Genomic DNA, 131,352 nt, shown 5'->3' with positions numbered 1-131,352 from the left:
GGAAATTAGTGATAATAAAAATAATGCATGGCCGTCTGTATTTTCCCAGCGCGCCAGATTTCCAGTCCTCCCTTGGCTCTGACCTTCATGGAAGATTCTGGAACAACGGGGGTTGGCCATCGTCCTTGAAGCGTGGTTGATGATGTCACTGAGAATATCCGTCATTCCTGACTTTTCTATTCAGGACGGATGTTTGATGGCGGGCTGGGATGAGGAGTTCTTCCTGTTCAGAGCTGCAGTGAAGCTCCTGTGGTCGTCTCTGAGCGTGTCACGCTTCTTCATCGTTTTCAGCTTTAAAATGGCAGATGTGGACTCACACATCAGTGACAGAGGAACCAAAACTACAGAGTGGAAGCCCTTCTGTGTTTGTGAGTGTATGTGAGGACAGAGATAAGGCTGTCTGCGGTGGTCGGAGCTGGAGACGGTTCTGTAAGAGGCTCGGCGCTGTCAGCTGCAGTCTGACGGCGCCTCAGATTTAAATGCAGAGCGGCAGCCGTCGTCCTCACACCGCCGAGTGCCATCACGGATTATTCCTGCTACTTTAAGAAGTGACAGAGCGCTGTGTGTGTGTTTCTCAGGTTAGCTGACAAACACCTGCAGCAAGGTGACACTCCTGGAAACGATCAGCAGAGAAAAAGAAGAATATGTGGTGAATGTTTGTGTTTTTATGGTTTAAATACAGCCATCCATCTCACCGTCTCTATTTATGCTCGCTGTCTCTCTGACACCTTCAGACAAAAGAAAGCAGCCAGAGTCCTCGTAGGAGGAACAAAATGGTGTTGACAAGTAAAAGTGATCACAATAAACAGCCCCCCCCCCCACCCCCCCGCGTTGTTATCTGTGTAGTCTAACAGCCATCAGATGGAGAGGATGTTTCCGGAAAGTAAACAGCTCAGTCCTGATTGTTAACGCAGAGCATGGGCAGCCGGCCCGCACAGTCAGCAAACTGCAACCCTCCGCTCCAACAGGAAGGACGCCATCAGATACAGTGTGGGGGGGGTGGGGGTGGGGGGGGTGGGGGGGGGGGGGGGCAAATGCTTTCCCATCAAAACAATGCCGCTAAACTGCGCCCATGCAAAAGCATTTATTCCTCATCTCTGATTGGTCGAAGCTTCAAACTAAAGCAGGAAACAGACAAAACCTCTGCACTTTAAATTACACAGATAAAAGCAGGTTAAACCATGGACCAGGAGGTAGGTGGTCCCTATAAACCAGGCTGAACCTTGTGTCAGACCTCTAAGACTCAGAAGAACTGAGCATAAATGGGACGCTGCAGCAGGAAGTCATCGATGTCTAAAACAGACCCTGAAGATGCCAGAGCGTACCTCTGAGTAGATCTGACTCCACTTACACTGTTACATCAAAAACTATCAGAGTGGACTATTCTGGACTAGTCCATAAATGTTGGTACACATACATCCTCAGCTCTCACTTCACCTTAGTGTCAGGATACAGGTCCTGGTTTATCTGATGGTCTCTGCTCAGAGTGTCAGGGTAGAGGTCCTGGTTTATCTGATGGTCTCTGCTCAGAGTGTCAGGGTAGAGGTCCTGGTTTATCTGATGGTCTCTGCTCAGAGTGTCAGGGTAGAGGTCCTGGTTTATCTAATGGTCTCTGCTCAGAGTGTCAGGGTAGAGGTCCTGGTTTATCTGATGGTCTCTGCTCAGAGTGTCAGGGTAGAGGTCCTGGTTTATCTGATGGTCTCTGCTCAGAGTGTCAGGGTAGAGGTCCTGGTTTATCTAATGGTCTCTGCTCAGAGTGTCAGGGTAGAGGTCCTGGTTTATCTGATGGTCTGATGAAGATCTGAGGTCCTCAAAACACTTTTTCATGCTTGGAGATCCTTCAACAGCGCCCTAACCATGCAAATCCAATGAATAGGCCAGACTCCACGTCTGTCATCAGGCAGATCCAGGTCCCAAAGAAGCCCCGCCTCACATTGGACCTGACCAATCAGCATCATTCAAGGAGAGCTACAGGTGGGATTTACCTTGACTGGAAGAACAAAACTAAACTGGTTCATCCTTACTTCAGATCTCCCCTGGCTGTCATACTGCTGTCCTAATGTTTGCTATTTCTTTGAGTGAAATCACTTCCTGTTCTTCATGTTGATCCTTTACACTCACATCACCACAGAGGAGGTAAACACACACAGGTGTGTGTTCTCTCTGGCTAAAATGTTGGGATATATCTGGGGGAAACTGTGCTGTGGTCTGCTCCTCCACACAGACAGAAAGCATCACTAACATGAAGTGATGAGCTCCTTCACCTACGCCCAACCTAAACATTCAAAGCCTTATTTCAGCTGCTAACCATCAGGATCCAGAGACAAACATGTGGAAGAAATAAGGTCTGCAGGCTGGAGGGGCGAGGCCCCACAGCTGGGACGTTTCCTCCTCTTCCACTCGCTGATTTAAGACTTTCAACTGTTCATGAGGCCGCTTAGCAGCCAGCAGCTGGAGGAGATCCACACCGAGGGTCACGGCAGGTCAGACATCACCACACACACACAAACACACAGTTTCAACAGCTGTACAGTCTGATAAACAAAACTGGAGGCTGAGTCTGAACATTCTCTCAAGGTCTGATGATTGATAGATTTTGTTCTTAGAGATATTTCACTGCAACACACCCCTTCAGTTTAATCATACGAGTGCATCTGCCCTGATTGTCTGATCAGAGCTGCTGCAAACGCTGGAGTTGGACTGGAAGATAAAGCTGAGAGTCGTCAGAGAAAAGGTGATAGGAGAGTTTGTTTGTGGATAATCTGAGCTAAAGCTAGCATGTTTATGATAGACAAGACGCCAGACACACCATCCCCTCTGTGGAGCACGCTGGTGGCAGCATCATGCTGTGGGGATGCTTCTCAGCAGCATCATACTGTGGGGATGCTTCTCAGCAGCATCATACTGTGGGGATGCTTCTCAGCAGTCGGCCCTGGAAGGCTTGTAAAGGTAGAGGGAAAAATGAATCCTGGATTACTATCTTCATCAGTCAGAAATGGTTTAAAGACAACAAGGAGAATGTTCTGGAGTGGCCGAGTCAAAGCCCAGACCTCAGTCCAATAGAGGATTAGTATCTGGACTTTAAAGGTCTGTTCAGTCCTGATCCCTGATCATCCTGACAGAGCTTGAGCAGTTTATCAAAGAAGAATGGAGTAAACTGTCCAGAGTCCAGATGTTTGATCCTGACTGAGACCTATCCACACAGACTCAGAGCTGAGACTGCAGACAGAGGAGACTCTACTAAAGACTGACTAGAGGGAGGAACATTGATGCACTCACTGATTTAATGTGAAATATTTTTGTTTGACATTACTTTGTAGACTCTGTTTTGACTTTGACATTAAAGAGTTTTCTTGTGATTTCTTTCTCAAAAAAACAAACTACACTGACCATGAATAAAACCGATAAAGGTAGAACATCCTCAGGGTTGGAAACTTTATAGGTAGTAGAGATGAATGCATTAATCCTGAAGGACATCATTGGTGTGACTAGCTTGTTCAGGGATAAATATTTCTACTAACACTGATGATATCAGGGCTAATGATGGTATCAGGGCTAATGATGGTATCAGGGCTAATGATGGTATCAGGGCTAATGATGGTATCAGGGCTAATGATGGTATCAGGGCTAATGATGATATCAGGGCTAATGATGGTATCAGGGCTAATGATGGTATCAGGGCTAATGATGGTATCAGGGCTAATGATGGTATCAGGGCTAATGATGATGATATCAGGGCTAATGATGGTATCAGGGCTAATGATGGTATCAGGGCTAATGATGATATCAGGGCTAATGATGGTATCAGGGCTAATGATGGTATCAGGGCTAATGATGGTATCAGGGCTAATGATGGTATCAGGGCTAATGATGGTATCAGGGCTAATGATGGTATCAGGGCTAATGATGGTATCAGGGCTAATGATGGTATCAGGGCTAATGATGGTATCAGGGCTAATGATGGTATCAGGGCTAATGATGATGATATCAGGGCTAATGATGGTATCAGGGCTAATGATGGTATCAGGGCTAATGATGATATCAGGGCTAATGATGGTATCAGGGCTAATGATGGTATCAGGGCTAATGATGATATCAGGGCTAATGATGGTATCAGGGCTAATGATGATATCAGGGCTAATGATGGTATCAGGGCTAATGATGATATCAGGGCTAATGATGGTATCAGGGCTAATGATGGTATCAGGGCTAATGATGGTATCAGGGCTAATACTGATGATATCAGGGCTAATGATGGTATCAGGGCTAATGATGGTATCAGGGCTAATGATGATATCAGGGCTAATGATGGTATCAGGGCTAATGATGGTATCAGGGCTAATGATGGTATCAGGGCTAATGATGATATCAGGGCTAATGATGGTATCAGGGCTAATGATGGTATCAGGGCTAATGATGGTATCAGGCCTAATACTGATGATATCAGGGCTAATGATGGTATCAGGGCTAATGATGGTATCAGGGCTAATGATGATATCAGGGCTAATGATGGTATCAGGGCTAATGATGGTATCAGGGCTAATGATGGTATCAGGGCTAATGATGATATCAGGGCTAATGATGGTATCAGGGCTAATACTGATGATATCAGGGCTAATGACGATATCAGGGCTAATGATGGTATCAGGGCTAATACTGATGATATCAGGGCTAATGATGATATCAGGGCTAATACTGATGATATCAGGGCTAATGATGGTATCAGGGCTAATACTGATGATATCAGGGCTAATGATGATATCAGGGCTAATGATGGTATCAGGGCTAATGATGGTATCAGGGCTAATGATGATATCAGGGCTAATGATGATATCAGGGCTAATACTGATGATATCAGGGCTAATGATGGTATCAGGGCTAATACTGATGATATCAGGGCTAATGATGATATCAGGGCTAATGATGGTATCAGGGCTAATGATGGTATCAGGGCTAATGATGGTATCAGGGCTAATACTGATGATATCAGGGCTAATGATGGTATCAGGGCTAATGATGATATCAGGGCTAATGATGGTATCAGGGCTAATGATGGTATCAGGGCTAATGATGATATCAGGGCTAATGATGGTATCAGGGCTAATGATGGTATCAGGGCTAATACTGATGATATCAGGGCTAATGATGGTATCAGGGCTAATGATGATATCAGGGCTAATGATGGTATCAGGGCTAATGATGATATCAGGGCTAATGATGGTATCAGGGCTAATGATGGTATCAGGGCTAATACTGATGATATCAGGGCTAATGATGATATCAGGGCTAATGATGGTATCAGGGCTAATGATGGTATCAGGGCTAATGATGATATCAGGGCTAATGATGATATCAGGGCTAATACTGATGATATCAGGGCTAATGATGGTATCAGGGCTAATACTGATGATATCAGGGCTAATGATGATATCAGGGCTAATGATGGTATCAGGGCTAATGATGGTATCAGGGCTAATACTGATGATATCAGGGCTAATGATGGTATCAGGGCTAATGATGATATCAGGGCTAATGATGGTATCAGGGCTAATGATGGTATCAGGGCTAATGATGATATCAGGGCTAATGATGGTATCAGGGCTAATGATGGTATCAGGGCTAATACTGATGATATCAGGGCTAATGATGGTATCAGGGCTAATGATGATATCAGGGCTAATGATGGTATCAGGGCTAATGATGGTATCAGGGCTAATGATGGTATCAGGGCTAATACTGATGATATCAGGGCTAATGATGGTATCAGGGCTAATGATGATATCAGGGCTAATGATGGTATCAGGGCTAATGATGGTATCAGGGCTAATGATGATATCAGGGCTAATGATGATATCAGGGCTAATACTGATGATATCAGGGCTAATGATGGTATCAGGGCTAATACTGATGATATCAGGGCTAATGATGATATCAGGGCTAATGATGGTATCAGGGCTAATGATGGTATCAGGGCTAATACTGATGATATCAGGGCTAATGATGATATCAGGGCTAATACTGATGATATCAGGGCTAATGATGATATCAGGGCTAATACTGATGATATCAGGGCTAATGATGGTATCAGGGCTAATGATGGTATCAGGGCTAATACTGATGATATCAGGGCTAATGATGGTATCAGGGCTAATACTGATGATATCAGGGCTAATGATGGTATCAGGGCTAATACTGATGATATCAGGGCTAATGATGGTATCAGGGCTAATGATGGTATCAGGGCTAATGATGGTATCAGGGCTAATACTGATGATATCAGGGCTAATGATGGTATCAGGGCTAATGATGGTATCAGGGCTAATACTGATGATATCAGGGCTAATGATGGTATCAGGGCTAATGATGGTATCAGGGCTAATACTGATGATATCAGGGCTAATGATGGTATCAGGGCTAATGATGGTATCAGGGCTAATACTGATGATATCAGGGCTAATACTGATGATATCAGGGCTAATGATGGTATCAGGACTAATGATGGTATCAGGGCTAATACTGATGATATCAGGGCTAATGATGGTATCAGGGCTAATGATGGTATCAGGGCTAATGATGGTATCAGGGCTAATGATGGTATCAGGGCTAATGATGGTATCAGGGCTAATGATGATATCAGGGCTAATGATGGTATCAGGGCTAATGATGGTATCAGGGCTAATGATGATATCAGGGCTAATGATGGTATCAGGGCTAATGATGGTATCAGGGCTAATGATGGTATCAGGGCTAATGATGATATCAGGGCTAATGATGGTATCAGGGCTAATGATGGTATCAGGGCTAATGATGGTATCAGGGCTAATGATGATATCAGGGCTAATGATGGTATCAGGGCTAATACTGATGATATCAGGGCTAATGACGATATCAGGGCTAATGATGGTATCAGGGCTAATACTGATGATATCAGGGCTAATGATGATATCAGGGCTAATACTGATGATATCAGGGCTAATACTGATGATATCAGGGCTAATGATGATATCAGGGCTAATACTGATGATATCAGGGCTAATGATGATATCAGGGCTAATACTGATGATATCAGGGCTAATGATGGTATCAGGGCTAATGATGGTATCAGGGCTAATACTGATGATATCAGGGCTAATGATGGTATCAGGGCTAATACTGATGATATCAGGGCTAATGATGGTATCAGGGCTAATGATGGTATCAGGGCTAATACTGATGATATCAGGGCTAATGATGGTATCAGGGCTAATGATGATATCAGGGCTAATGATGATATCAGGGCTAATACTGATGATATCAGGGCTAATGATGGTATCAGGACTAATGATGGTATCAGGGCTAATGATGGTATCAGGGCTAATACTGATGATATCAGGGCTAATGATGATATCAGGGCTAATGATGGTATCAGGGCTAATACTGATGATATCAGGGCTAATGATGGTATCAGGGCTAATGATGGTATCAGGGCTAATGATGGTATCAGGGCTAATGATGATATCAGGGCTAATGATGGTATCAGGGCTAATGATGGTATCAGGGCTAATGATGGTATCAGGGCTAATGATGGTATCAGGGCTAATGATGGTATCAGGGCTAATGATGGTATCAGGGCTAATGATGATATCAGGGCTAATGATGGTATCAGGGCTAATACTGATGATATCAGGGCTAATGATGGTATCAGGGCTAATGATGGTATCAGGGCTAATGATGATATCAGGGCTAATGATGGTATCAGGGCTAATGATGGTATCAGGGCTAATGATGGTATCAGGGCTAATGATGATATCAGGGCTAATGATGGTATCAGGGCTAATACTGATGATATCAGGGCTAATGATGGTATCAGGGCTAATACTGATGATATCAGGGCTAATGATGATATCAGGGCTAATACTGATGATATCAGGGCTAATGATGGTATCAGGGCTAATGATGGTATCAGGGCTAATGATGGTATCAGGGCTAATGATGGTATCAGGGCTAATACTGATGATATCAGGGCTAATGATGGTATCAGGGCTAATGATGGTATCAGGGCTAATACTGATGATATCAGGGCTAATGATGGTATCAGGGCTAATGATGGTATCAGGGCTAATGATGGTATCAGGGCTAATGATGGTATCAGGGCTAATGATGGTATCAGGGCTAATGATGGTATCAGGGCTAATACTGATGATATCAGGGCTAATGATGGTATCAGGGCTAATACTGATGATATCAGGGCTAATGATGGTATCAGGGCTAATGATGGTATCAGGGCTAATGATGGTATCAGGGCTAATACTGATGGTATCAGGGCTAATGATGATATCAGGGCTAATACTGATGATATCAGGGCTAATGATGATATCAGGGCTAATACTGATGATATCAGGGCTAATGATGATATCAGGGCTAATACTGATGATATCAGGGCTAATACTGATGATATCAGGGCTAATGATGATATCAGGGCTAATACTGATGATATCAGGGCTAATGATGATATCAGGGCTAATACTGATGATATCAGGGCTAATGATGGTATCAGGGCTAATGATGATATCAGGGCTAATGATGGTATCAGGGCTAACACTTATTCATACATCAGCAGAATGGCGTATTTTACTACCACAGGGGCTGTTACTCCATCATGGCGTCGTTGGGCTTCTTCATGTCTCTGAGAACCAGTGGGTGACTCTACTGAGAGCGTCTCACAGCCTGGGATCCAGAGCATGTGAGCGGAGTGGAGCGATGACATTTCCCGCTCCTCGCTCACAGAGCTGTTCCTCGCGCCCGCTCGTCCGCTCAGAAGGGATTCACGCCGCTCCACTCCAATCGCTCACCGCTCACTCAACGAAAACACGGAAGCACATTACCATTACCATCTTCTCGGTTTCAGACACTGGGAAATACTGATGTTTTAAAAAATGACGATGGTGTTAATATTAGTCTATCAACACTGTGCAGGCATCTCAAGTCTCTGGGATTATTCCGGCGGAAAGCCCAGTCTGACGTGCTGGATGTCGCTGTCTCTCTGCAGGAGCAGTGAAACCAACACGGGATGCTACACGGATACAAATTCTTGCAGATGCATTCTGGGTGAGACATGCTTCAGACGCATGGTGTGAGCGGTACCGGAGCGAAATTGGAGCGGGATGGAGCGCAAGATAAGGTGCCGGTTAACCTTTTTTTGAAAAACCCACTCCGCGCTCTGGCAAAAATCCTTCCGCTCGCGCTCCCCGCTCGCTCCCGCTCTGCTCACATGCTCTGCTGGGATCAGAAACAGGACGTCACAAATGTTAGCTGGAGCGAGGCCATGCTAGGACAATGGAGGGAAGCTAGAGCATGAGGAACACTGCGAGGCTTCAACAGCCGAGGTCTGACTGTGCCCTCTAAAGCTACTCTAAAGCTTTGACTCTGACTACACTAAAACGTCTCTAAATGCAGCCGAAGGTTCTGTCAGACCAGCAGCAGAGGGTTTCTGGCTTCAGTATCACAGGAGCTTCTATGTCTTTATTACAGCAGAGCTTTACTGTAGACCATCAGACCCTGAGCAGGGAAAAAGACTCCAGATTCCCCTAAACCAGTCCAGATTTATGTGTCCGCGCTGAGAGAGACGGGCGGATACTACGGCTCATATTCAGACAGTAGACTCCTCCCACAGCGGCTCGCTCTTCTGCGCTTTTGTCTTCCAGTCAGAAGAAATCTCAGAGGACAGAAAAACTGAGCATCACAAAGACTGAGGCCTGGAGTCAGAGCAGGAAATCCTGGGCTGATCTTCACAGCCAGGGGTGAAAGGTTTCAGAAGACTTACAGAGAGCCTGGAGCAGACATTTGGTTGGTAAACCAAACCCAGCAGGACCCTCATCCCCAGAGAACACTGGCATGGTCCCCTTAAAACCATGCTTTGGTGGTTTTATGGAGAGAAAGGGCAAAAACATGGAGGCTACCTCTACAGCTGAAACATGAGTAGAGGGTTAAAGCTTGGCACTGATGGGGCGTCCGAGAGAGGACAGGTACCATTAACCAACCACATACAGGGGTTCAGGTCCTCTATAGGGGTCCAGGTCCTCTACAGGGGTTAAGGTCCTCTACAGGGGTTCAGGTCCTCTACAGGGATTCAGGTCCTCTACAGGTGTTCAGGTCCTCTACAGGGATTCAGGTCCTCTACAGGTGTTCAGGTCCTCTACAGGGATTCAGGTCCTCTACAGGGGTTCAGGTCCTCTACAGGGATTCAGGTCCTCTACAGGGGTCCAGGTCCTCTACAGGGATTCAGGTCCTCTACAGGGGTTCAGGTCCTCTACAGGGATTCAGGTCCTCTACAGGTGTTCAGGTCCTCTATAGGGGTCCAGGTCCTCTACAGGGAATCAGGTCCTCTACAGGGGTTCAGGTCCTCTATAGGGGTCCAGGTCCTCTACAGGGATTCAGGTCCTTTACAGGGATTCAGGTCCTCTACAGGTGTTCAGGTCCTCTACAGGTGTTCAGGTCCTCTACAGGGATTCAGGTCCTCTACAGGTGTTCAGGTCCTCTACAGGGATTCAGGTCCTCTACAGGTGTTCAGGTCCTCTACAGGGATTCAGGTCCTCTACAGGGGTTCAGGTCCTCTACAGGGATTCAGGTCCTCTACAGGGGTCCAGGTCCTCTACAGGGATTCAGGTCCTCTACAGGGGTTCAGGTCCTCTACAGGGATTCAGGTCCTCTACAGGTGTTCAGGTCCTCTATAGGGGTCCAGGTCCTCTACAGGGAATCAGGTCCTCTACAGGGGTTCAGGTCCTCTATAGGGGTCCAGGTCCTCTACAGGGATTCAGGTCCTTTACAGGGATTCAGGTCCTCTACAGGTGTTCAGGTCCTCTACAGGGGTCCAGGTCCTCTACAGGGATTCAGGTCCTCTACAGGGATTCAGGTCCTCTACAGGGATTCAGGTCCTCTACCGGGGTTCAGGTCCTCTACCGGGATTCAGGTCCTCTACAGGGGTTAAGGTCCTCTACAGGGGTTCAGGTCCTCTACAGGGATTCAGGTCCTCTACAGGTGTTCAGGTCCTCTACAGGGATTCAGGTCCTCTACAGGTGTTCAGGTCCTCTACAGGGATTCAGGTCCTCTACAGGGGTTCAGGTCCTCTACAGGGATTCAGGTCCTCTACAGGGGTCCAGGTCCTCTACAGGGATTCAGGTCCTCTACAGGGGTTCAGGTCCTCTACAGGGATTCAGGTCCTCTACAGGTGTTCAGGTCCTCTATAGGGGTCCAGGTCCTCTACAGGGAATCAGGTCCTCTACAGGGGTTCAGGTCCTCTATAGGGGTCCAGGTCCTCTACAGGGATTCAGGTCCTTTACAGGGATTCAGGTCCTCTACAGGTGTTCAGGTCCTCTACAGGGGTCCAGGTCCTCTACAGGGATTCAGGTCCTCTACAGGGATTCAGGTCCTCTACAGGGATTCAGGTCCTCTACCGGGGTTCAGGTCCTCTACCGGGATTCAGGTCCTCTACAGGGGTTCAGGCCCATCAGGAGGAAATTATTGATGCTCAGACTGGAATAGTGCGCATTAAAGACCGGACCTGAGCAGACCTGCTGTTCTAGGAACCAGAAGAAGGTCTTCATTCGTGTCTCAGAGTCACAGGAATGTGGATCCATTCTCAGATCTATCAGTCTGAGCTCAGTCATAGGAGCCCATCTTCCAGCTTCTTCACACGTGGTCCCACTCAGCCTTTTTACATCTTTACAACGTCAACGGGCGCCATGTTAGCGCAGGTATGCTGAGGCTGTAGTCCTCAGACCGGGAGCAGGATCCATTCCCATCTCTGCGTGGGTTTGGGGCATGTCATTTCTCTCTCTCTCTTTCCCCATACTTCCTGTCTTTGGCTGTCCTTTCAAAATAAAGGCAAACAGCCCAAAATAAAACCACCTCTCAAACGGGAGCCAGCTGCCGTCTTTAACCAAAGGGGACAGTCCTGACAACCGGAAAACATCCTGACATCCAACAACCAGGCCTTCCCCACGCCCCATCTGTCCAGGTATCCCCACAGCTGACCCCTCCAAAACGCATGCAGCCTCCCCTGAGGTCTGGTCCAACCAACTGGGTCCCAGGCACCCAGTGCAGGTGGGATCAGGCTTTGGGAAGCAGGCTGGGTGCTTGGATCTAGCAGCTGACCCGGCCCATCCTGCCTTCTCGAGCATGCATCAGACACACGGTCTTTCCAAACACACCCAAAAATGTGCCAAACAGAAGTGGTCACAGAGGAGTCCAGCCGGACTCTAGCCATCAGTCAGCATCCAGGCCTCCCAGAGTCTGATCTATTCCATCTCTTCCACCTTTATTTCACCAGGTTAATCCCACTAAGGTCAAACATGTTTGACCTCAGTCCACCATAAAGAACCAGCACCGAGAAAAAACTGATCAGCTAAAACTGTGGATCCAGAACATTTGGTTTCCAGAGTTTTAGAGATATTCAGATTAACAGCGAGTTTAAAACCGGTCTGCTGATGGTTCCAGAAAAGCTGAAACCCTTCCTTCATAACTCAGTTCAGACTTTGGGAACGTCAAACCAACGCAGGCTGTGGAATCCATCCTCCAAGACCAGGAGAGTCAAGACTGGGAGGACCAAGGACTAAAGACTCCTGCATGCTCGGGTACTGTTGGTGGCACACGGCTTTGCCCAGTGAACCCACTGCTCCGTGTTCAAGGCCAAGTCTGCAGTCCCAGACTGGCGGATCGATGCTAGGTCCAGACCATCCAGACTCCCACCATCCACAGATACAGATTCATGGCAGCATCCAAGGTCCCCCTGCACCCCCACAGTCCCAACAGCCTCCTTACAGGTCTACGAGGATCTCGGGGGTCAGGATACCATGCCACTGTGGGACAGCTGCAGAAACCAGGAGTGGGCCGGTGTTAGGAAGGAGGCGGGAGAATCACACTGAATAACAACGCTTCAGTTCAAACTGACATGGAAGAAACTAGAACATAAAAACTCTCCAAACAAAGATTACCAGGATTGAAAAACACACACACACACACACACCCAGTGGTATTGGTCCACAGTGGAGCGTATTTACACCCCCCTCTGTTGACCTCTTTAGATACTAGTTTCAGTTTCTATCCTCCCAAATCCTCAGGCTCCTCTAAATCCCCGCTCCCCTCCCCCTCACTGAGTCTGTCTGAATATTCCTCCTATTCTAAATCTCCAGAAAAATCCCGCCTCTGTTGTTCTGCTGGAACAATATTTTCACTTTCAGAGCAAATATTACAACGTGGATGAAAACTGTGCAGCATCATTCTGTCCTGAGAGCAAACATTTCCTCCTTATTCTATAACAACGTCACGTTTTCATGTCTGTATTTCCTGCACACGCTGATTTTAGAGAGCCCGGGGATTCCCTCCACCTGAGGCTGGTCTGAGAACGCTATCAGCAGCAGCTCCAATAAAAAGTCCTGATTCTAAATGTTCCTTGTTCAGTAAATATGCACGACTTCCTCCCTGGGTAAGTCTGTGTGAACACTTCCTCTAATATTCACTGACACAACAAAAATGAGATGAGAGAAGGCCCTGCTCCAATGTCAGACACAGATTCATCACACTGAGCTCCAATATTCATGAATCTCAAACATCCAAACATTTCTGCATTTCATTTTTCAGCACATTTAATAAACGAGTACATGAGAGAAAAACTGGGACTCCCCGCCATGAAGATGGCGAGATAATGGCGGTTAGGGGAAGTGAGGGAGATGTGATGAGGAAACATAAAATTTATTTTCATCAACTTTTTCTAAACTTTCCCCGGCCTGTGAGAGCAGAAACCATGTTTTCACAGGTTTTAATGATAATGACGACATTTCTATACTGTAACACCGGCTTCAAGCATTTCATGGTTGTTTTAATGGATGAAGAAAAAGTACCAACGTTGGAGAGAAAACCACAGATGAAGTCATAGTTCTGACACAGAGAATAAAATGTCTACAGTTAGATTCCCGCTTTAAAACACTGTAAAGTCGGTCAGATCAGACGGTGTAGAGAGAAGGAGGAGGGCTCAGAACGCCGTATCATCAGCTCTAGACCCTCTAACGGGTAGCACGGTCCTGGTGGAAAAGCAAAAACCCTGCTGCGCTGGGCCGCCATGCCGAGTCAAACCAAGTCAAACCGAGCTGAGCCGAGCCAAGCCGAGCCACATGATGAGAACACGTGAAAACGGATGAGTGCATTTCCAGCGGTCAGTCCCCTCATACTGACGTGTGTCTGTATCCACTAGAGGGCGCTGTTTCTCACTGAACTACTTCGATGCTGCTCCATCCGTCCCAGCGTGAAGAACAAGCGCTCCGCTCTGCTCTTAGCTCTCTGCACCCAGGTGAGCTATCGTCATTCATGTGATGTATGTTCTCAGGAAAGCAGCACTGCAGCGTTTTCTGTAGGCTTCCAGGGAGCAGACAGAGAACGGATAAATGAACAGAGTACAGACAGGAAAGTCCGTCTGTATCCATGCAGTTCAGACGTAGAGTTTTGAGATTCTGGTACCCTAAGATGCTGACAGTCAGCGGCCTGAGTCCAGATTCTGCCTACAGCAGTTGGGTCGGTGTGTGGAGAGTGTGGGGCGGCACCTCCATCACTGGAATAACAAGGCTGCTCATCATCGGAGGAAATCTACTGCAGAGAAATATGGAGATGAGATTCTACAACCAGCATCAACCCGTATCTCCAGTCTGGGACTGAACTCTACCCTCCAGGAGGACCTAGCCGGCCCCCACAGAGCGGGTTTATCAGGGACTACCTCCAGAGTCTGGGGTGGAGAGGATGGGACGTCCTGCCAGCAGTCCTAAGTGAACTCTTGTGGGTCAGCTGAGAGGAGCTGTTGGTGCCAGAGTGACCAACACAACCACACTGGCTGACTGGAGACTGGTGGAAGAATGGGACGCCATCCCACAGCAGAGTGACCAGTATGGTGACCAGCATGAGGAGGTGGAGCCAGGTTGGTGACCAGCATGAGGAGGCGGGGCCAGGCTTTTGTGGGTGTGTCTGGTTCTTCTACTGAGGCTCCTGTTTGATAAATAAAATGCTAAATTGCTATCAAACCAGAGTCAACGGTAGAATCAGCTGTTTGGACTGGCAGCGAAGATCACATTTTTCATGAACCCACCCTCCTCCTCAGCTCTGCTGCTCATCCCACAGGTCCATGTTCCTCACTAATGCGGCTCCATTTAAAGAGAACTGAACAGACTTTCCATAAAAACTCAGGATTCAAACAGTGGCATCAAAGCCTGAAAAGTCCTCAGAGGAATGTTTCTGTCTCTCTTGCAGGGACAGAAGACCAACTGTTAGAGGAGCAGTCTGAAATAAAACACGGGTTGTTTCTCCCTCAGCTGTGTGTTAACCACATTTATCTCCAGAGTTCATCCTCCTGATTGGATCAAACACACAGAGACCTGTCGTCATCACGGCCTCTCATGAGCTCTCACACAGAAAACAGAACAATCAGAGTGATCTCTCTCTCTCTCTCCCCCTGAGTCTCTCGCCCTCTTCAGTCCCAGGCTGTGATGACTCAGAGGTCCACAGAGGACAAACGCTGACCTCCGTCCCTCCACCCATTGTTTAAACAGCCATAAACTCATGGATGAAGGTTTTTCAGTGTGAGTACTTAGAAGAGGAACATGGTGAGTGTTTGTGTTGTTGACAGGAATGAGGAGGAGTAGGAGTAAGAACAAAAAATATCCATCAACTCTCCAAACAGAAGGAACAAATATGGGCAGAGACGAGTGTTTGTTTTGATTTTAAAGGGCACACCGGGTGATGGATTGTTCCAGAAATCTCTGGAGGACGGCGGTCAGAGTGATGAAGAGGAGACAGAGGAATATGGTGGAAGTAAAAACCTTCAAAAAGCTGAAAAACTGCTTTTTACTGAGATACCAGACTGGTGCTACATGGACCTTTGCTGTCAACGCCTGATTCTGCAGAGCTCAGATATCTGCACACAGTTCCAGTTAAAGCCACTCTGCATCAACGATAACTGCTTTAGAAAGCCATTAAACCCGGTGGACGGGTCACATGACGCCACCTGTTACTGTAAACCACATCGACTTCCAATCTGGATCCAGTCAGAGCTCAGAGCTGCAGCTTCAGCTCCACGTCTGATGGATTTTATTCAATAAATCCACAGACAGAGGGGCCCAGAGTCTGAACAGAGACAATGACTGCAGTTCTTCATGTGGCCACTGGAGGCTGAGGCCAAAGTGAGTCAGTCCCCATAGAGAGCCATGTTTAGAGGCAAACATGACAGCAGAATAAAACAGCGTGATAGGGGAAATGTTTCTTTGTTCATGATAGAGCTGATCAGACAAAAACTGAGAGTGGGCTCTGCTGATGGTGTGTTCTGTTCTCCTGGTGGACCCTGAACATCCCATCTACTCAGGATCTCACAGGATGACCTCTGACCTAACCAGTGAACGGGCCCTCCCCAGTCCTCATTTATCGATGTATCAAGCTGACTCTTTCATAAGAGCGGACCCCGTTTGACAGATACTTTCAGTTTTTCCCATCCTTTGAAAAGCCAAACAGACCGACTCTAATCCCTGAGCTGAGCCAAACGGTCTCTAAAAAGGTTCGATAAATCTTTATCGTCCCCAAGGTAGGACCGGGTGATATGTCCAGTAAACTCCATGTATCATGGCGTTTGCTAAACACGATGAATAAAATGACTATATCGCCAACATCTTTATTTATTTAGTTAACCAGATAAAGACCCGTCTGATCAGCTCACACCCCGCCCTCTACACACCCACATTTTACCATGAATGGTCCATGCAAAGTACCTCAGAAATGTTTATGCATATAAATGAGCCGCTGATCGACGGCGTTTTACACTCAATCATGGCAGAGACGACAACGAAAAGGAATTTCACGGAGACCGAAATAGAGGAGCTTGTGGGTGAGGTGGTGGCCAGAAAATGATTTTATCTGGTGGTCACAGTGGTGGCATCACTAATAAAAGCAAAACAGGCGAGCGGCAGCACGAGGTCACCGCTGTAAATAGTGTGAGTGCCACAGAGCAATCTGCAGGCTGTTCCCTACGCTGCTGTGCATCAGGATGAATGAGTCGTGTTGACCCAGGCCACTGGGCCACTAAATTTGTCAAAACCATGTTTGAGGTACAAATCATTTGTACATTCATTGTATGCACATTTTTGTCGGTTCACAGACAAATTCATTTTCACTCGGAGCCCTTATAGAAACGTGAGAGCAGTCAATTGCCCCGATTACATTTGGGAACCCGGACATTGCTGCTAATTGTCTTTTAATGTTGGCCTGTCCACCCACAGTGTAAGGAAACCTGTATGGACTGGTCATGTTTATAATGCCAACGCAGCTGGCATCAGTGTGCTGAGGGATGGCTGCCATATCCCAGACCTAAGGACAGAATCTAACGGTATTATATCAGACCCAAGGGGCTTTAGACAGAAAATGTAAAATTATACATTGTTAATCATATCAAACACAGACCTGTTGGCTAATTCCCGCTGAAAGGAGCTAGTTGCCAGAAACCCCAGAGTGGTCAGCACCTGTATATGCACCGGGATGGAGCAGTTCCGGCGGGTGGTTCTGTCTAATACTGGTCCCAGTTCAGCACATAGATCCAAGAGCACTGCTCTAGGGAACCTAAATCAGCTCATTAGCCAGCGATCATCATGGACCAGGAAATCTTCGTGGTCCTTAAAGACTCTCTCCATCCTGATCCTACCATCTGCGGGATCTTCCAGCAGTGCCAGCGCATCCATTGCGCAGCATTACGCATGAGTGTCACCGCACTAATTATATGCTTACTCAGCAATTAGACTGTTACACACCTTGTCACAAGTAATACTAATTAATCAGTGCTGTCACCGCTCTGTATCATTTGAAGATGAAAGTATGATATGTGAACTTTGTGCATACAGTAGCAGGCCTGATGGCTCACTAAAGGAACACATCTATAACTCTGCAGACATGGCTGTTTATGATTATGCGGGTCTGTAAGTCTGATATGTGATGACATTAAATGTATGAGATGAATCTGGCTTCAATTCACCACCTCACCATCTGCGCCGCAAGTTTCCACCGTCTCCAAAATGTTCGTGTGCAAGGATCAAAGTTGACGTACCGGTGCGTACATTCTCCTGCCAAGTTTATTTTTATAAATCACAACCTTTGCACCACTTTCAAGCCTCATTTTGAGGGTAAGCAAGCTCTATAAATGAGGCCCCAGGTGAGGGCCTCTAAGTGGTCTAACATAGTGGTAGGACCAGCAGGTGTTCTGGAGCTGAGGTTGATCCACAGACCTCATCTGCTCCTGAACTCAGCTTCAGCTCCATCTCCGCCTCTTTGATTCAGACTCACTGGAAAAGATCATCGTCCTCTCAGCCTGTTTCTGGTCCTTTCCAGCCTGTTTTAGTCTTTTATTCAGCCACGGCCTTGAATCAGGCTTGTTCAGTATCAGCATGACTCTTACTGCAGAGATCCACACTCTTCAGTCATTGAAAGCACCACACACACACTCACACTTGTAATCACAGTCATCCTTCAGTTTCCTCCTCTCTCTCTGGGATGAATCAGACATCCGGATCATGGCTGACACTCATCTCTGACTTTAATAAAATCAATCAGGAAGCTAAAATCTGCACTGGATCAGATTTAAGGGCTGAATTAATCCATTAAACATGATGTCAACTGAGAAAACTCTGCTATCCTTCAATCCTCTGTAACTTCAGTGTCTGATAGACACACTATATTAGCAAAAGTATTCACTCACCCACCCAAATAACTGAAATCAGGTGTTCCAGTCTCTTCCATGTCCACAGGTGTATAAAATCATCACCTAGGCATGCAGACTGTTTCTACAAACATTAGTGAAAGAATGGCTCGCTCTCAGGAGCTCAGTGAATTCCAGCGTGGTACTGTGATAGGATGCCACCTCTGCAACAAGTCCAGTGGTGAAATTTCCTGGCTCCTAAATATTCCACAGTCAGCTGTCAGTGGTATTAGAACAAAGTGGAAGCCACTGGGAACCACAGCAACTCAGCCACCAAGTGGTAGGCCACGTAAAATGACGGAGCGGGGTCAGAGGATGCTGAGGTCATAGTGACCAGAGGACGCCAACTTTCTGCAGAGTCAATGGCTACAGACCTCCAAACTTCATGTGGCCTTCAGATTAGCTCAAGAACAGTGGTAGAGAGCTTCATGAATGGGTTTCCATGGTAACAGCTGCATCCAAGCCATACATCACCAAGTGCAATGCAAAGCGTGGGATGCAGTGGTGTAAAGCACGCCGCCACTGGACTCTAGAGCAGTGGAGACGCCTTCTCTGGAGTGACCGATCGCGCTTCTCCGTCTGGCAATCTGATGGTCCAGTCTGGGTTTGGTGGTTTCCAGGAGAACGGTACTTGTCTGACTGCATTGTGCCAAGTGTAAAGTTTGGTGGAGGGGGGATTATGGTGTGGGCTTGTTCTTCAGGAGCTGGGCTTGGCCCCTTAGTTCCAGTCAAAGGAACTCTGAATGCTTCAGCAGACCAAGAGATTCTGGACAATTCCATGCTCCCAACTTTGTGGGAACAGTTTGGGGATGGCCCCTTCCTGTTCCAACATGACTGTGCACCAGTGCACAAAGCAAGGTCCATAAAGACATGGAGGAGAGAGTTTGGTGTGGATCAACTGGACTGGCCTGCACAGAGTCCTGACCTCAACCCCAGAGAACACCTTTGGGATGAATTAGAGTGGAGACTGAGAGCCAGGCCTTCTGGTCCAACATCAGTGTGTGACCTCACAAATGTGCTTCTGAAAGAATGGTCAAAAATTCCCATAAACACACTCCTAAACCTGTGGAAAGCCTTCCCAGAAGAGTTGAAGCTGTTATAGCTGCAAAGGGTGGACCCACGTCATATTAAACCCTCTGGATGAAGAATGGGATGGCACTGAAGTTTAAATGAGAGTCAAGGCAGGTGAGCGAATACTTTTGGCACTATAATGTATGAGGATCATCTCTGATGAGCAGACTGTGACTGCAGCGTGTGAATGTGTGAGTTTAACAGTACTACACTCAGCAGATGTCACGTTTAACTACAGTCTGCTCGTGTAAACCAGACTTCTGTTCTGTGATTTATTTTTCACTGAAGGATCCAAAAACAGCAGAGACACATTTCTGAGGTTTGACAGAAGGATTCACAATCGATGCAACAAATTCATCCTTTCAAGGAAACTAACCCAGTCACTCCAAGTCAACCAGAAGTTTCCAGATTCAGAATAAGATCTTTCCGCATGAATCTTCTCTGAACTACATTTATATTATTACAACCAAAATACAAATGTTCTGCTGTGTTCTCTTAGATCAACAGTTCTACTCCTGTCTTCTCTTAGATCAACAGTTCTACTCCTGTCTTCTCTTAGATCAACAGTTCTACTCCTGTCTTCTCTTCGATCAACAGTTCTACTCCTGTCTTCTGTTAGATCAACAGTTCTACTCCTGTCTTCTGTTAGATCAACAGTTCTACTCCTGTCTTCTCTTAGATCAACAGTTCTACTCCTGTCTTCTCTTAGATCAACAGTTCTACTCCTGTGTTCTCTTAGATCAACAGTTCTACTCCTGTCTTCTGTTAGATCAACGGTTCTACTCCTGTCTTCTGTTAGATCAACGGTTCTACTCCTGTCTTCTCTTAGATCAACAGTTCTACTCCTGTTTTCTGTTAGATCAACAGTTCTACTCCTGTTTTCTCTTAGATCAACAGTTCTACTCCTGTCTTCTGTTAGATCAACAGTTCTACTCCTGTCTTCTGTTACATCAACAGTTCTACTCCTGTTTTCTGTTAGATCAACAGTTCTACTCCTGTCTTCTCTTAGATCAACAGTTCTACTCCTGTCTTCTCTTAGATCAACGGTTCTACTCCTGTCTTCTGTTAGATCAACGGTTCTACTCCTGTCTTCTCTTAGATCAAAAGTTCTACTCCTGTCTTCTCTTAGATCAACAGTTCTACTCCTGTCTTCTGTTAGATCAACAGTTCTACTCCTGTCTTCTGTTAGATCAACAGTTCTACTCCTGTTTTCTGTTAGATCAACAGTTCTACTCCTGTGTTCTCTTAGATCAACAGTTCTACTCCTGTCTTCTCTTAGATCAACAGTTCTACTCCTGTATTCTGTTAGATCAACAGTTCTACTGTCTTCTCTTAGATCAACAGTTCTACTCCTGTGTTCTCTTAGATCAACAGTTCTACTGTGTTCTCTTAGATCAACAGTTCTACTGTGTTCTCTTAGATCAACAGTTCTACTGTCTTCTCTTAGATCAACAGTTCTACTGTGTTCTCTTAGATCAACAGTTCTACTGTCTTCTCTTAGATCAACAGTTCTACTCCTGTCTTCTGTTACATCAACAGTTCTACTCCTGTTTTCTGTTAGATCAACAGTTCTACTCCTGTCTTCTCTTAGATCAACAGTTCTACTCCTGTCTTCTCTTAGATCAACGGTTCTACTCCTGTCTTCTGTTAGATCAACGGTTCTACTCCTGTCTTCTCTTAGATCAAAAGTTCTACTCCTGTCTTCTCTTAGATCAACAGTTCTACTCCTGTCTTCTCTTAGATCAACAGTTCTACTCCTGTCTTCTGTTAGATCAACAGTTCTACTCCTGTTTTCTGTTAGATCAACAGTTCTACTCCTGTCTTCTCTTAGATCAACAGTTCTACTCCTGTCTTCTCTTAGATCAACAGTTCTACTCCTGTATTCTGTTAGATCAACAGTTCTACTGTCTTCTCTTAGATCAACAGTTCTACTCCTGTGTTCTCTTAGATCAACAGTTCTACTGTGTTCTCTTAGATCAACAGTTCTACTGTGTTCTCTTAGATCAACAGTTCTACTGTCTTCTCTTAGATCAACAGTTCTACTGTGTTCTCTTAGATCAACAGTTCTACTGTCTTCTCTTAGATCAACAGTTCTACTCCTGTGTTCTCTTAGATCAACAGTTCTACTGTGTTCTCTTAGATCAACAGTTCTACTCCTGTCTTCTGTTAGATCAACGGTTCTACTCCTGTCTTCTGTTAGATCAACAGTTCTACTCCTGTTTTCTGTTAGATCAACAGTTCTACTCCTGTCTTCTGTTAGATCAACGGTTCTACTCCTGTCTTCTGTTAGATCAACAGTTCTACTCCTGTCTTCTGTTAGATCAACGGTTCTACTCCTGTCTTCTGTTAGATCAACAGTTCTACTCCTGTTTTCTGTTAGATCAACAGTTCTACTCCTGTCTTCTCTTAGATCAACAGTTCTACTCCTGTCTTCTCTTAGATCAACAGTTCTACTCCTGTCTTCTGTTAGATCAACGGTTCTACTCCTGTCTTCTGTTAGATCAAAAGTTCTACTCCTGTCTTCTCTTAGATCAACAGTTCTACTCCTGTCTTCTCTTAGATCAACAGTTCTACTCCTGTCTTCTCTTAGATCAACAGTTCTACTCCTGTCTTCTGTTAGATCAACAGTTCTACTCCTGTCTTCTGTTAGATCAACAGTTCTACTCCTGTTTTCTGTTAGATCAACAGTTCTACTCCTGTCTTCTCTTAGATCAACAGTTCTACTCCTGTCTTCTCTTAGATCAACAGTTCTACTCCTGTCTTCTGTTAGATCAACGGTTCTACTCCTGTCTTCTGTTAGATCAAAAGTTCTACTCCTGTCTTCTCTTAGATCAACAGTTCTACTCCTGTCTTCTCTTAGATCAACAGTTCTACTCCTGTCTTCTGTTAGATCAACAGTTCTACTCCTGTCTTCTGTTAGATCAACAGTTCTACTCCTGTTTTCTGTTAGATCAACAGTTCTACTCCTGTCTTCTCTTAGATCAACAGTTCTACTCCTGTCTTCTCTTAGATCAACAGTTCTACTCCTGTCTTCTGTTAGATCAACGGTTCTACTCCTGTCTTCTGTTAGATCAAAAGTTCTACTCCTGTCTTCTCTTAGATCAACAGTTCTACTCCTGTCTTCTCTTAGATCAACAGTTCTACTCCTGTCTTCTCTTAGATCAACAGTTCTACTCCTGTCTTCTGTTAGATCAACAGTTCTACTCCTGTTTTCTGTTAGATCAACAGTTCTACTGTCTTCTCTTAGATCAACAGTTCTACTCCTGTGTTCTCTTAGATCAACAGTTCTACTGTGTTCTCTTAGATCAACAGTTCTACTGTGTTCTCTTAGATCAACAGTTCTACTGTCTTCTCTTAGATCAACAGTTCTACTGTGTTCTCTTAGATCAACAGTTCTACTGTCTTCTCTTAGATCAACAGTTCTACTCCTGTGTTCTCTTAGATCAACAGTTCTACTGTGTTCTCTTAGATCAACAGTTCTACTCCTGTCTTCTGTTAGATCAACAGTTCTACTCCTGTTTTCTGTTAGATCAACAGTTCTACTCCTGTCTTCTGTTAGATCAACAGTTCTACTCCTGTGTTCTCTTAGATCAACAGTTCTACTCCTGTATTCTGTTAGATCAACAGTTCTACTGTCTTCTCTTAGATCAACAGTTCTACTCCTGTGTTCTCTTAGATCAACAGTTCTACTGTGTTCTCTTAGATCAACAGTTCTACTGTGTTCTCTTAGATCAACAGTTCTACTCCTGTCTTCTCTTAGATCAACAGTTCTACTCCTGTCTTCTCTTAGATCAAAAGTTCTACTCCTGTCTTCTCTTAGATCAACAGTTCTACTCCTGTCTTCTCTTAGATCAACAGTTCTACTCCTGTCTTCTCTTAGATCAACAGTTCTACTCCTGTCTTCTGTTAGATCAACAGTTCTACTCCTGTTTTCTGTTACATCAACAGTTCTACTGTCTTCTCTTAGATCAACAGTTCTACTCCTGTGTTCTCTTAGATCAACAGTTCTACTGTGTTCTCTTAGATCAACAGTTCTACTGTCTTCTCTTAGATCAACAGTTCTACTGTGTTCTCTTAGATCAACAGTTCTACTGTCTTCTCTTAGATCAACAGTTCTACTCCTGTGTTCTCTTAGATCAACAGTTCTACTGTGTTCTCTTAGATCAACAGTTCTACTCCTGTCTTCTGTTAGATCAACAGTTCTACTCCTGTTTTCTGTTAGATCAACAGTTCTACTCCTGTCTTCTCTTAGATCAACAGTTCTACTCCTGTCTTCTGTTAGATCAACAGTTCTACTCCTGTTTTCTGTTAGATCAACAGTTCTACTGTCTTCTCTTAGATCAACAGTTCTACTCCTGTGTTCTCTTAGATCAACAGTTCTACTGTGTTCTCTTAGATCAACAGTTCTACTGTGTTCTCTTAGATCAACAGTTCTACTGTCTTCTCTTAGATCAACAGTTCTACTGTGTTCTCTTAGATCAACAGTTCTACTGTCTTCTCTTAGATCAACAGTTCTACTCCTGTGTTCTCTTAGATCAACAGTTCTACTGTGTTCTCTTAGATCAACAGTTCTACTCCTGTCTTCTGTTAGATCAACAGTTCTACTCCTGTTTTCTGTTAGATCAACAATTCTACTCCTGTCTTCTGTTAGATCAACAGTTCTACTTCTGTGTTCTCTTAGATCAACAGTTCTACTCCTGTATTCTGTTAGATCAACAGTTCTACTGTCTTCTCTTAGATCAACAGTTCTACTCCTGTGTTCTCTTAGATCAACAGTTCTACTGTGTTCTCTTAGATCAACAGTTCTACTGTGTTCTCTTAGATCAACAGTTCTACTCCTGTCTTCTCTTAGATCAACAGTTCTACTCCTGTCTTCTCTTAGATCAAAAGTTCTACTCCTGTCTTCTCTTAGATCAACAGTTCTACTCCTGTCTTCTCTTAGATCAACAGTTCTACTCCTGTCTTCTCTTAGATCAACAGTTCTACTCCTGTCTTCTGTTAGATCAACAGTTCTACTCCTGTTTTCTGTTAGATCAACAGTTCTACTGTCTTCTCTTAGATCAACAGTTCTACTCCTGTGTTCTCTTAGATCAACAGTTCTACTGTGTTCTCTTAGATCAACAGTTCTACTGTCTTCTCTTAGATCAACAGTTCTACTGTGTTCTCTTAGATCAACAGTTCTACTGTCTTCTCTTAGATCAACAGTTCTACTCCTGTGTTCTCTTAGATCAACAGTTCTACTGTGTTCTCTTAGATCAACAGTTCTACTCCTGTCTTCTGTTAGATCAACAGTTCTACTCCTGTTTTCTGTTAGATCAACAGTTCTACTCCTGTCTTCTGTTAGATCAACAGTTCTACTGTGTTCTCTTAGATCAACAGTTCTACTGTCTTCTCTTAGATCAACAGTTCTACTGTCTTCTCTTAGATCAACGGTTCTACTCCTGTCTTCTGTTAGATCAACAGTTCTACTCCTGTTTTCTGTTAGATCAACAGTTCTACTGTCTTCTCTTAGATCAACAGTTCTACTGTCTTCTCTTAGATCAACAGTTCTACTGTGTTCTCTTAGATCAACAGTTCTACTGTCTTCTCTTAGATCAACGGTTCTACTCCTGTCTTCTGTTAGATCAACGGTTCTACTCCTGTCTTCTCTTAGATCAAAAGTTCTACTCCTGTCTTCTCTTAGATCAACAGTTCTACTCCTGTCTTCTCTTAGATCAAGTTCTACTCCTGTCTTCTGTTAGATCAACAGTTCTACTCCTGTTTTCTGTTAGATCAACAGTTCTACTCCTGTCTTCTCTTAGATCAACAGTTCTACTCCTGTCTTCTCTTAGATCAACAGTTCTACTCCTGTATTCTGTTAGATCAACAGTTCTACTGTCTTCTCTTAGATCAACAGTTCTACTCCTGTGTTCTCTTAGATCAACAGTTCTACTGTGTTCTCTTAGATCAACAGTTCTACTGTGTTCTCTTAGATCAACAGTTCTACTGTCTTCTCTTAGATCAACAGTTCTACTGTGTTCTCTTAGATCAACAGTTCTACTGTCTTCTCTTAGATCAACAGTTCTACTCCTGTGTTCTCTTAGATCAACAGTTCTACTGTGTTCTCTTAGATCAACAGTTCTACTCCTGTCTTCTCTTAGATCAACGGTTCTACTCCTGTCTTCTGTTAGATCAACAGTTCTACTCCTGTTTTCTGTTAGATCAACAGTTCTACTCCTGTCTTCTGTTAGATCAACGGTTCTACTCCTGTCTTCTGTTAGATCAACAGTTCTACTCCTGTCTTCTGTTAGATCAACGGTTCTACTCCTGTCTTCTGTTAGATCAACAGTTCTACTCCTGTTTTCTGTTAGATCAACAGTTCTACTCCTGTCTTCTCTTAGATCAACAGTTCTACTCCTGTCTTCTCTTAGATCAACAGTTCTACTCCTGTCTTCTGTTAGATCAACTGTTCTACTCCTGTCTTCTGTTAGATCAACAGTTCTACTCCTGTTTTCTGTTAGATCAACAGTTCTACTCCTGTCTTCTCTTAGATCAACAGTTCTACTCCTGTCTTCTCTTAGATCAACAGTTCTACTCCTGTCTTCTGTTAGATCAACAGTTCTACTCCTGTCTTCTGTTAGATCAACAGTTCTACTCCTGTTTTCTGTTAGATCAACAGTTCTACTCCTGTCTTCTCGTAGATCAAGAGTTCTACTCCTGTCTTCTCTTAGATCAACAGTTCTACTCCTGTCTTCTGTTAGATCAACGGTTCTACTCCTGTCTTCTGTTAGATCAACAGTTCTACTCCTGTCTTCTCTTAGATCAACAGTTCTACTCCTGTCTTCTCTTAGATCAACAGTTCTACTCCTGTCTTCTGTTAGATCAACAGTTCTACTCCTGTCTTCTGTTAGATCAACAGTTCTACTCCTGTTTTCTGTTAGATCAACAGTTCTACTCCTGTCTTCTCTTAGATCAACAGTTCTACTCCTGTCTTCTCTTAGATCAACAGTTCTACTCCTGTCTTCTGTTAGATCAACGGTTCTACTCCTGTCTTCTGTTAGATCATAAGTTCTACTGCTGTCTTCTCTTAGATCAACAGTTCTACTCCTGTCTTCTCTTAGATCAACAGTTCTACTCCTGTCTTCTCTTAGATCAACAGTTCTACTCCTGTCTTCTGTTAGATCAACAGTTCTACTCCTGTTTTCTGTTAGATCAACAGTTCTACTGTCTTCTCTTAGATCAACAGTTCTACTCCTGTGTTCTCTTAGATCAACAGTTCTACTGTGTTCTCTTAGATCAACAGTTCTACTGTGTTCTCTTAGATCAACAGTTCTACTGTCTTCTCTTAGATCAACAGTTCTACTGTGTTCTCTTAGATCAACAGTTCTACTGTCTTCTCTTAGATCAACAGTTCTACTCCTGTGTTCTCTTAGATCAACAGTTCTACTGTGTTCTCTTAGATCAACAGTTCTACTCCTGTCTTCTGTTAGATCAACAGTTCTACTCCTGTTTTCTGTTAGATCAACAGTTCTACTCCTGTCTTCTGTTAGATCAACAGTTCTACTCCTGTCTTCTCTTAGATCAACAGTTCTACTCCTGTATTCTGTTAGATCAACAGTTCTACTGTCTTCTCTTAGATCAACAGTTCTACTCCTGTGTTCTCTTAGATCAACAGTTCTACTGTGTTCTCTTAGATCAACAGTTCTACTGTCTTCTCTTAGATCAACAGTTCTACTGTCTTCTCTTAGATCAACAGTTCTACTGTGTTCTCTTAGATCAACAGTTCTACTGTCTTCTCTTAGATCAACAGTTCTACTCCTGTGTTCTCTTAGATCAACAGTTCTACTGTGTTCTCTTAGATCAACAGTTCTACTCCTGTATTCTGTTAGATCAACAGTTCTACTGTCTTCTCTTAGATCAACAGTTCTACTCCTGTCTTCTCTTAGATCAACGGTTCTACTCCTGTCTTCTGTTAGATCAACAGTTCTACTCCTGTTTTCTGTTAGATCAACAGTTCTACTCCTGTCTTCTGTTAGATCAACGGTTCTACTCCTGTCTTCTGTTAGATCAACAGTTCTACTCCTGTCTTCTGTTAGATCAACAGTTCTACTCCTGTCTTCTGTTAGATCAACAGTTCTACTCCTGTTTTCTGTTAGATCAACAGTTCTACTCCTGTTTTCTGTTAGATCAACAGTTCTACTCCTGTCTTCTCTTAGATCAACAGTTCTACTCCTGTCTTCTGTTAGATCAACGGTTCTACTCCTGTCTTCTGTTAGATCAACGGTTCTACTCCTGTCTTCTGTTAGATCAAAAGTTCTACTCCTGTCTTCTCTTAGATCAACAGTTCTACTCCTGTCTTCTCTTAGATCAACAGTTCTACTCCTGTTTTCTGTTAGATCAACAGTTCTACTCCTGTCTTCTCTTAGATCAACAGTTCTACTCCTGTCTTCTGTTAGATCAACAGTTCTACTCCTGTTTTCTGTTAGATCAACAGTTCTACTGTCTTCTCTTAGATCAACAGTTCTACTCCTGTGTTCTCTTAGATCAACAGTTCTACTGTGTTCTCTTAGATCAACAGTTCTACTGTCTTCTCTTAGATCAACAGTTCTACTGTCTTCTCTTAGATCAACAGTTCTACTGTGTTCTCTTAGATCAACAGTTCTACTGTCTTCTCTTAGATCAACAGTTCTACTCCTGTGTTCTCTTAGATCAACAGTTCTACTGTGTTCTCTTAGATCAACAGTTCTACTGTGTTCTCTTAGATCAACAGTTCTACTCCTGTGTTCTCTTAGATCAACAGTTCTACTGTGTTCTCTTAGATCAACAGTTCTACTGTGTTCTCTTAGATCAACAGTTCTACTCCTGTGTTCTCTTAGATCAACAGTTCTACTCCTGTCTTCTGTTAGATCAACAGTTCTACTCCTGTCTTCTGTTAGATCAACAGTTCTACTCCTGTTTTCTGTTAGATCAACAGTTCTACTCCTGTGTTCTCTTAGATCAACAGTTCTACTGTGTTCTCTTAGATCAACAGTTCTACTGTGTTCTCTTAGATCAACAGTTCTACTCCTGTGTTCTCTTAGATCAACAGTTCTACTGTGTTCTCTTAGATCAACAGTTCTACTGTGTTCTCTTAGATCAACAGTTCTACTCCTGTGTTCTCTTAGATCAACAGTTCTACTGTGTTCTCTTAGATCAACAGTTCTACTCCTGTGTTCTCTTAGATCAACAGTTCTACTCCTGTGTTCTCTTAGATCAACAGTTCTACTGTGTTCTCTTAGATCAACAGTTCTACTCCTGTGTTCTCTTAGATCAACAGTTCTACTGTGTTCTCTTAGATCAACAGTTCTACTCCTGTGTTCTCTTAGATCAACAGTTCTACTGTGTTCTCTTAGATCAACAGTTCTACTCCTGTGTTCTCTTAGATCAACAGTTCTACTCCTGTGTTCTCTTAGATCAACAGTTCTACTGTGTTCTCTTAGATCAACAGTTCTACTCCTGTGTTCTCTTAGATCAACAGTTCTACTCCTGTGTTCTCTTAGATCAACAGTTCTACTGTGTTCTCTTAGATCAACAGTTCTACTCCTGTGTTCTCTTAGATCAACAGTTCTACTGTGTTCTCTTAGATCAACAGTTCTACTCCTGTGTTCTCTTAGATCAACAGTTCTACTCCTGTGTTCTCTTAGATCAACAGTTCTACTGTGTTCTCTTAGATCAACAGTTCTACTCCTGTGTTCTCTTAGATCAACAGTTCTACTCCTGTGTTCTCTTAGATCAACAGTTCTACTGTGTTCTCTTAGATCAACAGTTCTACTCCTGTGTTCTCTTAGATCAACAGTTCTACTGTGTTCTCTTAGATCAACAGTTCTACTCCTGTGTTCTCTTAGATCAACAGTTCTACTCCTGTGTTCTCTTAGATCAACAGTTCTACTGTGTTCTCTTAGATCAACAGTTCTACTCCTGTGTTCTCTTAGATCAACAGTTCTACTCCTGTGTTCTCTTAGATCAACAGTTCTACTGTGTTCTCTTAGATCAACAGTTCTACTCCTGTGTTCTCTTAGATCAACAGTTCTACTCCTGTGTTCTCTTAGATCAACAGTTCTACTGTGTTCTCTTAGATCAACAGTTCTACTCCTGTGTTCTCTTAGATCAACAGTTCTACTCCTGTGTTCTCTTAGATCAACAGTTCTACTCCTGTGTTCTCTTAGATCAACAGTTCTACTGTGTTCTCTTAGATCAACAGTTCTACTGTGTTCTCTTAGATCAACAGTTCTACTCCTGTGTTCTCTTAGATCAACAGTTCTACTGTGTTCTCTTAGATCAACAGTTCTACTGTGTTCTCTTAGATCAACAGTTCTACTCCTGTGTTCTCTTAGATCAACAGTTCTACTGTGTTCTCTTAGATCAACAGTTCTACTCCTGTGTTCTCTTAGATCAACAGTTCTACTCCTGTGTTCTCTTAGATCAACAGTTCTACTGTGTTCTCTTAGATCAACAGTTCTACTGTGTTCTCTTAGATCAACAGTTCTACTCCTGTGTTCTCTTAGATCAACAGTTCTACTGTGTTCTCTTAGATCAACAGTTCTACTCCTGTGTTCTCTTAGATCAACAGTTCTACTCCTGTGTTCTCTTAGATCAACAGTTCTACTGTGTTCTCTTAGATCAACAGTTCTACTCCTGTGTTCTCTTAGATCAACAGTTCTACTGTGTTCTCTTAGATCAACAGTTCTACTCCTGTGTTCTCTTAGATCAACAGTTCTACTCCTGTGTTCTCTTAGATCAACAGTTCTACTGTGTTCTCTTAGATCAACAGTTCTACTGTGTTCTCTTAGATCAACAGTTCTACTGTGTTCTCTTAGATCAACAGTTCTACTCCTGTGTTCTCTTAGATCAACAGTTCTACTGTGTTCTCTTAGATCAACAGTTCTACTCCTGTGTTCTCTTAGATCAACAGTTCTACTGTGTTGTCTTAGATCAACAGTTCTACTGTGTTCTCTTAGATCAACAGTACCAGTCCCTCTTCAGAAGAGCAGAGTCAGGAAAGTGAAATGAGAGCATCTGAGTGTGGGGTCAAAGGTCAGCCTGGCATTTCTCTGCTTCTGTCACAGGTCGGAGTTCAGCAGCTGAGCGTTGGGCTCAGGAGAGTTCCTCGTGTTTCTCCTCGCTCTGAATCATTTGCACTCTGCACTCACAGTTTCAGAGCTGGAGACGAACGAAGGAGAAGGAGAACAGAGAAATCAGTGGGCTCTTATTTTTAGCTCTGCTTTCACACATGGAGGCTTTAATGTGATCAAACCTGCAGAAGTGGAGCTACTCTAATACTGTCCTGTTAACCCAGTTTGACCTACTTTTAAACTTTGATGTTGCAGAAACACGATAATTAGAGCTCTAATATTCAATAGCCAATGATTATTCAGACTAAAAATGGAAGATATCCTGAGGTAAGGGGAAGTTTCTTTAGGACAAACTAGAGCATTGACATGATCCAGTCAGTGTTACTCCAGTTATTACCTCTGTCTGATGCAATGTTTCATTATCAGCACATAAACACAGAAACCTCTGGAGGGGAGAGATTAGGCTTCATGTGTTCATTGATACATTTACGCTGAACCCCACAGGAACGCCGGCGTTGTTTACTACATCTCAGGAACCGTGAGACAAAGTTCTAGAAAGTTGTTTTACTGCTCTACAGATCTTTTATCTCTTCCATCTACATGTTTAGATCCACCTCGCTAAATCCATGATAATATGTATTTTTATTTTGGGATATAAAACTTAGCATTCTTCTGGCTGTCCTCCACTTTGACACTAGAAGTAAAAGACAACAACGTCCTGTTAGCCTGTTGGCCAATCACAATGCTCCAGTTTCTTCTTGTATGGTGGTAGTGACCAATCAGGGCTAACCAAAGATAATAAGGAGGAAGATACCAAAAGAGGGAAAATGTGCCTTAGTTTAATGGAGATAAATGACAGTCCTGTCAGAGAGTCATTACTCATTCTCCTGATAGACTGCAGGATCTCCACGCAGATGTGAGGAGGCTGGGTTATTGTTGATCTGCCTGTGGTCTGTAGAAACTTCCAATTAGTCCTGATTACATAACTGCTGATAGTCCTTGCAGTAATCATTCTGATAGTCCAGGATGTCCTGAAAACAAATGTTGTCTAAAGTTTGTGTTTAGTAGGGTTGAGATTCTGCTCTTTCGCATAAAAACACAGGCGGACCAAAGAAAGCAGAAACTGCCGTGGGGTTCTGAGGTCGACATTTCAGCGAGGCAGCCTGCATGAATTTACTGAGGGTTTTCCTTTGCACATGCTCTGTGGATCAGATTTCTTGTTCTTTGCACGGACAAAAATGGTGCAAAAGCTGCACTATTCAGACTTTTGGATCATATCACTTCATTCAGAGCTTTTTATTGAACAGATTAAGAGCATCGATCAGATTCACGTCTGACCCCGTCAGCAGATCCAGACTGAGAACAGGATGTTGTAGACCCACACGTCTCTGATATGAGAGGACGTCAACATCTCTCACTGTTTCTGCACAGCTGTGATGAAAGGAATGCTTTGAGCTGGATGAAATATTTGAGAACTGCTGGAAGAGTTTCCAGCTTCTAATCCAATCATGTCAGTTTGATATGATCTAATAAAAGAGATGGACCAATGAGGAGACGGGACCATCAGCAAAGACACGGACCCTTCATCCATCTCTCCTTTATCTCTGCAGATTCCATCCTCAGGGGGGAGTTAGAGCACGTCTACCTGGGACCAGAAAACCAGAGGACAGGACTGGTTCCACCATGAAGAACCAGTCTGTGCTGAAACCAGAGGACAGGACTGGTTCAACCATGAAGAACCAGTCTGTGCTGAAACCAGAGGACAGGACTGGATCCACTATGAAGAACCAGTCTGTGCTGAAACCAGAGGACAGGACTGGTTCCACTATGAAGAACCAGTCTGTGCTGAAACCAGAGGACAGGACTGGTTCCACTATGAAGAACCAGTCTGTGCTGAAACCAGAGGACAGGACTGGTTCCACCATGAAGAACCAGTCTGTGCTGAAACCAGAGGACAGGACTGGTTCAACCATGAAGAACCAGTCTGTGCTGAAACCAGAGGACAGGACTGGATCCACTATGAAGAACCAGTCTGTGCTGAAACCAGAGGACAGGACTGGATCCACTATGAAGAACCAGTCTGTGCTGAAACCAGAGGACAGGACTGGATCCACTATGAAGAACCAGTCTGTGCTGAAACCAGAGGACAGGACTGGATCCACTATGAAGAACCAGTCTGTGCTGAAACCAGAGGACAGGACTGGTTCCACTATGAAGAACCAGTCTGTGCTGAAACCAGAGGACAGGACTGGTTCAACCATGAAGAACCAGTCTGTGCTGAAACCAGAGGACAGGACTGGATCCACTATGAAGAACCAGTCTGTGCTGAAACCAGAGGACAGGACTGGTTCCACCATGAAGAACCAGTCTGTGCTGAAACCAGAGGACAGGACTGGATCCACTATGAAGAACCAGTCTGTGCTGAAACCAGAGGACAGGACTGGTTCCACTATGAAGAACCAGTCTGTGCTGAAACCAGAGGACAGGACTGGTTCCACTATGAAGAACCAGTCTGTGCTGAAACCAGAGGACAGGACTGGATCCACTATGAAGAACCAGTCTGTGCTGAAACCAGAGGACAGGACTGGTTCCACTATGAAGAACCAGTCTGTGCTGAAACCAGAGGACAGGACTGGATCCAGAGTAAAGGCCCCGATCTCTTCGTTCACATATAAAAGGAGGAACGCAGCACCGAGGTTTCACGTGTCTGCAGAGATGAAGCTGCAGAGACCTCAGCATCTATGAAGGCCTTTCATTAGGAGTCCTCTTATCTTCTGGATGTAGTGGAGAGTTAAACATCTCCCTTTAAACAGAGCCATGAACCCAGAGAGCCTCCCCTGGGTTAAATACAGGAAGTGCATTAATAAATGACCATGAGGAGAGAAATATGAGCATGAGCAGGTATGCTAGCTCTCCATGAAGCATCAGAGCTGATGGTTCTTTGTCTAAAACATGACTCAGAGCTGGTGGACCCTCTCCTCGGCTCCTCTTACCCACAGACTCCTTCATCTTTGGTGACTCTTCAGGTAACGGCTGGAGGGCTCAGCAGCCACAGAGCGCTCCACATTCCTCTACATCTGTTTGATATCGGATAACCCTGAACGCTCCCTGGCCTTTTCACAGAGTCACCCTCGCTACAGTCTGACATCCGTTCCTCCGTCTCTGCGGGCGCTGGATGAAAAAAGGCAAAGACCATCCTTTCTTGTTACTGTCTTCTGTCTGGCCGGCTAACCTTTCACCTGTAAGCATGCATCACCTCTGCCTGCCTGTCTGCAGCCGTTCCACACTGCCAATGCTTCAGTTTCATTATGCACTTGATGAAATTACTTCATGCTCAGTCCTGATTTGATTGATCATGATGCAACCAAAGGCTTCTGTTGGAACAGTCCCTGATTACATACAGCAGTCTACAGAAACAGCGAGGTCAACGAGGTAACCATGGTTACCTGGGGTGGCCATGAGACATCAGGATTTAACAGCCAAACAAATGCTGTCCTTCCTGATGTGCTTTTATAGCCGCTCTACCTCCTAATCTAACCCACAGCCAGGACTGCAGAAAGACCACCGTGGTCCAAGAAGAGAAGTCAGAGTCAGAGGGGTTAAACGCATGAGAGCGGTACATGTGGAAAACTGCAGAGTCAGCATACGGGAAGATGGAATGATAGACGATGTCAGAGCACGGAATGATGGGGAGATGTCGGAGCACGGAATGATGGGGAGATGTCGGAGCACGGAATGATGTCACACCCAGTATGAATGCGTTCCATTTGCTCTGAGCTCATTTAAATGACAGGGCTGTTGAAGCACGCCCACAAGGAAACGTATTTGGATGGGTAGATACTCTCCACCATCAATCTATTTAATGCTCTTCTGTAAAAAAAAAATGGGATGCTCTCTGAAAGCTCAACAAAAAACTTTGTAAATAAGTGCAAAGGCGCAGCTTTACTGCTCCCCTTGTGGTATAATTATCACCACAAATACACACCAGCGTTCAGACGCTGAGCTCAGACATTTGGGGGAAAACATTTCTATGCAAACTTGCATTAAACATCTAATGATGAAGAGAGCTGCAGTTTTTATGACACACAAATTTTCCAGAGATCAGGAACCAGTCCATCCTCTCTCTGACTTTGACATGAACTTTGACATGATATGGTCAGCACATGTTCAGGTTCAGATTGTTTTATTAAGGCAGGATAAACTGTAGACTGAATTACTCTTCAGGGATGAATAAAGTGGTCTGACCTGAACTGTGACTTTGACATGGCTGTTACTGAACCATAAGCAGGACTTCCATCAGTCCGAGGCTCCCAGCTGTTTTTTTATCCGTGTGCGGGTCCGTGATGACCAGGATGTGGTGGTTTTCTAAGGGTTTCCTTCATTTAGAGAGGAACCTTCATCAGGTTGGTGCTCAACATATCGATATTCCTAACATGAATTTTGTTGATTGGGTACATAATTTTGTCCCATACCTCTCACAGCATCCACAAAGCTTGGTGCTGATCTAGCTCCTCGTTCTTCTTGAACTGACAAGCTTCTAATAGTCAGTGGTTATGAACAGCAGTCTGCTGGAGAGGTTTGGTCTCAGAGATCTACTGGCATGATTCGGCTGCAGGAGAAGCTAACAGAGCTCTTGTCGGGATCATCCCCGTGTTATCAGCCGGAGTCGGAGCTTCATGCTTCTCTCCGGCTGAACGAGAGGAAGCGGCCGGCTCATCCGTCATCCTCTGCTGCTTGTCATCGCCTCTGCTTGTAAACCCTCTCAGCTCATTGAGGATGAGGCCTGAGCCGGTCGCAGCGGTCGGGTCTGTGTCAGCCCTCAGGCGACCAGAGAGTCCAGAGGAACACGCTGCTGAGAGCGAGGCGGAGATAAGGCTGTTCAAAGAGGACCAGTATTATGTAATTAATGAAGAAACCTCCACGGCTTCTAGCTGCATGGAAAGAACCGGCATCCTGATTGATCCAGCTACACAGAGAGCGAGACAGGAATGAAACCTTCCCCAGATTAGAGCATGCAGAAGACAGGAAGGTAATTAAAGCTGGAATGAAACCATGTTTGACTCCTAAACAGCCTCAAGTCACAGAGGAGACTAATTATTACCTCAAAACATGAATACAGAATTTACCAACCAAGGACTATTAATGATATGAATATTAATAGTGTCTCCTTTTATCAACTAGATGTTTGGTCTCAGGAGTAAGAAAATAGAGCCACATCCAAACAGAAGTCAAACTAGAACCACCAGCAGGTGGTTTACATCCTGAGTGATGAAGACTAGCAGACGATGGAGACATGGAGAGGAAGGCTGTTTATAATAAACTTTAGATTGTAGAGCTAGTTAGGTCTTTGGAGGTCAAATTACTGCATGAAACAATGACCTTTGACCTCCAGGATCTAGTCAGGTCATTCTAGAGTCAGAGTCAATGTATCGGCCAGATTCTGTCATTGGGTGGATCATCCTGCAAAGCTTCAAGCTTACATTTTCCCCAGTCAGAGAATGAGTGGACCAATCAGCATCATTAGAGGAGGAAGAGGGCGTGGCTACAGGCGTAGTTTAGTTGAAGCAACTGCAAGTCTGTCAACAATGGCAGCCTTTGAAGCAGCAGTTAATTTCCCTCTGGACCTGTTCTAGTGCTACAGATGTTTTTACTCTCCTAACCAGCGGGAGTCTGATTATCAGCTGATCCACCAGCCGATCCACCAGCCGATCCATCAGCCGATCTATCAGCCGATCTATCAGCCGATCCACCAGCCGATCCACCAGCCGATCCACCAGCTGATCCACCAGACGATCCACCAGCTGATCCACCAGCCGATCCACCAGCCGATCCATCAGCCGATCTATCAGCCGATCCACCAGCCGATCCACCAGCTGGTTTCACTGATAGTGAACAATCATGCACTGATGTGAAAACAGCTGCTGGTCCTCTGATTGGCCAGCATCACTGATCCAATCAGCCTCCAGATCTTTAGCAAAGGTTCTAACCTTCCCTAACTCCGTCTGTGGATGTGAGACGTTCCCATGGACTGAAATACCAGGCTGATATTTTTAGAATGAGACATAGAGATGTTTGAAAGCGAAATCTCCAACATCTCCACAGCCTCCAGGATGGACTGATGATAGGCAGGATACTGGGACAGAGGGGGTTTATGGGGCCATATCCCGTGTTGTTTGGGGTCAGCGGTGCTATGAAGTCTCTGTCTTTGTTCAAACCTCATCAAGTGTGAAAACTGGGGGCAGGCCTGAGGCCCCGAGCATCTCTGGCTCTGCAGTGGAGGATCATCTGTCAGAATGAAGCTAACATTTGAACGGCCTTACAGGAAGCATTAACCTTTGAGCCGATGGTTGGCCGCTCCCTCCCTCTCTCCCTCTCTCCCTCTCTCTCTCTCTCGCTGACACGCCAACAGACGGTGGCGTCTCGCTCTAACACGGTGCCAGACGTCATTTACACATTTACAGATCTGTGAGGCCTAGAGACGTGTGAGGGAAACGCATCATTTCCTGTTCAACACGTTAGCGACATGTTCCAGCATCCTGGGAGCAGACTGCTGTAGAAAACACAGGAACAGTGATGGAAATCTGTCCAGGATCTGATCTTTCCCTCCATAATGAACATCATATATGTCTGTCATTCATGAATCTACCACACCGAAGCCTTTCAGCGCAGCAGGGACCTGGTTCTGAGGACTTCACATCAGGTTTCACTCCTCCTGAAAATATTTTAGTGGCATAAAGGGTCAAAAATTACTCTGCGCCTTTTGATTTCTTCTTTGGGTTGCATTTTTTAAAAATTCAAGCAGAAATGAATCAGATTCTCCTCTTTTTCCCTCACAGTGAAGCTTTTTGAACCAAACCATCACCTTCATTTTCTCTTTACAAAACAGACTGGAGTAGAGCAAAACGCTCCTGTCCTCAAGGCCAGACACTAAAGCAGCAGGCTGTAGCTTCTCTTCCAACCATGGCTCCATTTTAGCATGAAAACTATAGAAATGTGAATATTCCACACGACACAGGATGAAGCTTATAGCAGGGTTTATGTAGAACTGACCCTAAAGGTAATGTTTTCATAGACTTCCTGTTGGGTCTGATTGGAAAGCTGACCCACCAATCAGAAAGCCCCATACAGGCTGCTTCCTGTTAGAGAAACTATTTCAAATTAAAAGTCTTTCACTGCTCTGTAGTGAACCTGTGGCCTGACTTTGGCGTCTCCATGCTGGGTAAAGGCCTGGTAGAGGTTTATTCTAGAGCCACAGGTCTACACCATCACCTCATAACCTTAACTGAGGGTTCATTATGAAAAGACTTCCTGGACATCAGCGACTGAACCCTCGACAACCAGGATGAATATTTACAGTCTTTAACAAATGTATTAGCCCACCTGTACTCTCTGTCTCAGAGACCATCCAGCATCATGAAGTGCTTTAATGCCGACTCTTTCATTTTCAGTCAGCTCTCCACGTTTTACCATTTTGAACAGGAATGAGGAATTTCAAACTGAATTCACCCAAATTTGAGCCGGCTCACTGGGCTTCTCTGAGAAGTCAGAAATGAATCAAGCACAACATTCAACCACTAAAACTCATTTTTCTCTTCAGGAATGACAGTAAATAACTATAATCTGACATATTAATCAGAAATATTAATGTGCTTTACTATTTTTTCAGTTTTTTTTTATAAATCAGTAAATGTGAAAATTCATGGATAACAATAATAATTCTATTTTAGCATTAAAAATATCATTTGGGTTAAAGAGCTTCTACATATTGGTGTATTAACCATTGCAGAAACATCAAAATGGTTTTGGTAATTACCAATGCTGTTAATTTAGGGCAGCTGTGGCAGAAACCTGACTGTGGTTAGGGTTAGGGTGGGCTGATACATCTGTTAGGAACTGTAGATATAAAGGTAGCAGAAGGCATTTTCAACACTGCTAGATAGGAATGACCATGAACAGCTGCTCAAACGGTTCTGACTGGATCTCTCTGAGCTCGTTTAAACTGATCATTAATATTTCTTTAATTCAGGCCCACAGTCCTGTCAAACACGCCATCTGAACTCTTCTGCAGTTGTTTTTCATCCAACATGGCTGCTTTAGCACGCTAACACCCAGAGTGTCTCACAGGAACGGGACAGCTTGGGGAAACAGCTCTGGGGTAGAGGTCAGGTTATAACTGAGGCAGCTAGCGCTGCTAACTTTAGCCACATTCTGCAGACCAACTTCACACTGTTATGGTGGGAGGCTGGTTTACAGCGTGGCCATAGACCAGTCAGACAAAGAGGAATGTCAGCTCAGACTGTGGGCCTAAATCATTTATGTTTGCTCACACCACGCTGTCCAGTGGTGGGCCATGAACCCAGGGTTCACACCGTACCAGTGAAGCTGGGACAGACTGACCAAAGTCTCACACATGGAGGCCAGGGTCAGAGCAAACAGCCACAGCGGCGATCTCAGCATCTCTCTGTTCCATAAACAGTCAGACCCCACAGGTAGGTCAGCTCGGGTATGGGAGCATATGCCGGTCCAGCACTTCTCCCCATCATCCTTGGTCCTGTACTGCCCTGGCCTCCTGATGACCATCGTCCAGGCCTGTGCCACACCCACGTCCCATCTCTCCAGGTATCCTCCCCGGTCTCTCCACGATGCACGCAGGTGCCCGGACGTCTGGTCCAGCCCACCAGGTCCTGGGCACCCATGACATGGTGAGCTGGGCCAGGAAACTGACCCAGTTGTCCGTAGATGTGCAGCTGACCCTTCCTTCAGCACGCCAACGATACCCAAAGATGTGCCGAAGAGAAGTCTTCACAAAGGAGTCCAGCCGCGCCTCTGGCCATCAGTCAGCGTCCAGGCTTCACCAGAGTTTAGTAAGACTGGACCCAAAGACTCTAAGTCCAAGTCTGTGATTCATCTCAGCCTCATAGCAAACACAACTAGCAGGAAAATAATACCAAGTATTCCTTCGCAGCTGGAGGTCCACAAGTACCTCTAATTCCTGTTTATTTCCTTTATGATAAAGAAAGGCACATCAGAAAGACAATCCTGCTGTTTTCATGCAGATTTAAGATGCTGTCCGACAGTTAGAAAGGAAAAAATGCCCCCAAGTTGAGGATTGTGCTCATGGTTCTGCTCTCCCTGTCCCAGTGTGTGCAGTTGTACAACAACAGCGTAATATTAACGCTGGTCTAGCCAGCAAGCATAGACTCTGTGACTGTCCTTATCTTTTATTACGCCAGGTTTATAAAGGAATCAGCTCTTTCTAAATAAAAGTCTGTGGGGTATTTTCATCGTGGAAATGAGAAGGAGCTGTTGTCTCACCTGGTAAGAGAAACAAAGGAGGCCAGGGCCTGACAACGACAGCTGAAAAATAAAGTTTAAGAGCCTTTAAATGAGGTTCATCAAACCCTTACAGGAATTTTCCTTTCTCAAGAATGCATCAAAACGTGGTGTCCAAAGCCCTGCAGTCAAACGGGATTATCTCCTTCAACAGAAGCCTGGAGCGTTTTCATAGATATTTGAAAGGATCAACAGTCCTATTAATAACCATTCTGTCCTCCATTGTTCCCAGTAATTAATATTAAGACACAGCGTGTCAACACCAGGCACCACAACTTTCCAAATAAGAGCCAAAATATGGAACCAAAACCACCCCACCCCCCCCAACAGGCAACACTGGCCACAGAAAAGCAGAAGCAGTGATTGTGTTTAAAGTGACCTGATTTAGCCTAATGACCAGCAGCAGATGGCCCAGGTTCACATTACACGGGGAAGATGGCGACTGAAGAGAGTCTGGCCCCAAACGAGTCAAAGCAGGATCCGCAATCTGAACCAAAACCCTCTGTGATGAGGAAATCAGCGGTCAGTCTTCAGTCAGCTGCTCTGGATGTCACAACACTCCAAACAAAGGCATCAATCAGAAAATCCATTCAAACAGAGACGGGGGGGTCAGCTGATTCTGCTGCTCATTGGTGGAGACCAACATCAGAGACACAAGAGACAGAAGGGTGGGTTTTCATCTGCTCTGGTAGAACATTAGGACTGCTGAATGAGTTTACAGACCATTACCACTCTGGCTGACCCTCTCTAGAGCCTGTCCCTCTGATAACTGCAGATCCAGAGCTCTGCTAGTCCTGAATGTCATCACATACTGGTATAAAACCCTTTAACGGCACATCTGAAGCCTGGATTTACCCCCTACAGCAGCCTCTCTGTGATCAAGGACAGGTTACAGTTTAACTCACAGTCAAATATGACCTCTCATGACCTTTAGCTTCATTTGCTCAGAAATCTGCAGATTCAAAAAGAAAACCTACTTTCAATCGCAGAACAAGCAGGAGAGGAAGAGGAGGCCGACAGAGAAGGCTGCAGACGTTCCTGTGGAGAAGTATTTGACTCTCTGACTACAGTCAGACTTTCACCACAGCCTCAGTGATTCAGAGACAGCAGAGTTCACCAGGACGGTTTCAGCTAGGATCCTCAGAGCAAAGCCACTATAACTCAGCCAGACCTGAACTCCACAGACCCGAGACCTCACAGAAACTGCTGATCCAGCCAGACCGCAGAGGAACAATCCATGTTTATGTTTGCTGCCATGTTTGTGAGCTGTACAGTAGTTCAGGACTCTGAGGAACCCCCTCAGGTATCTGACACACCTGTTCAGGACTCGGGACTCTGAGGAACCCCCTCAGGTATCTGACACACCTGTTCAGGACTCGGGACTCTGAGGAACCCCCTCAGGTATCTGACACACCTGTTCAGGACTCGGGACTCTGAGGAACCCCCTCAGGTATCTGACACACCTGTTCAGGACTCGGGACTCTGAGGAACCGTTGCTGCTGCTAACCTCTCCTGGAGTACATTCAGGGTCCGGCTGCAGGTCGTTCATCTGAGACTCCGCCTCTTTAAAATGTTCAAAATAAAGTTGGATCAAAGTTCGTTTGGGGTGAGCGAAATTAAAAACCTTTAAGGAATCAGAGTTAACAGGATGCTTCCAGGGAAAAGCTCCTCTAGCTACGTAGCTATGTTATCTATGCAGCTCCGTTAGCTGTGTAAGCTATGTAGTAAGCTATGTAGCTAACGTAGCTTTGAAGCTAAACTTGCTAATGCTGAGTCCATAAAAGCAGCTATGTAACCTGTGTAGCTATGTTCTCCACGTAGCTAGGTTAGCTCCAGCTACATTTGCTAAAGTTCACATTGCTAAAGCTAATCTAGCTACACTGACTAATAACAATCACTATGTAGCTAGCATAGCTATGCTAGCTTTGGCTAAAGCTAGAGAAGTTAACATGAGCCACCATTCTTGTAACTCCTGCTAAAATGGGTCTATGCATAATTTAATCCCAGATTTGACCTCTGACCTTTTCTGTGTGTGTAATGTTTGTGAGGCTATTTCATGGATGGAGCTGCCAGAGTTTGTTTAGGAAAAACTTAAATGTAGTTTCTAGAAGAGACGATGGATCTGTGGGCGTGGCCGTCAGAGATGAACGTCTGCACCCCGGGGCGGAGCGAGGGATTCTGGGCCCCCAGAAGGATGTGACTCACAGACACCCGCCTTACCTGGCCCGCCAAGAAACAAATTCAGTTTCTGTAATATCTGCATTTTAATGTATTTTTGAAGCACAACTTCCCCATTTAAGAGCCATGGTTTTACCAAGGTTAAACTGGAGACACTTCCATTATTTGGCCGTGCTGGACCAGACCATTCAGACCTTTATAGGGGACAGCAGGAGCAGTAAGGGCCTCCAGTATTTACTCATTCATTGCTTTTGATTCAATACTGACACTAATTACTCAGAAAAAAACAGAGCTTACCAAATGTATCAGCCCACCCTAACCCTAACCACAGTCAGGTTTCTGCCACAGCTGCCCTAAATTATCAGCATTGGTACTTACCACAATCATTATTGATGTTTCTGCAATAATACACCAACATGTAGAAGCTCTTTAACCCAGATGACAGTTTTATATAGAACAGAATTATTATTGTTATCCATTTTCAATTTTACTGATTTACAAAAAACTGAAAAAATAGTAAAGCACATGAATATTTCTGATGAATGTGTCAGATTATAGTTATTTACTGTCATTCCTGAAGAGAAAAATGAGTTTTAGTGGTTGAATGTTGTGCTTGATTCATTTCTGACTTCTCAGAGAAGCCCAGTGAGCCGGCAAAAATTTGGGTGAACTCAGTTTGAAATTCCTCATTCCTGTTCAAAATGGTAAAACGTGGAGAGCTGACTGAAAATGAAAGAGTCTGCATTAAAGCACTTCATGATGCTGGATGGTCTCAGACAGGTATGACAGGTGGGCTAATACATTTGTTAAAGGCTGTATATAAACAGACTTGTCATTACAGGCCCCTCCCACCTGTGGGCCCCTGTCTGCACCCCATTCAGGTTTGAAACAAACATGGAAGAAAAGTCAAATCTGTGCAGCAAAAAAAGAGAAATTATGTACCGAGTGCCGAGTCCTACATTCCCTTTAAAGCAGCATCACAGGCTTCCATCTGGGAGACTCGGAGTGACTTGAACCCCTGACTATGTTTGGAATCTAAAAGACTCCATCAGAGAGTTTTAGCTCCCATAGTTGGTTTAGTAAAAATCTCCAGCAGCCCCTGTAAGCCCCCCCCCCCCCCCCCCCGGCTCTGGCTCACAGTGAGGAAAGGCCACAAAGGGTGATGATGGAAGCCCCCACCCCCTCCCCCCTCCCCTCTTTCCCCTCCCACCCGCCGGCCTCGCCCCTCTCCTCTCCGCCCTCGTTTTGGGGATGCAGAGGCTCATCAGTATCTCTGGTCCAGGCCCTGTCCCTCCTACTCACACACCGCTGCATCGCCTTACATAAAAGCTCCAAATCGCTTCCAGCTGGCCGAGGGCAGACCTGGTCCCGAATGAAACTGAGGGGAAACAAAGCGCTGCTCTGCGTGCGCAATGATTTGTCCAGTGCGCACAGTGCGCTGTGTCACAGCAGCGCATGTTGTCCAAAGAGAAACCCTGTTCGTGAGCTCTAGCACCAGCAAACTCTCACTTTCTCCGCTTTCAGACCTGCTCCATGTGCGTCGCTGCCTAATGCGCTTAATCAGGAGAGGTAAAGCGGCGCAGCCGTGCGTCCTGACAGTCAGAGGACTTTACCAGCCGGCCTGGACCTCAACAGTCCGAGTGTGAGGATGCTGCTGCTGCTGCTGTGACCTGCGCATCCTCACCGAGCACCAACCAGGACAGCTAACCCTCAGAGGGTCGAAGAGGAGCGAGAGGACAGAGGAAAGTCAGGACTCACCAGTCAGTGTCCGAGGTGTCGTCGATGACGTCCTGGTAGGCGGTCAGCAGGGCCAGTCTGTTCTTGCCGAGATTCACAGCCATGTTTCTGTCCCTGCTAGCATCCAGCCCGCTGCTGATGGAGAGAGAGACACGGAATGAGCCCAGAGAGGGACAGAGAGGAGGAGGAGGCTCTGATGGTGGAGACAAAGAGAGAGAGCAGGGTGTCCGCCAGGTCCTAGCGCCGGCAGAGGAGCGCCCAGCAGGCTGATGGGTCCTAGTGCCCCCGAGTCAGCGGCGTGCACAGACTTTATCAGGGCAGGGCGAAAAGAGAAGGAGGGCAGCACTAGTGCGTCTCAGAAAACTGGAATATCATGAAAACGCTCTCTGTCCCTCTTTTCTGAAAGGTAAAGCCATATATTATCTAGACTCGTTACACACAGAGTGGAATATTTCAGCCTTTATCTCTCTGAACGTTGATGATTATGGCTACAGATAAGAAAACCCAAAATTCAGAGTCTCAGAAAATGAGAATATTCCATTAGATCAATAAAAGGATGTTTTAAACAGAAATGTCAGGCTGCTGAAAAGTCTGTTCATTTCTATGCATCAATACTTGGTCGGGCCTCCTTCTGCATGAATTACTGCATCAATGCGGCGTGGCATGGAGGCGATCAGCCTGTGGCACTGCTCAGGTGTAATGAAGCCCAGGTTGCTGTGATAGCGGCCTTCAGGTCTGGCGTCTCTCATCCTCCATAGATCCTCTATGGGGTTCAGCTCAGAGTCACAGTAACTCCATGGTCACTGAAGCAGCTTTGGTACCTTTGGCAGTGTGGGCAGGGGCCAAGTCCTGCTGGAGAATCAAATCAGCATCTCCATGGTGCTGGTCAGCAGAAGGAAGCATGAAGGTCTCTGAAATGTCCTGGTAGATGGCTGCGTTGACCTTTGACCTGATAAAACAGTGGACCTTAAGATTTAGGACTTCGGTGTTAGTTTTAAGATTCAAGATTTAGTTTTACATTTTAGTTTTAGGCTTAAAGATTTAGTTTAGCTTAGCTTAGCTTAGTTAGCTTGGTGTGGTTCTATCTATAACTCTGGGATCATTGGATAAAACAGCCTGAGGAAAATGATCAGAGTGAGGTTTCCTTCTTTCAGATGGAGCTTGAATAACGTTTTCAGTGACTAGAAGTTCCGGGAATTCCTCTTAAAGCTCTTTTTTGTGGAGCTCCTGAATGATGGACTAAAAATGAGCTTCTTTTCTTCCTCTTTCCTGGAAAGGTTGACATGTAGAGGAGGGTCTCCCCCCTCGCCTGGCAGAGCTGGCTGGTTGGTCGGTGGGTTCGCCCCCACACGGGCAGCCTCGCTGCTTTTCTCCCAGGCCGGTGGGTTCAGCTGGCAGCGAGCCCACATACCTTCCCCCTGGCTCCCAGAGCTGCTCAGTGAGAGCGGGGCGGAGGATAATGGGGGGGGGGGCTTTAATTAGCACAAACAGAGACGCAGAACAAGGTGGACCTCCTGAAACGCCGCGTTTCATCGGTGTTTCCCTGCTTCTTTCCATGCTAGCTTTAGTTTTCAACTTTACCATCCTGATGAAAGAAGGAAACGCTGCTCCAGTTCCACACGTGCTCACTGAGTCCCTCTGGTCCTCTCAGACTGAATCATAAAGAATCCTTCACACCTCTGCTGCTGAAACTCTTTGTTCTTTCTGCTTCTGTGCATGAAAGCGTCAGGAATAATTCTCTTCCATGTTTTTGTGGATATTTAACCCTTTGTGGTCTCTGCTGGTGTTTAGTGAGACAACCAGAGTCCTCTCATCTCAAACAGCTGAAAACAGCCCTCAGTCTGCCCAGCGTCGCTGATATCACATCCATCTGGTTGTTGTTGAAGCTCTGAGTCCTTAAAGAATGAAGACAAAGATGGTCGGGTTCCTGAGGACAGCTGCAGATCTACACTGTTACTGAGCATGCTCACCTAGTCCTGGTCCACGCACCCCCGTCTGCCCTCCTCCTGTCTGCAGGAGATCAGGGAGCTGATCGATATTGATCAGTCCAGAGTATGTTGGAGCTGATCGATATTGATCAGTCCAGAGTATGTTGGAGCTGATCGATATTGATCAGTCCAGAGTATGTTGGAGCTGATAGATATTGATCAGTCCAGAGTATGTTGGAGCTGATCGATATTGATCAGTCCAGAGTATGTTGGAGCTGATAGATATTGATCAGTCCAGAGTATGTTGGAGCTGATCGATATTGATCAGTCCAGAGTATGTTGGAGCTGATCGATATTGATCAGTCCAGAGTATGTTGGAGCTGATAGATATTGATCAGTCCAGAGTATGTTGGAGCTGATAGATATTGATCAGTCCAGAGTATGTTGGAGCTGATCGATATTGATCAGTCCAGAGTATGTTGGAGCTGATAGATATTGATCAGTCCAGAGTATGTTGGAGCTGATCGATATTGATCAGTCCAGAGTATGTTGGAGCTGATCGATATTGATCAGTCCAGAGTATGTTGGAGCTGATAGATATTGATCAGTCCAGAGTATGTTGGAGCTGATAGATATTGATCAGTCCAGAGTATGTTGGAGCTGATCGATATTGATCAGTCCAGAGTATGTTGGAGCTGATAGATATTGATCAGTCCAGAGTATGTTGGAGCTGATCGATATTGATCAGTCCAGAGTATGTTGGAGCTGATCGATATTGATCAGTCCAGAGTATGGTGGAGCTGATCAATATTGATCAGTCCAGAGTATGGTGGAGCTGATCAATATTGATCAGCAGTTGATTAATCTGCAGTTGAAGAGAGGAGTCATGGGAGGAGATGAACCAGGTTGGGGACATTTTTGCTCTCTTTGAGCCACTGGCACATAACCTGACATGCAGATAGAGGTTTTCAGTTTTCTTTCTCTGGGATATTTCACGTTTATCTGGACAACCTCCCATGCAAAGTGAAAAAAGCAGGGACATTTTCCATCTCTGAAGGCCGACAGTTAACCGTGCAGAGATGAGACGGCTTCCTGGGTCCAGAATCTCAGTCTACAATTTTCTTCCGTTTCCGAGGACATAAAAGAAAGTTTGAATGTCAGAGATGACTGATTAATTTCTGCAAATTCTTCCTCTGGGAATCATGAACGGCGTCCAAAATCTGTAAAGTTTGGAAGATAATTCCAACGACAGGCAGACTTTTTCCCTTGGACCCATTGGCTCGTGTGGCTATAAATGCTAAAGCCCCCTTCCCTCTGATCCATGCTGTCTCATCTGATGACTCTCCAGCTTCGCCCTAATACCCCCCAAACAGCAGGCCGCCCCTCCCCCACCCTAAGTGGGTTACTATTAATGAATTCTCTTCAGCCTGCAGGTCCTAGCTGTTTCCTGCAGAAGCTGTTTGTGTGCTAATTCAACAGATGGACAATGTCCACAGCTTCTCATAAATGATCCTTAAATGTCCACTCTCCTGTCAGCAACAGTCCAGCCTTTCCTCTGAGCAGAAATAAAGCAGTTCCCCCGAAGACCGGACCCTCAAATCTCCTGGTCTAACCCTCTCCTGGTCCTGAGCTGACACTAAACTGCTTCCCTGGCCTGGCAGAGCTCAACGCCGGAGATTACAGCAACTCTGAGTCAGGAAGGAGTAAATAACACTTAGAAAATTAAAGTGTCTAATCCACCAAATGGCCATGTAGTGGTTTTAGAGCCAGGCTGGAGGAATGTCTGATGAAACATGAGAAATCCTCAAGAACAGGTCACAATCTCTGCTCATTTTAAATCGGACTCTTCTAGAACAAACTTTTTCTACCGGTGTTTCTCTGAGGAGGTCAGCAGAGGAAGCTCATGAACCCACTATATTCACAGTTTGGTCATCAAAGTGTTAAAGACCACTAAACAGAGATGTGAACGGGAACATGACTGGACAGAAATGCACATCAGCCAATCAGATCCCTGACCGGCATGAACCATATAGGAGTCTGATCAGCTCCTGATCTGCTGAGACTTGAGGCATCTGGGCCTTACTGAGAGCTGAGGGTCTAAATGTGGGTTAGGACCATAGATGAGTCCAAAGAGGCTGGTCCCAGCTGGATCTTACTCTTCATGGGCCCATGGTGAGATGCTGTTGATGACACACGTGCAGCAGCCACATGGGGTTCTGGTCCTCCCTCAGGTCCGACCTTGATAGGTAGGGACTCCCTCCATCAGCCTGGCAGCGTGAATTGACCTTAGTGGTTTTGCTGTTCACGGGTTTGATTTTAGCCTTCGCCTGTGTTCTTGGGTTTACTGAATCAAATCGGACCCCCTGATGGAAACACGGCTTAGGTACACACATTGACGTACTAGACTGGAGCCGTCTAGAGTCTCCGCGGGTGTCTTAAAGAGTCAGCCCGTACATGTTCTGTACCGGGGTGGAGAGATGGTCTCTTCACTCAGAGAACCCCCGTTTACCTTCATCCATCAGAAGATTTAGAGAAACAGCCACAAACACAGAGCTGGTTAAATGGTTAAATGTCCACGGATAAATCCTTAAGAGGAAGAAACAAAAGGCTAGACAGGTGTTAGTTTCTCTGCTCCTCCATGGCTGAGCAGTATTGATTGATTTTATTGATCAGTTTCTATAAATGGGGAGCCTGGGGGGGGGGGGGGGGGGGTGCAGACAGGTGGACAGATGGAGAACAAACAGAAGGTGAAAGAAAAACATCTCCCATCTGCAGTCGTGATGTCTCACTCTGTGTTTTCTTTGTTGTCTGAAGAGCTCAGTCTCTTTCATTCTCGACTCTTCTCTTTTCTTCTCCATCGTCTCTAAGCACTAAAGAACAGTTTATACTGATAAAACACAGACTAGACACAGTTCCAGCTCTTTTTTGAGCCCACAGATGGACTTAGGGTCAAGTCTGGCTTTATATCAGAGGCTGAAATTTCAGTAAGAAATCTTCAGTGAATTATTCAAACCAAGGCTTTACTTTTGTGGCGCTAGAGACGACGAGAAAAACATGAAGGCAATGAACACAAATCATACTACCACATTAGAAATAAAGGTTTCTGTTCTGAGACAGACATGAAATACAACACACTATCAAATATAATCTGGATTATTGACAACAAAAAAACAACTGAAAAATACTCTTTAATATCAAAGTGGAATCAGATGTCTTCAAAGGAAGGTAAATTAAATTAAAAATGAAATGTTAAATAAGTGAGTGAATAAATAGTCCCCCCTTCCAGTCAGTCTTTAGTAGAGTCACCTTTGGCTGCAGTCTCAGCTCTGAGTATCCTCCACTGATGAAGATTGAGAAGCATCCCCACAGCACCATGCTGCTGAGAAGCATCCCCACAGAATGATGCTGCTGAGAAGCATGATGTTGCTGTTCTTCATTCTGACGCCCCAAACAGACATATTTATTATACCTAAATACATATTTATTATACCTAAATACATATTTATTATACCTAAATACATATTTATTATACCTAAATACATATTTATTATACCTAAATACATATTTATTATACCTAAATACATATTTATTATACCTAAATACATATTTATTATACCTAAATATGTATTCATTATACATAGATATATATTTTTCATACGTAAATACATATTTACAGCCTTTTTTTGCCCTATCTGTCTCCTCTGCAGTGAAACTATTAGGTTTCTGTTAGGTTATTTAGGTTTGTCTGGATGGAGAATTCCTGGCGTTGCAGTGTTTACAGTGAGCTGGTGGACTCTCAGACTAAGATGCAGAGACATCAGAAGAAGATAGTTATGAGTCTCAAAGGGTTAATAATCTGTCAGGCTGTGCAGGAGAAGATCAGCTCACATACCAGAGCAGTGAGACGTCTGTGTGCTTCTCTGGTCCAGCTCTGCTTCTGGATTTTAAAGGGGACCCATGAACGGGGTTTTAGTTTCTAGAAATGATGCCATAGAATAGTGAGGGTGTGTCAGACCTCAACAACGGGACAGCACTGATGTAAGCTCCACTTCTACATGATAATGTTGTTAAACTATTGTCCATGAATAAAAAAACTCAGAGTTTACATGAAAACATGGATTTCTGCCTCTTGCTGAGCATCATGGGTAGTCTCTGTTTCCTAAAATATGATGCGAAGAGGAAGGAGGATGTTTGTTCTGGCGAATTCTCCGTCCTAGATCTCAGCGTGTGGACGTGTGCAGTGATTCAGCAAAGAGCCGTGCTGGTCTCAGCTCCAGAGAACCTCCTCCTGTTTCTCCTTCATTCACACCTTCTGTCAGACGGGACGTTTCCTGCATGCTGAAACCAGGTCCATGTGGTCCTGAATTTACCAAGTCCACTTGGTCCTGAATTTACCATGTCCATGTGGTCCTGAATTTACCATGTCCATGTGGTCCTGAATTTACCAAGTCCACTTGGTCCTGAATTTACCATGTCCATGTGGTCCTGAATTTACCAAGTCCACTTGGTCCTGAATTTACCATGTCCACGTGGTCCTGAATTTACCAAGTCCATGTGGTCCTGAATTTACTAGGCCATGTGGTCCTGAATTTACCAAGTCCATGTGGTCCTGAATTTACCAAGTCCATGTGGTCCTGAATTTACTAGGCCATGTGGTCCTGAATTTACCAAGTCCACTTGGTCCTGAATTTACCATGTCCATGTGGTCCTGAATTTACCATGTCCATGTGGTCCTGAATTTACCAAGTCCACTTGGTCCTGAATTTACCATGTCCATGTGGTCCTGAATTTACCATGTCCATGTGGTCCTGAATTTACCAAGTCCACTTGGTCCTGAATTTACCATGTCCATGTGGTCCTGAATTTACCAAGTCCACTTGGTCCTGAATTTACCATGTCCACGTGGTCCTGAATTTACCAAGTCCATGTGGTCCTGAATTTACTAGGCCATGTGGTCCTGAATTTACCAAGTCCATGTGGTCCTGAATTTACCAAGTCCATGTGGTCCTGAATTTACTAGGCCATGTGGTCCTGAATTTACCAAGTCCACTTGGTCCTGAATTTACCATGTCCATGTGGTCCTGAATTTACCATGTCCACTTGGTCCTGAATTTACCATGTCCACTTGGTCCTGAATTTACCAAGTCCACTTGGTCCTGAATTTACCATGTCCATGTGGTCCTGAATTTACCAAGTCCACTTGGTCCTGAATTTACCATGTCCACTTGGTCCTGAATTTACCATGTCCACTTGGTCCTGAATTTACCAAGTCCACTTGGTCCTGAATTTACCATGTCCATGTGGTCCTGAATTTACCATGTCCACTTGGTCCTGAATTTACCATGTCCACTTGGTCCTGAATTTACCAAGTCCATGTGGTCCTGAACCAAGTCCACGTGGTCCTGAATTTACCAAGTCCATGTAGTCCTGAATTTACCATGTCCACTTGGTCCTGAATTTACCATGTCCACTTGGTCCTGAATTTACCAAGTCCATGTGGTCCTGAACCAAGTCCACGTGGTCCTGAAATTACCAAGTCCATGTGGTACTGAATTTACTAGGCCACGTGGTCCTGAATTTACCAAGTCCACGTGGTCCTGAAATTACCAAGTCCACGTGGTCCTGAATTTACCAAGTCCACTTGGTCCTGAATTTACTAAGTCCACGTGGTCCTGAATTTACCATGTCCACTTGGTCCTGAATTTACCAAGTCCAAGTGGTCCTGAATTTACCAAGTCCACTTGGTCCTGAATTTACCATGTCCATGTGGTCCTGAATTTACCAAGTCCACTTGGTCCTGAATTTACCATGTCCACGTGGTCCTGAATTTACCATGTCCATGTGGTCCTGAATTTACCAAGTCCACTTGGTCCTGAATTTACCATGTCCATGTGGTCCTGAATTTACCAAGTCCACTTGGTCCTGAATTTACCAAGTCCACTTGGTCCTGAATTTACCATGTCCATGTGGTCCTGAATTTACCAAGTCCACTTGGTCCTGAATTTACCATGTCCACGTGGTCCTGAATTTACCAAGTCCATGTGGTCCTGAATTTACTAGGCCATGTGGTCCTGAATTTACCAAGTCCATGTGGTCCTGAATTTACCAAGTCCATGTGGTCCTGAATTTACTAGGCCATGTGGTCCTGAATTTACCAAGTCCACTTGGTCCTGAATTTACCATGTCCATGTGGTCCTGAATTTACCATGTCCATGTGGTCCTGAATTTACCAAGTCCACTTGGTCCTGAATTTACCATGTCCATGTGGTCCTGAATTTACCAAGTCCACTTGGTCCTGAATTTACCATGTCCACGTGGTCCTGAATTTACCAAGTCCATGTGGTCCTGAATTTACTAGGCCATGTGGTCCTGAATTTACCAAGTCCATGTGGTCCTGAATTTACCAAGTCCATGTGGTCCTGAATTTACTAGGCCATGTGGTCCTGAATTTACCAAGTCCACTTGGTCCTGAATTTACCATGTCCATGTGGTCCTGAATTTACCATGTCCACTTGGTCCTGAATTTACCATGTCCACTTGGTCCTGAATTTACCAAGTCCACTTGGTCCTGAATTTACCATGTCCATGTGGTCCTGAATTTACCAAGTCCACTTGGTCCTGAATTTACCATGTCCACTTGGTCCTGAATTTACCATGTCCACTTGGTCCTGAATTTACCAAGTCCACTTGGTCCTGAATTTACCATGTCCATGTGGTCCTGAATTTACCATGTCCACTTGGTCCTGAATTTACCATGTCCACTTGGTCCTGAATTTACCAAGTCCATGTGGTCCTGAACCAAGTCCACGTGGTCCTGAATTTACCAAGTCCATGTAGTCCTGAATTTACCATGTCCATGTGGTCCTGAATTTACCATGTCCACTTGGTCCTGAATTTACCATGTCCACTTGGTCCTGAATTTACCAAGTCCACGTGGTCCTGAAATTACCAAGTCCATGTGGTACTGAATTTACTAGGCCACGTGGTCCTGAATTTACCAAGTCCACGTGGTCCTGAAATTACCAAGTCCACGTGGTCCTGAATTTACCAAGTCCACTTGGTCCTGAATTTACTAAGTCCACGTGGTCCTGAATTTACCATGTCCACTTGGTCCTGAATTTACCAAGTCCAAGTGGTCCTGAATTTACCAAGTCCACGTGGTCCTGAATTTACCATGTCCATGTGGTCCTGAATTTACCAAGTCCATGTGGTCCTGAATTTTCCAAGTCCACGTTGTCCTGAATTTACCAAGTCCAATTGGTCCTGAATTTACCATGTCCATGTGGTCCTGAATTTACCAAGTCCACGTGGTCCTGAATTTACCATGTCCATGTGGTCCTGAATTTACCAAGTCCATGTGGTCCTGAATTTTCCAAGTCCACGTTGTCCTGAATTTACCAAGTCCACGTGGTCCTGAATTTACCATGTCCATGTGGTCCTGAATTTACCAAGTCCATGTGGTCCTGAATTTTCCAAGTCCACGTGGTCCTGAATTTACCAAGTCCATGTGGTCCTGAATTTTCCAAGTCCATGTGGTCCTGAATTTACGGTTTCGGTATCTGTGATATTAATCTATCTGTTTCAGTATCTGTGAGATTAATCTATCTGTTTCAGTACCTGTTGAGATTAATCTATCTGTTTCAGTACCTGTTGAGATTAATCTATCTGTTTCAGTACCTGTTGAGATTAATCTATCTGTTTCAGTACCTGTGAGATTAATCTATCTGTTTCAGTATCTGTGAGATTAATCTATCTGTTTTGGTATGTGTGAGATTAATCCATCTGTTTCAGTACCTGTGAGATTAATCTATCTGTTTCAGTACCTGTGAGATTAATCTATCTGTTTCGGTATCTGTGAGATTAATCTATCTGTTTTGGTATGTGTGAGATTAATCTATCTGTTTCAGTACCTGTGAGATTAATCTATCTGTTTCAGTACCTGTGAGATTAATCTATCTGTTTCAGTACCTGTGAGATTAATCCATCTGTTTCAGTACCTGTGAGATTAATCTATCTGTTTCAGTATCTGTGAGATTAATCTATCTGTTTCAGTATCTGTGATATTAATCTATCTGTTTCAGTACCTGTGAGATTAATCTGTCTCAGTATCTGTGAGATTAATCTATCTGTTTCAGTACCTGTGAGATTAATCCATCTGTTTCAGTACCTGTGAGATTAATCTATCTGTTTCAGTATCTGTGAGATTAATCTATCTGTTTCAGTACCTGTGAGATTAATCTATCTGTTTCAGTACCTGTGAGATTAATCTATCTGTTTCAGTACCTGTGAGATTAATCTATCTGTTTCAGTATCTGTGAGATTAATCTATCTGTTTCAGTACCTGTGAGATTAATCTATCTGTTTCAGTATCTGTGAGATTAATCTATCTGTTTCAGTATCTGTGAGATTAATCTATCTGTTTTGGTATGTGTGAGATTAATCCATCTGTTTCAGTACCTGTGAGATTAATCTATCTGTTTCAGTACCTGTGAGATTAATCTATCTGTTTCAGTACCTGTGAGATTAATCTATCTGTTTTGGTATGTGTGAGATTAATCTATCTGTTTCAGTACCTGTGAGATTAATCTATCTGTTTCAGTACCTGTGAGATTAATCTATCTGTTTCAGTACCTGTGAGATTAATCCATCTGTTTCAGTACCTGTGAGATTAATCTATCTGTTTTGGTATGTGTGAGATTAATCTATCTGTTTCAGTATCTGTGATATTAATCTATCTGTTTCAGTACCTGTGAGATTAATCTGTCTCAGTATCTGTGAGATTAATCTATCTGTTTCAGTACCTGTGAGATTAATCCATCTGTTTCAGTACCTGTGAGATTAATCTATCTGTTTCAGTATCTGTGAGATTAATCTATCTGTTTCAGTACCTGTGAGATTAATCTATCTGTTTCAGTACCTGTGAGATTAATCTATCTGTTTCAGTACCTGTGAGATTAATCTATCTGTTTCGGTATCTGTGAGATTAATCTATCTGTTTCAGTACCTGTGAGATTAATCTATCTGTTTCAGTATCTGTGAGATTAATCTATCTGTTTCAGTATCTGTGATATTAATCTTTCTGTTTCAGTACCTGTGAGATTAATCTGTCTCAGTATCTGTGAGATTAATCTTTCTGTTTCAGTACCTGTGAGATTAATCTATCTGTTTCAGTACCTGTGAGATTAATCTTTCTGTTTCAGTACCTGTGAGATTAATCTATCTGTTTCAGTACCTGTGAGATTAATCTATCTGTTTCAGTACCTGTGAGATTAATCTATCTGTTTCAGTATCTTCTATCTAATCCTTGAACGTTTAATGACGGCAGGACTCCTTAGCTGTGACCTGATGCTGCATTGTTAGTTTTACCTGCATGAAGGTCCTGGGATAGAAAGCATTCATGGATGTTCCAGAGGAACTGACCGTCGGCCGTCTTGGTTTCAATAGAAAATAAATGCACATACAACGGTCTGCCACTAGGAGTCAGTGTTCAGGATGTTGCACTAGAGCAGGGGTCATCAAGCACATCTGCACAAGTCCAGATTTAGTCTGGACAGAGACTCTGGGGGCCGGACTTTCGACATAATTGTGTGCTTCATCCAGACAGCTGCATACATGCACGTTTTAGATGACTGTCATTTCTTCATTGAGTTCATCCTTTACCTCGTTAGCACCGTGTGGTCAGCTGTGCCGACTCCTCCCTTCCTCGGACCACCAGGGCCCCGTTCCTCGTACCTGGCTAACTCAGTTAGCTGGATAATTTCAGGATAACCTGACGTCATGTCAGGCTTGTTCGGTGCCTCGAAGCAGGTAAGGCTAAATCACTATAGCAACAGATCAATAAACTTAAACCTGCTCCAGGGCAGGTTTATTTGAAGAAGCCGGATCTTAAGACACGCCCCCCCAAAAGAAAAAAAAGAGGAAGCTCCCTTCCTGAGAGACGAAGCAATAACAATCCGTGCCACATTTCATAGGGAAAGATTGATCCGAGATCGCCAAGATCCTTCATCATTTTCTGATGATTTTTTGTATGTTTCAGTCGCCAAGGCATTATTTATTTGGAACAGCTGATAGGGCCATACATCGCCAATATTACCCGGTGCCTCCGTGCGCTAACTGTCACTCAGACTTTGTGTGGAGGATTGTGGTTTTTTGCACGTACAAGGAACATTTCTAATTCAACACCATGGAGCCAATGATATTCCCGTACCACACTGAATAATGCTCTTGTGTTTTATTTTAACTTGTTCCCAAGTTTGCTCGACATTTGGGTTTGTTCTATAGGAAGGGATAAGAGGAGAAAAAGAGCACAATATATAAATATAACAACAGATAGCTGGGCCTAGAGGCTATATCAAACATACTGTATCAAATTAGTGTGCTTTCTAGTACCTTTAGAAAATACACAAGCTTCATTAATGATAGACAGTAATTAATCTGGGTCATTAGGCTACGAGGTGTCATGTTTGTATAGTGGGCTCTTCATTAATACTCCAGGTTTACTTGAAGAGAAATACTTTAATAACGATAGCTTTACAGGTACGGTTGTCTGTTAGCTTACAGCTCATCAGGCTCGTAAACACTGAGCATGCTCCAACAACGACGGCAGCTCTTAAAGGAGGCAAAACATCCGTTGCTCATATCATTACACGAGGTTACGGCAAACACACATTTAAATTAATAGCCTGGGCTATAGCCTTATACAGCGATGCATAACTAGGCCTACATGCTCCTTAATTGCGCATTTAACTTTTCCACAATCCTTTGCCAAGCTGCATGTCTCGCCTTCGCTGCAGCCGAGGAGTTGGATTGCACAGTTACAATGTTTTTGTAATTTTCAAACTCCTCCATGATTGTCTGCTGCTCTGTTTGTGTGAAAAATGTCGCGCTTTTCTTATTATTCGCCATGAATTATGACAGACAATCATGATTTCTGTGATCTACACTGCTCCCTTTTTATGTAGAACGGGCGCGCGCAAGTATCCTGATCACTCATGTCTGCTTCCAATTAACGTCCCTGATTTAGCGGATTCAGCCGTGGAGGAACGGACTCAGCCAGCCTTCAATCATCGCGTTAATTGAACCAGGCTAAAAGGACATTAGCTCTGATTATTTGAACCACGTACGAGGAACGGGGCCCTGGTGAACCCGACAGTAACTTCAGGCCTGGAGAGTGGGGGAGGGGACAACTCATCTGGTGCTGTGTTCATTGCAATCGGACAGAGGCGCGTCTGGGGTCGACACAAGGTCTGTGACAGAAAAACTGCCATTTTTAACCTGTTTTATCTGTGGCTGTATGCTGTTTACTCTACAGTCTTTAACCCAAATGCAGAACTCAGAAAGGATTTAATAAAACAAACTAAAGTCCAATACAGTTAAAAAAACAACTTAGAAGACCACAAAACCAAACTTCCTTTAAAACAAAGTCCATCAAAAGTAAAAACTACCGGGGGCAGGAGGATCAACATGAGGAGAAACATGGATGAAGACGTGACAATCCGACGAAGGACAGGGAGAAACACAGAACCTAAATACACACGAGAGACAGGGGAGGTTAACGAGACTCAGGTGAAACCAGTGAGAGTAATCACAGTGGAGGGAAAAACACAAGGGCAGGAAGAAAACCTGGACTCACACACAAGGGAAGGAAACGACAAACTGAAACAGGAAACACGGAGCATTTCACAGGAAACACACAAGGACTGAAAGAAGACAGTAGACTAGAAACTAAACTAAGGACACACTGAAAACACAGGATACCAAGAACACAAGGAGGGAAACACACTCAGGCAGGGAAAAGGATTTACAAAACACACTAGAACTACACAAGAAATTATAAAAACACAAAAGGTCATTGACTACAACACTAGAAACATGATGAAACAGCACACAATCCACAGAAACACAAGGGCTACAGGAAACACCACAGAAACTAAACTGAATCAGGATCATCACACAGGTTTCTCCTGACTCCTTCCTCCAGACTCTGGGACCTTGAAGAGAGGAGAGGACCAGAATCCACGTTACGTGAAGTCCAGTGTGAAGTTTCCACAGTCAGTGATGATCTGGGCTGCCATGGCATCTGCTGGTGTTGGTCCACTGTTTTATCAGGTCAAAGGTCAACGCAGCCATCTACCAGGACATTTCAGAGACCTTCATGCTTCCTTCTGCTGACCAGCACCATGGAGATGCTGATTTGATTTTCCAGCAGGACTTGGCCCCTGCCCACACTGCCAAAGGTACCAAAGCTGCTTCAGTGACCATGGAGTTACTGTGACTCTGAGCTGAACCCCATAGAGGATCTATGGAGGATGAGAGACGCCAGACCTGAAGGCCGCTATCACAGCAACCTGGGCTTCATTACACCTGAGCAGTGCCACAGGCTGATCGCCTCCATGCCACGCCGCATTGATGCAGTAATTCATGCAGAAGGAGGCCCAACCAAGTATTGATGCATAGAAATGAACAGACTTTTCAGCAGCCTGACATTTCTGTTTAAAATATCCTTTTATTGATCTAATAGAATATTCTCATTTTCTGAGACTCTGAATTTTGGGTTTTCTTATCTGTGAGCCATTTCGAGAAATAAAGGCCTGAAATATTTCACTGTGTGTAATGAGTCTGTATAATATATGGGTTTACCTTTCTGAAATGAGGGACAGAAAATATTGAACTTTTTCATGATACTCTAATTTTTTGAGATGTACCTGTATCTACAGACTACAGGCTCTAACCAGCGGTAACAACACAAACGTAGAAACATCCTCACACCTGCAGAGTGATGAAACCTGAGACGTGGATTACTCCATCAGCTGTTACCAGGAACGCTACAGACTCAGGCTGATGTAGACAGAGATCGTTTAGAGCTGCTGGTGACCAGCATGAGGGGGAGGAGCCAGGCTGGTGACCAGCATGAGGGGGAGGAGCCAGGCTGGTGACAAGTATGAGGGGGAGGAGCCAGGCTGATGACCAGCATGAGGGGGAGGAGCCAGGCTGGTGACCAGCATGAGGGGGAGGAGCCAGGCTGGTGACAAGTATGAGGGGGAGGAGCCAGGCTGGTGACCAGCATGAGGGGGAGGAGCCAGGCTGGTGACCAGTATGAGGGGGAGGAGCCAGGCTGGTGACCAGCATGAGGGGGAGGAGCCAGGCTGGTGACCAGCATGAGGGGGAGGAGCCAGGCTGTTGTGGGTGTGTCCGGTTTTTCTTCTACCAACAAGAGTCAACAGCAGAAAACATTTGGAGAATAATATTCATGGGCCAACCCACATCCTCAGCTCTGCTGCTCATCCCACACATGCATGATTTTCATAGATGTGTCTGAATTTAAAGGAAAATTAACAGACTTTACAACATTATCAGATTATCATTGTTTATTATTATATTTCTTTGCTTTATGTGCTAGGTTTATATAACCATGTATCTGAGCTTCACACTCATGTAGCCCATGGTAGGTTTAGCTTCAATGTTTCTGACATTATTGGTAATAATCAAAATTTTAAAAGCAGCATAGGCTGAATGATGTGGTGGCTGATAAGGGACAGTAGGAAGGAGGGAGTGGGCGTGTCTTTATCCCCCCCCCCGTCCATTATGCTTTAAAAAGACATTTTTGAAATCCCATGCTAGATGCACCTCAGCTGAAAGTCTGAGTCTGTCTTTAAATAAAATCCCTGAAAGCGTGGACGTTATAACAGGAGGGAGAGGGGGAATGACGACCCAGGGCCCTAATGAGCCCTTCACTGGCAAAGAAAATCTAGTTCTGTTTTATTTTTATCTAATAAACGTCTTCATGATATCAGAATTTTAAATGTAGATAAAATTAAGTGCCAAGGACTTTCAGCCTTAACTGGTCTAAGAGTTGTTGTTCGTCCCTGTTAGGGATTGAGAGATTTTGATATAACACCCCCCCCCCCCCCCCACACACACACACACACACAGGCTCTGAGTCTCTCCTTTCTCTCTCCACTTTATTCTCAGTCTGTTAAAAACAAACAAACATGTGAGCGTTCACACCAGGAAATGAACACATTCCTCCGTATGCTGCAGGAACAAAGCTACCTGTGTGTGAGAGTAGAGTTGAATGTCTGTTGTTGTGGAGACACAGGTTCATTTATTCTGTCACACTGTGAGGACTGGTCAGCTTTAGGGGGACTGGTCAGCTTTAGGGGGACCGGTCGGCTTTAGGGGGACCGGTCAGCTTTAGGGGGACCGGTCGGCTTTAGGGGGACCGGTCGGCTTTAGGGGGACCGGTCGGCTTTAGGGGGACCGGTCGGTTTTAGGGGGACCGGTCGGCTTTAGGGGGACCGGTCAGCTTTAGGGGGACTGGTCGCCTTTAGGGGGACTGGTCAGCTTTAGGGGGACTGGTCAGCTTTAGGGGGACTGGTCAGCTTTAGGGGGACTGGTCAGCTTTAGGGGGATCGGTCACCTTTAGGGGGACCAGTTGGCTTTAGGGAGACCAGTCGGCTTTAGGGAGCCAGTCGGCTTTAGGGGGACCAGTTGCCTTTAGGGGGTCCGGTCTACTTTAGGGGGACCGGTCAGCCTTGGGGGACCGGTTGGCTTTAGGGGAACAAAATCAAAGTCCTAAAGTCTTAAACCATTAATTTTATGATACAGACTTAGTCCAGGCGAGTTTCCTCTGGATAAATGTTGAATTTGGGTTTTCATTGTGGCACTATTTATGAAACACTTCCATTTAAGTATGCAGCTTCTTAATTTCACCTCAGCATGATACACTCAAAGCATGTTTGTGTTGTGAAGACACTGAGGAACATTTAACACATCAGATCTCTGCCTCCATCTAGTGGTCAAGTCTAGTCCATACAGCTTTTTAATTAGAGAAGATCCATTAAAATAAACTGACTAACGTAGATGAGTTATTCCGTCATGTAGGACAGACTCATGTAGGACAGACTCATGTAGGACAGACTCATGTAGGACAGACTCATGTAGGACAGATGTAGAATGTTTTCAGAAAAAGAGAAAGAAAAGAAAAATGTTCGTTTTTATTAGCAGACTGTTTTTATTATAAACATACAGTGTTAAATGGAATGGGACCTGACACTGCCGGTGTCAGTTTGTGCTGCAGAGTCTCACACATTTATCAGGACAGAATCTCAGAGAAACACCTGGGAGGTGGTTTCAGGTGAACAGAACGGATTTTACCAGAAGGCATCTGAGTTTGATCAACTTCAGCACTCTGTAGAGAAAAGAACATTTCTATTTTGACCTGGTTTAGGGAGGGGGGGCAGAACATGGTAAAAATGACATGACAGGAGGTGAGGGACATTCATTGGTTCTTAACATCCAACAGTTTGGAGAAGGTTCCACATGAAGCCCTCCTAACATCCACAAACATCAGAGAGAGAACGGCTCCTAAAACCAACTCCAACGCCACACCTGCAAAACGCCAGCATGGAGAGGACAGGTGAAGTCCCGTCACTTCAACATCTCAGTTCTGGTTCAGGAAGAGTCAGGAGAGATGATCAGACTTTTCAGAGCAGTGATTCTCAACTGGTGGGTCAAGGCCCAGAAGTGGGTCTCTGGCTGTTTTTAGTGGGTCACAAATGTTTTTAACCTGATTCACCATCTACAGGGTGATATTTGTTCATCCTCAAACTTTAACCTGTCTTTGAGAGATTACATTTTAGTGCTTTAAACAATAAATGACTGCAGAGGCTCTGAACTGACAAACATTTATTTATACACTCCAGTTTTCTTTGTTAAGTACATTTTCCTCTAGATCTCCACGTATTCATCCACATCCTGTAATAAATAAATGTATTTTCATGGTGGGGTTATCTCTCACAGAGGAGGCAGCTTCTAAGGATAAACCAGTTAGAAATCACTGCTTTTTATGAACTATGGTTTTTAACAGAATTATTTTTCATTTCTGGACTGAAAGATAAAAAACCTCTGAAGGTGTCAGCTTTGATTAGAGTGAATATATTTATCAATGTCCCCTTATTTATATAAAATAAATGTTTTTCAGTCATCCAGGACAGATGTTTTATTGTTGGGGTTAATAGACAGAGCCATGCCTGTATTTCACCGCTCAGTTGTATTATTGTGCTGCCAGGCTGTGATTGGATAATGAGCTGAATATCAGTATTATTTCCTGTGGTTGTTAAAATGTCCCGTGTGGCGCCCAACCTCTCTCTCTTTATGAATGCCGGGAGAGGACGAGTCTTATCAGTGAGTGCTCATGTGGCCACTAGGTGTCGCTGTCCCCATGTCCTGTAGGTCGTGTAGAACTGTGGTTCTCAACCTTTTCAGCCCGCGACCCCAAAAATAAAGGTGTCAGAGACCGGGGACCGCCACTGTACCTGAGGTTGGTTGAACACAGTCATGAACATTCAAGAACAGTCGTGTGGAGACAAGGCCGTCCATGAGGGGGGACAATTGGGGAACTTTCTGGGACCCAGCCAAACTGGGGCCCATGGAGGTCAGCAAAACCATGGTCCATAGTAAAGTTAAGCTGTGATATCCATATTTCATATTTCACCTGAAAAAAAAGAAACCACTCTTATCAAAGAAACAAATATTTTTTTAATCATTCATGTAGTAAACAGCCGTCTTAGAAATGTAAATCCCCTTTGTTAAAAAAAAAAAATATTAAAATGGTTTAAAAATTGCTACAATGGGGTGGTAAAAGCAAAAAAATGTGGAAAAACTTTTCAAATTGGATTTTAAAAGTAGCAGAAATGGGTTGGAAGTGGCAAAAATTAGATAAAAATGGAAAAAATGGGCATAAATAGAGGTAAAAGGGAGTTAAAATGTGGCTGAGATGGCTGTGAATTGGTAAAAATGGGTGGAATTTGGTGAAATGGGATGAAAAATTGATAAAAACTAGTAAAAAAAGGCTTAACTGAGAAAGAAAAATAGGCAGATACTGACAGAAGTTGGTTAAACTAGCAAAAATGGGCATATCAAATGGTGAAATGTGGTTAAAATGGAAAAAACTGGGCATAAAAAGTGGGAAAAAGGGATTCATAGTAGCAATAATAGGTCAATAGAGGCAAAATTAAGCTTAAGTGACAAGAAGTGGCAGAAAACAGGCAGAAAACAGTGGTGGAAGTTTAAAACAGACAAAAAGGGGTTAAAATTTGTTGTTGTGAAGTGGCAACAGTGTAATTTAAAAAAGATTCTTAGATTTTTAGGGCATCTGGCGACCCCCTCTAAGTGTCTCGTGACCCCCAAGGGGGTCCCGACCCCAAGGTTGAGAACCACTGGTGTAGAAGAGTTAAGAGATCAGCAAACATCGGACTAAACAGGCCGTGGTTCCAGATAACGGCATGCAGGCTGATGAGCAGCTTTAGCGTCCGTCGGCTGGAACGATCATCTCCAAGTTTCGCTTGTGAGGCACTTTAAAAAAAATGCTGCTAAAGGCTGATGAGCAAACGCTGGATAGAAGAAATCTGAACACAATGTAAACATCAAAGAAGAAACCTAACGAACCAGTAAAAACTAAAACTTAAATAAACCCTGTCATACTGGTTTAGCATGCTGCTACACCAGCAGAGCTCCCATCAATACCACAGCAGGGGCCCGTTAGCTAGCATTAGCATCTGTTTGGAGCATTCAGATACCTCACTGGCTGAGCCCTCATTCTGCATTATAAGACAAAAGAAAGCTCATAGATGGTCTCTGTTCCTAACCATGCTCTTTTACATTTAGCTAGCCTTTGGCTACGTAGCTCTGCAGCCTATGTGCATCCAGGCTGATGCAGATTCATGGGGGCGAATTAGCTACGAGCTTAGAAACTAGAGATGCCTCTACACATATTTCATCCCTCGTTTGCCATAAACCTGCTGTGCCAGTCTTTGAACCAGCTAGTTCTGAATGACAGGAACTGGCTCCTGTTTGAGAGTCTGTTCCTTTCTCCTTTTATTATCATTATTTAAAAAGTCCTTAAAACATGGCCAGTGTCTCTCAAGAGGGTCGATCTAGCTTGTTTCAAATCATGTGATCCCAATGAGTCATACCAGTGGAGTGGGTGGTTTAATAGGAACAACAGGAGCTGGCTCTTATTTGAGAGAGTCTCCTTTTTCCATTATTGTGGTTATTTAGGCCCTGTCCACACGGACACCACGAAGATGTATTCAGGTTTCATTTTGAAAGTCTTCTGTAAACACGGGATTGTTTCAGGAAATGTCCACGCCAGCACAAAACCTCTGAAACAGAAAACGCTGTAGTATCTATGCCAAGCCTGTAAGTGGCGCTGTAACGCTGCCATGGAAATGCACCAGAAGAGAAGAAGATTACAGAAAACTTTCTCCTGGGCTGTTTTCTAATTGGCCTTCCGCATACTCCTGTCAAACGCAGTTTGACTGCCAGTCGGACGTTAGTGTGTAGTATGCTTGGCCCAGTTTCACTGGTTTCCAGTATACAGAGGTACGTCATACCCTGGTCAGTATTAAACGACGCTACAGTGTTTTCCATCCATTTACGTACAGAAAAATCTGGGAGGTGTTTTTATTTGATTTTTCTGGATTTTTATAGCCGTTGTTGTTAGCTTAGCATGTACAGAGCAGTGAAAGGACACACCTGACAGCAGCTTTCAAACAAGAACAGCGACCCTACTACAACTTATTTCATTATAGTACACGTTAAAAAGGTAAAGATAAAAGGTAATGGCACGTTTTGTAACCGTCAGCCGCTCCAGTGAAAGTTCCGCCGCTCTCTGCAATTTCGAACTCTGACCCGGCACATTGCATTGTGGGTAACAGTAGGCAAAGCAGACTGGTTCGATGCATACTGTGAAATTTTCCTGAATCAGCACGTCATCCGGGTATTTTTGGCATACTGCAACAAAAACAGCCGTGGTTGTTCTCCTCGGTGGATCTAAGAACGTCTGGTGTCTGCTGTTCTCGGTCATAAAGGGGCATCAGATTCTGCTGATAAAGCCAGAATAAGCTCAGTAGCTTCTGCAGCAGGAACACACCCTGTAATCCACCATTGTTGTTTTGGTTTGACCTGCCCATGCAGCTTAAGTGGGCTAAGCTATGTGTGACGTAATCATTTCATCAAAGATGTGGTTGGCCGTCCACAAAGAGACGAAACGGTAAGAGTTTACAGATTTGTTCACTCTGGGTCCCAGTTCCTAAAAGTAGCATTGATGGCCTCCCAAAACGCCGTTTCTGTGTGGATGAAACGCTGATACAACAAAAAACATTTGTGTTTACTCCTGAATCCGTCTCCGTGTGGACAGGGCCTTAATTTACAAGTAAAAATCCAAACTGGAACCAACTGAAGGGAGGCAGAGAGCCCAGACAAGAGAACGAGCCCGTTCTGGGAGCTGGCTCCTGTTTAAGAGGCAGTCTTATGAACATGTGTGTCCTTATTTTGATACAATTTTAAAGTGTATCCATGAGACTCTTCCAGCTGAGCAATTATCCCCATCACTCTTAGAACCACTAACAGAGGAACTACCATTATGTAGCTAAAGCTGCCAGTATGCATGAGCGTCTACTCAACCAATCAGGATAGAGCTCTCAGACCATCTCTGTATGGATCACACACCATCACCAGTAAACATTAAAGTACCTGACTGCCCATGGATGTTAATGTCAGCTATGAAACAATCCCAGAGGCTCGTCGTCTTCAACATAAACATGAACAAGGAAATAACAGGAGTCCGAGACACTCTGGGATAAAATGGTCCAGTAGAGCTGTGGTTTTACTGGGAGGCTCCCAGTGAAGGCTTGAAAGCTGGGAGTCTGAATGAAGTTTGATCTGAAGGCCATGCTTTGAGCATTAAGTCATATAAATAATCTTCATGGTGCTGCACTCAGACGAGCTGTTGAGACACCGACAATCTAGACTTCATGAACGATGCTTGAATAATGACTGCAGGCTCCTCCAGACCCAAACACAGCCTGGATTTACCAGAAACAACTTTCCACTTCTGAAATGTTCCCAACAACTGAAAACAGCAGCAGCCACGTCCACAGATGTAAACGGCATCAGTAACTAATGATGAATAAACTGAAGGGTTTTTAATTTCACCTCTCACCTATGGAACCGTTTCATACAGCAGTGGAACTCTAGACCAGCAGAACCAGGCTGATCGGGAGAGATGGGCCAAGAGTTAATACCCCAGATTTAAGAGCTTCATGACAGCAACGCCAGCCGTTCAGGAGATGGACAATCATGACGGCTGACCGTTCCTAAAAGCTGAAATTAATACTCACATCCATCCACTCATCTGAGACCGTGTCTTTGTAAGTCAGCCAGACGTGGTTTCCTCGGCATTCTCAGACCAGATGAGATATAAAATCCCTCCAGTGAGTTCTGGGTCTCTGAGGTCTCCTCCCTGTTGGACATGCCTGAAAGACCTCCATAGGGAGGTGACCAGGAGTCCTCCTGATCATACGCCTGAACCACCAACAGCAGTGGCTCTGCCCCCATCTGAGTCCAGCCCCCCTCCTGAGGAATCTCTGGGCTCATTCTTTCAGTCAAAGCTAAGGAACAGGAAAGCTTCCCCTTTCAGCTCAGCTCCTCTTCATCACTGCACCAACCTGCCCGCCAAAATTCTACCCTCACCTGGGAACTCGACCCTGAGATACTTGAACGCCTTCACCTGGGGCAAAGACTGCCCGCCCACCCAGAGAGAGCAGAGAACCGCGGCCTTCGACACGGAGCTGCTGACCCTCATCCCAGCAGCAAACTGCTCCAAAGTCTGCTGGAAGTCCTCGGCTGATCCAAGACACCCAGTGGAAAGCTATCTATGCTTGGATTTTAGGAATAGTGAACATAAACTCGTCTGAATGCAACACCACGAATGTTTTCAGGACTCTATATCTGACATTTAAGACTCTAGACTCCACCTCACTGGAGGTGCGTTTACTGACCGTCTGTTGCCTTTTTAAATCTACTTTCAGCCATGTCAAATCAGAAGAAATATTTTTATCATGTGCTGTGGTCGTACAAACTTCCTTTGAAGCATTGTGATGCCGTCACCACTGAGCATGCTCTGAAAACCACCCCCCTAAAAAATAAAGACTCACTGACATAATGAAGCACACTGAAACACAAAATATACAGAAATGGACAGTTTCATGATCAGACTGAGGTGAGATATATTCAACCTGACTGCACCCATCATGTCTCCTTGTTTTCTCCAGGATGTAAATGTTTGGTGTGCTTTGGTGCTTCTGATCTCCTCAGCATACATTTCTCTACTCATGCATTCATACACAGTCCAGATTTTTCTCACATGACACCAACAGTCAAAAACAGCCCAAAAACTGCAAATATTTTCATAACAAGTCGAAGGTTTATTTTAATTTAGGTCTTTGAAATATTCCAGAAACGTGTTTGAGACTGGAGTCCGGATGTAAGACTTGCTGAGATGAAAGAATTTGCAGCTTTACACATAAAAAACAAAAATAAAACAATATGGCATTAGCATTAGCATTAGCTACGTAACTAAGAATAAACAGCACCATTACGCTCGGTGTGTAGTTGATTCACTACTCTGGTAAAACAACAAAAAAACGTGGGCAAATATAAATATGGAAAAACAAATGAAGCAAGTTTGTACAGTAGGTGTGCAAATCTGACCCGACATCCATCTGTGGCAGAAAAACAAACACGTCAAAGGAAAAGGCGGCGGTTAAAAAGATACCTTGATGTTTGAATGTTACCGTCACGTTTTTATTCTCACAACATGGAGTCTGGGTTTGTGATGGCACTTTTCATGAGGAGGGGGAGGAGCTGCTATGGAGCGTGGAGTGCTTGAACGCCAAATTATTCTTTGGTAAGGAAGCATGGACGCCGTTTCACTTTAACCTGGCATTAAGACAACCTGGAGGATCCTCAGAAGATATTCAGATGGAAAATCCTCCATTTCTGATTTACTCATAAAAGCTTTTCTGCTGAGAAGAAGCCCAAATATCACACCTGTGTTCTAACGGTTAGCGTAGCTTAGCACAAAGACTTGGAATGTTGGGAAAGTGTTAGCCTACTTGTGTCTGATAGCCCCTCTCCATGTCAGTTAGCCAGCCTTCGACCCGAGCGCAGTCGTACTTGTCTGATACAGAAGTTGGCAGCGTCTGCACAACTATGGGGAACCACTAGGGTCAACATTAGTTAAAGCTCTGTACGGGCAAAGAGTCATTCTGCAGGATACTAGGGATGTTTTTATTACGTTTCAGAACCAACAGTGACCCTCGCCCTACTTCCACATCTTCCTCGAACCCAGGTACTGTGGCCAGGTCCACGTAGACGTGGTACGCTTGAGTTCACAAAGATGAAATAAACCAGACTTTGGGATGGACCTGGATCCTGGTCCAGGATCCGTAACAGGAAACCACCTTCAGCTGCACCGTTCTGTACCAGAGGACACCTGTTTCTGTCAGGGTGGAACACTGAGCACTGAGTTATTTAAACCAAGAAGATGAATGAAGAAGAAAGCATTGCAACTTCATCCACTAGGGGGCGCTAGTCCTGCACAGTTTCTCTTCCCTCTGTAAGGTGGTGATTTACATCATCTCTAGGGGTGAACAACACGGGATTTTAGCAGTATCAGATATGGAGATATTTACAGGAAGTTCAGACTCTTAAAAACAGACCAGTTACAGTGTGACGATGAACAAATGAACTCGTTTAAGTCTGTCAGACACCTGTAAATGAAGGAATGACGGTGAATAAACAAACAGGACTTGAGCTCACAGAGGTCTGTGGTTTCAGGCTCAAAGGTCGATCTTATTTCTCTGTATGGCTGATATTTAGGCTCAAACAGGCAGATTCTTATGGCCAAATACTGGTTGTAAATTAGGGCTGGGCAATTAATCGAAATGAAGGTTAAATTGCAATGTGACCTAGTGCAATTTTTAAATCGCAGAGGGTGTAATATTTATTTGACCTGAGATGTGTTTTGGTTTAATCATTCTTTTAGGCAGAGCTGTTTTGTTCTAAACATGTAAACATTCAAGTGTCCATATTTTCTAGAATAACTGACCAAAGTTCCTACTTTGCTTGTTTTTGTATATTTTTGTCTTCTTCAAAATGAGAAATCCATAAAATTATCACTCCCTTCATTAAAAATCATGTTTAATTTGTAATATAGGAAAAAATAATTGCAATAAGACATTTTTGTAGATTGATCTGAGTTTTGGGGGGAAATTTGCTTTGAAAGTTTAAAGTATCTTCTTGAAAATTTCATAGATTTATTTGTACACTTTTGGGAATTTGATTCAAATTTCTTGGGGAATTTGCTTTGAAACTTTAGGTAATTTCATGAAAATCTGAGAAATTTATTTGATTTTTGGGGGAATTTGATTCAATTTTTTTGGGTGGTGGGGCGGGTTTTTAATTTCTAGTTATTTTCTTAGAATTTTGCTTGTTTTCGAACAAGCAAAAGCGAATTTTATTTGTTGATTTTGGGAGATTGGATATAAATTTCTGGGTGAAATAGCTTTGTGTGTTATAATGTAGAATGGTTTATAAGATGAGGAACCTGAAGGATAATCACATGTAAAATTGCAATCGCAACGTTGGGTGAAAAAATCGCAATTAGATTATTTTCCCAGATCGTTCAGCCCTAATGTAAACATTGGCTGAATATTTAAAATATGCCGACACTAATGTCCCTAATAAAAGGCAGTCATCATGGCTGTACCTGAAAGATTTACAAAAAAGCCTGCAGAAAGGCCTCTAAGTTTACACTAGTGCCACTATTAGAATTTATAGAAGGATTTTTATTTCCTAAAAAAGGAAATAAATGTGTTTTTTTAAATATTAAGTTATTTTAAAAGCAGTTCTGTAAAAATGTCAGGTGTTCTATTTTCCTGCTCTGTAATATCTGAGACTTCAAACTATCATTATTCTCTTACGCAGATACGTACGCTTTGAAAGAAGACGTTCAAAAATACCTTCACACCTCTCTCACTGATGAGTGTCCATACTCGGGCACGGTTCACCCGTCCCCTGGCCTGTGCTCCAGTTCACACCAATCCTGCTACGGACTCAGGCGTAGAACGCTCGTGTTCACGCTGGCAGAGTTTGAGGTTCACCGTCTGGGTGGACCTGGGTCCCTGATGCTACACAAACCTTAGTCTATAACAGAAGCTTTAACCTTAAACTCTCAGAGCACCATACCCACACAAACAGCCTCTTTAAATCAGGTTAGAGCAACTTCAGCTGTTGAAGGAACAATAGAATTTCCCATGGTGCACTGAGGCTGGCGTGAGGGCGCACCAGTGTGCCTTGCTGCACCATTTACGACACACTAGTCTGTAAGTTCTTCTAATTATAATTCCTCTCTAAATCTTTGGACAGGCTGCAGCTAGGCTTCACTTCTCCATGTGTTTCCAGTCTGTGTGCTACGCTACGTTAGCAAGCATCGCTAGGCTTCACTTCTCCATGTGTTTCCAGTCTGTGTGCTACGCTACGTTAGCAAGCATCGCTAGGCTTCATTTCTCCATGTGTTTCCAGTCTGTGTGCTACGCTACGTTAGCAAGCATCGCTAGGCTTCACTTCTCCATGTGTTTCCAGTCTGTGTGCTACGCTACGTTAGCAAGCATCGCTAGGCTTCACTTCTCCATGTGTTTCCAGTCTGTGTGCTACGCTACGTTAGCAAGCATCAGGCTGCAGCTTCATGAGAAGCATTAAGACATGTGAGAGGTACAAAAATCATCCTTAACAAGTCTTTAGGTCCATGGTCCACCTCCTACCGTGGCGTCCTGCATCAGAACGATCTAACAGCTCCACCTAGTGAAGAATAACTTCACCTGAATCCCAGCATGCTCTCTGCTAAATCTCCGTCTGAGATCCACTCAGAGCTCACGGTGAACAAACAGCTTATAGACAGAGTTCATATTCAAGTGTAAGCCTGATCATCATTTTATTCTTTACTTTTCCTTCAGTTTGAAAAACTTAAAGGACTCCTACCTAGAGCCGCGCCCAACTGCATCCCATGTTACATCTGACTGTGATGCATGATGGGATAGCGCCTGATAAAGCAGGTAAAAATTAAAACGTAACCACATGAGGTAGTCTGAATGTTCTGGCTACATTTTAAAACCAATAAGAAATCCCCTCAGCAGTGAAAACCTGGAGGATGGACGTCAGCTCATGACGGTCCACAGCGGCGTGGATGACGGCGAGGCGGGGTTCCAGAGCGTGCATCATGCATCCATCAGTTCTTGGTTTCTACCACTGACTGTTAATAAAGAGGACCCTGTGGTTTTGAAGGAAAAGCCGATACAAAGATCCGTCTTTGTCTATCCGTCTGACAGAAAGGCGTTGATTTGGTGGAGGTTTAACCGCTACACAGCAGCCCTGCTCAGGAGGGACAGACTAAAGAGGTCCAACATCAAGGTATCTCTTTAACTGAATGGTTCTGAAGCCTGCGGCGGCGGCAGCGTCACACATGGCAGGCTGTTTAAGGCACGTACGTGTAAGAAAAGTGAATATATTTGAGCTAACAAGCAGGACTATAGAAAGGCTTCACTGAACGAGCTATAACGTGAAGACTGAGGAGCTCCAGATACATCCAGACACTTTATCAGAAAATAACTATCTCTCTACAGAAGTAGAGTACAATTTAAAAATCAAACTACCAAACTACAGTACACTCTAGAAGCTAACGTATGAAGTCTTGATGCATAGCATCACCCATAGATGAATGATTGACGTTTTCATTTCAGTAATATGGATCTTATTCAACATTTCTGTGGAACATTGAATAAAGGAGCTGATAGTGTTATGAGGGTTATGGCAGTGTTAAGAGTCTCTGTTTCTTTTTTTGTTTGTTTTCTTACATAAATGAAAAAGAAAAGAGAAACTGAGCTGTGATTGTCATGAGTCTCTGTGTCGTCATTCTTCTTTCAGGATGCTGTTTGTACGTTGCATCAACATCCGTGCAGAGTAGTCAGATACCACGTTCACACGGCTTTAACATCTCTGCTTAGCCAATAAGAGCACAGGCAGCCGACGCTTACGTGTCTCTGGCCTCGCTGGTCACTTCCTGTCTTGAACTATGGAGTCATTTTATTCTAAACAGGATCCTGCAGAGCGTATTTCCTCGTTTCCTTTAGATGCATGTTTATGACAGGGAGAAAAGCGGTTAACGAGGCCATGCTGGTCTCTGAGTTTTAGGCTGATTCACTCTGTAGGTAGGTGGCTACGTATCCCAGCATGCTCTGTGCAGTGAAGCTGCTGGCAGCGCAAAAGAAAGGTGGTGAAATCATGACTATGCTAGCATCTTAGCTTGTGCCTCTTAGCACAAGCTAAGATGCTAGCACAGTTGAGCTAGCCATTTCAAGCTAGTTTAATGAGAACTCAGTTTAAAGCAAAGTGTGACCATGCTAGGTGCCGTTAGCCTCTTAGCTTGTTGCTTAGTCACCCCCATTATTAGTAGCACTAGCAGCTTCACTGCACATAGCACGCTCGGCTACCTAGTACAGAGTCAGTCTTGTCACAACACTCAAAAGTGCATTTTAACATTTTGAGAGTTTATGGGCTTAGATTTGCCTCCTGGTGCTTCAATTTTCTCTGTTTGAGCTCAAATGTCGTCTTGCTCTTAAAAATTTCCTCACTCGTGTTTAAAACGTTCTCCTGTCGGTGGGCTTTTGTGAAACTGCCGTTCTCTGATTTTCACTGTGTGAATGAAACTTTCTTTTCTTGAACATGTAGGACCCTTTCTCTGTGCACATCAGAAACTCTCTTTAAGCACGTGCCAAACTGTGTCTGTGTGTGCTGCCAGGTTTTGTACTTCAAATCATAAAAAGTCAGGAACCTTGATTTATGAGCACACATCAGTGCCCATGGTCCACCGTGTCTTTAGCAAACAATACTGATTTCTAACAAGTCCAACATTCCAACTTTAAGCAGACACATCTCCATTTCCCTCCCATTTCCCCCTTTTCCTGTTTACTATGAGTGGTTCAAAGAAAATCTGAGGTCAGAAGTACTCTAGCATTGCACAGAGCAAGTTTTTCACTCTTCAAGCACACAGGGAAAATTAGAGACAGGAAGTTAACAAACACGCAGAGGCACCGTGAATGAAAAGTGAACATTCTGAGTGAGCGACTGAAGAGTTGAGAGCGTTTAGGGCCGGAGAACATCTTTGCACAAAGTGGCTGTCTCTTGAGTTTTGTAACAATAATGACTCCATAACCTAGCCACAAGCTAGGAGGCTGGTGGCACCTCTTTAGCAGCTAGCTAATTAACCTTGTGGAGTTAGACATTCAAGACAAGCAACCAGCAGCCTGCATGGATGTAAAGACGCCTGCTGTTTGACTACCATAGATGACGTCAGATAGGAGGAGCTCCGAAGTTTTAAATCCATCCGGGTGAAGGCATCCCAGACCAGAGCAATGACATATCAGATCATCAGTGATTGTCACACCGAGCCTTCAGGGTCATCACTACATATCTGACCACCTGCGATGGATGTTAATGCAAGGTGCAAACAGGGTCTCTGAGTCGCCGTTCCTCTGGAAAGATGAACGACATTATCCAAAAGAAGAAAAGGACAAAAAGGTGAAGGTCTAGAGTTCTGAAAGATGAAGAAAAGAAACTTCTCGCTCTGTGAGTTCAGGCTTAAACATCATCCGGCGTACAAAACCAAAGCCACGCCCTGCTCCAAACCCGACTCAGTTTTCTGCTGATAAAGAGAGAATAAAGCTAAAAACAGTGCGTGTCTGTGTTTGAAGGCCCGCTGCTCCTCACCTCTGCAGGAGCAGGAGCAGAGCACGGTGTGGGATCAGACTCCTCTTTCGCCACCTCCTCCTCCTCCTCCTCCTTTACCTCTTTGTTCACTCCCTCTCCGTGCTCCGTCTCGGTCCACGTGGGTTCAGCTCTAGATCCTGAAGGGAGAAACTTTCCAAACTTGGGCCCAGCTCCATTCAGATCCTCCTCCAGTTTCACCTGGAAGGGTGGTAGGCCGAGAAGGAAGGCTCTGATCCTGCTGGGGGAGCTCAGATCTGCTGGTTCCTCCTGGTTCTTGGTCTCCACCTCCTGCTCTCCTTTGACTCCTGCTCCTGATGCTCCTCCTGCAGAACTGCTGAAGTCCTGGTTCTGCTCCAGTCTGGCTCTCTTGGACATCGGCTGCTCTGTGGTCCCGTTGACGCCTGCTGGATTCTGCTCCGGTGCATCCGTGCTGGTTCTCTTGGTGGGGAAGCGTTTGCTGAGGTTGAGTGGGAGTGCCTGCTCGGGGGGAGGCGTGATGGGAGAGCAGGGCGGCTTGGCGCTCACGTCCTGGGACAGCGCCTCGGACAGCCGGCGGGTGAAGGTCTGGAACTGAGTGGAGCCCAGACGAGTCCGCATGAGCTGACATACCTGAACGCTGCAGTCCAGGTTCAGAGGCAGCACTCTGAGGGGGGGCAGAGGGTGTCGGGTCCTGGCCTCCCGGCCGCCTCCTTTTTGCACCCCGTCGTCCGTGCTGCAGCCAGAGCAGCGCGTGTGCTGCGAGTGGAGTGGGTGGGGCTGAGGTTGAAGCTGCTCCCCACTGGGGTGAGGCGTGTCGGGGCTTCCTGTTTTTGGCTGCAGGGTGAAGATAGTAGGGAGGTGCTGGGTGGGGTCCTGGGGGGTCAGAGCGGGACTTTCGGGGCCTCTTTGCAGGCTGAGGCGGTTTCTAAAGACATCAAGAGGACACACCCCCTTGATGGGGCTGAACCCGCCCAGAGCTCCGCCTACAAAGTGTCGAGGCAGCGTGGAGAGGAGAACGCCTGGGGCTGCAGACTCGCCTCGCTCCATCTTCAGCTCCTTCAGTTTGGGTGGGAATGGGAGGAAGGGGGCCGACATGGGGGAGAGCTCAGGGGTGAGGGGCATGTTGGGAGGGAGGACAACCGGCTGGATGGGCTGCAGACACGGAGGAGAGAAAAAAAGGTCAATAATTCCTCTTTAACATAAAGTGGTCAATGTTTTGATGCATTTTTATACCATTTGTTTTAAAATGATGCAATCTCTGTATTTTAACCTAAATCTGGAATAGAAATCAGCTGGAATGAGACCAAGTCTGTTTCTGAAATCTGTCAAAGAGTAAAAAGTTGTCATCTTCCTGTGTGACCTTTTCTATTTCATAGAGCAGAGTCTGCAAAGGTGTTCTGCTGCACGGACGCTGTGTCTCTATTAGAGTTAATACGGTAGCTGATCCACCTGGTTCTGCTGCACGGACGCTGTGCCTCTATTAGAGTTAATACGGTAGCTGATCCACCTGGTTCTGCTGCACGGACGCTGTGCCTCTATAAGAGTTAATACGGTAGCTGATCCACCTGGTTCTGCTGCATGGATGCTGTGCCTCTATTAGAGTTAATACGGTAGCTGATCCACCTGGTTCTGCTGCACGGACGCTGTGCCTCTATTAGAGTTAATACGGTAGCTGATCCACCTGGTTCTGCTGCACGGACGCTGTGCCTCTATAAGAGTTAATACTGTAGCTGATCCACCTGGTTCTGCTGCACGGACGCTGTGTCTCTATTAGAGTTAATACGGTAGCTGATCCACCTGGTTCTGCTGCACGGACGCTGTGCCTCTATAAGAGTTAATACGGTAGCTGATCCACCTGGTTCTGCTGCACGGACGCTGTGCCTCTATTAGAGTTAATACGGTAGCTGATCCACCTGGTTCTGCTGCACGGACGCTGTGCCTCTATAAGAGTTAATACGGTAGCTGATCCACCTGGTTCTGCTGCACGGACGCTGTGCCTCTATTAGAGTTAATACGGTAGCTGATCCACCTGGTTCTGCTGCACGGACGCTGTGCCTCTAGAGGGGCGGGGTCACCTTGGACTGGTTGTCAGTCAATCACAGGGCTGACATGTAGAGACAGACAACCAGACACGCTAACACTCACACCTACGAGTAATTTACAGTCACCAGTAAACCTAACGAGCATGTCTTTGGTGGTGGGAGGAAGCCAGAGAAGCCACACATGCACAGGAGAACATGTAAACTCCACACAGAAAGGCCCTGACCAGGAAACAAACCAGGGACCTTCTAGCTGTGAGGTAACCCCTGCACCGCCATGCAGCCCCAAATTCTTATTTAACTGCAAACTTTTGACTTATTAGTTTTCATATATCGCTTTTTTTAAAAGACAAGCTCTCAGGCACAGAGTTCAGATCTCATTCTCCCATCTTTCACATCTCTGAGTACTCTCACTGAAACATCCTGCACTGTGACACAGTCATGATGGTAACCACAGATGAAGAGTCAAACAGTCAAAGTCATTTCTGAACCACGTTTAGAGGAAACCAGTTTAAGCCGGTTCAGAGAGCTTAAAGTGTCCAGGTGTGTCAAAAGTCTTAGAATATTTATTTTGGCGACTCTGAATGCATTTTAGATAAATTAACTTCCTTTAAAAACTCTCTCCTCCAACACTGTAGCACTGTTGACTTTTTTCTAGGTTTAATAAATAATTCTAAAACTGTGCTGGTGGTTCATATTCATTATAATCCTGTATTAATAATAATGTGAGTGGTTTTGATTAGACATTATTTATCTTTTATTGTGTGTGACAGGAACCATTATTTTAGGGTTTCCTTTCAAATTAAACCTCAAGTAAACATTTAAATATGACAGGTAAATTAAAAATGCTGTTTTCAACCACAGCAGGGAGATTTAGCAGTCAAATAAATTAATATTTTAAACAAAGAATCCATATTTTATCAGAATGAGCAGTGATTTAAGAATCAACATCACAGTTTTGAACTGAACTGTTCACAGAGAAGTGTATTCCTGGGTTAAACGTTGATGCAATCATGGCACATCTCCCAGCAGAGGGCGCTCTACCTGCTCTGTTTCCTGTCAAAACTAAAGGTGATGTGTTTGAGGCTCTCTGCAGGTCTGTTTACATCACTGACTCTGATCTGATTATTTTGGTATTTCCCTCACATTTTCCTAGACTTTTCTCTGTAACATTAGTTTTTGCCATGAAACGGTGAAGTGTTTGCTACTGAAGTTTATTTTTAGAGCACAGAGCCGTCAAAGTAGTGAGGTGAAAACTAAAAATAATGTATAAATGTAAGATAAGGCTGGATCACTGACAATTTTTTTTTTGTTTAAAGATTTATTTTTGGGCATTTTTGTGCCATCATTAGATAGAGGAGGACAGTGGATAGAGTCGGAAACAGGGTCAAGAGTGGGGGAGAGACATGTGGTAAAGGGCCTCAGGCCAGATTTGAACCGGGGCCGCCTGCGTACATGGGGAGGGCCTTTAACCACTAAGCCACCTGCTCCCCGGATCTCTGAAATTTTTAAGCACCAACGTTTCGTTTTCATGCACTGGTTTAAATTTCCTCTAATAATCAGCGTCTATTACGTTGATCTGTTCTGGTGCTTTAAGAACAATTCCAACATTTTAGTGAATTCTAATAAAATAAGAGCTGGTGTTCCCGTCTGTCCAGTAGATACTAGAGTATTTACCCTGTGTGTGCTGCTGCCCACTGCTCTTCCTCCTCCTCCTCCTCCTCCTGCAGCAGCTCTGGATGGAAGCAGAGGACTCTGCTGCAGACTCTCTGCTGCTCCTTTAGCTTTAGCCTGCTGCTGAGCCAACAGTTTGGCCTGAGCGATCAGCGTCGACTTGTTCCGTGTTCCCGGCGGCCGACCGCGACCACGCTTCACCACCACGGTGCCGTTTGGAGTCACGATCTGAAGTAGAGACAAAGATCAGCCTTGGAGCATGGTGCATCTCTACTGACACGTCTAAATCAAACAAACGGAGCTCATTTCAGGACAAACTAAATGTCTTCACTCACAGTTCGAGGAGGAGTAGGAGTTATGATCTTCTTCTCCTTGGGTTTGGGTCCAGGTTTTCTGCCTCTTGGAAGCGGTTTCCTTCCTCTGATCCCTTTGGGTTTCTGGGGCAACGGCAGGTCTGGAATTTTGAACTCTGCTCCTCCTCCTCCCGCTCTGAGGTGCTCCTCGTAGGGAAGCAGCAGCCTGAGACAGAAGACCCAAAAACACACTTACAGGACGTCTCATGCACGCTTTAATAACAGCCCTGATCGGCCCTGGAGAGAGCCGAGGACGGCCACCAGGGGGCAGTAATAAAAACCAGAAACCTCATGTTGCAGATTATATACCTTTACAAAAATCCCAGAAATAACTAACAGAGCCAGAAGAATGACCCTACATGTCACCTTTTCAGAACCAGTACCCCAGTTTAACTGGTGTTAGATTAACTGGTGATATACTCTACTCACTTTCTGATTATTAGGATTAATCCACACTTCTGAACACTAAAGTTAGTCTAAAAAGGTCTGAGATTCATAAAGTGTGTTTATAGAGAGATGGGCATGAGGAAGATGGCTGTTGAAAACCAACCAAACAGCGCTGGCTGCTTGTGACAAACACTTCTAACGTTACTGTCTCTGCAGACTACACACCACTCAGAGTCTCTGTGAAATTAAATATGGAGGTAAATGTGCTGAGGTTTAAGAGGACCCTAGAAGATCTTCAGGCTTCAAACTGAGCCGAGGCTTACTAAAGTTTAGTAAAGGATGCCATATTTGGTTCCAGACCCAGAGGGAAGAAGCCTTTTGTTTTTGGTGTCGATAAAAAAAAAGCTAAAATTAACCTCTGCAACACAGATGGATTTACCAGAACCCATGTCTGACTTCATCTTTCAAAGCAAGAAAACGGTTCAGACCAATCAGCATCATCTGAGAAGACTTAGAGAAAGACCTAAAACTTAGTGAACTGGTCTTCCTAGAAGCTTTTGAGAGTAGCTGGGTTGACTTGGAGGCAGTCGGATCTGTCTGCAGGTGTTCTGAATGATGTGTTTGATCACAGATTACTCGCTGCGTTCTCTTCCAGTGTACTGTTGTTTGACATTTTACTGGTATGTTGACTCGTTGTTTGTCTGTAACTGGGCTGCTGCTGCTGCTGCTGCTGTCTTGGCCAGGACACTCTTGAAAAAGAGATTTTTAATCTCAGTGAGGTTGTTGTGCTGGTTAAATAAAGGTTAAATAAAAGAAGGAGGTAGTAGCTGTGGGCGGGGCTTAGGTGCACTGGAAGCTGATAACAATGGCTGCCACCGGTGTAGCGGTTGGCGGATGTAGCAATATGAAATAAAGAGCAAAGAACAGCACTGGAAGCTGAGGTCATTCTGATGACTACACTATGACTAAAACAGCCTTGTTTCCATGAGAAAGACCAGACTAAGCCTAGCCAGAAACAGATCTTTGATGACTAAACTAGACTAAAATGTAGTTTTCATCTGACTTTCTAAACCCAGGATATTTCTCCTGTGTGTGTAAACCTGTACATGCATCTGTAGCTGTTCTCAGCTGTAGAAAGCAGGGACCCGGGTTAGACAGGGTGCAGACCAAGGTTAGAATAGTTGTGGGTCTGTCATTAGTTTTTATTTTATGTGGTTTCCTGTGTTTAGCTTTAATGAGTGTCTACTGCTGGTTTGTTAGTTTAGTTTAGTTTTAATTTTGCTAAAATGCTGTTTTAGTTGAGTTTTTCTTAGTTTTAGTTTTTTCAGATAGATGTCAGGGCTGAGTGAACATCATACATTTTTAAAATCATATTCTAACAGGATACTCTTCATTTATTCATTTAAAGATGATGTGTGAATAAAAGTCCAGACGTAAATCTACCACTGTGTGAAGTCTTAACCAATCAGATCAGGCCGTTTTCCTCTCCAGACCCTGGTGTAGGTGCCAGACAGTCTGCTGCTGTCAGAGAATAAAACCAAGGATGTTCTGTCTCTATGTTGATTTTATTTTAGTTTTATAAGGGCACTCTACAGTTTTAGTTAGTTTGAGTTTTTTTGGTAAAGCTCAGTTTTGATTTAGTTTCAGTTAACTAGACTGATTGTTGGATTAAAGTTTAGTTATTTAGTTAATCTTAGTTAACTAGAATAACCTTGGTGCATACAACACACTACCGTGATCTGGTACCAGAGTCAGGTAAGAGAATAAAACTAGTCTGAGGACTTTTTATGGACTAAAACTAGAAAAGGTAGAAATGACTAAAACTGAAAGACTTAATCTGAAGACTAAAATCATAAACAGCGGTCAGCATTAACGACGGCTGAAAGCTTCTCAGAACAGGACTAAAGTTTGAGCTCTTCTCTCGACCTATTTGTGCAGAGAGGGAGGCAAAGTCCCCAGACGGCGGCGGCCGTAACAGTGGGTTAGTGATCGGTAGAGGTGGGTTAAAGGCGGGCTCAGGCTGATGGCTCGTGGCCAAACCTCAGGTCTGACTTTGTGTTGGGAACACCAAACTCTCTTGTATAAGTAACGGCGTGTCCACGACCAGGATTCTACAGGACCAGCATCAGGATTAGTCCTGGATCGTTGTCTAGTTTGACCCCACGTCATCCTGACGCCTACATGCAGGCGTTAGCTCTTTTCTTTGCAGCGTTTCTCCCTCCACAGATTTATGAGTGGCTGTCGTTTCATTGACTTTTTATCACATCTGTACCTCTATCTGAAGGAGAGCCGGCCCATCAGGAAGAGTCCAGAACGGTTTCTTGTTTCGTTTCTCCTTCTGGTCAGAGCTAAAGAAGCTAGCATCCTGGCCCTACAGTAAAACTGAACCTGAACACTGGGTGGACAGACTTTCTCTAAAGCTGCTGAGCATGCTCAGAGGACAAGTACAGATCAAAATCTGAAGTCTGGTCTTGGTTGGTCAAAGTGAGCTTGGCCTATAACAAGTTTGCTCAGAACTCAAACCCCCTTTGATCAGTCCTGAGCCGTCTGTTAAACATGACCACCGCATGTGGTTCAGATCTGATGAGGAGGAGACCAACAGCGAGGCTTTGAGTGCTGCAGGCTTTATGACGATGATGATTGTGACTTTAAACAGAACTGAATCCACTGACAGGGACTTTTGTGAACTCTGGAACCCTTTAGCTTCTGTCTGAGGGACTAGAACCCACACACTGCCCTCCCAGCTCTGTGTACTTTTATATATCTGATATATGATGAGAAGTTTTTCTCTCTGACCTCTCGTAGTGTCTCCTGGTGCAGGTAGCAGCGCTGGTGCTGCCCGGACATCCTCCCAGCTCGTTGTAAACCACCTTCCACAATCGCTCGTTCGTCACCTGTGGAACAAAGACACAAAATAAAGGAAGGACCACCAGCACTGAAATACTCCAGGCACCATCAAAAATGTCTCATACTCTGATTCTAATGACTTAAAGTCAGTGTTCTGGCTGCATCCACAGATATCTGAACCAAAACAGGCACTCTGGTCTGATTTGGTGCTTAGAAACCCCCACAGGGGTTAAAATCCTGAAAATAAGGAACATTTGAAAGTTTTAAAGTTAAAAGAAAGATTTAACAGGAATGGCAGGCAGGCAGGGCATTTCAAAAAAACAAAATAATCGTGTTAATTGATGTGCATCCTGTCTGTCAGATCCACAGAACAACGAAACATCTGAGGTGATGTTCACCAGAGACATCAGCCCATTTAGACCTAAAGTTTGCTAAAACATCCAAAAACCTGAGGGTTCCATTTACTGACATCTTTATTTCTCAGCCTCTGTATCAGGTAGAGACATGGGAGCAAAAAAATAATTAAATATGGGATATAAAGTCTACAAACATGTCCTTATTCACAGAACCGTGGCCAGCCAGTCTGTAGTCACATCCTAATCTATGCTGCTAATGCTGCTAATGCTAATGCAGCTGTTCTTTCTTCAGTCACATCTTCATCTAACCTTTATAGTTTCTAAAGACAAAAACTAAAATTCCTTTCAGTCTGGTTTTAGGATTTTAGTGAAAACATGGATTCTTCTGTCCCCCTGGATAACCTGGTACCGCTGCTTCCTCCAGCTAGAGCTGAACCTAACAGCTCGTGCTCTCTCTATTCATGGATTAACCTCTGAGTTTCATTCTAGTCTCCTTGACAGAAGCTAGCCTTGCCTTTCTCCATCAAAGATCTACTGTAAGCTGGTCTAATCCTCGTCTTCCTCATAAATAAAGTGAGCAAACAAACATTTTTAAAGTTTGAGTGCAGAATATTAACACAGCTGAGGCGGCCTCTGTTTTCACCTGCCCTCGTTGTCATTGCTCAACTTTTTAAACTTTTCCAGCCATCTGATTTTTACTGAACCAGAAATGTCTTCGGCCCCAGCAGCCGTCCAGCGTGTTTCAGATCATGCTGCCATTGTTGGTCTGCACAGACACAGCATGCGGTCTTAAAGCTACAGCCTTAAGGAGACTTTATTTTTTAGTTGCTATGGAATCCGAGGGTTAGGGTTAGGTGTTGACCTGTACCAATACTGTATGAAATCTCAGTCAGCTGAAGAATATTTGAGCTCGATGTTAGAGACTAAATAAATAGATGATAGTAGAAGGAGCTCTGGTGTCGTTCAGTACAAGGCTCAGAGCAGTACAGCAGCTCAAACAGGCCTTTTGTTGTCACCACTGCAGAGACTAGCGGCTGTTTTTACATCTGCCTGCTTTTTGATTCATGGGAAGCTGACTGACGAGCAGAAAGATTACTGCCATGCTTGCACTGCTGCTTTCTAGACCATGGAAGTATTAAAAACACTTATCATTATTACAACTGGGGAACTTTTAACACAAATTCATCAAACACTGGCGATAAATCCAACAATATTCTCCAGGAGTGAAGAATTCCTTAGAGAAGAGGTTAAAAACACTCCAAACTCAGAGGTTACTCACCTTTTTGTGTCCTCCCAGTCTCTTCACCACCGAGTACATGAGGAAGAGGTCGACTGAGGAGAGAACGGACGAAGCCAGTCAGAAAAAAGAGACATAAATAACAGATTAAAATGCAAATCAGGATGTAATTCTGCAATTAAAGCACCAATCTGACTAAACAAACACGATCTGATGTCTGCAGAGCTTCAAACTCCCACGATGCTTTAATTCTTAAAAATAAAATAAAATCCAGATTAATCAAACCTGCTGTTTTTATTTTTTATATTTCCATCCTGACAGAGCGAGATCGACTGCAGCTTTAATCCTGATGAAGCAGAAATTTTTATGATCCTCAGAGACGGACGTGGAGAACGGAGGAAGGTCAGGATTTCAGCCTTTATTCACACGATCACATAGAAAACACGTGTTCCACCTTTAATTAGCAGCTTATTTAACAGTTCAGAAGCTTTTTTATACTAAAACAAGCATTTTTATTTTTATCAGCTTCTCTATCGTTCCTACTGTGAATCCCTCATTCTGAACCTAAAGTCATCAAATACAATAAAAATCCAAACTTAAGGATCAGTGTATGAAAAGTGACGGTAGATTCAGCGTCTCTGTATTCTAGCTCCTTGATGTTCTGTTTTATTCTAATATTGAGGATCGGTGTGAGCTGTTACCATCCACATTAAAACAAAGAAGTCTTTAAATGTTTCACTGTATGAGATGAATCTGGGATTTATGGAAGTTTCACATCAGAGAAGAGTGTTTTCATGCTACTCTGGTCTTTGGTAGAGTCCCTGCGTACCTGGGCGGCCCACCTGAGTTTGGTCCAGGTGTGGAAACACTAAACATCCTCTCACAGAGGATTTAACAGCAGTACCATGTTTTCAGAGTTTCCCTGTAGAGGGTTGCTTTAAAAAAGAAAGGACAGTAGGGAAAAAGAGTCTCACTCTTCTTGAAGCCCAGGTTTGGGACTTTGTGGATGGGCGAGCCGCTGCGACTCATGAAGGAGAAGAGCTGGTCCAGGAAGAGCTGCTCCTCAGGGTGAGGGAGCCAGCCGCCCTCACAGCCCGTCTCCACGCTGCCCATCACGTTCTCCTGAGGACGGCGAGAGACCCAGTCAGTACACAACCCTCCAATCAGCTGATCACGTGAAAAGGACTGATTAGGCAGAAAGCTCAAACCTTCATCCTGTCGATCCAGGACTCTGTCTGGGAGGACGTTGGCGAATCTTTGCCGTCTCGTCCTTTTCTCTTTCGAGGTCGACCTCGGAGACTGAGAGACGGACATCCTGGAGGAAGGAAACACACGAGCATCAAATAAAGATTCAGAGACAGCCGTACAGTAGCTCCTCCTCTAACAGGCGGGTCATACAGCAGGGTTCCTGAATCTGCTCACTGAGAACAATGGAAAACACAAACTCTGAAATCACAGCCTGACTTCTATTAATGGGGAGGAGCCAGTGACAGATGGGCGGGGCTTCACAGAGGGTCAGGTATGGTGCACGTTTAGGAAACTGCTGACGTTTCACTCACTGAACTGCCAGGTGAAGCTGGCGTTGCTCTCCAGCGTCGGGTGGTTGAAGGTGTCTCTGCAGTACATCAGTCGGGTGCTGGCCGACGCCTTGACCCCGCCCAGAGCCATCAGGTGAGGGTCCTGCAGCCCCTCCCCCCTCGCCCTGTCCTGGATGCGCCTCTGCAGCGAGCGGAAGCGGCAGTACTGCGGGTAGCTGAGGACTTTAACGGCGTGACAGTCCGACTGCTCGTCTGAAAAATAAGAAATATAAAAATAAAAATGTCTGCAGTAAAGATGATCCTAAAAACACGGAGCTGGTAGCTACGCTAACATTAGCATGATAAACACAGAAAAACATTCAGCTTCTTTAAATATTTCCTTCAGATTCATCACAGTTATTACCTTTATATTTTTCAGTGAGTTTGTTCCACCTCTCTTCTTTAAACACCAACAGTTTTGATAACAAAGGCGTTTACTAATGAAAGATCTGAATGTTCGTTATGAACTCATTCATCAGAGAACATCAGAACATTCAACTTTTACCTGTTTAAAGTGTATATGACGTCTGTCTGTTGTTCTCAGAGAGCTGAGAGGAGCCTGATCATCCAGAGAGCTTTAACTCAGACTTCTATTCAAATATTTCACATTAAATGTTCAGAGGTCTTATCGATAAAAGCCTCAGCTGCCGTACAACACAGAGAAGGAACCTGGTATTTTAAAATCCATGACTTTAGTGAGTTAAATCAATAGTCATAGTGGTTTATTTATTTATAATGTGAAAAAAATTTTCAGCTGAAATATGAAGATTTTTACAGCCTAAATATCAGCGGTGTTCATGTCTTCTGATTCTTATAATTCACTTTCTATGCTTATAAAAAATATTTCACATCTCTAGTTTAAAAGTTGTAAGTTTGACTTAAAAACTTATCACCATCCAACATTCAGCAAAGATTTGAAGAAAGAGAAAGTCGCTATAATTTAAAAGAAACTGAGATCTTTAAAAAACCAAGATTTAGAACCAAACTGATAGAACGGCGTGTTTCTGTGAAAGGAACCAGTTTATGGAATAATCTGGACAGAGAAACTAAAGAGTCTAAGTCAATAATTCTGTTTCAAAGAAATATTAAAGCTAGTATGATGAGGAAGTATGAATGGCCAGGGTGCCATCATACTGATTTTCTGATTGGTATTCTTACTTATCAAGTGGTACCAGGATATGCGCCGCTGTTTCGGGCTGCAGCGTGTGTTTTATTTGATTTCTTACTATGCAGGTAATGATTTGTTGCTCAATGTTTGTGAAACGGGGCAAATATTATAAGACCATTCTTCATTCTGCTCCTTTTCATTCAGAGAGGAAGATTTTTATGTTGAATATGAATTGTTTTTGTTTTACTGAATGAAACAAATAATAAATAAAAAAAACTCAAATTTTAAATTATAAAGTCATAAATTTAGGTAATTCTAACATCTGCATTTATAAAGCTAACTGAAAACAGAGCTTGATCAGAGTTATCAGTAGCGATCAGTCTTCTGATGATTGATTATTGATTATTGATTATTAAGTCTGTGGGTCTGTAGAGAGCAGAAAATGATGTGGCAGAGAGATTTACTCGTTCATAAACTACAGACGGACTCTGCCATGGGAAAAATGTTTCAAACGTCTTCAGCACTTGATTTTTTTCAAGTCTAGAATTTGTCTACAGGAAGAGGAGAGGGTCAAACTTTAGTTAGTGCAGAAAAGTCTTAGTCCTGGATCTGTGGCTGGTCCTGATACTCATCAGTTTTAAAATCTTCAGCAGAAAACTCTGGAGTTTCTGGGCGGCTCGCTTTGGACCGTTCTGACACCAAAAGTCATGGTGGAGAAAGCTCCATATGGTGTTGTGGTTTCTTCCATGCACTGGGACATTTTCTACTTTAAAAGCTCAAAAAGTCCAGTATTTTCAGTTTTGTCTCATAAATTTATGGCATTATAAACTAAAAAATGTTGAAGTGTTTAAATAACAGATCCTCTTTCTATCATTTCATTTCTTTAGAGCGGCTCTGAAACACCGCTGGACTGTCGAAATGTGATATTAAAAATAAAAGTACACTGAAGTTAATGCTGATGTCCATCAAACATGTTGCCAAGGAGGTCATGTGATCAGCAGGGTTTGTTTGTTTGATAGCGACATAACTCAAAAAGTTATGGAGAGATTTTGATGAAATTTTCAGTGCATCTCAGAAATGGCATAAGGAAGAACTGATTAGATGTGGAGAGTGATCCTGATCACCGTCTGGATCCAGGATTTTTTTAAAGGATTCTGTACTGTTGGGAGATAGGGCTGATGGCGGAGGTCTGCGCTCTCTGAGTGCTTTTCTAGTTTTAAATAATGAAATATAGTCTGGTCCCTCTCTGGTTTTTCTTTGTGGATTCTTTTCATTTGAAAAACTAAAAAGTAAAGAGAGCTGATGGAATGGAGACGTTTTCATGACTGTAGGATACGACACCTCAGAAACATGGCCGCCATCTAAACATGGATTTTTCTGATCAAACTTTAATGTGTGTGTCTTTTAAAGTCATTTAAGCTGGATTTCAGTATTTTAAGGGTTCTTTAATAAATGAATAATCTGTCCTGTTTACATCATTGTTGCTGTCCTCTGACAGCGGGTAAGTCTGATCTGAGATGTTCTTCATAAAGGAATCAGGATGAATAATCAAACTCAGACAGTTTCAGTCCTTCCTCTCTGAGTCTGCTCCGTTCTCTTACTGTCTGTTTTGTCTCTTAGCGGCTCGTTGATCGTGTTGCTCGTGTTGTTGTTGAGTCCGTCGTTGCTCTGCAGAGGTTTGTGAACCCCGTTCATCCCACACAGCGCCATCTGCGGCTTCACGTTTTTGCTCCAACCGGCCGGCTCCATGCACGTCCAGCGCACCAGGTCCTCGACCCGCAGCACCATCTTCCTGGACACGGCCAGAACCTCGTCCTGCATGCACAGACAGAGAACGGGTTGGATTAAGCAGAACGACTGTACAGAGGATAACTGGTGTTTTTTATGTCGTTTGTGGAAAAATAAACGTGTCGTTGCAGAAATGAGACATTTGTGCCATGTTTACGCTGTTGTCTGTTTTAAAAACCAGAATATTTTACAAGAACAGCATTTTAACCTTAGCAGTGCAAGGCCATCAGCTATACTCTTCAGTATCTGATCATAAATATTTTAATTTCATCTTAATTAGGCACATATTATCATGACACTGTGAATGGGACGATATCTGTGAAACGACGTCACCGTCCCGCCGCCGTACTCTACTGCAGGTGAGAGAGGGACGGCCGAACGCCGCTGCACTCATGAATCACCTTCAGTTCTCACCTTGTGCTCAGACAATAAGCTTAATGAGCTGCAGCCTGTGGTGCAGCGGGCGCTCTCTACCCTGGGTTTAGTCTGTCAGGCTGGCAGCCATCTTTTCTAATACTTCAATCCTACATGTTTTAGCCATCACTGCAGCTGTTATACTGAACAGTGTTCCAGTGACAGTGACGCTGCTCCTGCTAGTGTCTGAACCACTTAAAGGAAGGAAATCTCAACTATTCTGAAACGTGAGAACAGCCAAAGAGACATCAAAGTCCAAAATGTGATTTTGGGCATTTACATAACTATTTTTCACTGTTTTTATGAATTCATGATCACTGTTTTTTGTGCAGGGCCCCCCTCAGCCCCAGTAGAAGAAGAATACATGACATAATCTGCATTATTTTAGCCAGAAATGTGGTCCACATGAGCCTAAAACTTTGCAACAATTTAGGAGCCATATTCATAAAGCTTACTGTGTCCAAAGAGTTGCTCTGAGGGATGAAATTCTAAGAAAATGATTAGAGTAATGGCATTTTCTGCAGAATTCCCCTTAAATTTAAGACAAGATCCTGATAGAAATATTATCACAGAGCATCTATGCCGATAAGAGAGTGAGGAGGACTTTAAAAAGGCTTAAGAGTCTCTCAGGCAGAAGAGAAAATGGAGAAATGTTCTCCAACAAAGAATGAAGAATGTTCAAAGATTATTTATGCAGAAATGTAGAGCCTGTTGGACTTTCTTCAGTGCAATAGAAGGACACGTTTCACTGATTAAAGCCTCTTCATAATCAGCATGTGAAGATCCTGCTGCACATGTGGGTGCTGGGTTTCCAGCACGTTCTAGGCTTTATTCTTTCTAAGAGCAGCTTATTCAAACAGGACGTTCATTTCATAAAACACTCTTCATACTCAGCAGTGGGAAACAGTGCAGTTTCCATCCACCAGTTTTAGGGACATTTTTTCTATTTGTTCCCTGGTAACCCTGAAAATCAACATGAAAAGAAAGAAAAACCTCGAAATATTGAAAAAAAAGTTTATATTCTCGGACGAGGAGGAAAGGCTGGTGAAGAAAGAAAAGTGTGATGTTGCAGAGCAAGCACAAAGCAAAAACAGGAAGACACTCCTGGACTCATTAAGTCTTCACAGAAAAGATAAAAATGTTTTTATTCTCTGACAGACGAGGAGCCGTGGAGGAGAGACCAGCTTTATTCACACTGCAGTTTAAGACCCTGATATTATGACCTGTCAGGTTTCACCTTCACATCTCTTCATGTTATTTCTCAGCAAAAACAAAAGAGGAAGCTGATCTGAAACAAATAAATGTATTTGAGTTATTTCATGGAGTTTTTATAAGGCATACTCACACTAGGCCATCCGTACCGTGCCTGGGCCCGTTTCAGCCTAAAGTCCGGTACGTCTGGCCAGTGTGAGTGCAATCCCTCCGTGCTTCGGCGCGGCACGCTTCTCGGCACGGAAGGACAAGGTGGGCCTAGGCACGGATGCAAATGAAGGAGCACAAGCGCGGGAATGTGACGCAACATGAAGGAACAAGAGGGACCAGCTTCAGAGCGAGGAGAGCACACCAGGCGTCAGCTGCACGCTACAGACAGCAGGATTTTTCTAGAGAGAGAGAGAACTATTTATTTTGTCTCATTGAATTTCTACAAGTTACACAGTTCATCAGTTCATGGAGCATAACGGAGTGCCAGGGGGTTCAGATAGAGACACGCAGAAGAGCGGCTGTAGGGGCTCATACGAGCTAAAAAGTCCAGGTTTCATTCAGCAGAAGCGCTCCAGATTATATGCTGTGAGTGATAACTCTCCGCTATGGACCGCTCTCTCTCTCCTCACTGGGCTCTGTATAGTTAACATAGCTACTGATTCCAGGTCAGCTGAAATAACCCAGATCAGATATTGTATAAATCTGTATTTATTTTACTGCCTATCAAACAACACTTATGTACACTGAGCCATCAACACGTGTACGTTCATCATCGTGGATTCTCCTTGTGATGACGTCGGCGTGACGTATCCACGCTCAGGTCTGGATGCATTGAGCAGTGTGAGTGCGGGCCAAAAGGGGGAAGGGGAGGGGGTCAGGTGGGCTTCGGCACTTCAGCAGTTAGAATATGGCACGGTACAAATGGCCTAGCGTGAGTGCGCCCTTTGTTTATAATGATGCCTAATAGGAAGAAAGGAGCTTTGACTGGAAATAATCACAGTCATAGAGCTGAAATAATGAGATATTTATTCTAAAGATGAAAAAAGAAAGTGAATGAAACTCATGTCAGCATGAAGCTGAAGAGGTTTTAATCCCAACAAGGTTGTTTTATGGTTGAATGAAGGTTGAATCAGCTCTAATTTTATGTTTTAATGCTAAAGTGCTTGAGAGTTTTTATTGTGTTTATTTCTGAGGTTTTCATTTCTGTAGTCATACTGCACAGTTTTGCAGAAAGCAGCAAATAAATAAAGAGGATTGGCTTAGAGCTGACTAACAGTCAGATAGTAAATGTGTTCCTAGAATCAGCTCTTCCTCTGTTTCTGTACCTGTCGCTGATAGATAGTAGATAGTTCAGGTATTAGACGTGTGCAGCAGCAGCAGTCAGTCTGAGCATTTGTTCTAACAGCAGCTCATTTAGGCGTGCAGCAAACGTTTTTGCCGCTCCTTTAAAGCTTCCTTGAACTCCAAGCGTGAACACGTGTGAACAACGTGACAAACTGTTCACCCACTTTAACTTCCTCCCATTCCAGTTTGTCAGCTGTGATCTGGTTCAGCCCCTGAGGCGAACGCGGCACAGATCCACAACCCCCACGCCACAAAAACCCTCCACCTCCTCTGGAGCGCGGCCAGGTGGGAGCTCCCCACATTCCCGCTGCTGCTGCTGGAACCACCAGGTGAGTTCGCACACCTGAGAGGACGGAGGACTACACAACAACACAGAGTTTAGATTCTGCTGAGTCAGGTATCAGGACTCTTCATCAACCCTGCATTTGACCGTGTTTCTAACAGAGATGTCCTCTAATGCTGCTCAGAAAAGAGGCTCATCAGACCTGATACCTGCTACACCACTGCTCCTCCATCAGACCTGATACCTGCTACAGCACCACTGCTCCTCCATCAGACCTGATACCTGCTACAGCACTGCTCCTCCATCAGACCTGATACCTGCTACAGCACCACTGCTCCTCCATCAGACCTGATACCTGCTACACCACTGCTCCTCCATCAGACCTGATACCTGCTACACCACTGCTCCTCCATCAGACCTGATACCTGCTACACCACTGCTCCTCCATCAGACCTGATACCTGCTACACCACTGCTCCTCCATCAGACCTGATACCTGCTACACCACTGCTCCTCCATCAGACCTGATACCTGCTACACCACTGCTCCTCCATCAGACCTGATACCTGCTACAGCACCACTGCTCCTCCATCAGACCTGATACCTGCTACAGCACCACTGCTCCTCCATCAGACCTGATACCTGCTACACCACTGCTCCTCCATCAGACCTGATACCTGCTACACCACTGCTCCTCCATCAGACCTGATACCTGCTACACCACTGCTCCTCCATCAGACCTGATACCTGCTACAGCACCACTGCTCCTCCATCAGACCTGATACCTGCTACACCACTGCTCCTCCATCAGACCTGATACCTGCTACACCACTGCTCCTCCATCAGACCTGATACCTGCTACAGCACCACTGCTCCTCCATCAGACCTGATACCTGCTACAGCACCACTGCTCCTCCATCAGACCTGATACCTGCTACAGCACCACTGCTCCTCCATCAGACCTGATACCTGCTACACCACTGCTCCTCCATCAGACCTGCTCCAGCCTTTCTATACATGAACTGACCTCAGCAACATTTCTGGAAGCTTCCAGGCTGACTGTATTTACAGACCAACATTTGTAAATCACTTTAAAGAGATCATGGTGTGGCACACAAACCTGCCTGTGGCTCCTTCTATGTTTTTGTGGTGTGTTTCTACCTGTGATCGATTACCCAGAGTCCATCAGTGCAGGATCTGCTGATCTTCATGTTTTATCAGGGTTTCTTCAGTGGTTTTCTGTGTCATTCTTCAGTGAAATACTGTGATTTCATCTTTGTGTCTGAGCCAGCAGACGTAGAGATGTAGGGAGGCTGGTCGCTAATGTCATACAGCTCCTATCAAAGACTGAAACCACTCACAGTCCTCTTAACCCCAAACATCCCTGTTAATGTGATAAGTCATGTGACCTACGGTAGCAAAGGCAGCTTCTCCTGAGTTTCACTTTCACAGACAGGATGGGGTTAAAAAATAACATTAATTATTATTAATATTATAATAAAAACCAGACTGAAACGTTTCAGACACATGATGTTGAACTACGTCTCTAAAACTGTCAGAACTAATTTCTCCAGGTTAATTTTACATATCACAGATTTTCTGATTTCAGTTGAACTTTAAAAGAAAAGAGCATTGTTTTCAGTTTTTGACTGTCTGACTGTGTAAGATAGTGTTTGATAGAGACGGTGAAATATCTGGGAGATGAAATCTTAGACATTAATAACAAACTTTATTCCTAAAGTCCTCTCTTCTTAGAGGGCGAACGTTCCCAGCAGGAAAATAAATCCTCATTTCAAAGACACGGAGAGCGGAATATCTACGTGGAAAATGTGGAAAATTTGGTTTCAGACGAGTCACAGGATTTACATTTGGGTAAGACATTAGTCTCATTCCCAAAAGAGGGATTTTGTTCTTCAGAGCTGCAGTCTGATAATCAGGAGCAGTCTGCAGCTGCAGACACGTCAGAGTCTGCTCCTCACTGCAGGCATGTTTCAGCACGAGTTGGCCGTCAGATTTTTAACTTTCTTTAGGTTTAATCCGCTGCAGCCTCATTTAGGAGAGCACACAGACGGCACCATGCTTTCTCTGTGGTCTAAATGTGAATTAGTGAGACAGAGGAAGCCTGGACTCGAGCATGTTTGAGCTGTGGCAGTCTGTTTTAAACAGGATCAGGGACAAAGTCACTGACATCAATCAAGTTTATGTTTAGCCCAATTCTTAGAAAAACTACATAAATTATATATTTTTATAATAAGAACCAGAAACAGTTATTGACCACCAGATATGACACCTGAAATGTTTGGTCTAAGTAGAGGATCACTTTAACCTGATCTGGTTCACTCATCCATCTGGTAAACCTCTCATAGACAGCGTTTGGGAAAGGGCGGAGGAATGAGTGTGATTGGATGAACGTTCTGTCTGTCACATCTTTACGGGCCAATCAGAGCAACAAAAACAGCATCCACGCTAACCTCTTGCTCCATAATAACGCCGGCCTCTTGTTGCTGCTTGTTTACCTAACGACTCCGCCACGCCTGAAAGTACCGCCCCTCATCACTGATTGGTCCTGTCACTTTCTAACCGGCCCAAACGGCTCAGACGGGAGCTTTGAGAGATGGACTCACCAGTGAGAAACACAGAAACGGGCGAATCCGTCTGCTCATATCAGGAATAATCTGGTATCGTGCATCCTGACTTTAAAAAAGGAGGAGGGGTGGAGTCTCTCCTCATCCTCGTATTCTGGAGTTTACAGGCTGTGCATTTACAGAGCCTCCATGTACAGAAATGTCTCCACTGTTTTTGTGAAATGTAAACCATGTTTGGAGTTTTCCTGCAGCGTTTTAATCCAGGATGTCTAAGACGTCTGTTTTTGTTGCTGTGGTCTGACCTTTACTAGAATCATATCAGAGATTATAATCCTGGACCTGAGAAAACCAGTCCTGTTCTGCAGGAAAAAATCCCACATATGTAAAGATGATCTCTGGGCCAGCTTTCCCAGCCCTATCCTGGTCTGACATGAAACCAGTTTAGGTCGAACATAAAAAGGTCCCTGTGACAGAGTTATTTATAGATGTTGTTAAAGCAGATTCTGTCAGGAAGGCCTTCATGTCTGCTGCTGCTACCCTTACAAAGTTAAGGATTCATGATTTAACTTTTAAATGAGACTATAATGGAATAAAATCTGCTAAATAATCATCAGAATTTAGCATTTTTCTCCAGTACTTATCTATTTTGGATACAGGTGTGAATGAGCACAAATTTAATGTAACTAAGATGAAAACGAGCAGGGTTAAAGTGCCACAGCTATATTTAGATAAAAAGGTGGAAGAATCAACACGAGGGAAGTATCTCATGTAAAGATGACGAGGATTATTAGAAGAGTTTTCATCCACCTCTCCATGCTCTCTGGTCCGACCGTTCGGCGTGTCCTCAGGAAGGAAGTAGAGTCTGGCGCTGGCCAACAGGTGGCGCTGCGTCTGGTCCTCCCACAACAAAGTCACCTGCAGAAGAAGAGAACACGTTAATGTTGTGTCTGGAGTCCAAACAGACGATTGTCTTCATGAGCACATTCAGGGAAGCCTTTAGGTTCTTTATTTCTTCAGGATGCCATCACCAAACCACAGAGCTCAGAGTCTGCAGGAACGTTCAGCTGTCAAAGAAAGATTCAGTTTTCTGCTGAATAAAGTTGGAAAAGTGAGTCAAGTTTCCCACAATCCTCTGTGTCATCTACATATTAGGGTTTCACTTGCTTCAGAACGGGAGCGTGGCGGCCATGTTTCAGCAGCACCATGGCGTGGTTGTCATTTTGGCCTGCATGTTAAGAAGTCAGACAGGACGATCCTGAACAGAGCGCTGCGTTTAAAGACCCGTAAAGTCAGATCCTAAATGTGTCTGAACTCTCTAGAAATGTGGGAATCTGGTTGCTGTAAACATGTGAAAACTCTGAGATCGGGGCGGGGCCAATGTGTGAGTGCTTTCCTCCAATCAGATTGTAGCCTTTCTTAAATCTGAGAAGATCATATTTCTCCTGGGTGGGCGTGGCTTCAGCTCATTCTCAGACACGCCCACACCATCCTGGAGCAGATTTTACTGCCTCATTTTTCATGATTTTGAAATTTAATTTTATAAACTTAGAGATGTTTTATCTGACTGAAATCTGATGTAGGGGTTCATAACACAGAGAGCTCTCAAACAGCAACCCTAAATACAGATTTATGTTTGTCTTTACAGGGCCTTAAGTCCTTCAGTCCTGCTGAAATGTCCAGGATTGAATGTGAAAACAGCTCCTGTTTTATCTCTGAGCTCCAGGGTCAACTGGAACTTTTAGCTTGGAGGACTTTAAAACCAGGATTCAGGATCTTTGTTTTAAGAGGGTATGCGTGTGACCTGCAGCTGAATGTTCCTGATTTATTGATTATTGTCATGTCTGCTTGCTACTGTGTTCTTTCTACTGTCTTGGCCTGGGCTCTGTTGTTTAAAGGACTTAAGTATCTTAATAATGATAACAACAGTTAAATGAAGGTTAAACACAAAAAGGACCTGATATGAACACTGCTGACATATTTAATGATTAAAGAGCCAAAGAGACTCTGTGAAAGCCTCTACCTTTAACCCTCGCTCCCGTGTAATCTTTAGCTCCATCTGTCCTTGTTTGTCCAGAAAACGGACGAGCAGAAAGGTGTTAATAAAACAATCATTTTTCAACATTTTTTTAACTTTCACTGCTTCAGATCTCTTCAACAACTTCAATCCTGACCACTAAAAAAAAAAAAATTAAAAATTTAAAGTTACACCCTTTTTATGCCAGTTATTGTCCACTATGCCTCTGACTGTGATTCAGTGAGATGTCCATGCTAAACAGATGAGTCCATCCGTGCATAAAACACGCCAGTGTTACCCTCCTTTTCTCAGCCTCCTCTACCAAATCAAATGAGAGTGAATGCATTTGTTCCTGTTAGGTTTATTTTATGTACAGGCATAAAAAATCAGAGGAAATATGCAGGATATGAATCACAAACACGTATTTCCACCTCTAACCAAAATGTGACCACAGATATGCCAATTATGCACAGACATTAATGTACTGCATGTTTGAGATATGACATATTCTCTCCTATTGATGAAAGGACCCGTGCATCCTCATGCATGTCCATCCACTTGCTATGAAGTGAGGGCAAAGTTGAAATTGTCCAAATGTCCCCCTTTCTTAGTCTCAGACTGCAGAACTCAGAGGTAACATTTTTGACTGTAAACACTCCACTTATGGCCTGTCCATCTGTAAACATAGACGCAGACTCACACCCGAGCACACACGTAGGAGCACACACACTTTTCCTTACACATGTAGCCCACTCTCAGACATCCATATCTAGTGGCACCAATCGTTTCATTTAAGTCTGATGGTGTCTAGCGGGTGAAATAGCGCTTCAAACACTCTGAGTGCATGGAAGGTAAACAATATCTGCGCTGCTGAAAGTGTAAAATGTTGCGCTGGCGCTGGATCACTGTGGAATGGAGAAATTTAGATCCCTGGTGATCGACTAACTGCAATAAAACAGTTGTTATAAGTTGTTTAGGTGCCATAGACACACAGTCAAAAAAAACCTGTTTGTAATGGAAGTCTATGTGTCTGATTTCAGACAAACAAGGATGGATGGAGCTATTTGGTGTCAGTATAGTGATATGGTCGACACCTTTTTTTTTTTTTTTTTTTTAAATATGAAGAAAAATAAAAACTGGCCAAATTTGATACCTCAATCTATAAAAATGTGACTATCAACTTAAAAAATGATGATACAAATGATAAATGTCCTCAAAATGGACATGGTAGGATCCGAGGGTTCATGTCCAAGGATCATTTTCAGAGCTGTCTGGTGAGTTTCTGTCTACATGAATATCTGTAACCTCGAACTAAACGTCCCACAGAGATGACAGGCAGATATGTAATGCTACAGTTACCGAGTCTACAGAAGAGCTACTGTAGCTGCGCTGTAGCTGTACTGTAGCTCTACTGTAGTTCTGTTGTAGCTGTACTGTAGCTCTACTGTAGTTCTGCTGTAGCTGTACTGTAGCTCTACTGTAGATGTGCTGTAGCTCTACCGTAGCTGTACTGTAGCTCTACTGTAGTTCTGCTGTAGCTGTACTGTAGCTCTACTGTAGATGTGCTGTAGCTCTACCGTAGCTGTACTGTAGCTCTACTGTAGTTCTGCTGTAGCTGTACTGTAGCTCTACTGTAGTTCTGCTGTAGCTGTACTGTAGCTCTACTGTAGTTCTGCTGTAGCTGTACTGTAGCTCTACTGTAGCTCTACTGTAGCTGTACTGTAGCAGGGTGTTCATTCTAGAAGCTATTTTAAATTCATTCTTACTCTTCGGAATAAAATGCATTTTAACTTCAGTAATGTTAGTCTGGTTCTAGCAGGGTTGGAAAGTAACTAATTACATTAAATCAAATGACTGTAGTGGAGTAGTTTTTGGGTACATGTTATAATCAGTCATTTTACTTCTACTTCAGGTAACTACAGAGTTAAAACTCTTCTCTGTGTGGAGTTTACATGTTCTCCCCGTGTATGTGTGGGCTCTCTCAGGTACTCTGGCACCAAAGACATGCTTGCTAGGTTAGTTGGTGTGAATGTGAGTGTGCCTGGTTGTCTGTCTCCACATGTCAGTCCTGTGATTGGCTGGCGACCAGTCCAGGGTGAACCCCGCCTCTCACCAAATGACAGCAGGGATAGGCTCCTGCCCCCAGCGACCCTCAATAGGATTAGTGGAATAGAGGATGGATGGATGGATGCATGGATGGATGGATGCATGGATGGATGGATGGATGATGGATGGATGGATGGATGATGGATGGATGGATGGATGGATGGATGGATGATGGATGGATGGATGATGGATGGATGATGGATGGATGGATGGATGGATGGATGGATGATGGATGGATGATGGATGATGGATGGATGGATGGATGATGGATGGATGATGGATGATGGATGGATGGATGGATGGATGATGGATGGATGATGGATGGATGCATGGATGGATGATGGATGGATGCATGGATGGATGGATGGATGGATGGATGCATGGATGGATGGATGGATGGATGGATGATGGATGGATGGATGCATGGATGCATGGATGGATGGATGGATGGATGATGGATGGATGGATGGATGATGGATGGATGGATGGATGATGGATGGATGGATGGGTGGATGATGGATGGATGGATGGATGGATGATGGATGGATGGATGATGGATGGATGGATGGGTGGATGATGGATGCATGGATGGATGCATGGATGGATGGATGGATGATGGATGGATGCATGGATGGATGGATGGATGGATGATGGATGGATGATGGATGGATGATGGATGGATACAGTATCATGTCATGAAATATTGTAATATTTCAGAGAATTGAAATATTACGATCAGAAGTTCTTACATGTTTACTGACTATAACTGGACTGAAATGTTTTAAACTGTTTTATCCATGGAGGTAAATTAATGTTAAACCGCCGTATGAACAGGTGTGAGTGTTTAAGTGTGACCTGATTTGTAAAAAGCCCTGGGTAGTACAGGTGAATAGCTCATCTTGTTTTTAAAGTGCTATATAAACAAAGTTATTATTGTCTACCATGCTGATTTAGTAGAAACGTGCTCTATGTGAGCGTGGCAGAAATGTGAGAGCTGCAGAAGGAGCAGGTGATTCATGGCTGAAAAACGTGGAGACGTTTCAACATCAGGATATTTTTCTTTGGTTTTATTTCTTCATTCAGAAGATTATTGACTAAGAACACAGGCTGAATCAGCTGCCTCACCTGCAGTCACATGGTCACACCTGGGCTCCTCCTACTGCAGGTAAAAACACTCTAATGCTGGAGAAAGTTGGTTCTAGTTCATCATAGCTGCAGCTCTGTTAGAATGCATCAGACCTGGTTTAAGCTAGAACTGAATGATTTAAACGATGCACTTCTGGTCTGTAGAGCTCCAGTTTGGTCCAGGAAGTTAAAGTCCTGCTGATTTTCACTATTGTGGGCTTGATTATTCACCATAATGTCATAGCTGTCTCAGGTAGACTCACCATAAGCTGCCTGAGCAGGAGACACTGGTGTGGTTTAATCCAGCAGACATTTCTCCCAACCTTCTCTGGCTCATAGCTCTACATGAGTACAGGTGTACCTGTCTGCTCCATGCACACCTGTACTCATTCAGACCCTCTCCTACACCTTCTATGGACATGTACTTCATCCACACCCCTTCAATAATAAGAATATTCCTGCTGAGATGCCATCTCCATCCCTGTCACTAGAAAACTATCAACCTAAATACAACACAATCTCATTAACAGGTTTTCAGCTCTCGACCTAAATCCTCTAAATTTAGCTCTGCGGTGGGATGTCGACTCAATGAAACATAATGTTAGTGTTCTATAGCTCCAGCAGGAGAGCACCAAGGTGACCCAGTTTGTAGATCTAGTCTGGGTTCATTTCAATCAACAGTTAAAGGAGCAGTCCAACATTTAGATGACATGAGCCCACCTCAGCGATGCAGACGGGGTCCTGCGGTCCACAGCGGATGAAGTAGAACTCCCCGAGCCTCCACACCTGGACCGGCCCGTCGGGCTGAGCTCGGCTGCTCACCGACTTGTAGAAGGCGTAGCTGCCTCTCTGGCAGGAGGGAGCACCCAACCACTGAAACAAAGACAGCAGGAAAACCAGTGAGGAAGAGCCTCAAAGATCCTGAAGGCATCATCATGTCTGCTCGTCTAAATGTCAGATATACCACCTTTAAAAACATGACCTGTTCTTTCAGTCTTCACCAGTACCAAAAATACTAAACTTTTCATTCTCAGAGTCTGAATAAGGCTCCTTATGATAAATCCATCAGCACCTTTATTTAAAAACTGGTCTCCTCTGTGTGACAAACAGCTGAGAACCAGGGACACCCCCGCCTCACTGATGAAACCATCAGAATAAACACAGAGATGGAGATAGACTGATGTGAGCCAGGATCATATGGACTGAGAGAAGCTGCAGAGGCGTCAACAGCTCACAGTGAGACAGCGTCTTCTACTGTTTAAATGCACTAAATATTAAAATATTCAAAAGGAGATAACTATCAAATTAAACTTTAAAGGTCTGGGCATTGCAGTGTCCTCTGCTGTAGATCCTGCAGAGGCATAAACACCAGCAGCAGCTGGCAGTGAGGCCCTATTTTCTCATGAATAAGCAGCATTCACAGCTGAATACTGTAACAGATTAAACTACAGAGAGAGAGAAGATGTTAAACATTAACACCTCACACTGTAGCAGCACACAGAAATATCTGCAGCTCCTGATAGTCACCCAAAATACGCCCAGATATCAGAGAAGCTGCAGACAGAGATGCAGCTTTGAACTCCAAATATAGAGACGCCTGCACTCACAAACCACAGAAGGCCTGTGATAGGACCATCTTGAAATATAGAAAATAAAGGTTTATTTATCATCTTTATCATCTAAATATTATAAATAAAGGACCATCCTGAAATCCAGAGAATAAAGGTTTATTTATCATCTTTATCATCTAAATATTATACATAAAGGACCATCCTGAAATATAGAAAATAAAGGTTTATTTATCATCTTTATCATCTAAATATTATAAATAAAGGACCATCCTGAAATATAGAAAATAAAGGTTTATTTATCATCTTTATCATCTAAATATTATAAATAAGGGACCATCCTGAAATATGGAGAATAAAGGTTTATTTATCATCTTTATCATCTAAATATTATAAATAAGGGACCATCCTGAAATATAGAAAATAAAGGTTTATTTATCATCTTTATCATCTAAATATTATAAATAAGGGACCATCCTGAAATCCAGAGAATAAAGGTTTATTTATCATCTTTATCATCTAAATATTATAAATAAGGGACCATCCTGAAATATAGAGAATAAAGGTTTATTTATCATCTTTATCATCTAAATATTATAAATAAAGGACCATCCTGAAATCCAGAGAATAAAGGTTTATTTATCATCTTTATCATCTAAATATTATACATAAAGGACCATCCTGAAATATAGAAAATAAAGGTTTATTTATCATCTTTATCATCTAAATATTATAAATAAAGGACCATCCTGAAATATAGAAAATAAAGGTTTATTTATCATCTTTATCATCTAAATATTATAAATAAGGGACCATCCTGAAATATGGAGAATAAAGGTTTATTTATCATCTTTATCATCTAAATATTATAAATAAGGGACCATCCTGAAATCCAGAGAATAAAGGTTTATTTATCATCTTTATCATCTAAATATTATAAATAAGGGACCATCCTGAAATCTAGAGAATAAAGGTTTATTTATCATCTTTATCATCTAAATATTATAAATAAGGGACCATCCTGAAATCCAGAGAATAAAGGTTTATTTATCATCTTTATCATCTAAATATTATAAATAAGGGACCATCCTGAAATATAGAAAATAAAGGTTTATTTATCATCTTTATCATCTAAATATTATAAATAAGGGACCATCCTGAAATATAGAGAATAAAGGTTTATTTATCATCTTTATCATCTAAATATTATAAATAAGGGACCATCCTGAAATATAGAGAATAAAGGTTTATTTATCATCTTTATCATCTAAATATTATAAATAAAGGACCAGCCTGAAATATGGAGAATAAACCTCAGAGACCTTTATCATCAAAATGTTAAAGAAAATATCTCCTGGCTCTGCAGAACAGCAGTAATATGTAAATAAAGTAATATGTAAATAAAGCAGAGTACCATGTGGTTAAAATCAGTATAATTTCTGTTGTTTGAATTATCCTAATTTGGTGAATAAATAAATAACATGAAATTACTCAATATTGGGTTAAATATTGCTGCGCTATTGAGATGGGTTTTGATACTTTATTTATTTATTTTGTTAAATTTAACCCAAAACTTTAATCCCAAATCTCTTTCATGGTTTTGACAAACTCAGTGACATTTTTCAAGGTTTTTGAGAAAGCCCCACTTTTTTATTTTCTTAAACTCTCAAGAAATTTTCAAACTTCAAAGATGATTGAAGTTGTACGTATTGACCAAATTATTTAATGAATTAATTATCTGATTGTAATCTTTGCTAAAATATATATATATTTATATTTAAATTTATATTTTGTGCATTCCCCATAATTTTGGGGAAATTCTTGGGAGGATTTTTGGACGTTCTTTTAAAAAAGGCAAATAAAAAAAAAAAGACAATTTTTACATTTTTTTCAGTTTTTCTAAGAACCTCATCTGCAGAAATAAAAAAAATCTTCTTTAAACACTATGATTCTTAAACCACATTTTTGTCAACTTAACAAAAATGAAACTTTTGTCTGCGATTCTGACAATTTTTGACAAATAAATAATGCAATAATTTCAAAGAATTCTATTCAAGTCTTTTATTTCAAAAACCTTTTGCCAAAGTTTTTTTTTGGTTGTTTGTTTTTTTTACTTTAGTTGATATTTTTCAAATAGCAGCAAATTTGACCTTTTTTCCATTTTGCCCATAATTTCAGATTTTTTTTTTTAAATATTTCCAACTTTATTGTTTTCCTTTTTTTTTGCTGGTTTCCAGCGTTTGTCATTTTTTATGGAAAGATTCTGTTAAAACATTTTTTAATCGTTTTTGTCTAAGATGATGAAAAAAAAGATGGAAACTTTATGAAATAGTTGTTTTTAAAAATTCAAAGGTTTTTCTGAAAATTTTAGAGAATTTGTTTTCAAAACCTCCAAATATTTATCCTTTATTTCTTATATGCATTTTTAATACAAGTAAAAACACATTATTAATCTTCTGCAGATTTTTTTACAGTTCATTACAAAAAGGAAATGAATTCATCAGACTTCTGTTATTTTTTGGAGGGTATTTCAGCTGAAATTTTTGAATTTCTCAGCACCCTGTTTCAGAGATCTTGCATTTTGAGGAATATTTCATCAACTATGATTGGAAATGTTCTCAAAGATCTGAAGTTTTAACCAGTAATGATCTGATCTATCACAGGTAAATTTTAAACTTTCTTCTACTCCTCATGATGTCCATAAATCTTAAAACCATTCCTGTAACTGGATTAGTGGAGAAAATCTCTCGCAGATTAATAAAAGCTGAGAATAAATAATCTAGCTGTGCTGCCAACATGCCTCTGTGTACAGTAAACCTGTTATGAATGTTGAATATTTTAAATACTGCTGTGAATAAAACCTCTCATTCTGTCCCATCAGTTTCCACTTTTCCTCGCTCTGTTCCGCCCGACAACAACGACTCTTCCCTTCAGATTTTTCTTGATGAAATCTGTGCTTCCTGTCTGACATGATGAGGAGCGCTTGATTCGTCTCACCTCTCTGTGGGTGTTTACCCGGAGCGGCCATAAATCGAGCGCTCCTCCAGTGGCTTCATACATGTGAAAGCTAACACGGCGTCTTCAGCTGCTGCAGGGAGAATAAACCTGCAGATCTGATTTCACTGCTGTGTGAAGGAGTGTGAGGAGCCTCAGACACACAGGAACTAAACATACAAAACAAACGCACCTCAGACATCCAGGCAGGGTTTACTCTAGAAGGTTTCAGAGACCTCTACGGCCCCGCTCTAGCATCAATATAAGGTTTGTTTTTTTAAATGCTGGATTAGATGTGTCTGTCAGGAAACCCAGGCCGCCATTTTGGATCCTGAGCCACAGTTTCACTCAGCATACAAAAATTTTTTTTAAAAAATCACTGCAACTTAGACCGGTCCTCTTTCACAGAACAAGCACTGAAACAGAGGAGATGATCATTTCAAAATGTGAGACTATCTGTTGATGATAATCCAAAACATAATAAACAAACAAACAAACAAACAAATAAATAAATAAACAAATAAATAAATAAATAAAGCCTTTTAATGGCTAACAACATCAGAAATCCAATACCCTGCATCCAAAAGCCTACAAACATGATCCAATGTCTGAGTTTGTTAAAACCAATAACAAATAAATAATTAAATAAATCTTTGATCTGTTTTCAAACTCTTAAGACTCCTGCCTGGAAGTTAACGGACACATCACCGCTGATAAATAATGCCGCCCCATTCTCATTAATAACCAACAATCAGGAGGAATTAACGCTCTATTCTGGGACTATTTTCAGCCGCAGATTAATCCTCAGGAGGTGTCGGTAAAGTGGTGTGGCTCGTTTTATAGTTTTTGGATAACTGTGGAGCTCAGTAGTGTGGCTATGGAAGAAAAAAACATTAATTCAACGTCCTATCTAAGATAGACTGGCCCTGAGGCACTGATACGGATGCAGTTACCATTATATATAAATATATATAAAGGTAGGACTGGCCTCAGACTGCAGAACTTCAAACACACTTTAGACTTTTTAAACTAAAGAAGGAAAAGAGTTTAGCTGGCGCAGGTCTGTCAGTCCTTCAGAAATCTCCACACTTCTTTAAACGTATAACAGATAAATACAGCCAGTATACTGCCATCAACATCAGCAGTCATACCTTTAAAACCAAATCAGACAAACCTATGGCTCACATGTTACACTAAACCAGTTCAACTGCTGTGACCTTAAACACAAGTACACAATGAATGAGTAGAGAAATATTCATCAGCTAATGCAGGATTTGTGTAAGTTTGACGCTTGAAATAAAAAGTGGAAAATAAATACATAACAAATTCAAGCAATAAACAAATCTATACTTTCAGTCAGGAACACTCTCATTATACATTTCACCTTTTTTTCTTCTTTTTTTTTTCCAAAATTGATCTACAGTTTTATTTGGCTGAGAAGGCTCTGCTCTTTAGATGATTCCTGGGTGCAAAAAAGGAGCATAGGTCTGACCTAATAAAGGAGGAGGCTGGGGAGGAGGAGGTGGAGCTTTAGTCTATAAAGGAGGAGGCTGGGGAGGAGGAGGTGGAGCTTTAGTCTATAAAGGAGGAGGCTGGGGTGGAGGAGGTGGAGCTTTAGTCTATAAAGGAGGAGGCTGGGGTGGAGGAGGTGGAGCTTTAGTCTATAAAGGAGGAGGCTGGGGAGGAGGAGGTGGAGCTTTAGTCTATAAAGGAGGAGGCTGGGGTGGAGGAGGTGGAGCTTTAGTCTATAAAGGAGGAGGCTGGGGAGGAGGAGGTGGAGCTTTAGTCTATAAAGGAGGAGGCTGGGGTGGAGGAGGTGGAGCTTTAGTCTATAAAGGAGGAGGCTGGGGTGGAGGAGGTGGAGCTTTAGTCTATAAAGGAGGAGGCTGGGGTGGAGGAGGTGGAGCTTTAGTCTATAAAGGAGGAGGCTGGGGTGGAGGAGGTGGAGCTTTAGTCTATAAAGGAGGAGGCTGGGGTGGAGGAGGTGGACCTTTAGTCTATGAAGGAGGAGGCTGGGGTGGAGGAGGTGGAGCTTTAGTCTATAAAGGAGGAGGCTGGGGAGGAGGAGGTGGAGCTTTAGTCTATAAAGGAGGATGTTCACACACAGGCGGTGGTGCTGCTGGTTGAGACACATTCTAGAGATATTCATTATTCATTCATTCCACAGCATCGTCTTCAAGACAGTCATTACAGCAAAACTGGATTTGTTTTCATCTTAGCCCATTCCTATAGTCCACTCAGGGTTTCCGTACATGTTAACATTTATCCCCTTTATTTTCTTCACTCCTGGGTCCTGTCCACCAGTCCCTGCTTTAAAGTCCAGCTCTAGCTTTTTACTTTCATTATTAGTAAGAACAGAAAGACTACAAACATGTAAAGACAGGGTCTGAGCATGATTGAAAAAGCGTGCAAAGCTATGGTTTCTGGGTCTCTGTCATTCACAGTGAATTAAAACCGCAAAGGTTTGTTGGAGGAGTAGTTTCTTCACTCAGGGTTTTACCGCTGCCTTGTTCTCTGTGTCCCAATCCTGTTTTTGCAGCAAATAAAATGTTCTGTAGTCCTGAGGATTAGGCTTGGTACAGGATTAAGAGCATTATTATTTTAAAGTTTTGATGAAAAGTCAAAGATTGAAAACCGTACCTCTAGAGTCAGCGTGGAGCTCTATACTGCAGTAAGGAATGACATAAATCAGGTTATTAAAGCACACAGCTCCTGCTCTACCTCCAGTGTTCTTACTGGAATCTTCTTCCCTTCATGGGGACATTTTAATAGAGTTATTATTTTAAAACAGCAGATCTTTGCAGCATGACTCTGCAGTTTTAAACACTGCTGCTGAATCCATCTCTGCTCCTCTGTGATCCTCTGAAGTCTGAGGACAGAAAAGACGAATTACAGCAGCCTGACATGGAATATAATAGCCAACACTCCAGCTGTTAGAGACGCTCAGCACAAATACTCTCTGCCGTCACAGGTTAAATCTCCGCCCCTCTCTGCCGTCACAGGTTAAATCTCCGCCCCTCTCTGTTGTCACAGGTTAAATCTCCGCCCCTCTCTGCCGTCACAGGTTAAATCTCCGCCCCTCTCTGTTGTCACAGGTTAAATCTCCGCCCCTCTCTGTTGTCACAGGTTAAATCTCCGCCCCTCTCTGCCGTCACAGGTTAAATCTCCGCCCCTCTCTGTTGTCACAGGTTAAATCTCCGCCCCTCTCTGCCATCACTGGTTAAATCTCCACCCCTCTCTGCCGTCACAGGTTAAATCTCCGCCCCTCTCTGCCATCACTGGTTAAATCTCCACCCCTCTCTGCCGTCACAGGTTAAATCTCTGCCCCTCTCTGTCGTCACAGGTTAAATCTCCGCCCCTCTCTGCCATCACAGGTTAAATCTCCGCCCCTCTCTGCCGTCACAGGTTCAGTCTCCACCCCTCTCTGCCATCACAGGTTAAATCTCCGCCCCTCTGCCATCACAGGTTAAATCTCCACCCTCTCTGCCGTCACAGGTTAAATCTCCACCCTCTCTGTCACAGGTTAAATCTCCGCCCCTCTCTGGTGTCACAGGTTAAATCTCCGCCCCTCTCTGTTGTCACAGGTTAAATCTCCGCCCCTCTCTGCCGTCACAGGTTAAATCTCCGCCCCTCTCTGTTGTCACAGGTTAAATCTCCGCCCCTCTCTGCCATCACTGGTTAAATCTCCACCCCTCTCTGCCGTCACAGGTTAAATCTCCGCCCCTCTCTGCCATCACAGGTTAAATCTCCGCCCCTCTCTGCCGTCACAGGTTAAATCTCCACCCCTCTCTGCCATCACAGGTTAAATCTCCGCCCCTCTCTGCCATCACAGGTTAAATCTCCACCCCTCTCTGCCGTCACAGGTTAAATCTCCACCCCTCTCTGCCGTCACAGGTTAAATCTCCGCCCCTCTCTGCCATCACTGGTTAAATCTCCACCCCTCTCTGCCGTCACAGGTTAAATCTCCACCCCTCTCTGCCGTCACAGGTTAAATCTCCACCCCTCTCTGTCGTCACAGGTTAAATCTCCGCCCCTCTCTGCCATCACAGGTTAAATCTCCGCCCCTCTCTGCCGTCACAGGTTAAATCTCCACCCCTCTCTGCCATCACAGGTTAAATCTCCGCCCCTCTCTGCCATCACAGGTTAAATCTCCACCCCTCTCTGCCGTCACAGGTTAAATCTCCGCCTCTCTGCCATCACTGGTTAAATCTCCACCCTCTCTGCCGTCACAGGTTAAATCTCTGCCTCTCTGTTGTCACAGGTTAAATCTCCGCCTCTCTCCCTTCACAGGTTAAATCTCCGCCCCTCTCTGTGGTCACAGGTTAAATCTCCACCCCTCTCTGCCATCACAGGTTAAATCTCCGCCCCTCTCTGCCATCACAGGTTAAATCTCCACCCCTCTCTGCCGTCACAGGTTAAATCTCCACCCCTCTCTGCCGTCACAGGTTAAATCTCCGCCCCTCTCTGCCATCACAGGTTAAATCTCCACCCCTCTCTGCCGTCACAGGTTAAATCTCCACCCCTCTCTGCCATCACTGGTTAAATCTCCACCCCTCTCTGTCGTCACAGGTTAAATCTCCGCCCCTCTCTGCCATCACAGGTTAAATCTCCGCCCCTCTCTGCCGTCACAGGTTAAATCTCCACCCCTCTCTGCCATCACAGGTTAAATCTCCGCCCCTCTCTGCCATCACAGGTTAAATCTCCACCCCTCTCTGCCGTCACAGGTTAAATCTCCGCCCCTCTCTGCCGTCACAGGTTAAATCTCCGCCCCTCTCTGCCAGCACATCAGGAGTCGTTTTTTAAAAACAGCGCAGAGATGAGGAGAAAAGTGCAGCAGGTCTGCCTCTCCTACAGCCTGAGAAGGGAGCCCACCTTTCTTCTGTGTTGGTGGTTTAGTAGCGGTGATCTTACACGTTTCTCTTTCATGACGGTTGGGACGGATTGGTCATGTGACAATGTGCAGTGTAGATAAAACTGAACTACTGAGGGATGACAGCACAGGAAGGTGGAGGGTAACCTAAAATATCAGCCCCTCTGGCCACTGTTAACAAAAACTAAGAAGAATAAAGTTTTAATGAGGAAGAAGGGATGACAGCGGCTAAAAATAGAAACAGAGAAATTCAGTTTGTGGTGAGAAATCTGAAAAAATGCAGTCGTTTAAGAAGGAGATGTTATAATTACTGTTATAAAACAGATATAATGTTAGTTTTCTTGACCTTAGACTGAACGCTAATGTGATGAGTGAGAACAGGAATCGTTAGCTTGGAGCATCCCTAGATGTGAGGAGAGCTTTCATTAAAACCATGCATATATAACTGATGTGACCAGAACATACACTGCCACTAAGAAACCCCCTCATTTTATTCTTTTTTACTATAAAATCAGAAAATCAAGGAGAGTTGAAGTTTCTGTTGTCCACAGACTGTCTGGCGTCTCATGCTGAGGACTGTAAAGAAACATGGGATTTAAAAGTAGGTTCTATGTTTCCTATAATGTAAAGCTCTGTTCCTTTTATTTATGGGTTAATTTGAGCCGACTATATTCTTCGTCTACTCACAGATCTGCTGCTCCATCTTTAAAGAGCTGCGGTTATTTTTTGATATCATGATTAAATCATGTACGGTTCATCGTTTTCAGGGATTATTTTCTTATAAATATGTCAAAAGTCTTAAATGTGTCATATTCCAGAGATAATATGGTGGCTGAAGACAAAGACAGTCTGTGTGAAAGACAGAAAATCTGAAATAAATAAAAGAATTGTCTTTTAGGCCACTAATAAAGCAGTGGTTTACTGTCGTACTGGAGCTCAGCTGCAGAGCTGTGTGTGTGATTGATTCATTTATTTCATTTATTTTATTTATAAGCAGGCCGAGGTCACGTTAACCCGGCTGATTATCCTGCTGAAATAAAAAAGGACGCGTGTATTTAAGCTGAGGGTGCGGCCGGCCAAGCAGCTGCTTTTCATTACTGCTGACAGACGTGAAGATTCACTAAATAAATTAGAGATATATCCTGATAGATCCTGTAGATTTTTGTTTCAACGTGGCAGAAGAATCCACTCTCTTAAAACGAGCGGCAGCCACCGTCCCTGCCTCTGTCTGCCGCCTAAACGCAGAATCTTCTCTAATTCTCACTCCGCTGTTGATCATCCACATCCCCCACCCCACCCTGCACACCCTCCCCCACCAAATACCCATAACCCACCACAGCTCCCCCCCCACAAACCCCCACCACGCTGTAGCTCTGCAGACCAGCTGCAGCGAGGCCCAGGATCAATTTTTAGACAGATACCGAATAAACGTCACCGCAGCACAGATATTCCTAAGCAAGGGCCAAATTAGCTCTAAAATAAATGATAATAATAAAATACACAATTCACCTCGTAATAAAGACAGCATAGAAATAAATCAACTAGAATAAAGACAGCATAGAAATAAATCAACTAGAATAAAGACAGCATAGAAATAAATCAACTAGAATAAAGACAGCATAGAAATAAATCAACTAGAATAAAGACAGCATAGAAATAAATCAACTAGAATAAAGACAGCATAGAAATAAATCAACTAGAATAAAGACAGCATAGAAATAAATCAACTAGAATAAAGACAGCATAGAAATAAATCAACTAGAATAAAGACAGCATAGAAATAAATCAACTAGAATAAAGACAGCATAGAAATAAAATCAACTAGAATAAAGACAGCATAGAAATAAATCAACTAGAACAAAGACAGCATAGAAATAGAACCAACTAGAATAAAGACAGCATAGAAATAAATCAACTAGAATAAAGACAGCATAGAAATAGAACCAACTAGAATAAAGACAGCATAGAAATAAATCAACTAGAATAAAGACAGCATAGAAATAGAACCAACTAGAATAAAGACAGCATAGAAATAAATCAACTAGAATAAAAAATATACATACAGACAGTATATATAATAAACCAGGTGACATGCTCTAACTTCTGCAGAAGAGTAGAGGAACGATAACACCAATGAAAGTCAGAAATAAGCAAACCAACCTCTGCAGGTCCCTGTGACAGTATTATAGGAACTAATTATCCTCACATGTTCAGTATAGATGGGACTAGTGACATTTAAAGTAGGCTTAAATAATAGCAGAGGCTCTAAAAATGTATAAAGTACCAATATTTGCTGAAATTTAATCAGTGTGACGATAAGAAGAGGAGAAACTGCATTTAAACAGTTGCAAGAAAAAGTCTGTGAACCCTTTGAGATTTCTTGGATTTCTGCATAAATTGGCCATAAATGTGTTCTGATCTTCATCTAAGTCACAACAATAGACAAACACACTCTGCTTAAACTAATACTGTGCAAAAATGATATGTTTTCATGTTTTTATTGAATAAACCATGTACACATTCACAGTGCAGGGTGGAAAAAGTATGTGAACCCCTAGGCTAATGACTTCTCCAAGAGCTAATTGGAGCCAGGAGTCAGCCAACCTGGAGTCCAATCAATGTGATGAGATTGGATGTGTTGGTTAAAGCTGCCCTGCCCTATAAAAAACACACACCAGTTTTGAGTTTGCTGTTCTCAAGAAGCATTGCCTGATGTGAACCATGCCTGGCACAAAAGAGCTCTCAGAAGACCTACGATCAAGAATTGTTGACTAGCCTGAAGCTGGAAAGGGTTCCAAAAGTATCTCTAAAGCCTTGATGTTCATGTGTCCACGGTAAGACAGACTGTCTACAAATGGAGAAGGTTCAGCACTGTTGCTGCTCTCCCTAGGCGTGGTCGTCCTGTAAAGATGACTGCAAGAGCACAGCACAGAATGCTTGATGAGGAGAAGAAGAATCCTAGAGTGTCAGCTAAAGACTTACAGAAGTCTCTGGCACATGCTAACATTTGTGTTGACAAATCTACAATAAGTAAAACATTAAACAAGAATGGAGTTCATGGGAGGACACCACGGAGGAAGCCACTGCTGTCCAAAAAACACATTGCTGCACATTTGAAGTTTACAAAAGAGCACCTGGATGTTCCACAGCACTACTGGCAAAATATTCTGTCCACAGATGAAACCAAAACTGAGTTGTTTGGAAGGAACACACAACGCTATGTGTGGAGAAAAAAAGGCTCAGCACACCAACATCACAACCTCATCCCAACTGTGAAATATGGTGGAGGGGCCATCATGGTTTGGGGCTGCTTTGCTGCCTCAGGGCCTGGACAGATTGCTGTCATTGATGGAAAAATGAATTCCCAAGTTCATCAAGAAAACTTAAGACCATCTGTCCACCAACTGAAGCTCAACAGAGGATGGATGATGGACAGGACAACGACCCAAAGCATAGAAGTAAATCAACAACAGAACGGCTTCAACAGAAGAAAATACGCCTTCTGGAGTGGCCCAGTCAGAGTCCTGACCTCAACCCGACTGAGATGCTGTGGCATGACCTCAAGAGAGCGATTCACACCAGACATCCCAAGAATATTGCTGACCTGAAACAGTTTTGTAAAGAGGAATGGTCCAAAATTCCTCCTGACCGTTGTGCAGGTCTGATCTGAACTACAGGAAACGTTTGGTTGAGGTTATTGCTGCCACAGGAGGGTCAACCAGTCATTAGCCTAGGGGTTCACATACTTTTCCACCCTGCACTGTGAATGTTTACATGTTTTGTTCAATAAAAACATGGAAACATCTCATTTTTTGTGCAGTATTAGTTTAAGCAGACTGGGTTTGTCTATTGTTGTGACTTAGATGAAGATCAGAACACATTTATGACCAATTTATGCAGAAATCCAAGAAATCTCAAAGGGTTCACAGACTTTTTCTTGCAACTGTATTTATTTATGTTTACCAAAGGAAGCAGAAAAAGGCCACTCCAGCCTTTTTGAGGAGGTTTAACTAAAAGCAGGTTTGATTTATTCTGACTGAACGGCCGCTGTGTCGTTGATTGTAGATGTTCAATGTCAGAAAAAGGCTCAAATTTAAAAGGACACGTGTTTATTTCAGTGAAACCACCTAGACCTATCCACACATGCACAAACTTCCTGAAACTGTCCTTTAATGACCGGAGTGAGCTGCATGTGTGAAGGCAACAGTGGGGTTTGTCCCTGATGGCCCCCTGGTATCGGCCCCTCCCCCACGTCTCCACTAACCTACAGCCAGGGAAACTTCTAGTGGGGAACAAGAGTGGTCAACAGGTCGGGACATTTCTGAGTGGCTGAGATTTCCTGAAACCTGAAGGCTGCATGTGTGAACGCGGTTTAAGGACTAACCCTGGTCAGCTAACCCTGCAGCAGGTCCTTTCCTCTCCTTCTCTGGTTATTTGATCGTCTTAGACTCAGACTGTCTCACACTCTGAGAATTACCAACACTTATCTGAAAATGATGAAAATATTCTTCTTTCTAGTGTCAGGGTTGTCCTGATTACAGCTACAGGGAGAATTCAATCAACTTCAGGTTATTTCAGGAAAACACTGAATTTGGGGGGAAATGGTGTTTGGATTTGTTTTATCTTCTGTAAAGTGTGTTTAGTTTATCTTTGTATGAAATGTGCTTTAGAAATAACATTGAACGGGGAAATAAACAGATTTCATCGGCCCTAAACCCCGGGTCAGTCAGTTAACGGGACAGTCTAAACTAGGGATGGAAACCATTCAATTACGATTTAATACGTCATTATTCCTTCAGTTCCTCCTCTGATGTATTTTCAAACAAACACACCAATAAATAAATGATCCCATAATACTACCAACACAACATCAGGTTTAACAAAGGCTGAACAATGAAAAATACCTTATTGTGATGTTTTTGTGGTATTGAAGGGAGCGATCAAGTTTAAGAAAAAAAAAAAACTGTTGTAGATAATTCTAAAACATGTCACCTGAATGATTTTATATGTAAAACAGAACATCTGTTAACTGGTTTTAAGAAACAACTTTCAGGTTAAAGAAATATTTCACATTCTGCAGTTTAATCTGATTTTGATAAATTTCTCATCCCTAGTCTATTCTAGTTCCACACAAAGCATGACAGATTACCACGGGGTGTTTAAACAGCCAAAGTGTACATAAACACTGTTAAAGCAGGTGAAAGCAGGTTAAAGTGGGTTAAAGCGAGTTAAAGCAGGTTAAAGCATGGTTAAAGTGGGTTAAAGTGGGTTAAAGCAGGTTAAAGCAGGTTAAAGTGGGTTAAAGCGAGTTAAAGCAGGTTAAAGCATGGTTAAAGTGGGTTAAAGTGGGTTAAAGCAGGTTAAAGCAGGTTAAAGCAGGTTAAAGTGGGTTAAAGTGGGTTAAAGCAGGTTAAAGCAGGTTAAAGCAGGTTAAAGTGGGTTAAAGTGGGTTAAAGCAGGTTAAAGCATTGTTAAAGCAGGTTAAAGCATGGTTAAAGCGGGTTAAAGTGGGTTAAAGCAGGTAAAAGCGGGTTAAAGTGGGTTAAAGCAGGTAAAAGCGGGTTAAGGCATGGTTAAAGTGGGTTAATGCAGGTTAAAGTGGGTTAAGGCATGGTTAAAGTGGGTTAAAGCAGGTTAAAGCGGGTTAAGGCATGGTTAAAGTGGGTTAAAGCAGGTTAAAGCGGGTTAAGGCAGGTTAAAGTGGGTTAAAGCGGGCTAAAAAGGCAGGTTAAAGCATTGTTACAGCAGGTTAAAGCATGGTTAAAGTGGGTTAGAGCGGGGTAAGGCATGGTTAAAGTGGGTTAAAGTGGGTTAGAGCGGGGTAAGGCATGGTTAAAGTGGGTTAAAGTGGGTTAGAGCGGGGTAAGGCATGGTTAAAGTGGGTTAAAGCGGGTTAAAGTGGGTTAAGGCATGGTTAAAGCAGGTAAAATGAGGAATTCAGCAATAATCACATATAAAGACATAATTATTGTCCTCAGTGGTCTAGCCTTAATACAAACACAGAGAGATGGAAACTCAATGACAAGGGAACAGCCAGTGATGGAGGACTCCAGTCCAGATCTGGACTTGGACTGGAGCTTTAATTTCATCAGGACTCTGGTTCAAGAGGACTTTTTTTCATGAAGACGGTTTTATTCTGTAATATTTGTTTTGTGTGAAACCCCCCCATAGCTGATCAGGGTTCACGCAGCACCCAGAACGTGTTCACCTGCATGTGTGTTCACCTACGTGCGTGTTCACCTGCATGTGTGTTCACCTGCATGCGTGTTCACCTGCATGCGTGTTCACCTGCATGCGTGTTCACCTGCATGCGTGTTCACCTGCATGTGTGTTCACCTGCATGCGTGTTCACCTGCATGTTTGTTCACCTGCATGCGTGTTCACCTGCATGTGTGTTCACCTGCATGCGTGCTCACCTGCATGTGTGTTCACCTTACGTGCGTGTTCACCTGCATGTGTGTTCACCTGCATGCGTGTTCACCTGCATGTGTGTTCACCTGCATGCGTGTTCACCTGCATGCGTGTTCACCTGCATGCGTGTTCACCTGCATGTGTGTTCACCTGCATGCGTGTTCACCTGCATGCGTGTTCACCTGCATGTTTGTTCACCTGCATGCGTGTTCACCTGCATGTTTGTTCACCTGCATGCGTGTTCACCTGCATGTTTGTTCACCTGCATGCGTGTTCACCTGCATGTTTGTTCACCTGCATGCGTGGTCACCTGCATGCGTGGTCACCTGCATGCGTGGTCACCTGCATCCGTGGTCACCTATGCAGGTTCACTCCATTTTAAAATCTGAAAATCCCAATAGATGAGATTTTTGTCTAAGATGCCTTAATTGGTGATTTAGTTTACGTTTATCTTAAGAATCCATGCTTTAAGACACTGAAGTCACAAAATAGAAACAAAAACAGACAAACTGAGGTAGCTGTAGAGTATCAATACTTGTGTTCAGTCAGAGTAAATTACTGCTTTGTTCAACAGCCTGATGGCTTTGTAGAGTGATCTAGCAGCTTAATGTTGGTAAGAGAAACGGGATGATCTCTGCAGGGATTCTCTGTGATGTCAGACACGTAGAATAGCAATCAGTCTGTAAGCCACAAAAACAACAACTACTACTACTACAACAGTCACTGGTTGAAAAAAGACTACACTAAAGCCGACAGTTGCTAATAAATGAATGTTTTGGTGCTGAAAAGTTGCTCATAAATGAATGTTTTGGTGCTGAAAAGTTGCTCGTAAATGAATGTTTTGGTGCTTAAAAGTTGTTAATAAATGAATGTTTTGGTGCTGAAAAGTTGCTAATAAATGAATGTTTTGGTGCTGAAAAGTTGCTCATAAATGAATGTTTTGGTGCTGAAAAGTTGTTAATAAATGAATGTTTTGGTGCTGAAAAGTTGCTTGTAAATGAATGTTTTGGTGCTGAAAAGTTGCTTGTAAATGAATGTTTTGGTGCTGAAAAGTTGTTAATAAATGAATGTTTTGGTGCTGAAAAGTTGCTTGTAAATGAATGTTTTGGTGCTGAAAAGTTGCTCGTAAATGAATGTTTTGGTGCTGAAAAGTTGCTCGTAAATGAATGTTTTGGTGCTGAAAAGTTGTTCATAAATGAATGTTTTGGTGGTGAAAAGTTGCTTGTAAATGAATGTTTTGGTGCTGAAAAGTTGCTCGTAAATGAATGTTTTGGTGCTGAAAAGTTGTTAATAAATGAATGTTTTGGTGCTGAAAAGTTGTTAATAAATGAATGTTTTGGTGCTGAAAAGTTGCTTGTAAATGAATGTTTTGGTGCTGAAAAGTTGCTCGTAAATGAATGTTTTGGTGCTGAAAAGTTGCTCGTAAATGAATGTTTTGGTGCTGAAAAGTTGCTCGTAAATGAATGTTTTGGTGGTGAAAAGTTGCTCGTACATGAATGTTTTGGTGCTGAAAAGTTGCTCGTACATGAATGTTTTGGTGCTGAAAAGTTGCTTGTAAATGAATGTTTTGGTGCTGAAAAGTTGTTAATAAATGAATGTTTTGGTGCTGAAAAGTTGTTAATAAATGAATGTTTTGGTGCTGAAAAGTTGCTCGTAAATGAATGTTTTGGTGCTGAAAAGTTGCATGTAAATGAATGTTTTGGTGCTGAAAAGTTGCTCGTAAATGAATGTTTTGGTGCTGAAAAGTTGTTAATAAATGAATGTTTTGGTGCTGAAAAGTTGCTCATAAATGAATGTTTTGGTGCTGAAAAGTTGCTCATAAATGAATGTTTTGGTGCTGAAAAGTTGCTCATAAATGAATGTTTTGGTGCTGAAAAGTTGCTCATAAATGAATGTTTTGGTGCTGAAAAGTTGCTCGTAAATGAATGTTTTGGTGCTGAAAAGTTGCTAATAAATGAATGTTTTGGTGCTGAAAAGTTGTTAATAAATGAATGTTTTGGTGCTGAAAAGTTGCTCATAAATGAATGTTTTGGTGCTGAAAAGTTGTTAATAAATGAATGTTTTGGTGCTGAAAAGTTGCTCGTAAATGAATGTTTTGGTGCTGAAAAGTTGCTCGTAAATGAATGTTTTGGTGCTGAAAAGTTGCTCATAAATGAATGTTTTGGTGCTGAAAAGTTGTTAATAAATGAATGTTTTGGTGCTGAAAAGTTGCTCGTAAATGAATGTTTTGGTGCTGAAAAGTTGTTAATAAATGAATGTTTTGGTGCTGAAAAGTTGTTAATAAATTAATGTTTTGGTGCTGAAAAGTTGCTTGTAAATGAATGTTTTGGTGCTGAAAAGTTGCTCATAAATGAATGTTTTGGTGCTGAAAAGTTGCTCATAAATGAATGTTTTGGTGCTGAAAAGTTGCTCGTAAATGAATGTTTTGGTGCTGAAAAGTTGCTCATAAATGAATGTTTTGGTGCTGAAAAGTTGCTCATAAATGAATGTTTTGGTGCTGAAAAGTTGCTATTAAATGAATGTTTTGGTGCTGAAAAGTTGTTAATAAATGAATGTTTTGGTGCTGAAAAGTTGCTCGTAAATGAATGTTTTGGTGCTGAAAAGTTGCTCGTAAATGAATGTTTTGGTGCTGAAAAGTTGCTCATAAATGAATGTTTTGGTGCTGAAAAGTTGTTAATAAATGAATGTTTTGGTGCTGAAAAGTTGCTCGTAAATGAATGTTTTGGTGCTGAAAAGTTGTTAATAAATGAATGTTTTGGTGCTGAAAAGTTGTTAATAAATGAATGTTTTGGTGCTGAAAAGTTGCTTGTAAATGAATGTTTTGGTGCTGAAAAGTTGCTCATAAATGAATGTTTTGGTGCTGAAAAGTTGCTCATAAATGAATGTTTTGGTGCTGAAAAGTTGCTCGTAAATGAATGTTTTGGTGCTGAAAAGTTGTTAATAAATGAATGTTTTGGTGCTGAAAAGTTGCTCATAAATGAATGTTTTGGTGCTGAAAAGTTGCTCATAAATGAATGTTTTGGTGCTGAAAAGTTGCTCGTACATGAATGTTTTGGTGCTGAAAAGTTGCTAATAAATGAATGTTTTGGTGCTGAAAAGTTGCTCGTACATGAATGTTTTGGTGCTGAAAAGTTGCTCGTAAATGAATGTTTTGGTGCTGAAAAGTTGTTAATAAATGAATGTTTTGGTGCTGAAAAGTTGCTCGTACATGAATGTTTTGGTGCTGAAAAGTTGCTCATAAATGAATGTTTTGGTGCTGAAAAGTTGCTCATAAATGAATGTTTTGGTGCTGAAAAGTTGCTAATAAATGAATGTTTTGGTGCTGAAAAGTTGCTCGTAAATGAATGTTTTGGTGCTGAAAAGTTGCTCATAAATGAATGTTTTGGTGCTGAAAAGTTGTTAATAAATGAATGTTTTGGTGCTGAAAAGTTGCTCATAAATGAATGTTTTGGTGCTGAAAAGTTGTTAATAAATGAATGTTTTGGTGCTGAAAAGTTGCTCGTAAATGAATGTTTTGGTGCTGAAAAGTTGCTCGTAAATGAATGTTTTGGTGCTGAAAAGTTGCTCATAAATGAATGTTTTGGTGCTGAAAAGTTGTTAATAAATGAATGTTTTGGTGCTGAAAAGTTGCTCGTAAATGAATGTTTTGGTGCTGAAAAGTTGTTAATAAATGAATGTTTTGGTGCTGAAAAGTTGTTAATAAATGAATGTTTTGGTGCTGAAAAGTTGCTTGTAAATGAATGTTTTGGTGCTGAAAAGTTGCTCATAAATGAATGTTTTGGTGCTGAAAAGTTGCTCATAAATGAATGTTTTGGTGCTGAAAAGTTGCTCGTAAATGAATGTTTTGGTGCTGAAAAGTTGCTCATAAATGAATGTTTTGGTGCTGAAAAGTTGCTCATAAATGAATGTTTTGGTGCTGAAAAGTTGCTCGTAAATGAATGTTTTGGTGCTTAAAAGTTGTTAATAAATGAATGTTTTGGTGCTGAAAAGTTGCTTGTAAATGAATGTTTTGGTGCTGAAAAGTTGCTCGTAAATGAATGTTTTGGTGCTGAAAAGTTGCTCATAAATGAATGTTTTGGTGCTGAAAAGTTGTTAATAAATGAATGTTTTGGTGCTGAAAAGTTGCTCGTAAATGAATGTTTTGGTGCTGAAAAGTTGTTAATAAATGAATGTTTTGGTGCTGAAAAGTTGTTAATAAATGAATGTTTTGGTGCTGAAAAGTTGCTTGTAAATGAATGTTTTGGTGCTGAAAAGTTGCTCATAAATGAATGTTTTGGCGCTGAAAAGTTGCTCATAAATGAATGTTTTGGTGCTGAAAAGTTGCTCGTAAATGAATGTTTTGGTGCTGAAAAGTTGTTAATAAATGAATGTTTTGGTGCTGAAAAGTTGCTCATAAATGAATGTTTTGGTGCTGAAAAGTTGCTCGTAAATGAATGTTTTGGTGCTGAAAAGTTGCTTGTAAATGAATGTTTTGGTGCTGAAAAGTTGCTCGTAAATGAATGTTTTGGTGCTGAAAAGTTGTTAATAAATGAATGTTTTGGTGCTGAAAAGTTGCTCGTAAATGAATGTTTTGGTGCTGAAAAGTTGTTAATAAATGAATGTTTTGGTGCTGAAAAGTTGCTCGTAAATGAATGTTTTGGTGCTGAAAAGTTGCTCGTAAATGAATGTTTTGGTGCTGAAAAGTTGTTAATAAATGAATGTTTTGGTGCTGAAAAGTTGCTCGTAAATGAATGTTTTGGTGCTGAAAAGTTGCTCGTAAATGAATGTTTTGGTGCTGAAAAGTTGCTCATAAATGAATGTTTTGGTGCTGAAAAGTTGTTAATAAATGAATGTTTTGGTGCTGAAAAGTTGCTCGTAAATGAATGTTTTGGTGCTGAAAAGTTGTTAATAAATGAATGTTTTGGTGCTGAAAAGTTGTTAATAAATGAATGTTTTGGTGCTGAAAAGTTGCTTGTAAATGAATGTTTTGGTGCTGAAAAGTTGCTCATAAATGAATGTTTTGGCGCTGAAAAGTTGCTCATAAATGAATGTTTTGGTGCTGAAAAGTTGCTCGTAAATGAATGTTTTGGTGCTGAAAAGTTGTTAATAAATGAATGTTTTGGTGCTGAAAAGTTGCTCGTAAATGAATGTTTTGGTGCTGAAAAGTTGCTCATAAATGAATGTTTTGGTGCTGAAAAGTTGCTCGTAAATGAATGTTTTGCTGCTGAAATTTTTTAATAAATGAATGTTTTGGTGGTGAAAAGTTGCTCGTAAATGAATGTTTTGGTGCTGAAAAGTTGCTCGTAAATGAATGTTTTGGTGCTGAAAAGTTGTTAATAAATGAATGTTTTGGTGGTGAAAAGTTGCTCATAAATGAATGTTTTGGTGCTGAAAAGTTGCTCGTACATGAATGTTTTGGTGCTGAAAAGTTGCTCGTAAATGAATGTTTTGGTGCTGAAAAGTTGCTCGTAAATGAATGTTTTGGTGCTGAAAAGTTGCTCATAAATGAATGTTTTGGCGCTGAAAAGTTGCTCATAAATGAATGTTTTGGTGCTGAAAAGTTGCTCGTAAATGAATGTTTTGGTGCTGAAAAGTTGTTAATAAATGAATGTTTTGGTGCTGAAAAGTTGCTCGTAAATGAATGTTTTGGTGCTGAAAAGTTGCTCATAAATGAATGTTTTGGTGCTGAAAAGTTGCTCGTAAATGAATGTTTTGCTGCTGAAATTTTTTAATAAATGAATGTTTTGGTGGTGAAAAGTTGCTCGTAAATGAATGTTTTGGTGCTGAAAAGTTGTTAATAAATGAATGTTTTGGTGCTGAAAAGTTGCTCATAAATGAATGTTTTGGTGCTGAAAAGTTGCTCGTACATGAATGTTTTGGTGCTGAAAAGTTGCTCGTAAATGAATGTTTTGGTGCTGAAAAGTTGCTCGTAAATGAATGTTTTGGTGCTGAAAAGTTGCTCGTACATGAATGTTTTGGTGCTGAAAAGTTGCTCGTAAATGAATGTTTTGGTGCTGAAAAGTTGCTTGTAAATGAATGTTTTGGTGCTGAAAAGTTGCTCGTACATGAATGTTTTGGTGCTGAAAAGTTGTTAATAAATGAATGTTTTGGTGGTGAAAAGTTGTTAATAAATGAATGTTTTGGTGCTGAAAAGTTGCTTGTAAATGAATGTTTTGGTGCTGAAAAGTTGCTCATAAATGAATGTTTTGGCGCTGAAAAGTTGCTCATAAATGAATGTTTTGGTGCTGAAAAGTTGCTCGTAAATGAATGTTTTGGTGCTGAAAAGTTGTTAATAAATGAATGTTTTGGTGCTGAAAAGTTGCTCGTAAATGAATGTTTTGGTGCTGAAAAGTTGCTCATAAATGAATGTTGTGGTGCTGAAAAGTTTGTAAATGAATGTTTTGCTGCTGAAATTTTTTAATAAATGAATGTTTTGGTGGTGAAAAGTTGCTCGTAAATGAATGTTTTGGTGCTGAAAAGTTGCTCGTAAATGAATGTTTTGGTGCTGAAAAGTTGTTAATAAATGAATGTTTTGGTGGTGAAAAGTTGCTCATAAATGAATGTTTTGGTGCTGAAAAGTTGCTCGTACATGAATGTTTTGGTGCTGAAAAGTTGCTCGTAAATGAATGTTTTGGTGCTGAAAAGTTGCTCGTAAATGAATGTTTTGGTGCTGAAAAGTTGCTCATAAATGAATGTTTTGGCGCTGAAAAGTTGCTCATAAATGAATGTTTTGGTGCTGAAAAGTTGCTCGTAAATGAATGTTTTGGTGCTGAAAAGTTGTTAATAAATGAATGTTTTGGTGCTGAAAAGTTGCTCGTAAATGAATGTTTTGGTGCTGAAAAGTTGCTCATAAATGAATGTTTTGGTGCTGAAAAGTTGCTCGTAAATGAATGTTTTGCTGCTGAAAATTTTAAATAAATTAATGTTTTGGTTGTTAAAAGTTGCTCGTAAATGAATGTTTTGGTGCTGAAAAGTTGTTAATAAATGAATGTTTTGGTGGTGAAAAGTTGCTCATAAATGAATGTTTTGGTGCTGAAAAGTTGCTCGTAAATGAATGTTTTGGTGCTGAAAAGTTGCTCGTAAATGAATGTTTTGGTGCTGAAAAGTTGCTCGTAAATGAATGTTTTGGTGCTGAAAAGTTGCTCGTACATGAATGTTTTGGTGCTGAAAAGTTGCTCGTAAATGAATGTTTTGGTGCTGAAAAGTTGCTTGTAAATGAATGTTTTGGTGCTGAAAAGTTGCTCGTACATGAATGTTTTGGTGCTGAAAAGTTGCTCATAAGTGAATGTTTATTCTTATTATTATTTCCCACCCTGCTGGGCAGAGGAGGTCACCTGTGGGACAAACTCTGGTCCGTTTTCATGGTCCAACCTGAGAGACCGACGCTGCCACAGTGGAAGTCCTACAGTCGTAGCAGAGATGTGAAAACAGCGTCAGCCCCTAATTCTCACCAACAGTGCATCTTTGGAGGGGATGTTTTCTGGGCGTTGCTCCCCTTGAGGTGGGGGAACAATGAAACAGCAGTGATAAACTTACATTTCACCTTTTTTCTCTTATTTAAGCAGCTGGAACAAAGACATTTCTGTCACCTGACCTGAAAATGAGTCAATGTATCAACTCTTTGATAAATGAAGAGAAATGGAGATGAAAAGTAAGAGAAGAGGGGACCAAAGAAAAATCAGAGACTTTAGAGTTTAACTGAGCTAGTTATGAATGTTATAAGGACAGTAATATAAATATAGAACCTACTGTTTTGAAGTGTGGTTAAAGCCTCAGATCTGATATGATACGTGTTCATCTTAATGACAGTCAGACTATAGGATAAAAGCTACAATCAGGTGAGTATAGAGGATCCCAAACCTGCCATTATGTTCTATAGGAGAGCTGTATGAGAGCTGCTGCTGCCGTCTGCTCAGCCTAGTGGTGAGACTGGGGAAAATAAAGCCACATAATAGAATGAGAGCAGAGAGAGAGAGGCAGCCTGCTGTCTAAAACATGAACACACACACAAGAATTTAAGATGGAAACCCTTAATCTGCAGCCTGCCTACGTCAGTTCTCGTGATATTTCTGGGAATGAAGCAGTGAGATGTTTTCTACCAGCGCTGGAGTAGAAGGAAGAAGAAGAAGAAAGTCACATCTGAGGAATAAAAATGTCTGCTGCTTTAAACAGGAACAAACAAACAAATAAATGCCCCGCTCAGTATTGACCTTGGCTCTATCCTGTTATTGAAATAGCTCAGACAAGTTCAGCACTGATAAATATTCATATTTAAACAATGATGATAGAAAAACACACAGCCACCGCTGGAATATTTCATGAAGACAGACCACACATGGAGGAGACTTTCAAAATAAGACGCTGAAGTCTAAACAGGACCTCAGACTCAGTCTGATTCTGATATTTCCTGATGACTTTAGATATTTAGTTCTCAGAGAGAAAGTTTTCGGACTTTATGCTCATATTAACCTGAAATTCAGTCTTGCTGATAGAAATTACAGACTAGCAGCCACAAATACAATAAAAGCCGTTCTGATATTTCCTGCTGCTTCCTTCTTATTTTCCAACACAAGCACCTGAATATCCTTTAAAAACAAAAATTACAGTCAATAAAAAACACCTTCAGCCTCAAATTAGGCATATTATTGACATTTCCTTCTGCCTTTTAGATAACAATAATAATAACTAATAATAATCATCATAAATAAATAAATTAAATAATAATAATAATAATAAACTAACTGATTAATTAAAAATAATATAATAATAATAATTATCATAAAGAAAAATCTTACTTAAATACGTTGGATTCAGCCAAAATAGCAGACATTTATGTCAAAGTTGCCGTTAAGGTCAAATGTCTCATTCTGTTGGTATTTCCTGTTCCTGTTCGCTCCTTTTTATATGATCAGAAAAACTATTCCATCTCTACAAATCCAGAAATCTGTCCAGATGTTAGCCTCTGGTGTCTTTAAACTTTAAAATCATCCTCTGTGGTTTTTGCTTCTGTCTGTTAACACTAATGTTACTGAGATTCAAGGCAAACACCGTCTGATTCTGTCGAAATAAAGGACTTTTAGCTTCATTAAAGCACATTTAACCAAACATGTAGTGTCCTGATGATCTTCCTGCAGTTTCATTAACACAATATCATCTCAAATGATCATAACAATAAATAAATAAATCACAGGGTTGAGTCAAAATTAAGACTTTCATGTGAATAAAAGCCAAAGATTCAGAGTCCTTCTGAGATTTCCATCTGCACACAAGTTATATTAAACCATGTCAAAATAAAGGACTGTCACAAAAATAGACTTAAATGTCAATAAAAGCAGATTTTAAACTCAAATTTGATATATTTTTGATATTTCCTCTTTCTGTTTTGTCCTTTTTACATGATAATAATTCTTTACAATGCCAAAAAACATGTCTGTTTAAATTTAATACTTTCAAGTCAATAAAACTGCTTTAACCTCAAAGTTATCCTTCTTTTCATAGTTACAGCTGCTTTCTGTCTTTTTATTCAATCAGTACAAAAGTTTCTTAAATATTCAGCCAAGAATGTGGGATTGTGTGAAGGACAGGACTTTAGATCAGTTAGAGCAGGTTTAACTTTAATATCAGAGTAAATATCAGTACAGGACTTTAGATCAGTTAGAGCAGGTTTAACTTTAATATCAGAGTAAATATCAGTACAGGACTTTAGATCAGTTAGAGCAGGTTTAACTCTAATATCAGAGTAAATATCAGTACAGGACTTTAGATCAGTTAGAGCAGGTTTAACTCTAATATCAGAGTAAATATCAGTACAGGACTTTAGATCAGTTAGAGCAGGTTTAACTTTAATATCAGAGTAAATATCAGTACAGGACTTTAGATCAGTTAGAGCAGGTTTAACTCTAATATCAGAGTAAATATCACTACAGGACTTTAGATCAGTTAGAGCAGGTTTAACTCTAATATCAGAGTAAATATCAGTACAGGACTTTAGATCAGTTAGAGCAGGTTTAACTTTAATATCAGAGTAAATATCAGTACAGGACTTTAGATCAGTTAGAGCAGGTTTAACTCTAATATCAGAGTAAATATCAGTACAGGACTTTAGATCAGTTAGAGCAGGTTTAACTTTAATATCAGAGTAAATATCAGTACAGGACTTTAGATCAGTTAGAGCAGGTTTAACTCTAATATCAGAGTAAATATCACTACAGGACTTTAGATCAGTTAGAGCAGGTTTAACTTTAATATCAGAGTAAATATCAGTACAGGACTTTAGATCAGTTAGAGCAGGTTTAACTCTAATATCAGAGTAAATATCAGTACAGGACTTTAGATCAGTTAGAGCAGGTTTAACTTTAATATCAGAGTAAATATCACTACAGGACTTTAGATCAGTTAGAGCAGGTTTAACTCTAATAGAGTAAATATCAGTACAGGACTTTAGATCAGTTAGAGCAGGTTTAACTCTAATATCAGAGTAAATATCAGTACAGGACTTTAGATCAGTTAGAGCAGGTTTAACTTTAATATCAGAGTAAATATCAGTACAGGACTTTAGATCAGTTAGAGCAGGTTTAACTCTAATATCAGAGTAAATATCACTACAGGACTTTAGATCAGTTAGAGCAGGTTTAACTCTAATATCAGAGTAAATATCACTACAGGACTTTAGATCAGTTAGAGCAGGTTTAACTCTAATATCAGAGTAAATATCACTACAGGACTTTAGATCAGTTAGAGCAGGTTTAACTTTAATATCAGAGTAAATATCACTACAGGACTTTAGATCAGTTAGAGCAGGTTTAACTTTAATATCAGAGTAAATATCACTACAGGACTTTAGATCAGTTAGAGCAGGTTTAACTCTAATATCAGAGTAAATATCACTACAGGACTTTAGATCAGTTAGAGCAGGTTTAACTCTAATATTAGAGTAAATATCAGTACAGGACTTTAGATCAGTTAGAGCAGGTTTAACTCTAATATTAGAGTAAATATCACTACAGGACTTTAGATCAGTTAGAGCAGGTTTAACTCTAATATTAGAGTAAATATCAGTACAGGACTTTAGATCAGTTAGAGCAGGTTTAACTCTAATATTAGAGTAAATATCAGTACAGGACTTTAGATCAGTTAGAGCAGGTTTAACTCTAATATCAGAGTAAATATCAGTACAGGACTTTAGATCAGTTAGAGCAGGTTTAACTCTAATATTAGAGTAAATATCAGTACAGGACTTTAGATCAGTTAGAGCAGGTTTAACTCTAATATCAGAGTAAATATCAGTACAGGACTTTAGATCAGTTAGAGCAGGTTTAACTTTAATATCAGAGTAAATATCACTACAGGACTTTAGATCAGTTAGAGCAGGTTTAACTTTAATATCAGAGTAAATATCACTACAGGACTTTAGATCAGTTAGAGCAGGTTTAACTCTAATAGAGTAAATATCAGTACAGGACTTTAGATCAGTTAGAGCAGGTTTAACTCTAATATCAGAGTAAATATCAGTACAGGACTTTAGATCAGTTAGAGCAGGTTTAACTCTAATATCAGAGTAAATATCACTACAGGACTTTAGATCAGTTAGAGCAGGTTTAACTCTAATATCAGAGTAAATATCACTACAGGACTTTAGATCAGTTAGAGCAGGTTTAACTCTAATATCAGAGTAAATATCAGTACAGGACTTTAGATCAGTTAGAGCAGGTTTAACTCTAATATCAGAGTAAATATCACTACAGGACTTTAGATCAGTTAGAGCAGGTTTAACTCTAATATCAGAGTAAATATCAGTACAGGACTTTAGATCAGTTAGAGCAGGTTTAACTCTAATATCAGAGTAAATATCAGTACAGGACTTTAGATCAGTTAGAGCAGGTTTAACTCTAATATCAGAGTAAATATCAGTACAGGACTTTAGATCAGTTAGAGCAGGTTTAACTCTAATATCAGAGTAAATATCAGTACAGGACTTTAGATCAGTTAGAGCAGGTTTAACTCTAATATCAGAGTAAATATCAGTACAGGACTTTAGATCAGTTAGAGCAGGTTTAACTCTAATATCAGAGTAAATATCAGTACAGGACTTTAGATCAGTTAGAGCAGGTTTAACTCTAATATCAGAGTAAATATCACTACAGGACTTTAGATCAGTTAGAGCAGGTTTAACTCTAATATCAGAGTAAATATCAGTACAGGACTTTAGATCAGTTAGAGCAGGTTTAACTCTAATATCAGAGTAAATATCACTACAGGACTTTAGATCAGTTAGAGCAGGTTTAACTCTAATAGAGTAAATATCAGTACAGGACTTTAGATCAGTTAGAGCAGGTTTAACTCTAATATCAGAGTAAATATCACTACAGGACTTTAGATCAGTTAGAGCAGGTTTAACTCTAATATCAGAGTAAATATCACTACAGGACTTTAGATCAGTTAGAGCAGGTTTAACTCTAATATTAGAGTAAATATCAGTACAGGACTTTAGATCAGTTAGAGCAGGTTTAACTCTAATATCAGAGTTAAATTTCAGTTAACACCCCTGATTGGTTAGGGTTAGGGTTCAGTCAGAAAAACAGACTTTATGTTAGAAGCCTATTTCCATCTCAGCAGGTTTCTATATTTCCTATGATGATGTCACATGACTCAAATAAATCATTGTCAAAAATATTATTATTAGATTACATTATTTTGGCATCCTTCTGCTGTTTCCTGAGGTCTATTCCTTTTTTAACCAACATTGATATCAAATATGACTATAATAAATGATTTTCAGAACAGACTTTTATTTCTATGACAGTCTTTTATTTTGGCGTCCTTCTGACACTTCCTGCTGCTTCTGAGTATTTCTGCATAAACACAGATCATGTCAGAATAAAAGTTTCTGTTAAAGAAAATACTTTTAGGCCAATAAAGTCCAAATTTAACCCCTAATACACCGCCCTCTGAATAAACCCTGCAGCATTACGGCTGTTTAAACGCTCATCACTGATATTAAAACATATATTTAATAATAGATATCAGAATGCATCAAACATACAGAACACTGCTAAAACAGAATCATCTTCATTTTGATCATTTCTGCTCATTTTCTGTCCTTAAACTCAACCACCAGCTCCTTCACAGTAAAGCCCCACAATCTCAGCTGGTTTTTCAAACATCCTGCTGCATTTTAGTTTTTTAGCATTAAAACAGATAATATTTAAAATATAATATATCTTATATTAATATAATATTACAGACGTCAAATTAAAAGATTGTATTGAATGTGACTTTAATGTCCATAAGCCCATTTTTAAACTCACATTAAACGTCTTCTGAATATTTCCTTCGGGGTTTCGTCCAATAAAAGCATCTTTTACTAATGCAGCATCTATAACAGATAAATATATAAAGCCATTTTAAAGATTCTGCACCAAAAAGGTTCAGCATTGGGTCAGAATAAAAGACTTTTATGATGATAAAATCTCATTTTTAGCTCAAACTCGTCGTCTTTTTGATATTCCTGCTGCTCTTTTTCTTTAACCACCAAAGATATTTGATATAAAACACCAAAAAAAATCTGTGAAAATGTAAGATTTTCATGTCCATAAAAGATGATTTTAAACCTTAACTTTGTCCTGTTGACATTTCCTGTTTTAGCACCAATGATTATATTAATGTTAATAAAACATGTCTGCAGAAATGCAGGATTCTGCCTTATTTAAGCTTTTAATGTTGGTTAAAGCCCACAAATTCATCCTTTCCTGCTGATTTCCTCAGTCACATCTGATATTTCATACAAACCTGGCCAAAAATAAAGGACTCTGTGAAAAATGACACTTCTGTGGCCTAGAATAGATCTGACATTTTATATTTCAGCCATTTTTCTGATGTTAAACATAAACTACATGTAAAAAAGGATTCTGTAAAATGTAAGGTGACAACAGCCCATTTCAAACTCACATTCATCGTCCTCTGCATATTTCCTTCTCCTTTTCTCTCTTTTACACAATCACTGATATTAAATACGTCAAAATAAAGGAGTCTACCAAAATAAAAGACTTTTACAGCCCTGTTTCTACGTCCTCTTGACATTTCCTGCTGCCTTTCTTCTTCTTACACAACCACCATTGATACTTCATATGTCCTAGGCCAAAATATAGACAGAATGAGACTTTAATGACGGTAGAAACCTCACACTTGGCCTCCTTTTCACGTTTCCTCATGCCATTTTCCTTTACACACAACCAGCAATGACATTCAGTAAATACTGCGCCAAAAATGAAGGATTATGTCCAAAAATACGACTTTTATGTCGATAAAAGCCCCTTTCAGCGTCCTCTGCATATTTCCTGCCCCTTTTTTCTTTTTTCAAACACTGATATTAAAATAAGCCACGACAGAAATTAAACCCTCTGCCAAAATAAAAGTCTTCATTTCGATCAATGTAGCCTGAAAGCTGGACATTTCCTGCTGTTTTTCGCTATTTCAAGTAGAAAAACTGCCCATTTCCCCTTCAAGCACACACATATAATATTAACATTCCTCCTTAAACTGTGGTAATTACGCCGGAGACAAAATGTCGGGAGGGATTTGATAATAATATCAATATGCTTCCGATTAAAACACAACACTCCTGCTGCTCCACCTAGTCCATGCCGAGAAAATAGAAATTTCAATCTTTAATATCACATATGACCCGTATGTGAAATAAAATAAATGTCGACAAATGGCTGAAAAATGTCGATGCAACGTGTCGCCGCAGCCTAAAAGTTTGCTGATATTTTTCAAGGCTGCAAATTTAATTTTATTTGGCTAATGTGTCGTTAGTGTGGGTGGGGGTTGGTAGCCAGAGGAGAAGCTGAGACTGTCGACACGACACACAAAGAAATTAATCATTAACACGGCGAAAATATCAGAAATATTAAAGTGGAATTTAACGGCTGAGTCTGCGATATGAGAGCAGACGGTAGCTCGGAGCCACAGCCGTCCGTTTCCCCGCTAAAACACAAATATCAACCGATTATTTTCAGCCTCTGCAGGAAAAAAAGTTGAGCCTGGTTGAATAAAGTTGTAATTGCAGTCAGAGCAACTCTCGCTCTGCTGCTGCTTGATATGAGAAAACAATCAATACGACAGTCAAAGTAAATGAAATAAACGCCGTTTTTAGCTCACATCCGCGGCGACACACGGTGGAAATATTCCCCACATCAACAGGTCTGAAACCCCGCCGGCTCTACGGCTAATAAATCCACATTTATTTGGAAATAATATCGGCTTTACCTGTATTGCATTGTGCTCCATTGCAGTCCTGCATTCCCTCTCTGAGGCCCCTCTCCGGTTACACCGCCGGGACTCGCCGTCACACAAACAAACGCACCGCAGGAAAAAAAATAAAAGCCCTCTCCTTCTCGCTTTTTTATTTTTTTTTTTTTTAATTTATTTTTTTAGTGTGTGTGGAAGTAGGACAGGATCTAGGTGTGGCCAAACTTTGCCAGAGTACAACTTAATGTTAAAGTCACAGTGAAACGGCAGTTGAAGCATCTTTAGCTTCAGCCGCGTGACGTACTTCCGGGTGACACGGAATTTGTGGGCGGCGTTTTAGTTCGACGGGGGGTTTAAATCAGATCCCTGAAAAAACATTAAATGGTGGAAAAATCAGTGTAGGCTGCCGCATATCAGAGCTGACCGAAGTATTCAGATTACCCTCAGAAAAATACTCACATTCTGAAAAATAAAAATAAACCACCACGTACGGAAGCCCAGTCCTGCCACTATAGAAAATATCTATGAATTAAAACGGTGAAATTAAATATATATATAAATATTAGACTAAATGATGACTTAAGTATTCAGATTACCCTCAGAAAAATACTCACATTCTGAAAAATAAAAATAAACCACCACGTACGGAAGCCCAGTCCTGCCACTAAAGAAAATGTCTGAATTAAAACAGTGAAATTAGATATATATATATATATAAATATTAGACTAAATGATGACTTAAGTATTCAGATTACCCTCAGAAAAATACTCACATTCTGAAAAATAAATACTGCAATGTACGGAAGCCCAGTCCTGCCACTAAAGAAAATATCTATGAATAAAAACAGTGAAATTAAATACATATATATATATATATATATTAGACTAAATGATGACTTAAGTATTCAGATTGCCCTCAGAAAAATACTCACATTCGGAAAAAATAAAAATTAACCACAATGTACGGAGGCCCAGTCCTGCCACTAAAGAAAATGTCTATGAATATAAAACAGTGAAATTAAAATATGTATAAATATTAGACTAAATGATGACTTAAGTATTCAGATTACCCTCAGAAAAATACTCACATCCTTAAAAAATAAAAATAATCTGCAATGTATGGAAGCCCAGTCCTGCCAGTAAAGAAAAATATGCATTTGATTTGATTTGACCACAAAAATGAGTGTGTGAAACATCCCTGGCCTTACACTCAGATTTACCATGAAAAGCACATCTTTAAAAATGCTCTGTTAAAAGTCATTGTTTCTACATTGTTGCTGTAAAAGCTAAAAAAAAATGTGTTCATGAAAAAACTCCTAATCAGGTAAAAGTTAAAACTGTGAAGATCATGACAGAGTGAGTCAGCTTTATGAGATAAAACATCAAATTTCTGGGAGAAAAGTCAAAAAGGAGAGAAAGGATGAAACAGTGAAAACCTCTTGTTGTGGCGACTTCATGTCTTTTTTATTTTGTGAAGGGAAGTTTGGATATAAGTTCATTTATTCTAATGAAAATACCAGTGAAATGGTGACAGAGCTATAAAGAATACAGATGTCTTCTTCTAAAATGTTAATGTTTTAAACAAGCCTTAAACCAAATTGTAGCACATCTATTTTTACATTAATATGTGATGTTAGAATGACTGTACAGCTGGAGTTTGTAAAATAACTCTGCAGACTTTATTCTCAGATTTATTTAAACACCGGCGCTAAAAACGTCTTTCTGAGCAGTTTTACTTCTAGATGATTTTCATCATCGCTGAAGAAGACCACGGTCCAAACACGTCCTAAATAAAAGTGATAAATTTAAGAGAGCTGACCTCTCAGTTTCAGCGCTTTTAGTCGAGAATCTTTAGAAGTTTATAGTGAGGAGCGTGTTTCTCAGATTCACCGCTAAAATAACTTTAATCTTTATGTAAACAAAATATTCTGTGTAAAATATTTCTGCATTGTCTGTAAGTCCATTCAAAAAAATAAAATAAAGAAATTTAACTATTCATGAAAAAAATGAGATAAAACTCAAAATAATGTAATAAAAAGTTACAGTCATGGCAGAGGAAGTCATTTTTCTGAGATAAAACATCACATTAGAAATAAAAGAGTCAAA

At 42.4% G+C, this 131,352-nt stretch overlaps 2 protein-coding genes across 2 annotated transcripts in view; both read right to left on the bottom strand.

The window, feature by feature from the left end:
• The window catches only part of dbn1 (drebrin 1), a 186,904-nt gene extending 142,566 nt beyond the window's left edge, over nt 1-44,338 (bottom strand). Inside the window, exon 1 of the mRNA XM_041801027.1 lies at nt 44,182-44,338. Within this exon, the coding sequence (XP_041656961.1) occupies nt 44,182-44,264 (83 nt within the window). The 5' untranslated portion in view covers nt 44,265-44,338. The remainder of the gene's footprint in view (nt 1-44,181) is intronic.
• A 24,971-nt stretch (nt 44,339-69,309) lies between these two features.
• Nucleotides 69,310-129,501, bottom strand: zgc:77151 (uncharacterized protein LOC337153 homolog). The gene is made up of 12 exons (XM_041801100.1): nt 129,265-129,501; nt 98,896-99,048; nt 93,738-93,845; nt 86,916-87,129; nt 84,189-84,419; nt 83,838-83,944; nt 83,604-83,751; nt 82,672-82,724; nt 80,986-81,083; nt 77,785-77,968; nt 77,453-77,677; nt 69,310-74,888 (listed from the first exon to the last, which is right to left on the bottom strand). Exons 1-12 carry the CDS (start codon nt 129,283-129,285, stop codon nt 73,713-73,715), a joined length of 2,718 nt encoding a protein of 905 aa, XP_041657034.1. The 5' UTR covers nt 129,286-129,501; the 3' UTR covers nt 69,310-73,712.
• Between the last annotated feature and the right edge of the window lie 1,851 nt (nt 129,502-131,352).

Source organism: Cheilinus undulatus, linkage group 12 (assembly GCF_018320785.1).
Source record: "Cheilinus undulatus linkage group 12, ASM1832078v1, whole genome shotgun sequence".
Classification (NCBI taxonomy): domain Eukaryota; kingdom Metazoa; phylum Chordata; class Actinopteri; order Labriformes; family Labridae; genus Cheilinus; species Cheilinus undulatus.
The sequence above is the reverse complement of the archived record's forward strand: the minus strand, read 5'-3'. Positions and strand labels throughout refer to the sequence as shown.

Coding starts and splice junctions, on each gene's coding strand:
- zgc:77151 (XM_041801100.1), bottom strand. CDS start 129,285: ATGGAGCACAATGCAATACAG. Junction 84,420..86,915: donor GCTAAGAGACAAAACAGACA/GTAAGAGAACGG, acceptor CTTATTTTTCAG/ACGAGCAGTCGGACTGTCAC. Junction 77,969..80,985: donor ACCAGGAGACACTACGAGAG/GTCAGAGAGAAA, acceptor CTTCTGTCTCAG/GCTGCTGCTTCCCTACGAGG.